This window comes from Hylobates moloch, unplaced genomic scaffold (genome assembly GCF_009828535.3).
Source record: "Hylobates moloch isolate HMO894 unplaced genomic scaffold, HMol_V3 SCAFFOLD_23, whole genome shotgun sequence".
NCBI classification, from domain to species: Eukaryota; Metazoa; Chordata; class Mammalia; order Primates; family Hylobatidae; genus Hylobates; species Hylobates moloch.
This window is the reverse complement of record NW_026652298.1, coordinates 10,107,140-10,241,156: the sequence shown is the minus strand read 5'-3', so window position 1 is coordinate 10,241,156 and position 134,017 is coordinate 10,107,140. Positions and strand designations below refer to the sequence as shown.

The 134,017-nt window shown below is 39.7% G+C and overlaps 1 protein-coding gene across 1 annotated transcript; it reads left to right on the top strand.

Annotated features, from left to right (window-relative positions):
* The first annotated feature begins 31,556 nt into the window (after positions 1–31,556).
* Positions 31,557–133,528, top strand: DEPDC1B (DEP domain containing 1B). The gene is made up of 9 exons (XM_058434241.1): positions 31,557–31,631; positions 44,451–44,716; positions 71,745–71,863; positions 87,529–87,576; positions 91,457–91,597; positions 124,618–124,784; positions 126,938–127,114; positions 131,177–131,362; positions 132,527–133,528. Exons 1-9 carry the CDS (start codon positions 31,584–31,586, stop codon positions 132,686–132,688), a joined length of 1,314 nt encoding a protein of 437 aa, XP_058290224.1. The 5' UTR covers positions 31,557–31,583; the 3' UTR covers positions 132,689–133,528.
* Positions 133,529–134,017: the final 489 nt, after the last annotated feature.

The following is a 134,017-nucleotide window of genomic DNA, read 5'->3' as shown; positions in this document are numbered from 1 at the left end:
TATCAGAGACCAGGATTGCAACCCCTTTTGTTGTTGTTGTTGTTTTGTTTGTTTTTTTTTTTGTTTTCCATTTGCTTAGTAGATCTTCCTCCATCCCTTTATTTTGAGCCTGTGTGCATCTTTGCATGTGAGATGGGTCTCCTGAATACAGCACACCAATGGGTCTTTGTTCTATCCAATTTGCCAGTCTGTGTCTTTTAGTTGGGGCATTTAGCCCATTTACATTTAAGGTTAATATTGTTATATGTGAATTTGATCCTGTCATTATGATGCTAGCTTGTTATTTTGCCTGTTAATTGATGCAGTTTTTTCATAGTGTTGATGGTCTTCACGATTTGGCATGTTATTGCAGTGGCTGGTACCAGTTGTTTCTTTCCATGTTTAGTGTTTCCTTCAGAAGCTCTTGTAAGGTAGGCCTGGTGGTGACAAAATCTCTCAGCATTTGCTTGTCTGTAAAGGATTTTATTTCTCCTTCACTTATGAAGCTTAATTTGGCTGGATATGAAATTCTTAGTTCTTTAAGAATGTTGAATATTGACCCCCACTCTCTTCTGGCTTGTAGGGTTTCTGCCAAGACATCTGCTGTTAGTTTGATGGGTTTTCCTTTGTGGGTAACCTGACCTTTCTTTCTGGCTGCCCTTAACATTTTTTCCTTCATTTCAACCTTGGTGAATCTGATAATTATGTGTCTTGGGGTTGCTCTTCTTGAGGAATGTCTTTGTGGTGTTCTCTGTATTTCCTGAATTTGAATGTTGGTCTGCCTTGCTAGATTGGGGAAGTTCTGGATAATATCCTGAAGAGTGTTTTCTAACTTGGTTTCATTCTCCCCGTCACTTTTAGTACACCAATCAAACGTAGATTTGGTCTTTTCACATAGTCCCGTATTTCTTGGAGGCTTTGTTCGCTTCTTTTCACTCTTTTTTCTCTAATCTTGTTTTCTCACTTTATTTCATTAATTTGATCTTCAGTCACTGATATCTTTTTTTCCGCTTGTTTGAATCAGCTATTGAAGCTTGTGTATGCTTCATGAAGTTCTCGTACTGTGGTTTTCAGCTCCATCAGCTCATTTAAGCTGTTCTCTACACTGGTTATTCTAGCTAGCAATTCATCTAACCTTTTTTCAAGGTTTTTAGCTTCCTTGCAATGGATTAGAACATGCTCCTTTAGCTTGGAGAAGTTTGTTATTACTGACCTTCTGAAGCCTACTTCTGTCAACTCATCAAACTCATTCTCCATCCAGTTTTGTTCCTTTGCTGGCAAGGAGTTGTGCTCCTTGGAGGAGAAGAGGCATTCTGGTTTTTGGAATTTTCAGCCTTTCTGCCCTGTTTTCTCCCCATCTTTGTGGTTTTATCTACCTTTGGTCTTTGATGTTGGTGATCTGTGGATGGGGTTTTGGTGTGGATGCCCTTTTTGTTGCTGTTGATGCTATTGCTTTCTGTTTGTTAGTTTTCCTTCTAACCGTCCGGCCCCTCAGCTGCAGATCTGTTGGAGTTTGCTGGAGGTCCACTCCAGACCCTGTTTGCCTGGGTATCACCAACAGAGACTGCAGAACAGCAAATATTGCTGCCTGATCCTTTGTCCCAGAGGGGCACCCACCTTTATGAGGTGTCTGTCGGCCCCTACTGGGAGATGTCTCCCAGTCAGGCTACACGGGGGTCAGGGACCCCTACTTGAGGAGGCAGTCTGTCCATTATTGGAGCTCAAACGCCATGCTGGGAGAACCACTGCTCTCTTCAGAGCTATCAGGCAGGGACGTTTAAGTCTGGAGAAGCTGTCTGCTGCCTTTTGTTCAGATATGCCCTGCCCGCAGAGGTGGAAACTAGAGAGGCAGTAGGCCTTGCTGAGCTGTGGTAGGCTCTGCCCAGTTCAAGCTTCCCTGCCACTTTGTTTAGACTTTGAGCATAGAACTGCCTACTGAAGCCTCAGTAATGGCGGATGCCTCGCCTCCTGCCAAACTTCAGCATCCCAGGTCAATCTCAGACTGCTGCGCTAGCAGCAAGCAAGGCTCCATGGGCGTGGGACCTGCTGAGCCAGGCATGGGAGGGAATCTCCTGGTCTGCCAGTTGTGAAGACCATGGGAAAAGCACAGTATTTGGACAGGAGTGTACCGCTCCTTCAGATACAGTCACTCACAGCTTCCCTTGGCTAGGAAAGGGAAATCTCCTGACCCCTTGTGCTTCCCGGTGAGGCGACCCTCCACGCTGTTTTAGCTCGCCCTCCGTGGGCTGCACCCACTGTCCAACCAGTCCCAATGAGATAAACCAGGTCCCTCAGTTGGAAATGTAGAAATCACCCATCTTCTGTGTCAATCTCGCTGGGAGCTGTAGACTAGAGAGGTTCCTATTTGGCCATCTTGGAAGCGACCTTTTTTTATATATATTTTATTTTTATTTTTATTTTTTTTGAGACAGAGTCTCACTCTGTCACCCAGGCTGGAGTGCAGTGGTGCGATCTCAGCTCACTGCAACCTCTGCCTCACAGGTTCAAGTGATTCTCTACCTCAGCCTCCCAAGTAGCTGGGATTACAGGTGCCTGCCACCACACCTGGCTAATTAATTTTTTTGTATTTTTAGTAGAGACGGGGTTTCACCATCTTGGTCAGGCTGGTCTTGAACTCTTGACCTCATGATCCACCCACCTCGGCCTCCCACAGTGCTGGAATTACAGGCATGAGCCACCATGCCCGGCCGGAACTGTCTTTAAGATAGACCATGTGATAGCCCACCAAATGAGCCTCAATAAATTTAAGAAAATTGAAATTATATCAAGCACTCTCTCAGACCACAGTGGAATGAAACTGGAAATCAACTCCAAAAGGAACCTTCAAAACCATGAAAATACAAGGAAATGAAATAACCTGCTCCTGAATGATCATTGAGTAAAAAAATGAATTCAAGGTGGAAATTAAAAAATTCTTTGGCTGGGCGGGGTGGCTCACGCCTGTAATCTCAGCACTTTGGGAGGCCGAGGCGAGTGGATCACTGAGACGGTGAAACCCTGTCTCTACTAAAAATACAAAAAATTAGATGGGCGTGGTGGCAGGCGCCTCTAGTCCCAGCTACCTAAGAGGCTGAGGCAGGAGAATGGTGTGAACCCAGGAGGCGGAGCTTGTAGTGAGCGGAGATCACGCCACTGCATTCCAGCCTGGGTGACAGAGCGAGACTCTGTCTCAGAAAAAAAAAAAAAAATTCTTCAAACTGAATGACAATAGCGACACCACCTATCAAAACCACTGGGATACAACAAAGGCAGTGCCAAGAGGAGTTCATAGCCCTAAATGCCTATATCAAAAAGTCTGAAAGAGCACAAACAGACAATCTAAGGTCACACCTCAAGGTACTAGAGAAACAAAAAACCCAAACCCAGCAGAGGAAACGAAATAACCAAGATTAGACCAGAACTAATGAAATTGAAACAAAAACAATACAAAAGATAAATAAAACAAAAAGCTGGTTCTTTGAAAAGATAAATAACATTGATAGACCATTAGCAAGATTAATCAATAAAAGAAGAGAGAAAATCCAAATAAGCTTGATAAGAAACAAAATGGGAGATACCATTTGTTATGCTCTCAGATTCCATAGATCAGAAATGCAGACAGGACATAGCATATGTGGCTCATCTCTATTTTATGCTATGATATGTTTGGTCTCAACTGGGAAGACTCAAAAGGCTGGGAGTGTCTTAAAAGACTGAGGCCTGGAATCTTCTGATGGCTGTTTGATTTACATCTGGTACTTGGGCTGAGATGACTTGAAGGCTGGGCTCTGCTATGGCAGTCAGTGGGGTACCAGTAGTTGGCCTTTCCACAACTTGGCTCCTCACAGCACAGGGGCTGGGTTCCAAGGGTGTGTATCCAGTGAAGGAACATCTGAACAGAGAGTGGTCCAAGAAAATTAGGGGAAGCTGTAGGGCTTTGTGGGACCTAACTGGAAATCACATGGCATCACTTCTGTCATACATTTTTGGCTGAGTCTCAGGCTCATCCAGATTCACAGGAGGAAACATAGAGCCCACCTCTTAATGGGAGGTATTTCAAAGTGTTCTGAGACCATGTTTTCAAACCACTGCAGTTTTAGATTTCATGCAGCACTTCTGCAACTTCAGAACGCTCCAGGTGATGTGCTGCATTATCAGCTTGATAAATGATATGTGTGCAGGTAACTTCAGTCTAGCATTGCAGTCTAAACAGAGTCCTTTAATATCCTTTTTTTTAACCCCCAAATAGCCCAAGTATTCATTCTCTGAAACAAAATGTGTAGTTCAGCCATCTCAGACGTGTTGGTAGAGCTTTTTAAGGACTCGATTCTTTTCCTTGACTTCCCTGGAGCATTCCCAATATATCGCTTTTGGCATTAGAAGAGGAAATATTTCCTCTGGCTGTCTGGCCTCTATTTTATTGTATTAAACAGATCAACCAATTGGAGTTATACTCCCTGCAGAGCAGAACAAAAGTGCCCTTGACACCTCCCTGCTGCAATAGGGGCATGAGACTGCTTCACCCTCATGACTACCTTAGAAGCAATCAGAGAGCTAGAGAGGCCTCCAGCCCTGGCTTCCTATCACCCCAAACCAGCTCTTTCATATAGTTCTTAGCTACTTCTATTTCATCCCTGGCATTCTTCCTTTGCTTGTTGTTTGCTCAATTTTCTGTTAAAGTTTTTATATTTTTAAAAACAATGGCTCTTTTTATATTTACATAGCAAACTTTTGCTTTTTTAATTTTAAAATGTAACATTTAAAAACGTTTAAAAACACTTGATTTTACTTTATTTTTTATTTTATTTATTTATTTTTTGAGACAGGGTCTTACTCTGTTGCCCATACTGGAGTGCAGTGTCACAATCTTGGCTCATCGCAATCTCCACCTCCAGGGTTCAAGCGATTCTCCTGCCTCAGCCTCCCGAGTAGCTGGGATTATAGGCTCGTGCCACTACCGCTGAGCTAATTTTTGTATTTTTGGTAGAGATGGGGTTTCACCATGTTGGTCAGGCTGGTCTTGAACTCCTGACCTCAGGCGATCCGCCTGCCTCAGCCTCCCAAAGTGCTGAGATTACAGGCATGAGCCACCACTCCCAGCCTATTTTTTCTACATCTCTAATTTCTACATAAACAAAATGAACATCGTTTCATAGTTAAAATTTATAGACACACATCCATTAGGATGGCTACTATATATATATATATGTTTTTTGAGATGGAGTCTCACTCTGTTGCCTAGGCTGGAGTGCAGTGGTACCATCTCAGCTCACTACAACCTCTGCCTCCTGGGTTCAAGTGATTCTCCTGCCTCAGCCTCCTGGGTAACTGGTCTTGATCTCTTGACCTCGTGATCTGCCCGCCTTGGCCTTCCAAAGTGCTGGGATTACAGGCGTGAACCACCACACCTGACCAGGATGGCTATTATTTAAAAAAACAAACAAACAGAAAATAGCAAATATTGGAGTGGATGCAGAGAAACTGAAACCATTGTGCACTGTTGGTTGGATTATAAAATGGTTCAGCTGCTACGAAAAACATACTGTGTTCCCTCAAAAAATTAAAAATAGAATTACCATTTGATCTGACAGTTCCACTTTGGGTATATATCCAAAAGAACTGAGCAGGGTCTTGAAGAGATATTTGTACACCCATGTTCATAGCATCATTATTCACAATATCCAAAAGGTGGAAGCAATAAATTGAAAGATAAATGGATAAACAAAATATGGTATAGACATACAGCATCATACTATTCAGCCTTAAAAAGGAACACAATTCTGACACATGCTACAATATGGATGAACCTTGAGAACATTATGCTAAATGAAATAAGCCAGTTATAAAAAGACAAATGCTATGTGATTCTACTTAAATGAGTTACCTAGTATATTCAAATTCATAGAGACGGGAAGTAGAATGGTGGTTGTCAGGGGCTGGGGGGAAGGCAGAGTGGGGAGTTGTTCCATGGGTATAGAGTTTCAACTTTGCAAATCGAAAAGAGTTCTGGAAATTGGTTGCACAACAATGTGAATGCACTTCACGCTACTGAACTGTTCACTTCAAAGTAGTTAAGCTCATAACTTTTGTGTGTTATCCCTTCCCCTTTGCATTTACTATGACCATCGGATTTGATGTCAGAGTTATGCTAGCATTGTAAAAGGAGTTGGGAAACATTTGAGTTTTTAAAAATCTTTTAGAATATTTTCACATAGCATAATAATTTTATATAATTTTGAAGAATCATTCCATTTAGTCTCTGGCTCTCCTCCCAGCTATCACTCCTAAAATTCAGACCTTCCTCAACATCCTTTTGGTGGTAACCCTTAACCATTACCGCTGCTCTCTGTTTCAAACCATTTCCAGTGCTGGGATGAGCAGATTTTTAGTGGTGCCACATCTTATGGTGGCAAAGGAGCAGATCCTTTGGAGTAAGGGGGGAATGAAAGTAAGTCCTCTGTTTGGCACTTCCTTTCTTTACCCTCTCACCTACCCTCTCCTTCTCCCTTCCAAAGATCCAAATAAATTGCCAGCTCCTGCTCCATTTCTGTTCCTTCCGTCAGAGACCCCCACCCTACTTTTGAAGACTTTTGGAGTCTATTTGTTTTCTGACTTTGTGTTCCTAAAGTCTCATCATCAATTCATCAATTTCAGTCTCGCTTTTGTATTTCTCTACTAGGCATAAAAGAAAAATGGGGAACAGAGAGAGTAGTGGAGGGACAGAGAGCTTAGCAAGAAGCCCATTAACTAGATTTCCCATTGTCTGTAGAAATCCTTAGAGGGCCAAAAAAAAAAAAAAAAGGGGTGTGTGCTTGTTCAGTGGTGGGAAGTGACAGTGACATTTCATGGACACCACCCTAGAACACAGTACTTGTCAGCTCTCTCTACACTATTGCAAAGAGACTTCCAGCTGGAATGCTAACATCCTGCCTTGCTCCAACTAATCTTTTTTGTATTAGACAATATTCCTTTTAAAATATAGATCTGGTTATGCCTCTATCCTGCTTAAGTCCTTTCATAGCTTTCTATTACACTGAGAATACACTGAGAATAAAGACTAAAACCCTCGGCCAGGTGCAGTGGTGCACCCTGTAATCTCAGCACTTTGGGAGGCTGAGGTGGGTGGATCACCTGAGGTCAGGAGTTCAAGATCAGCCTAACATGGTGGAACCTCGTCTCTACTAAAAAAACAAAAACAAAAAAAAAAAAGAAGAAGAAGAAAACCCTCAAGGCTCTATGGAGTCAGCATCTGCCCAGACTTTTAGCTATAGCTGCTGTATAAAAACCTAAATATTCTTTTGGTTTCTCAAATGTTCAAGTTTTAGGGGTTGGGTGCAGTGGCTGACACCTGTAATCTTAGCACCCAGGCTGTCTCTAAAAAACAAAAACAAAAACAAAAGTCCACGTTTATCTGCCTGTGTCTGGAACCTTCTCGCTTGACTACCTTCCTCCAGGCTCTATCTCCCCACTAACAAGCACATAAACCCCTCACCCTTGGCCTCAGTAACTTCTACCCACTTTTCAGACATTAGTCTCAGTTTGTATTTTTAGGGTAGCCTTTTCCTAACTACCCAGGATGTATCAGATTCCTTGTTACATGCCTAGAACTCAGTCTATTTTTGGAGCACTTACCCTATTTTTAGTTAAATCAAAAATTTGATCAAAATTTGATTAAAAATCAAATGTATGATCACCTGATTCACATTTGTCCTCCCCACTAAGACTGTAAGTTCCATGAAGACCAGGACTGTCTGTGTCTTGCTTAAAATTCTATCTCCTGTGCTTAGCATAACCCTGCACAATGTAATAATTCAAAAAATATTTGTTGGATCAATACAGAAATATAAGAGAAAAGGTGTCAATCAATTCATGCCTTATTTTAAAAGGTGTGAATCAATAACACCTTATTTTTCCTCTGCCTGAGTTTGTAATGAACTTAGAGATAGATGCAGGAGCCAGGCAGATACCGAGAAGAACTTCATTGTCACTACTGAAAAGAAAGAAACACCATTTCCTATTAAAAAGAATGAGGGACTTCTTAGAGAAATGTTTAATTCCAGGTCTGGAGCAGGCAATATACAAGATGAGTTTGAAACACCTTGTTGTAGCGAAAATAAAGACACTAGTCAAAGATGAATGGGGATGTATCAAAATTACACAAGATCTGGCTTAAAAAAGAAAAATGACAATAATGGATTACAATTCATTAAGTAAACAGAATTCCTGAGTCTGTAATTATACTCAAAATAGGCAGTGGGGGAGAAAAACTATTTTTTTTAACTTTTATTTTAGGTTCAGGGGCACATGCGCAGGTTTGTTATATAGGTAGGTGCCTCAGGGTTTGATGTATAGATTATTTCATCACCCAGGTAATAAGCCTAGTACCTGAGAGTTTTTCAATCCCCACCCTACCCCAACCTTCCACCCTCAAGTAGGCCCCGGTGGTGTCTGTTGTTCCCTTCATTGTGTCCATGTGTACTCAACGTTTAGCTCCCACTTGTAAATGCGAACACGTGGTATTTGGTTTTCTGTTTCTGTGTTAGTTCATTTAAGATAATGGCCTGGAGCTCCATCTACGTTGCTGCAAAGTATATGATCTCATTCTATTTTATGGCTGCATAGTATTCCATGGTGTATATGTATCACATTTTCTTTATCCAGTCTACCATTGATAGGCATTTAGGTTCCATGTCTTTGCTATCGTGAATAGTGCTGTGATGAACATATGCATGCTTGTATGTGTCTTTATGGTAGAGTGATTTATATTCCTTTGAGTATATACCATATATATATATACCCAATATAAAGGGATTGCTGGGTTGAATTGTAGTTCTGTTTTAAGTTCTTTGAGAAATTGCCAAACTGCTTTCCACAGTGGCTGCACTAACTTACACTCCCACCAGCTGTATTGTGTGTAAGCATTCCCTTTACTCTGCAACCTCTCCACCATCTGTTACTTTTTTAACTTTTTAATAATAGCCATTCTGACTGGTTAGACGGTGTCTCCTTTTGGTTTTGATTTGCATTTCATTAATGAATAGTAATGTGGAGCATTTTTTCATATGCTTGTTAGTTATGCATCCATCTTCTTTGGAAAAGTATCTGTTCATGTCCTTTGTCCACATTTTAATGGGTTGTTTTTTGCTTGTTGATTTTTTTGTTATTTATGGAATTCTGGATATTTGACCTTTGTTGGATGCATAGTTTGCAAATATTTTCTCCCATTCTGTAGGTTGTCTGTTTACTCTGTGGATAGTTTTTCTTTTTTTTTCTTTTTCTTTCTTTCTTTCTCTCTTTTTTCTTTTTTTGCTGTGCAGAGCTCTTTAGTTTACTTATTTTAATTAAATCTCACTTGTCAATTTTTGTTTTTGTTGCAATTGCTTTTGGCATCTTTGTCATGAAATCTTTGCCAGGGCCTATGTCCAGAATGGTACTTCCTAGGTTTTCTTCTAGGGCTTTTATAGTTTTAGGTTTTACATTTAAGTTTTTATCCATCTTGAGTTGATTTTTGTATATGATGAAAGAAGGGGTCCAGTTTCAGTCTTCTGCATGTAGCTGGCCAATTATCCCAGCACCATTTATTGAGGAATTACTTTCCTCATTGCTTGTTTTTGTCAACTTTGTGGAAGATCAGATGGTTATAGGTGTGTGGCTTTGTTTCTGGGCTCTATATTCTGTTCCGTTGGTCTATGTGTCTGTTTTTGTATCAGTACCATGCTGTTTTGGTTACTGAAGCCTGGTAGTAAAGTTTGAGGTTGGGAAATGTGATGTCTCCAGGTTTGTTCTGTTTGCTTGGGATTGCATTGATGATTCAAGCTCTTTTTTTAGTTTCATGTGAATTTTAAAATAGTTTTTTCTAATTTTATGAAAAATGTCATTGGTAGTTTGATAGGAATAGCATTGAATCTATAAATTGCTTTGGGCAGTATGATCATTTTAACAATATTGATTCTTCCTATCCATGTGCATGGAATGTTTTTCCATTTGTGTGGTCTCTGATTTCTTGCGATGATGTTTCATAATTCTTGTTGTAGAGATCATTCACCTCCCTGGTGAGCTGTATTCTTAGGTATTTTATTTTTTTGTGGCTATTTTGAAATAAATTGTGTTCTTAATGTGCCTGTTGGCTTAGAAGTTGTTGGTGTATAGAAATGCTACTCATTTTTGTACACTGATATTTTGTCCTGAAACTTTGCTGAAGTTTATCAGATCTAGGAATTTTTGGGCAAAGACTATGGGGTTTCTTTTTCTATTCTAGGACTATGGGGTATGCTATTGTCTGCAAACAGAGATAGTTTAACATTCTATCTTCCTATTTGGATCCCTTTTGTATCTTTCTCTTGCCTGATTGCTCTGGCTAGGAGTTCCAGTGCTATGTTGAATAGGAGCGGTGAGAGTGGGCATCCTCATCTTGTTCTGCTTCTCAAGAGGAATGCTTCCAGCTTGTGCCCATTCAGTATAATACTGGCTGTGGGTTTGTCATAGATGGCTTTTATTATTTTGAAGTATGTTCCTTCAATGCCTAGTTTGTTCATGTTTTTAACATGAAAGGGTATTGAATTTTATTGAAAGCCTTTTCTACATCTATTGAGATGATCATGTGGTTGTGTTTTCAGTTCTGTTTATGTGATTCACATTTATTGATTTGCATATGTTAAATCAACCTTGCATCCCAGGGATAAAGCCTACTTGATCATAGTAGATTAGCTTTTTGATGTGCTGCTGGATTCAGTTTGCTAGTATTTTGTTGAAGATTTTTGTATCTATGTTTATCAAGGATATTGGCCTGAAGTTTCTTTATCTTTTTCTTTTTCTTTTTTTCTGTGTCTCTGCCAGTTTTTGGTATCAGAATGATGCTGGCCTCATTATGAGTTAGGGAGGAGTCCTTCCTCCTCAATTTTTTTGAATAGTTTCAGTAGCAATGGTACTAGCTCTTCTTCATATGTCTGGTAGAATTTGGCTATGAGTCTGTATGGTCCAGGGCTTTTTCCGATTGTAGGCTTTTTATTTCTGATTCAATTTCAGAACTCATTATTGGTTTGTTCAGTGTTTCAATTTCTTCCTGATTCAATCTGGGGAGGTTGTATGTTTTCAGCAATTTATCCATTTCTTATAGGTTTTCTAGTTTATGTGCATAATTTCTAATGGTCTCTGGAGGTTTTTTGTATTTCTGTGAGGTCAGTGGTAATGTCCCCTGTGTCATTTCTAATCGTGAGAAAAGCTCTTCTTAACAGAATACCTGTTAAAAATGTAGAAGGAATGGTAGAATTAGAAAATCACTATTTGAAACCACCAATATACTAACTCATACATGTGAGGATTGTCAAAAAACATTGAATGAAAGTTTGTTGCAGAACAGGATATTTGTATGTTCTCATAATATCACCCCACATATTACTTATTAAGTATAAAGGAAAAAGCTATCTTTATAATGGGGACATCTGGTGGGCACTACCCTATCTAAATGATTAAATTTAGCATGAGATAATGGGACAAACTGACACCACATTCTTCCTGATGTGATGCAATTGGAAGTGCATAAAATCATCAACATACTATTCTTGTTCAATGTTCAACATGAATTAAATCATAAGGAACAATCATTATAGGGCATTCTATGACACAAGTGTTCTGGACTTTCCAAAAGTGTCAATGTCTAGTAAAAAGGAGAGCGATTATTCTACATTATGGAGAGTAAAGAAACAAACCAAATGCAGTATGTGGTCTTTAAAATAGCTATAAAGAAATTTTTGAGGTAAATTGAAGAAATTTATATATGAACCATATATTAGATAATATTATGTTATCAATGCTAAACTGTAAGTGTACAAGTGGTATTGTGGTTGAGTAGAAGATTCCCTCATTCTTAGCAGATACCTGTGGAGATATACAGTTCACCCTTGAACAACATGGGGGTTAGGAGTGCCAATCCCCTGTGCAGTCAAAAATCCACATATAACTTTTGGCTCTCCAAAAAACTCAACTACGAATAGCTTTCATATTTTGTATGTTATATGTATTATTTATTGTGTTCTTATAATAAATTAAGCTAGAGAAATGCTATCAACTAAATCATAAGGAAGAGGAAATATATTTACTATTTATTAAGTAGAAATGGATCATCATAAAGGTCTTCATCCTCATTGTTTTCACACTGAATAGGCTGAAGAGGAGGAGGAAGAGGAGAGGTTGGTTTTGCTGTCTCTGGTGGCAGAGGTGAAAGAGTTGGAGAAGGTGGAAGGGGAGGCAGGAAAGGCAGGCACAATTGAAAAATTTCACCAAAATGGACCTGCATAGTTCAAACCCATGTCGTTCAAGTGTCAGCTGTATATGTTCAGCAAAAAAAAAAAAAAAAGTGCATGCACGTGCATGCAGAGGGAGTGTGAGTGAGATAGAGAGAGAGATGGCAACTGGAACAAAATGTTAACAATTTATGTATGTAGGTGGAGAGTACATAGGTGTCATTGGATTATTTTAGCTTTTCTGTGCCTTTGAAATTTTTTCAAATAAAAAGTTGGGCAGGTAAGTGGTTAGATGACTTTAGGTCTATGACTAAACAAGCTTGCTGATACTTCCTCATGCCTAAGTTAGACATAATTATCTTGTCATAGTCACTCCTGGGCAAGAATAGACTTCTCCCACTTGCTGCTTCCTCTGCCCCTTGTGTAAGGCCTGTTCTTATAAAATTGATGGCTCAGAACAGCAGTACAGAATTGGTAGAATTTGCAGGCAGTCAGATCCCGCAGATAACCCAGAAGTGTCTGAAACGTGCTTTCCAGTTTTACCTCCTAAACCCCCTGTTCAGGCAAGTTACAAGGCCAGAAATACTCCTCAAGGGCAATGGTTCTTAAGCTGGATTGCACATTTGAATCACTTGGGAATCTTATGCTCCCCGATCCCAGAACCATTAAATTACAATCCGTGGAGGTGGAACACAGGCATCAGTAGTTTTGAAACTCCCCAGGTGATTGTAATGTGCAGACAAGCTTGAGAACCACTGCTTTAAGGAAGTCTCTCCATGTGGTAATATGACTAAGAGCAGAATAGGTATTCATTCTCAATATTAGTTAAGGAAGAAAAGAAACCCACCTGGGGCTCCCAAGTTGGGATAGAATGCAGATTTAGAAAGAAATATGCTCCTAGGAACTCTCATAATAGAGAGCCTGTATTAGTCCTTTATCACACTGCTATAAAGATCTACCTGAAACTGAAACTGAAACTGGGTAATTTATAAAGAAAAGAGGTTTAATTGGCTCATGGTTCTGTGGGCTATCCAGGTTTCTGTTTCTGGGGAGGCCTCAGGAAACTTACAATCATGGCAGAAGGCAAAGGAAAGCAATCACATTGTCACATGGCCAGCATGAGAGAGAGAGAGAACAAAGGGGGATGTGCTACACACTTTCAAACAATCAGATCTTGTGCAAACTCACTCACTATGACAAGAACAGCAAAGGGAAAATCCACCCCCATGATCCAGTCACCTCCCACCAGGTGCCTCCCCCAACATTAAGGATTACAATTCCACATGAGATTTTGGTGGGGACACAGAGCCAAACCATATCAGAGCCCTACAATTATTTAGCCCTTACCCTGCTAGAGTTCCTATCCTTGGCTACAGGGATGGTCCCCAGTGGTACAGTGGAGAGAATTCTTCCTCCAATTTCCTAGCAGGTGGGCTTGCCAGTTAGACCCAAGAATGGGAGAATTTGTTAACATATTTAAGTGTGGTGGTGACATTCAATGGTAATACTAACAGAACAGTAAATTTGGGGTATCGAGTGCTCAACAGGCTTTTGTTGGGAGTGTTGGCAATCTTTCTATAATGTATAATATTTCTAGCTTATATAGAATATTTGTGTTTTGAGTTCAAATAATTTATTTACAAATAAATGTTGAGAGTATAATACATTAATATCTGGACTCTTTTCCATTTGTCTATTTGTCTATCTTTATACCAATGCCACACATTCTTGTGATTACTGTAGTTTGAAATCAGAGAGTGTTAGTCTTCCAAATTTGTTCTTCATTTTCAAGTGGCTATTCTAGGTCCTTTGCATTTCCTTATAAATTTTGATATTACCTTTCTGTTTTCTATGGCAAATCTCATCTCTGATGAGATTTTGACTGAGATTGCATGAAATCTTTAAGTCAATTTTTGGAGACAAGACATCTTTATTATATGAGTCTTATGATCCATGGACGTTATATATCTCCCTATTAATTTATGTCTTTAATTTTTTAAGTGTTTTATAGTTTCAGTGTGTAGTCTTATGCATCTTTCATAAGATTTATCCCTAGATATTTAACCCTATGGGGTTTTGATGCTATTACAAATGACATTTTTAAAAATTCAAATTTTTGATTGTTCATTGATAGCATATAGAAGTGCAACTGATTTTTGTTTATTGATTTTATATCCTGAAAATGACAAAGCTTTCTTATTAATTCTAGTAGCTATTTTCTAGACTTCATAAGATTTTCTACATAGATTATAATGTTTTCTGCAAAGAAAGACAATTTTCTTATTCTTCCCAACCTGGAGAATTTTTCTTTCTTTTTTTGCCTCACTGCACTAGCTAGAACCACCAATACAATGTTGAATAAAAATAATGAAGGCAGATGGTTGGGGCAAGATGGCTGAATAGGAACAGCTCTGGTCTGCAGCTCCCAGGAAAACCAGTGGAGAAGGCAGGTGATTTCTGCATTTCCAACTGAGGTACCCAGTTCATCTCATTGGGACTGGTTAGACAGTGGGTGCAACCCATGAAGGGCGAGCAGAAGCAGGGGGAGTGTCACCTCACACAGGAAGCACAAGGGGTTAGGGAACTCCCTCCCCTGGCCAAGGGAAGCCAGGAGGGACCATGCCATGACAGTTGGAGCTATTCGGCCCAAATACTATGCTTTTCCCATGGCCTTTGCAACCCACAGACCAGGAGATTCCCTCAGGTGCCTACAACACCAGGGCCCTGAGTTTCAAGCACAAAACTGGGCAGCTGTTTGGGCAGACACCGAGCTAGCTACAGGAGTTTTTTTTTTTTTTTTTTTTTTTTTTTTCTTTTTCATACTCCAGTGGCCCCTGGAAAGCTGGTGAGACAGAAGTCTTCACTCCCCTGGAAAAGGGGGCTGAAGCCAGGGAGCCAAGTGGTCTTGCTCAGTGGATCCCACCCCCACTGAGTCTAACAAGCTAAGATCCACTGGCTTGAAATTCTCATTGCCAGCATAACAGTCTGAAGGTAACCTGGGATGCTTAAGCTTGGTGGGAGGAGGGGTGTCCACCATTACTAAGGCTTGAGTAAGTGGTTTTCCCTCACAGTGTAAACAAAGCCACCGGGAAGTTCGGACTGGGCAGAGCCCACCGCAGCATGGCAAAGCTGCTGCAGCCAGACTGCCTCTCTAGATTCCCCCTCTCTGGGCAGGCCATCTCTGAAAGAAAGGCAGCAGCCCCAGTCAGGAACTGATAAAACTCCCATCTCCCTGGGACAGAGCACCTGGGGGAAGAGGTGGCTATTGGGGCAGCTACAGCAGACTTAAACTTCCTGCCTGCCAGCTCTGAAGAGAACAGTGGATCTCCCAGCACAGCACTTGAGCTCTGCTTAGGGACAGATGCCTCCTCAAGTGGGTCCCTGACTCCCGTGCCTCCTGACTTGAGACACCTCCCAGCAGGGGTTGACAGACACCTCATAGAGGAGAGCTCCAGCTGGCAGCTGGTGGATGCCTCTCTGGGACAAAGCTTCCAGAGGAAGGAGCAGGCAGCAATCTTTGCTGTTCTGCAGCATCTGCTGGTGATACCCAGGCAAACAGGGTCTGGAGTGGACCCCCAGCAAACTCCAGCAGACCTGCAGAAAAGGGGCCTGACTGTTAGAGGGAAACATAACAAACAGAAAGCAATAGCATCAACATCAACAAAAAGGACCACCACACAGAAACTCCATCCGAAGGTCACCAACACCAAAGACCAAAGGTAGATAAAACCATGAAGATGAGGAAACACCAATGCAAAAAGGAAGAAAATTCCAAAAACCAGAATGTCTCTTCTCCTCCAAAGGATCACAACTCCTCACCAGCAAGGGAACAAAACTGGATGGAGAATGAGTGTGACATTTGAAAGAAGTGGGCTTCAGAAGGTGGGTAATAACAACTCCTTCGAGCTAAAGGAGCATGTTCTAAGCCAGTGCAAGGGAGCTAAGAACCTTGATAAAAGGTTAGAGGAATTGCTAACTAGAATAACCCATTTAGGGAAGAAGATAAATTACCTGATGGAGCTGAAAAACACAGCACAAGAACTTCGTGAAACTTACACATGTATCAATAGCTGAATCAATCAAGTGGAAGAAAGGATATCAGAGATTGAAGATCAACTTAATGAAATAAAGTGAGAAGACAAGATTAGAGAAAAAGAATGAAAGGAATGAATAAAGCCTCCAAGAAATATGGGACTATGTGAAAAGACCAAACCTACATTTGATTGGTGTATGTGAAAGTGACAGGGAGAATGGAACCAAGTTGGAAAACACATTTCAGGATATTATCCAGGAGAACTTCCCCAACCTAGCAAGGCAGACCAACATTCAAATTCAGGAAATAGAGAGAACACCACAAAGACACTCCTCGACAAGAGCAACCCCAAGACACACAATTGTCAGATTCATCAAGGTTGAAATGAAGGGAAAAATGTTAAGGGCAGCCAGAGAAAAAGGATGGGTTGCCCACAAAGGGAAGCCCATCTGATTAACAGCAGATCTCTCTGCAGAAACTCTACAAGCCAGAAGGGAGTGGGGGCCAATATTTGACATTCTTAAAAAAAGGAATTTTCAACTCAGAATTTCCTTTTTAAAAATTTTTTATTATACTTTAAGTTCTAGGGTACACGTGCACAACATGCAGGTTTGTTACATATGTATACATGCACCATGTTGGTGTGCTGCACCTGTTAACTCATCATTTACATTAGGTATATGCTATCCATCCTCCCTCCCCCAATCCCATGACAGGCCCCAGTGTGTGATGTTCCCCACCCTGTGTCTGGGTGTTCTCATTGTTCAATTCCCACCTACGAGTGAGAACATGCGGTGTTTGGTTTTCTGTTCTTGCGATAGTTTGCTGAGAATGATGGTTTCCAGCTTCATCCATGTCCCTACAAAGGACATGAATGCGTACTTTTTAATGGCTGTATAGTATTCCATGGTGTATATGTGCCACATTTTCTTAATCCAATCTATCATTGATGGACATTTGGGTTGGTTCCAAGTCTTTGCTATTGTGAATAGTGCCACAATAAACATATGTGTGCATGTGTCTTTATAGCAGCATGATTTATAATCCTATGGGTATATACCCAGTAATGGGATGGCTGGGTCAAATGGTATTTCTAGTTCTAGATCCTTGAGGAACCACCACACTGTCTTCCACAATGGTTGAACTAGTTTACAGTCCCACCAACAGTGTAAAAGTATTCCTATTTCTCCACATCCTCTCCAGCACCTAGTGTTTCCTGACTTTTTAATGATCATCATTCTAACTGGAGTGAGATGGTATCTCATTGTGGTTTTGATGTGCATTTCTCTGATTCAATCCAGAATTTCATATCCAGCCAAACTAAGCTTCATAAGTGAAGGAGAAATAAAATCCTTTACATACAAGCAAATGCTGAGGGATTTTTTCACCACCAGGCCTGCCTTACAAGAGGTCCTGAAGGAAGCATTAAAAATGGAAAGGAAAAACCGGTACCAGCTACTGCAAAAAGAAACCAAAATGTAAAGACCATCGACACTATAAACTGCATCAACTAATGGGCAAAATAACCAGCTGGCATCATGACAGGATCAATTTCACACATAACAATATTAACGTTAAATGTAAACAGGTAACTGCCCCAATTAAAAGGCACAGACTGGCAAATCAGATAAAGAATGAAGACCAATTGGTGTGCTGTATTCAAGAGACCCATCTCACATGCAAAGACACACATAGGCTCAAAATAAAGGGAGGGAAGAAGATTTACCAGGCAAATGGAAAGCAAAAAAAATTTTTTTGCAATCTATCCATCTGACAAAGGGCTAATATCCAGAATCTACAAAGAACTTAAACAAATTTATAAGAAAAAAGCAACCCCATCAAAAAGTGGGCAAAGGATATGAACAGACACTTTTTAAAAGAAGACATTTATGCAGCCAACAAACATATGAAAAAAAGCTTATCATCACTGATCATTAGAGAAAAGCAAATCAAAACGACAATGAGATACCATCTCATGCCAGTTAGAATGGCAATCATTAAAAAGGAAACAACAGATGCTGGAGAGGATGTGGAGAAATAGGAATGCTTTTACACTGTTGGTGGAAGTGCAAATTAGTTCAATTGGCTGACTGCAGTGGCTCATGTTTCTAATCCCAGCACTTTGGGAGGCCAAGGTGGGTGGATCACGAGGTCAGGAGTTTGAGACCAGCCTGGCCAACATAGTGAAACCCCATCTTTACTAAAAATATAAAAATTTAGCTGGGCGTGGTGGCAGGAGCCTGTAATCCCAGCTACTTGGGAGGCTGAGGCAGGAGAATTGCTTGAAGCTGGGAGGCAGAGGTTGCAGTGAGCCGCGATCGCGCCACTGCACTCCAGCCTGGGAAGACTCTGTCTCAAAACAAACAAACAAACAAACAAAAACTAGTTAAACTATTGTGGAAGACAGTGTGGCAATTCCTCAAGGATCTAGAACCAGAAATACCATTTGACCCAGCAATCTCATTACAGTGTATATACCCGAAGGATTATAAATCATTGTACTATAAAGACCCATGCACACATATGTTTATCGCAGCACTATTTACAATAGCAAAGACTTGGAACCAACCCAAATGCCCATCAATGATAGACTGGATAAATAAAATGTGGCATATATACACCACGGAATACTATGCAGCCATAAAAAAGAATAAGTCCATGTCCTTTGCAGGGACATGGATGAAGCTGGAAGCCATCATTCTCAGCAAACTAACACAGGAACAGAAAACGAAACACTGCATGTTCTCACTCATAAGCTGGAGTTGAACAATGAAAACATATGGGCACAGGGAGTGGAATGTCACACACCAGGGCCCGTTGCGGGGTTGGGGGCAAGAGGAATGATAGAATTAGGAGGAATACCTAATGTAGATGATGGGTTGAGGGGTGCAGCAAACCACCGTGGCACACGTATAGCTATGTAACAAACCTGCACGTTCTCCATATGTATCCCAGAACTTAAAGTATAATAAAAAATAAAATTAAATTTAAAAAGACAATACAGAAAGTTACGTGGATATAATAAAAAATAATAATAATAATGAAGGCAGACAACCTTGCCTTGTTGCTGATGTTAGGGAGAAAGCATTCAGTCTTTCATCATTAATTGTAATGTTACCTGTAAGATTTTCATAGATTCTTTTTATCGGGTTGAGGAGTTCCTGTCCATTCCTTGGTTTGTTGAGAGGTTTTTTTTGGTACCAAGCATCCATGGTTGATTTTTAAAATCAGGAATGGATGTTGAACTTTGTCAAATGCTTTATTGGTTTTTGTGTTCCTTTATCTTAAAAAATCTTTTCAAAACAGAAATTTCAAACATAATAAAAATAGACAGAAAAGTAACAATAGTCCCTCATATACCCATCATCTTCCAGCTCCAGCAGTTATCAATTACAGGCAATCTTGTCTGTCTCCACCCATGCCCATTCCTCCATATGATTTTTAAGCACATCTTAGAAATTGTATCCTTTAATCATGCATATCTCAAAATATGTATCTAAAACAATTGTTTTTAGCGTGTGGTCTCCAGACTTGCACATCACAATCTCCTGGAAAGTTGTTTGAAAATGGAAATTCTCAGGTGCCAACAATGTCCTACTGAATCAGAATCTCTTAGGGGATATGGACCAATCATCTGTGTTTTAATCAGTCCTCCTGGTGATTCTGATGCCTGCTCCAGATCTAGAATCACTACCCTAAAAGATTTAGGAGGTTTTTATTTTCTTTTAGTTTTTAAATAACCACAATACAACAATCGTGTAAAAATTTAAACTGTAATTTCTGATTATCCTCAAATAGCGATTCAGTATTCCAACTTCCAATTATCTCATAATTGCTTTTAAAATGTTTTGTTTTCATTATTTTTACAGTATATTGAGTAATGATCTAAATAATGTCCACATACTGTGATTAGTTAATTTGTCTTAAATATCTTATGGGTTCACCCTCCATCAGTCACATTCCCTCTTCCTGCAATTGCAAACACCTGATCATGTATGGAATTTCCCACATGTATAAAATTTTGCTCTTTGTACCCCACCCCTCTTTTCTTCTATCCTCTGCATTCTTGTAAATTGGTAATTGGATCATAATGATGAGGTATGGTCAACTTTAGCTCCAATTTTTTGGCAAGAACTCTCAGTAGATGGAGCTGTGGTCCTTGTCGCTTTAAAGATTCATGGTCGGCCGGGCGCGGTGGCTCACGCTTGTAATCCCAGCACTCTGGGAGGCCGAGGCGGGCGGATCACGAGGTCAGGAAATCGAGACCACGGTGAAACCCCGTCTCTACTAAAAATACAAAAAAAAAAAATTAGCCAGGCGCGGTGGCGGGCGCCTGTAGTCCCAGCTACTCGGAGAGGCTGAGGCAGGAGAATGGCGTGAACCCGGGAAGCGGAGCTTGCAGTGAGCCGAGATCGCGCCACTGCACTCCAGCTGGGCCACAGAGCGAGACTCCGTCTCAAGAAAAAAAAAAAAAAAAAAAAAAGGTTCATGGTCAAAACTTGGCTCTGGCTATTTGCACTGCAGCTTATAGTTGCTCCAGGCTCTGCCTCAACATCCTCTCTGATTGTACCTCCTCTGTTTCCATCTCCTTCAGCTCTGTACTTTTCCTGGCTCAGTCTGAAGACTGGACTTGAATCTCTTTATGACTTTTATCTAATATTCCTTTAAGATGCTACTTCTGATAGCTTGAGCTTCAAGCACAGAAGAACAGCAAGAGCTATTCTCTCCTAGGATTCTGCCCAGTTCCTCATGACACTTACTAGCAAGGCCTGCAGAACCCTACTTTTAGCTCTCAGCTAGCTTGCAGGAGGAGATCAGATAATAATGGCATTTCTGGCTGGACAGCGTGGCTCATACTGTAATCCAAACACTGAGTTGAGAGGATTGCCTGAGGCCAGGAGTTAAAGACTAGCCTGGACAACATAGCAAAACCCCTTCCCTACAAAAATTAAGAAAACAAATTAGCCAGATGTGATAGTCCTAGCTACTCAGGAGGCTGGGGCAGGAGGATCATTGAGCTCAGGAGTTTGAGGTTACAGTGAGCTATGATTGTACCACTGAATTTCAGTGATGTCACTGGGTGACAGTGAGACTCTGTCTTAAAAAAAAAAAAAAAAGCCTGGGCATGGTGGCTCATGTCTGTAATCCCAGCACTTTGAGAGGCCAAGGCGGGCAGATCTCTTGAGCCCAGGAGTCGAAGACCAGCCTGGGCAACATGGCAAAACCACATCTCTACAAAAAATACAAAAATTAGCTGGGCATGGTGGCGTGCACCTGTGGTTCCAGCTACTTGGGAGGCTCAGATGGGAGGATTGCTTGAGCCCGGGAAGCAGAGGTTGCAGTGAGACAAGAGATAACACCACTGCACTCCAGTTTGGGCAACAGAGTGAGGCCCTATCTTAAAAAAAGGAAAAAAAAAAGACATTTCTGTGGTAACTCTTCTGGTCCCTCTCTCCTAAAAGCAGCTACTTTCAAGGGCTCTGAAGTCAGGCCTTGGCAACTCTTTTTAAAATACTCCAGGGTTCTGGTTTGTTGACAGATTTGGAGGCAACTTCATAGTGAATTCTGCAGAGCCACTCTCTACTAATCCCTCATTGGAACTGGAATAACACCACTGCCCTGTGAATTAATTCCAGGAGCAAGCCAGAGGCTTTTCAGACAAAGTTAGACAAGAAAATGCAGTCAAACAGGTTTCAATGTCTAGAAAGTCACTCTTTAGTTTTAATTGAAACAGGGAAATTCACAAATGGTAGATCCAGTCTGAAACTGGATACTATAAGAGTTTTGTCTATTAAATAAAATCCTTTTATCTTTTTCTCCTTAAGTTTCCAACATTGGTTTTTGGGTTATAATGTAGAGGGACTAAATTCCTAGTAACTTGTGTCTCAGCGTCTGTTCCCTTTTTGGTCTGCTGTATAGTCTTTTTTGCTTCTCTTTTTTCTTACACAGTAAAATATCTGTGTCAGTTGCGCTTAGCAAGTAGAGACTGGCAGTGCCATGAGAGGGTCTTCTCAGGTGCTGGTCATGCTTTGTTTCTTGAACTTGAACAGCTGGATTCAGAATCCAGAGTGTTAACCATTACACTGTGGAACTGCTGGAGAGGGATACTCCTCATATATTGTTTCTTGATCTGGGTGCTGGTTACAGGATGTGTTTAGGTTGTGAAATTCACCAAGAAATATAAAGAAGATTTGTGTACTTTTCTCCATATGTGTGTATTAGTCCATTCTTGCATTGCTATAAAGAAAAACCTGCGATGATAAGTCATAAAGAAGAGGTTTAATTGGCTCACAGTTCCACAAGCTGTACAGGAAGCATGATGCTGGCCATCTCTCAGCTTCTAGGGAGGCCTCAGGAAACGTACAATCATGGCAGAAGGCGAAGGGGAAGCAGGCTCATCTTACACGGTGGGAGCAGGAAGAAGAGAGAAAGGGGAGAGGTGCTATACACTTTCACCAGATCTCATGAGAACTCCCTCAAGAGAATAGCACTAGGAGGATGATGCTAAACCATTAAAAACCACCCCCATGATCCAGTCACCTCCCACCAGGCCCCACCTCCAACACTGGGGATCACAATTTCACATAAGATTTGGGAAGGGACTTAGATTCCTACTAAAAAACAAATATATATCGATGTATTATAACCCAGTGAAAAGTTAAAACCTCAGTTGTAACAAATGCACCACTGTGGTGGAGGATGTTGATAATGAGAGAAGCTGTGCACATGTGGGTAAAAGGGTATATGAGAAATCTCTGAACCTTCCTCTCAATTTTGCTGTGAGCCTAAAACTACTCTAAAAAGTCTTTTAATAAAATGTGTATTTTTATACCACAGAGGATTTATCAGATTCAAAACATTTAATATGATTAAATGATAAGCCTATATTTGAATTCTCATTAAAACCTTTAAGAATAAACAAAAGAAAAATATAAAATCTAATCATCATCAGTAAGGACAAAAGCTTAAAATGATTTTGTTTTTTATATTTTTATATCCTTGAAAGTTTCAGTTGCTTGGCTCTGCAAGAAAATAAGAGCAGCAGTGTTGGGGACGAACACAATCACCATTGTTGCCTTTGTTAGCCCTTCAAGGTAGCCCAACACATACAGACACCCTGCCCCAACCCCAGCTCACAGACTTTCCTTGTTCCCCAACTGCTTTTGCTCACAATCTCAATTTCATCCTGTTTCTAGCTTAGTGACGCCGACCACTATCCATTTTTTAAAATTTATTTTTTATGTTTTAGAGACAGAATCTCACTCTACTGCCCAGGCTGGAGTGCAGTGGCATGATCATAGCTTACTTCAGCCTCAAACTCCTGGACTTAAACAGTCTTCCCACCTCAGCCTCCTCAGTAACCGGGACCACAGGTGTGTGCCCCCAAGTCTGGCTAATTTAAAAAAAAATTTTTTTTTGTAGTGACAAGTGTCTCACTATTTTGCCGAGGCTGGTCTCAAACTCTTGGCTTCAAGCAGTCCTCCAGAGTCACTGAGATTGCGCACCTGGCTACTCTCCACTTCTGATTCTGGGTTCTTGCATATGCGTGTGGTCCATGGGCCTAGGCACCCAGGATGCTCTACTGTTGATTCCAGGTGTAGGAAATTTCCTGTTAAATATCTTGCCCTGACGGAAGCACCCTCTGCCTTGAGCACCTTACTTGTTGTAAGTGTCTGTAGGATCTGGCAGTAGTGTTTCCCAAAAGTTCTCTATATTCCCCACCCTTCTACCCTGACTTCCTTTTTAAGTTTTTAATTGAGTTTTTTTTTCCCCCAGCTAAATTAAGTACACTTGCTATTTCAGGGCCCATTTGGGATGAATCTTTAAAAAATGCCAATAATTTTATCTTACTTTTTTCATTTCTTTTAAAACTGAGCTTAGGTGCCATGGGCCAGACAGCTGATCTACTAATACTGGATATCAAACAATATATTGTTTGACTATTTGTCAGCTGCCCCAAAGTTCAGTAATATGTAATGATTTGTAATTCTGCTGAGGCAGAAACTTGAATCTTGTGCCTTTAAAAGTAAAATAGAGGAGAAGGTCTTTGATGAATGTCCAGAGCTTTAGCCTCCAGGGTTGGAGCCAAGAGTGGGACAAGCCCCTGTCATAAGATTTATCACGGGCCCAGGGAAGGCTGAGAGATGGTGGTACATGAAGAGCCAGGTGTAGGTAGATAAGTCTAGACAGAGGGGTAAGGCAGTAGTATGAGGGCCAGAGAAGCAGGTCAGTCAAGGCCGTAAACCAAAAGCCTTGAAATGGGACATTGGAAAGGTCCTCTGTTCCTCTCTCTATTCTTCCCCCCTCTAACTTCCCCAACTGTACCCAACCTCTTCATCTAGTATTTTCAAATATGGGTTATTTCTCTTTGGATATTTCATTCTCATTTGAATGCTGCATGTCCAAGTATCAACTTCTTTTGGCCTTTGGCATGTATAAGGAATAAGTCCAACGCCTTGTGTGAATTCTCCAATACCAGTATAACAAAATATTTTTCTAGTAACATGCATTGGCATGAAAAGTAGAGATTAACTCTACTTTTCTCTATTAGAAAAGTAGAAAGCCGTATTGAGCTGAGGATCCCAGGTGGCTGGATGGGCTTAATTACAAGCTGGATGATGTTCTCTTAGACTCCATCCCCCAAGGTGGGGATTTCAAGTTTTTGATTCATCAAAATTAGAAATCTGTACATGTCATGGCTCTTTGGAGCTACTAGCAAATAGTCAAATAGCAAATTAGCTATGGAATCTAGGTACTTCTAGCTACCTCTGTGGGTGGAATCCATAAAATTGAGTTTTATGCACTTTACTATGCATAAGAACCTTGACAATTCTTATGCACAGGAAAGCCTGAGACCCCTTCTCCATGTTCCTTCTTGCTTACCCAGACAACTCTTCTTTCCTTATGGTTAATGGCACAATTTTTTTTTTTTTTGCCAGCTTTCCAGAATATATTTAGAGCCACCTTTGACGTTTTCTTTTCCCTCATCCCTTGTAAATAATTACTCATTGAATATTGACTTTTTTTCTCCCATTCCTACTCCAGCCACAGAGTAACTAGGAGAAGCATTTGAGTTTTGTATGTAAAATGTGTATCAGTTTTCTGTTGGTACATAAGAAATTACTACAGATTTACCGGATTTTAAGCAACACCTATTTATTAGTTCACAGTTAGGTAGGTGATGAATCTGGCACAGTGTGGCTGCTCTCTGTTCAATGTATCAGGTATTGGGAGGCTGAAATCAAGGCATCAGCCAGCTGAGTTCTCCTGTAGTGGCTCTAGGGGAAAATTTGCTTCCAAGCTCATTCAGGTTGGTGGAATTTAGTTTTGGCTTCCCTTATACAACTAGTTGGAGAAAATTCTCTCCTTTTAAGGAGCTCATATGATTAAGTAGGCCTATCTAGATATTTGTCCTACCTCAAGATCAACAACCTTAATTACATGTGCAAAATCCCATTACAGCAGTGTCTAGATGAGTGTTTGGTTGAATAATGGGAAGAAGGTTTATGTATATCAGGGGCTGGGGATCTCAGGGGCTGTAATGGTTAATTTTATGTGCAACTTTACTGGGCCACAGGGTGCCCAGATAATGTGGTCAAACATTATTACGAGTATTTCTTGAGGGTATTTTTGATAGTTTAACATGTAAGTCAATAGACTAAAGTAGATTGCCCTCTCTAATATAGGTGGGCCTCATCCAATCAGTGGAAGGCTTGAATAAAACAAAAGACTGTTTCTCTCTTGAATAAGAGGGAATTTCTTCTGCCTGAATGCCTTCAGGCTGGAACATTTTTTTTCCTGACTTTAAACTCAAACTGAAACAAACATCAGCTCTCCCTGGTCTCAAGCCTACCAGACTTCAAACTGGAGCTATACCGTTGGCCCTGGTTCTCAGATCTTTGAACTTGGACTGCAAATACACCATCATGTCTCCTGGGTTTTCAGTTTCCCAACTACAGATCTTGGGACTCATCAGGCTCCATAGTCATGTGAGCCAGTTGCTTTTAATAAATCTCTGTCTGGCCGGGCGTGGTGGCTCATGCCTGTAATCCCAGCACTTTGGGAGGCCGAGGTGGGCGGATCACGAGGTCAGGAGATCGAGACCATCCTGCTAACACAGTGAAACCCTGTCTCTACTAAAAACACAAAAAAATTAGCCGGGCGAGGTGGCGGGCGCCTGTAGTCCCAGCTACTCGGGAGGCTGAGGCAGGAGAATGGCATGAACCCCGGGGGTCGGAGCCTGCAGTGAGCCGAGACCGCGCCACTGCACTCCAGCCTGGGTGACAGCGAGACTCTGTCTCAAAAAAATAAATAAATAAAAATCAATCAATCAATCAATCAATCAATCAATCTCTGTTTTTGTCTCTTTCTCTCTGTACATATATATATGTCTTCTATTAGTTCTCTTTTTCTGAAATAGGGGCCTTCTTAGAATTCTGCCTACCATATAAGGGAAACAAAATTCTAAGAGCTTTGTATATATTTCCTCAGTTAAGTCTTTCGACAACCCTATGAAGCAAGTACCATTATTATTTCTATTTTACTGATGAGGAAACTGATAATCAGAGAAGTTGAGTCTTGCTCAAGATTACAGGGGTGGTTTCTCATAACACTCTATTACTCATGGAATTCCACGCCTATATTCCTTCAGCTGTCTTCCAAATGGCTTTCCTATCTTCAGAATCTTCCTCCTTTAATTCATCCTATATTTCTTGGCCAGATCAATGTTAGTTAAAAATTTTTTTCATTATGTCTCTTTCCAAGGTGTAGAGAATTATACTTCACCATATGTGCTACATGGCATAGCTGTGATGTGTCAGAAATTGCGCTTATTCTCAAATGTGAAAATCCATTTAGCTATATTCCTTGGCACAGGTTTTATTATGCTAACTTTGTACTGTAATGGTGTAAGTGTGAGGCGGCAGGAGGTGGAGGGGCAATTATAACACGAGTCATGGAGTATGTGCAGATTGTATTTTCCCAAACTCAAAATCTCAGAGGACTTTAATGATAAAAAGTAAGAGTTTTAAAAACAAATCTGATACAGTAAAATAAAAATATAAAAGCTAGCCATTATTTTGTTGCCCATATTCATATGAGAAATGGCGAACAGAATGAATGAATCAAATTGATCTTTAAGGAATGAATAACTTCTAAAGCTTATGTAAGAATACACTACATGAGCAATACATTTGCTCACTCATTTACTCACTCAGTAAATAGTTGTTGAATGCCACTATGTGCCAAGCACCATACCAAGCAAATATGTTTACTTTCTCCAGTGAGGTATTGTAGCAGCTTCCTCAACTGGTTTTCCTGCCTCCTCTCTCACCCTCAATGCCTACCCGAGTCCAGTATCCACGCAATGGCCAGAGTGATTTGGCCAAAATGATTGGCCAAAGATCAGCAGAGTGATTGTGATCTGTTTTGATCACTCTGCTGATCAAAACTTTCTAATATATTTTCACTAATTCAGAAGAGGATCAGAATCCCATGGCCCATAATGTGGTCTGAAAGCCCCACTCCATTCTGTATTCAACTCCATCTCCTCCACTTCCCCTTTTATTCCCTCACTTTAGTCAGCACCAACCTCCTTCCCATGTCTCCTGGAAGTTTCTCATGGGCTGCTCATTCTTTCGGCTTAGAAGCTCTTCCCCAGACAACTACCCCTTACTTTACTCAGATCATCTACTCAGATGTCATTTCATCAAAGATGCCTTCCCTGACCACCTGAACCAAAACGGCAACTTCCCCCACCACCCTCTCCACTTTAGTCTTCTACTTTTCTTCCCAGTACTCAATCACCATCTGATATATAATACATATTTGAATGTATTATAGCTGGCTTGTCATCCCTTCCTCTACTTAGGAGTCAGCTCCTAGAAGCTGCATTTTATCTATTGCATGATTTCAGTGACTGGAATTATACCTGGCACACAGTAGTGTATTCTTACATACTTGCTGAATAAGTGAATGAACAAATGTAAAACCTCTATTTCTTTGAGGCATTTATTTATTTATTTAGAGACAAGATCTCACTCTGTCACCCAGGCTGGAGTGTAGTGGGGCGATCTTGGCTCGCTGCAACTTCCACCTCCCAGGTTCAAGCGATTCTCCCACCTCAGCCTCCTGAGTAGCTGGGACTACAGGAGCGTGCCACCACAGCCAGCTAATTTTTGTATTTTTAGTAGAGATAGCATCTTGCCATGTTGCCCAGGCTGGTCTTGAACTCCTGGGCTCAAGTGATCCACCTGCCTTGGTCTCCCAAAGTACTGGGATTATAGGCATGAGACATCGCTGGATGACACCATTTTACTGACCCTTTTGTAGAGAAATAGTGTGTGTGTGTTGCGTGGGCGCAGAAGTCTGGGAAGGGTGCTGCACAGCATTGTCCAGCGTCGGGGAGATGCCCCCGGCCCGTGCAATGACTCTCTGTGGCTTCTGATATGTAGATCCTTTGCAAGTATGCCTTTCTAGTAACAGCCATCTTGTCTGTGGCTAATAACAGGCTCTTGGGAAATGCTCAAGAAGCTGGCGTGATTAAAAAAATATATATATATAGTTCTTTTTATTACTGCTATATGCTGGGCACCATAAATATATGCTGGGCACTATATTTAGCACTTTACATACATCCTTACAACTCTGCAAGATAATCATTAATATTCCCAGTTTACCAGTGAGTAGATGGAAATTAAATAATTAGCCTGAAGTCACTCCACTGGTAAGTAGTACCAGTCATTATTGAAATCCAGATCTATGGAATTTCACAGTCTGTGGTACTTACAGAACTAGAAAGCTGCATAATGCTGGACATAATGTTTTGTATCAGATTCCAGTTTCACCACCATGATAGGTGGTGGCAGTTCTCAGACAAGGCTCTAAAATTCCCTTTCTCCTGTTTCTTGTGTCAAGGACACAAGTATCCCTTTGTATTCCTTGCCAAGGACAAGAAGATCTCTTCCATGGAGCTTAGAGGTTAAAAGAAAAAAAGCTCTGATAAGGATTCACTTACTGGAAGTAAGAAAAAAAATTTTTAATTGCTTTTTCTAATTACAAAAACAATATATATGTATCATCTCAGGACATTTCTTGGGCTTTCTAAATAAAAACCTAAAGCAGCAAATGGGTGGTGGTAATGGTGTGGTTTTGAGGATGAGAAGAGGTGGTCCAATCCCTTACTTAGCTCTTTCTTATGATGTTATAGGGGAGCCAGAGATCACCAAGCTCCCTTTTACCTCTTAATGAGCTCTCCAGCTGTATCTAGAAGCCACATTGACACCAGGAAGATTACCAGGAGAAAAGTATACACATTCTATTAGTTTTACATGCACATGGGGATCTTCACAAGAGAGTGAAGTCTGAAGAAGTGGCCAAAGTAAGATGCTTTTATTCATTTTTTTAGACAAAGAGAGAGAAATTTGAGAAGAAAAGCCATGACAAAGAAAATCTGGTTAAGGTGTTACAGTAGATAGCTAGTCAGGCATGGGCAGGGCAGGAGAGGGCTTCTCCTCATACACACACACATGAGGAATGTCAGGCAGCCATCAGGTGATGGTCAGCTGGTTGTTAATTGTCTCCGTAAAATGATAGTTGGTAACAGCCGGCACCAGGGAAAGGCAGTCTCCTGACAGAAAACACTTGAACACTGTTGATCCGCGGCTTCCCGATAAGATCTTAGGAGTTGGGCAAGTGGGCTCAAGTATGCGCCTGTGGAGAGCCCACTCTAAGGGAAGAATCAGGAGAGAAGTAATGCAAAGCCCCAAAAGCAAGACCCCGGAAGTATGCCAACGTATAAAACCCAGGTCAAAAGGTCAAACTACGCACTAGATCTCTCAAGTCACCAGCTTGGCCCTCTTCCAAGTGTACTTCTTTTCATTCAAAGCTTTTTAATAAACTTTCACTTCTGGTCTAATACTTGCCTTGGTCTCTCCTTCTGCCTTATGCCCCTCAGTCGAACTCTTTCTTCTGAGGAGGCAAGAATTGAGGTTGCTGCAGATCTGTAGGGATTCGCTGCCTGTAACATACTTTGGAGCCGTGTCTCGGATATGGGCAGCTGCTAACATATTTTGGTGCCGTGTCTCGGATATGGGCAGCTGCTAACATATTTTGGTGCCCTGTGACTCAAGTTAACTTCCACAGCTCACAAAGGCAGTAACATTTTCTAGGGAGTCACTAGAAGATATATGTAAAAAATCTCTATCTCCTAGTGGAAGATAGGGTTACTTCGTTAAGAATGTTTATTCAGGTCCACTGCAGCCTTCAATTCCAAGCCTTTGGTGATAAGGGCTATTTTCTCACCGTGGTAGGGAAAGGATGCCCATCCCAGAGAAATCTTTGTGGCCTGCTGCATCGGAAGAGGCAGGTCAGCTTGCCCTTTCTGAAACTACCATTTCTCCAATGTTTTCCGCTCGAAATAATCAATATACCAATTAGGCATATTTTGGAATGGCACACCTTCAGTCCTTCAACGTCTTGTCCTGGGTACTTACCGAGATGACCAAATTTGAGCAGGTACAGAGTCCTAAGCATATGGAGTTACTTCATTTGTCCCTCTGAAAGATTGCAAATCGAACTAGCAATTCCCAGGGGGAAAATTCTCAGCAGTCAAAAAAGGACTCACAACCCTGTTGCCGAGGACTAAAAGTAGCAGTCCAATACAAAACATAGAACTCAAATTAAAGGAGAAAAGACTATCATGAGAACAAACAGAAGAGGAATCGGGGCTCCCTTCCCGCTCTTTATTGCCCTTAACACACTGTCTACGCTCCTTGCGCTCTCTATCCCGTTTTTAAATGTCCCTACACTGGTAAAAGCTGTCGCCTCGCTTCATTTCACTACCCGCTTCTCTCAGCGTTAGCAGCACCTCCAGGCTCACAGTGCACTTGGTAGGGAGGACAGGGATTTATCCACGCGGCTCAAAGCTGGGTTTCAGTCGCTGGATAACACCTATTATTGACCCTTTTGTAGAGAAAGCGTGCGTGTTTGTGTTGCGCGGACGCAGAAATCTGGGAAGGGCGCTGCACAGCGTTGTCCAGCGCTGGGGAGACGCCCCCGGCCCCTTAGTCGCACCTGCCCAGGTGTGCTCGCACGGTGGGACCAGGGTGGGCAACAGATTCCGCCCCGGGCAAGTTGGCACCCGGAGCTCCCTGCGCCGCGGGTTTCAGAGGAGACGCCTGCCTCCCCGCCCACCCCGCGCAGTTCCGGTGACGTGCTGCCGCGCCGCCCAATCAGCACCCGGAGGCCGCGGGCTTGGGATTCAAACTGCTGCTCCTCCGGCTGGCTGGGATCGGCGCTGGCGCGGCTGCGGCCGCTGCTGCCTACGCGCCATGGAGCATCGCATCGTGGGGCCCGGGCCGTACCGAGCTACCAGGCTGGTGAGTGAGTGTGCGGGGGCCTGGGCGGAGCCGCCGGTGCCGCGAGCCCCCAGTCAGCGCACGGACAGAGTGCTTGTCAGTCTTCGCTTCTGCAGGCCAGCGGGGCTCGGGTGTGGAGCATTTCAGCTGGGACTACTGGGGCTGCCTTTTAGTGGACGAGCCTCAAAGAAAGGCTAACGAGGCCCAGAGCTCAGCCGGCCGGGGGTGAGTGCAGCTTAGTCCATGAGATGTTGACTGGGTTCTCGGCAGTAGATGGCGCCTCTCTATTTAAAGACCCCAAGACCAGGCTGTTGCCTGCCTTTTGTCCTCTGGAATCTAACTGACCCGGTCGGTAACCTGAGGGGCCACCACGTACCCCGTAACGCTCAGCGTTCGCGGCAGTCCAGGCAGGGCGTGTCTCCTTCCCGGGTGACACCTGATAATACCTGACGAGGTATTCGAACAAACGGTGCCCAGAACAGAGGGGCATCACGCTGGCCACATTTCCGGCCCCTGGCGTTTGTGTTTCTGTCAGCACCGATCCAAATGAGGAGCTGGCCGGAACAGATGTTTTAGGAGAGTCTTTGCCGAACCTGGGGGTCCTGGGTCCTGTTTTTTTTTTTTTTTTTTCTGGGAGAAAAGCTTTGGTAATGAGGTGTACTTGGTCTGCTTTGACTTGGAGCAAGTAATTTTAGTGATTTCTACCTCAAAGGCTTACTATAATGCAATAAAGGGTGACAATTTGGTAATGTCCTTGGCAAGTTTTTAGAGGACTTTCTGTGGACGTGTAATGGTAATTTGGGAGGACGGTAACTTGCTCCTTGGTCTGCCAGCCTCTGGCTACATTTAATATGGGAATTACTCTCATCGTTCCATGCATCATAATGAATACACAGGAAAAGATGGGAACTAAGATCCAAACTCTTACTCAGCTAGACTCATGGAAGAGGTGAGGATGCTGGGATATGGATAATGTAAATAGGGTTTCCTTTTCTTTCCAAAGCCAGCCACACACTATACCAGTAGGTCAAGTCAGAGCTGAGGCGGCCAGCTTCTGGAAGAGAAATCATAGTTGGGGCTGACCGTCTTTACTTTTTAAGTTTGGCTCATAGATCACTTTGAGAATCTGATGAAGATTAAGGATCCTCTTCACAGAAAACTGCACACGCCACATACTCATGAAATTTTACGTGATTTAAGGGGACGGATCACTTGAGGTCAGGAGTTCGAGACCAGCCTGGCCAACACAGCAAAACCCCGTCTCTACTAAAAATACAAAAATTAGCTGGGCATGGTGGCATGCGCCTATAATCTCAGCTACTCGGGAGGCTGAGGCAGGAGAATCGCTTGAACCTGGGAGGCGGAGGTTGCAGTGAGCTGAGATTGCGCCATTGCACTCCAGCCTGGGCAACAAGAGTGAAACTCTATCTCAAAAAAATATATATATATTAATAATAATAAGGGGATTGGGAGAGTCTGTGACATTGTTTTATTTGGCATAAAGACAAGCATTTTATTTGCTCATCCTTTGGATCAGTAATGTGGGCTAGACTCATGTCAGTGGCTCTTTTGTGGAGGTCACTTATGTGCCACAAGTAATGTGACTTGGCTAGTACTGGATGATGGAAGATGGCTGCTTGACTTGGTCCTGGCTGTTACCTGGGCCAGATATTTCTAACAGGTTATCGGAGGCATCTTCACGTAGTGGTCTCATGGTTCCAACGTAGCTAAAAGGAAGTTTCAGCTTGTGACTTTTTGTTCAAATCTCATTGGTCAAAGCAAGTTAAACAGCTAAATCCAGATTCTAGAAAGTCAACTCCACTTCTTGATGGGCAGAGTGGCAAAGCCACAGAGGTGCATGTGGAGAGGATGGGAAGAATTATTGCACTCATCTTTGCAAACACTATACAGACACCAGAATGATCTGGGGTCAAGACTATTGATGGGTCTAACTTTAGGGAGGAAAATAAGGCATTTGATCTTTCCCTTCACCAATCTATTTACAGCACTTACATAAGGAAAACATAGCGAGGCTGTGGTTCTTGACGTGACTAGTCTTCATTCTTCCTGCATTAGACTAAAAAAAAAAAAAATTACCTCATAATTGAAATTGTATTTTAGTCTCATATTCACAGAATTGTATGAGGTACTTTTCATGGATGCAGAGGGCTCATATATAGATACTGCTGGATTCTTGAGTCACATTAAACTATTATCAAAGGAATTTGTTTAATTAAAAAAAGGTGCTCTCTGCTCTCTAGAAGTCTTCAGTCCGTAACAAATAATATTCAGGCTAAATTTAGGTTAAGTTAAGAAGATACATGACATGGATAATTAATGAAACAAACACCTCAGTTTCACCAGAATTTCCCAGGTAATCAATTCAGTTCTCAACTTCATAGTGTTTGAAGAACATCATATTAAACTAAGAATTGGAAAACAGAAAACAATAGCCAATTTTTTTTTTCAAAAGTGAGTATTCCTGCTGTCAGTGATTGCAGCCAACATTGAAGATGCTTCTTTCCGTTGTAAAATCTCTAATTGTTTCCCCAGCTGTGACTTAAAGCTTTTGCTAGGTAAATCAAATATTTAATAGTTTGAGACTAGTCCTCTTTTTACTTGTTGGACCTAGCTGGCCTTTCCTCCCTCCATCCGCAGTATATTTCTCTCTTTTCCCATCATGCTCATTCTAAACTTTCTTCAGGGGAAGCTTGGTAAAAATCTATTGGGATACAAAAACTAGGCCTCTATTTTCTCCTTTCATGGCTCACTTTACTTTCTCAAAGCATGTACAGCTTTAGAAAAAGCTCTTTGGTGCTTTTTCTAAAGCACCAAAGTCTTATTTGAAAATAACATTTTGTGGATTAGGTAAAATGTTATGACAAAAGTCAAATGACAGCCCTAACTCATGATAAGTGTGATTCTAATTAGCCATTTATACATTTTCATTGAAATAACTTTCATTTTTGTAAACTTAGTATAAATAGTTCATTCAAGTAGAGAGAAAGACATTTTTTTTCTAGAAACTGCTTAAATCTTCTTTGAACTTATTCTGAGTTATATATATGGTCTGATGCAACTGATAAATTTTAAAAGATACAGCTTTCATTGAATCTGAGAGTTAGAATGGCAAGATCACACAATGAGGTTGTGGCAAGTACAAGTAGATCTAGGATTGGTTGTCACTGAACTCCCAGACCAGTCAGTTTTCTTTATAGCACCGCTATCATAATATTTTTGGTACTAAGAAGAAAGGAAATGGAATATCCTGAAGAAAAGAACAGGATGCACAGCAGTAGGTGTAGTTTGCCTCATCATGTTAAGCAAAAACAATTGTGTGATTTTATTTTTTCCTGAGAAACTAGGGGACTGAAATTAATAAGTAGAGCAAAACAAAAAGTGTTTTACAGTCATAAAACAGATCTGTTTTGTTCTATTTGCTGTAAAGATTCTCTTCAAATATAATGTCATGAAAAAAAATTCAAGCTCTTTCTTGTTCTTTGTTGACATAGGATATTTTGTTTCCAAAAGTGACTGAGAATGGTATATTGTTAGATTATTTAAAGACAATTATTTTTCTTTCTGAGCAAAGTAGCCAAATAACCCCTTAGTTATATTTGGGAATAAGTGGGAACAGAGACCAAGGTGACCTCAGTAGGCCTTGAAAAACCTAAAGTATCTCATATATTAAGGAAATATAACCCATAATGATAAATGCCATTCAAAATCAAAATGAGTAAATTCAAAAGTCTATTTATAAATGCTCTTTTTAAAAGGGGCAGTGGGACTTGGATAAAGATGTTTTATTAGACATTTTCTAGTATGAAATAAAAGTCAGTAGCAATAGAGCAGTTAATCCATTCTGAATCCTAATGGATTTTTTTTTCCAGTGTGGGAGAATGCAATGAATCGAAAGCTCATGCTGAAGAGTAAAATTCTGAGAATTGAAAAAAGTTTTCCCTCACAAAAAGAAATGAACTTCACAAAAGGAAATTTTCACGCCAGATGCTGTGGCTCATGCCTGTGATCTCAGCACTTTGGGAGGCCGAGGCAGGTGGATCACGAGGTCAGGAGATCAAAACCATCCTGGCCAACATGGTGAAACCCAGTCTCTACTAAAAATACAAAAATTAGCTGGGTGTGGTGGCACATGCCTGTAATCCCAGCTACTTGGGAGGCTGAGGCAGGAGAATCACTTGAACCAGGGAGTCAGAGGTTGCAGTGAGCCGAGATCATGCCACTGCACTCCAGCCTGGGCACCAGAGCGAGACTCTATCTCAAAAAAAAAAAAAAGAAAGAAGTTTTCACATTCCCTTCCAAAGAAGACAGGGGCCTTGTCCTACCAGAGATTTATACTTGGTATTAATTGACTGTAATGACAACTGTATGGTATTACACAGGAACAGATAGTCGCTCAATGGGATAGAAACAACCAAGAAGTATGATATGTAAGGTTACTTAATAGTATTTCTGTTCAATTTAGAAAAGCATGGCATAATTGACTCTTGATATGGTTTGGACATTTGTCCCCTCCAAATCTCATGTGTTGGAGGTGGGGCCTAGTGGAGGTGTTTGGGTCATTGGGACAGATCACTCATGAATGGCCTGTTGCTGTCCTCATGATAATGAGTGAGTATTCACTCTGAGTTCATGTGCGATCTGATTGTTTAAAAGTGTGGCACCTTGTCCCACACTCTGTCTTGCTCGCCCCTTCCTGTGTTACGTGCCTCCTTCTGCCTGCTTCTGCTTCACCTTCTGCCTTGAATAAAAGCTTCCTGAGGCCTCACCAGAAACTGAGCAGATGCTGGCACCATGTTTCTTGGACACTCTGCAGAACCGCAAGCTGATTAAACCTCTTACCTTTATAAATTACCCAGTGTCAGGTATTTTTTTACAGCAACGCAAGAATGGACTAACACAACTCTCCATCCACAAACAAATAGAGATCCCCTGCCTCCCACCATATAAAATTCAGTTAAAGGTTTACATATTAAAAAACATACCCTCTAAAATATTAAAAGAAAATTTTGATAAATGTTTTAATACCTCAGGATAGGGAAGCTTTCTTAAGAGAATAAACTCTGAACTGATAAAGAAAATAGATATTTATTTCCTTATAAAAACATCAACACCTACAACAAAATCATTGTATAGCTTGAGACTATGTAAAGAAATTGATAGGCTAAGATAAAACATTCGTAACATATAACAAAAAGGTTTAATATTCTATATTCATCAGTACATATTAAATGGGTATACTATATGTCAGTCACTGGTCTTTGTTGTGAGGATATTGAACTGAACAAAATCGATTAACTTTCCTGACTTCTATGCCCTTAAACATTAACGGATTAAACAGTTCTTAAAATTGATTTTAAAAAAGAGATAACCCAATAGAAAAATGGCAAATCTCAGAAGAAGAAATGAATATGACTAAAGGTAAAGATATGAAAATGCAAACAAAATATGGCTCTATCATTTCTTTTACATAGATTGGCAGAAATGAAAGGAATGATAACATCTAGTGTAGGCCAAAGTGTAAGGCTTTAGTCTCCCACATTGTTGGTGGAAGTGTGAATTGCTACAACTGATTTAAATATGCTGATACTTTTTAGTAATCTATCAAAAGTAAACAAAAGCCTTGGTACTTTAGGTTATATAAACAAGTATATACCTGTAACATATTTGTAAAAATTGAACTGGGCAGAACTTGGATGACCATTTGTTAGAAAATAGCAGAAGAAATTATGGCACATTCTTAAGAATGGGCTAGATCTGCAAGTATGACGCAGGGAGATATCTGTTAGGTGCAAAAGCATGTTTTAGGATAACATATACAACATGATTGATCTCATTTTTTAAAATGGCAAACAACAATAAACAACACACCTACAAAGGAAAAATTCTGTCTATGTGTCTGTATGTGATAGGTATGGGGTAAGACATGCAAACTCTTTTGTGTATACTTCTATATTTAATTTGTTTGTTTCAATGAGTGTTATTACTTCTGTAATTAAAAGAACAACAGAACTGCTAACCAGACTGGGTCAATTAGTGGACATACCTAGTGATATTTGGAAATATTGGGTCCCAGAGAGCCATGTCTTCATTATGTTTATGTAACGCATGAGGTATTATGCATTAGGTAATTTTAGTTCATGATTATGATTGTTCAACCAACATAAAATAAACAAAAATCTTTTTTATTACCCCTTCCCCCGGCCCTACATACTTGATTATGCCTTTTAGGTGCAAAAATCTAATGATAAATGAAAGCTAGGTATCAGAGCATGTATTAAAAAAATCAATAATCAATGATTAAAAATATGTGAAAATTGTTTAAAGGTATGGTAATATCCATAGGTATTTGGCATAGTGAAATGACTACTTGAAGAAAAGTCTGTAGCACAGGATTCCAGATCTTATTCACAGACTAAGTACCTGAATGACATTTGCTAAGCTGTGTATCCTGCTAAGGTCTTGATTTTGTCCCAAAGATTTTTTCCAGCTCTAGAATAGATTGAACCTCATAATTTAAGAGCTATCCTGGACATTTTATATATTATCCTTAAATTTGAGGAACACATTTTTAACAAAGGACTTTTATAGTCATGATCTCATTTGATCTTACAATAACCTTGTAAAGTGGGTAGATAGGTAGAGAAGTTAAATCAGCATTCTTGGACTCTTTATGGACTTCCTGTCTACTATTCATTATTTAGCCTTTGCTCTGCTTTTCCTGTTTACATACTTTCCCTCCTTCATCCACTCACTTGGTTTCTTCTCCAACCTCCCTACTGTCTTCCACATGCAGTTTACCACCCCAGCCAACCAGTTCATATTTGCCAATTTTCATGTGGGTAATAATTTTAGTATGTGAGCATTTGCATATGTGTATGTATGTGTTTTTGTTTTTAGGTGTTAATTAGGCATAATGTACAGAAAAATGCTCAAAAAAATTTGTTGAGTTGTACAAAAAGTGTACAACTCAACAAATTTTCATAAAGTGAGCATCCCATGTAACCAACATTCAGATCAAGGAATATCATATTACTAGCACCGCAGAAGTCTCCTTTCCCCCGCTCGGTCCCTACCTCCTTATAAAGGTAACTACTATCATTATTTCAAATATCATGGATCATTTGGCCTGCTTTTGAGCTTCAAGTAAATGGAATCATAGTATTTACTTTTCATATCTGGCCTCTTCATCTCAATATTATTTTCTGAGATTCATTTATGTTATGGCATGTAGCAATAGTTCATTCATTTTCACTGCATTCTATTGGTGAATATATTATAACTTATTCTTATGTTGATGGACATTTGGGTTGTTTCTGCCTATTATGGATAGTGCCATTATGAATAATGTGTCTTTTGGGGAACATATATATGGATTTCTGTTGGGTATATGCTTAGGAGTAGAATTGCTGAGTTATAAGGTGTTCAGATATTTAGCTTTTGTAGATATTGCCAATCTGTTTTCCAAACTGGTCGCTCCAATTTACATTCCTTACAGCAGTGTATGAGATTTCTAGTTCTTTCACAGTCTTACCAGCACTTAGTAGTGCCTACCTTTTTTCTTATTTTTTAGGTCTCTAAAAAAAATTTTAGTTTTGTAAATTGTAAACTGACAAATTATAGTTGTATATATTCGTAGAGTACAAAATGATGTTATGATTTACGAATTCAGTGGAATAATTAAATCAAGCTAATTACCATATCCATCACCTCAAATACTTAACATTTTTTTGTTGTACACTTGCAATTTACTCTCAGATTTTGAAAGTACATTATTATTAATATCTTCACCATGGTGCCAAGATATCTCAAATAAAAAAGATAATTTCCTCTCTAGTTGAGGCTTTGTACCTTTTGACCATTATCTCCCCGTTCCCCACTCCCCTCAGCCTCTGGTTACCACCATTCTGCTCTTTACCTCTTTGAACTCAATTGTTTTAGATTCCACATATAAATGAGAATAGGCATTATTTGTCTTTCTGTTCCTGGCTTATTTCACTTGGTATAATGTTCTCCACTTCCATCCATGTCGTTGCAAATGACAACATTTCTTTCTTTTTTTAAAGGCTGAATAGTATTATATTGTATATGTATACCACATTTTCTTTATTCATTTATCTGTTGATGGACTTTTAGGTTGATTCCATAACTTAGCTCTTGTAAATAGTAAATTAACATGGGAGCGCAGACAGCTCTTTGACATCTTGACTTCAAGTGTTTTGGGCAAATACCCAAAAGTGGGATCATTAGATCCTCCTGTCTTTCATTTTAGTTATTCTGATAGCCATGTCGTGATATTGACTTGTCGAGTTCTTTTACATTGCACTGATAATTAATGAGGTTTAACATCTTTGTATATGTTAAAGGACATTTGAAGATCTTTTTTTATGATATACCTGTTTAAATTTTTTTTTCATTTTTTAATTGGAATATCTTTTTCTTATTCATTTTTTTTGTTTTGTTTGGAAATGATAGATATATCTTATCCTACTCAGTGGCTTGCCTTGTTTCTGTGTGTTTTTAAGTTAAAAAAGATTTTAAATTTGGACTAACTTAATTTGGAGCATGACTCATAACAGTGTCAAAAGAAGTAGAAAGATTAATGTAAGAATAAAAAGCTATTTCAATTTGGCCAGGAGGAAGACATGATTAGGAATTAGTGGGATTAAATTTCGTGAGGTTGAGAAGTTGGTTAAAAAAAGTAGAAAAAGTGCTGGGTGTGGTGGCTCACGCCTGTAATCCCAGCACTTTGGGAGGCTGAGGTGGGTGGATTACCTGAGGTCAGGAGTTCAAGACTAGCCTGATCAACATGGTGAAACCTCATGTCTACTAAAAATATAAAAATCAGCTGGGTGTGGTAGCGCATGCCTGTAATCCCAGCTGCTTGGGAGGCTGAGGCAGGAGAATCGCTTGAACCCGGGAGGCGGAGGTTGCATTAAGCCAAGATCATGCCATTGCACTCCAGCCTGGACTATACAATGAGACTCCGTCTCAAAAAAAAAAAAAGTAGAAAAAGTGAAAGATCGATTAAGCACTTGCTTATTGACTACCTAGTGTGGGTCACACACTGTGCTACACATCCGGGGTACATGCATACACAAACCCCACTTCTGTCCCTCAAGCTTCTGTTGTTGTATGCCCAGGAATTATGAGTGTGGCTGAGAAGGTTAGCCATCAAAAATAAAAGAGAAATAGGATAATAGTTTCTCAGGTGGTTGGGCAGCAGAGAGTATGAAGAGAAATCCGGAAGAAAAGGCATGATTAGAAGGGAAAACATGACCCAAGGTTGGGCAAAAACAAACAAACGAACAAAAAAACAAAAAACAACTCTGAGATCAGAAATACAGTTTAAAGAAAAAGGTGATGTCAGAAAAATCTGATTTAAATAGGAAGAGAGGTGAGAAATAAAAGATTCAGAGTTTGTAAAGTGACAGACTTGAAAGAGAAGAGTAAGAGAAAATGAGAATATGACTATGAATTTTAAGGACTTTAGGAGACTGGCAGGGAGCCTACGTTCCTAAAAAGATGTTGAAATAATTATGTAGGAAGAAATTAGAAATATGTTACACAATAAAAGTTGCCTTATATTCCTTCTTCAAAAGAGATGACTTTCCTTTTTTTTTTTAAGTTTGTTGTATATTCATTTAGCTTTTCATATGCATATACCAAAGCAGATAGGATCAGATTATATATAGTTTTGTACGTTTTTCTTCCACTTTGTTATATTTATGATATCTATTTCTGTCTGGAACTATTGATAGTATTTTGTTTTGTGGCTATTCCACACTTCAGTCAATTTTACTCAAATTAGTTCTAGTTTTTCTCTGATTATAAAATGACAAATTAGTTCTAATTTTTCTCTGATTATAAAACATAAATATGTTTATAAGTATATAAAATACTTATAAATGCTTTCTCTGAAAAAAACACTCAGGTTTATTAAATATAATTCAACATGTTTAAATAAAATTTAACTTGTAAATACTTTTATTTTATCTTTCTTTGAGACAGGGTCTTACTCTGTCGCCCAGGCTGGAAGGCAGTGGTGCAATCATGGCTGACTGCAGCCTTGACCTCCCAGGCTCAAGTGATCCTCCCACTTCAGCCTCCCCACTCAGTCTCCCGAGTAGCTGCGGCTACAGGCACACACTACTACACCTGGCTAATTTTTAAATTTTTTGTAGAAATGGGGTTTCACCATGATGCCCAGGTTGGTCTCGAACTCCTTGGTTCAAGTGACCTGCCCACCTCATCCTCTCAAAGTGCTGGGATTAGAGGTGTAAGCCACTGCACCTGGCCTGTAAATGCTTTTTAGTCCCTTATATTTCTGCTTCTACATGGTGAATCTCTAAAAGTAAAGTGGCTGAGAAAAAAAAAGAGATCATACCTTATATAAGCATTTATTAAACAAGTACTTATGAGATTCTTTTCTAGAGCTAGCTTTAAAACAATATGGAGATGAGACTGTTATTTCCCTTTAACATTTTTGTATTTTCAGCAGACTGTAGGTAGAACATAGATTTTTTAAAATTCAAGATATAGATTTGAATATACAGATTGGTTCTACCACTTATTAGCTGGGTAGATTTGAGTAAATTTCTTAATTCCTTCTGAAAGATGGTTATTATGAGGATTACATATATACAAAGACACAATGGGGAGACAAGTTTGGGACATATTATAGTCTAATGAGAACAAAAAAGTCATTTATTTGCTCCGTGATTTTCTGCTCACTGATATAACGTCACAGATATAAGGAGAAAGAAGCTGAGTTGTCATGAAGTTATTTGAAAGTAACATTTAAGAGAGACACCTGGTTTTTGTCTTCAAGGATGCTATGAAACATGGCAGTTCACCTGCCCCCTAGTGGCATCTTGTAGTGGAAGGAAACTGGATTTTTTTCAGTTCTTAACCGTGTGCCAGGCCCTGTGCAACCAGTATATGGCAGAACTGGGATTTGAACTCAGGTCTGACTCCATACCTCATGTTTTCCCCATTCCTCAGGGATTGATTCTGTTATTCTGAAGTGGTCAAGTGTTTCTTAACTTGAAAATTAGGATCATTGTGTGGTGAGCATGGCCAGCAGTGTATTACAGTGAGTTAGTATGTACTTGATTTGACAAAGCAAGTTTCCTGAATAAAGTAGAAGCAATGGGATATATATTCCCTAGACTTAACTGAAGTGGATCCAATCAGTGTGTGGTGTGCTGTTTCTTAGCAGACCTCTCATTTTAATTTCCATGATTTTTGACTCCCCATATCAGATTTTTTGAGCTTCTAGGGCCATGTTTTTATTTAGGACAAATTCCTAGAGAAAGGTGTTAACTGCACCAAAGCCACATAGTTATTGGCAGAGGCTGGACGAATGGCCAATGGAGACTCCATTCTGGGGTCTTTCCAACGTACTCAGCTCTGACAGCCACACTGACCCTGATAATATTAATAAATACAGCAGCAATGATGCTATAATGGCTAACGTTTATTAAGCACTTCTTTCATGACAGACACTGTGATAGGCTGCATCAGCATCATCTCATCTGGTCTTTGTAACAACCCTGTCATGTGGGTACTGCATTACACCTGGAGTAATGGAGGCTTGTCTAGCAATGAGTCAAAGGTTGCCCTGCTGGTCAGTTGTAGAACAGGCCTCTCAACCCAGCAGTGTTTGACTTCAGAGCCTGAGCTCTCTCTACCCAGTCTACTTTTCAATGTGGTATCTGAAGATGTCATGCACACTTAAACTTCTAGGTCCTTTCAAAGGAACCATGAGGTAGTTTTAAACTAATATATATTATTTGAGGTATCTAGTATCTATTCTTTCAAAAAGCTTTGTTTTGCATGTAAGCAAACACTGGCTCATCACTTTTCAAAGGTTTATCTTTGTGGCCTTGAGCTGTTTGACATCAGGCACTGTATTATCTTTTTCATCTCTTTTCCCCCTCCTCCTACAATGCCTTTCACATAATAAGCAACCTAGAAATATTTGCTGAATGAAGGTAAAGTCATATTAAACAGGGGACTCCAAAAAGCAAAGCTGCGTAGTGGGCTTAGTTTTAATCATTATTTACTGTATGTTCTTCATTTATGTAAAAATCCATTAATAGGACAACTTGATGGCAACCTCCTCAATAAATAATACTTCTTGAATGAATAAATGATGAACTACCCTTGAAAAGCTGCATTTTCTTTAGAGTTTTTTTTCTATCAATAGTTTCTATTTTTGAGGCGGGGTGCAGTGGCTTACTCCTGTAATTCCAGCACTTTGGGAGGCCGAGGTGGCTGGATCACTTGAGATCAAGGGTTCGAGACCACCCTGACCAACATGGTGAAACTCCATCTCTACTAAAAATACAAAAATTAGCTGGGCATGGTGGTGGGCGCCTGTAATCTCAGCTACTCGGGAGGCTGAGGCAGGAGAATCGCTTGAACCTGGGAGGTGGAGGTTGCAGTGAGCAGAGACACACCACTGCACTCCAGCCTGGGCGAGAAAGCTAGACTCTATCTCAAAAAAAAAAAAAGTTTTTATTTTTGTTTTAATTGTGGTAAAATATACATAATATAAAACTATTTTAACTGTTTTTTATGTGTATACTTCTATGGCACTAAGTACATTCAAAGTGTTGTATAGCCATTACCACTATCCATTCTCCAAAACTTTTCTTTATTAGAGTTTGAAGCCTGTAAATAAACATTTTCAAGGCTCTACCTGTTATTAAAGCAGTTTAAGTGGAAAAATTGCATACTTTGCTTTAATTATTTGAGATGTAGCAATCTTTAAAAAATCAGTTGATTACTAGATGCCATTCTCTTTCTTTCCCCTAGTGGAATGAGACTGTGGAGCTTTTTCGTGCTAAGATGCCATTACGGAAACATCGCTGTCGTTTCAAGAGCTATGAGCATTGTTTCACAGCGGCCGAAGCTGTGGATTGGCTGCATGAGCTGCTGAGGTGCAGTCAAAACTTCGGCCCTGAAGTGACCCGCAAACAAACGGTCCAGCTGCTAAAAAAATTCCTGAAGAATCACGTTATTGAAGACATCAAGGGAAAATGGGGTCAGGAAGATTTTGAAGACAATCGTCACTTATACAGGTAATGGCACCATGTAAACCTGGAAGGTGAGGAATTGGGGAGATGAGTGAATCTGGTCCAAGTCTGTTGAGCTTCCTGATGTGTAAGAATTTACCTTGTTCACTGAACAGTGGGTCTAGTTGTGATTTGTTGAGTAGAGAACTGAATGTGTTGCTACAATAAAACCAGTTGGGATTTTTCTTGGCTTCTTAGAGCATACCAGAGCTGTGTTTTGTTGCAGTGATGTTTCAGTAAGGTAATCTTTTCATGCCTTTTGCTCACCTGGGAAGATGGTGGCCATAACTTAGTACTTCTCCTGGAGAATCTGAAATGGTGAAACAGTAGCTCTGGGTTCAGCTTTTCGGAGCAATGGGGATTGGTATATTCAGGAGGTTAGTAGCAGAGTGCGTGCGATCTTTAAACAGCTCAGGGCCCGTGTGAAGAATTATGCTAGAATTCCCTGATGTCTCAGATTAAGCCTGACAATGTGAGTCTGCTTTTCTGCAAACATTTTTGCTCATGTTTCAGTGCTATTTTATCATGTGGACACTTACCACCAGATAATCCAAGGGAAAATGAAGATTGCTCGTCTTGCACTTCACTTCTCACTGCATACTTGGCAGTTTTATTCCTGGAGGTGGAGGGAACCAACCTCAGATTCAGGCGTGGGAGAAGACTAAAGAGGAATGAAGTCACACAGGTCCATAAAGGAATTGTTGAGTTATCTACACAGATTAAAAGAAGGAATGGAGAATATGGACCCTTATTATGTGCTTTCTTTTACTCCAGCTGAAAAATAAGGAGTGTGATTGCAACATATTCAGTGAGGGCATTCCACTGGGACACATGGCTTTGCACAGAGAAAATCCGGCTCTTTCATACCTGAACCATTTCTTTGTCTCCCTCTTGGACTAGCTGCTGAGAAAGGCAGAGCAGGATGAGCGTCTGTCATGAGTGCATAGGGTGAAGAACAGACATTGCTGTGCATTAGGATCTGACTTCCTCAGGGAGTTTCATCAGCAGTCTCTTGCGTCCAGATATCAGTATTGTCATCTGGGCAATTAGTCATCTCTCCACTTGGTGGTTAGTTTTGGTGTTGCTGATCCCACTTTTAATTAGGATGTTGGGTAATCTTGGTCTATTCTGAGACCTTAGTACTTAATAGCATCAGGCAGTGGAAATTTTAGCCCTGATTCTACATGCCACACTTTATTGGGAATTCTTAAATGATTATTTCTCTTGGGAAACTTTAATTGCTTGTAGCCCATCAAGATTTAGCTAGAACACTTCTGAAAGATTCTCTGGATGAGTAACTTCCATTCTATTCTATTGTGACCTTAAATTGGGTACCTCCCATCGAGTCCCAGGAGGCTTTCTGAGTCCCAGCAGAGTAAAATAGGAGCCGACTACCCAGCACTAACTGCCAGAACATGTTTCACTTCAATATTAAGACTTAACCCTGTATCCCCCTTTAAAAAATAGAGTACACAAGACAGATTAAATTCATCCATTAAATAATTATTTTTTCCTCCAGTTTCTCTAATAGAATACTTGTGAGTCATAAATGGAACAGTATTTTTTTTTTTCACCATTTACTACCTGAAAGTTCATTATGGCTTTCCATTTTCCTGAGTGGAAGTTGTGTAAGTTAACCACCGACTTTTGCCAATTACCTAGATTAATCTGGGATGAAATCCGCTTAGACATGCAAATCATTTGTTAAGGTGCCCGTGCCTTGAATTGAGAGTGAGCTAATGAGTGTACAGCCAGCCGTTGCATACATGCAGGCCTCTATTACAGTGCTCCACGAAAGAGCATTTGCTGTCCTACCTGCCATGTCTTAACTGCTTTCCTTGGGCAGAGAGTACTACTGCCAAGTTATGAAAACAGAGGAGGAGAGTATGTATGAGCGAGAGGCAGGTTAGATTTGAAAACAGATGGAGAGTCAATGAAATGTCAAAATCCGGGAACATCCTTCTAAATATCAAGCTGTGTGGAAAGGAGCCTTTAAAAATTTATTTCTTTAATTTATTTAAATTAAATTTTATTAATTTTCAATTTATTTAAATTTTAGTTTATTTAAATTTTATTACCATATTATAATGGTACATATTTATGGAGTACTGAGTGATATATTGATCTAAGTATGCAATGTGTAGTGATCAAATCTGGGTAGTTAGGATATTTATCACCTCAAACATTTATCATTTTTTTGTGTTGGGAATATTAAAAAAGCCTCTTTTCTAGCTTTTTGAACATATGCAATAAATTATTGTTATTCACCTTATAGCGCTACTGAACATTAGTATTTATTCCTCTTATATAACTGTAATTTTGCATCCATTAACCAACTTCTTGCTGTCCTCCTCTCCCCTTACCCCTCCTGGATCTAATAACCATAATTTTATCCTCTGCTTCTATAAGCTCCTTCTTTTAGCTCCCACATGTGAGTGAGATCGTGAATTATTTATCTTTTGGTGCCTGACTTATTTCACTTAACATGCCATCCAGGTTCATCCATGTTGCCATGAATGATAGGATTTCATTCTTTTTTTTTTTTTAATGGCTGAGTAGTATCCCATTGTGTACATGTACCACATTTTCCTTCTCCATTCATCCATCATTGAACACTTAGGTTGATTCTATATCTTGGCTATTATGAATAGTGCTACAATAAACGTAGGGGTACCAATATCTCTTTGATATACTGATTTCCTTTCTTTTGGATAAATACCCAGTAGTGGGATTACTGGATAATATGGTAGTTTTATTTTTAGTTTTTTTGAGAAAAATCCATATTGGTTTTTTTTTTTTTAATACTTTTAAGTTCTAGGGTACATGTGCACAAAGTACAGTTTTGATTATACATGTGCCATGTTGGTTTGCTGCACCCATCAACTCATCATTTACATTAGTTATTTCTCCTAATGCTATCCCTCCCCCAGCTCCCACCCCCCAACAGGCCCTGGTGTGTGATGTTCTCTGCCCTATATCCAAGTGATGTCATTGTTTACTTCCCACCTATGAGTGATAACATGCGGTGTTTGGTTTTCTGTCCTTGTGATAGTTTGCTGAGAATGATGGTTTCCAGCTTCATCCATGTCCCTGCAAAGGACATGAACTCATCCTTTTTTATGACTGCATAGTATTCCATGGTGTATATGTGCCACATTTTTTTTTTTTTTTAATTATACTTTAAGGTCTAGGGTACATGTGCACAACATGCAGGTTTGTTACATATGTATACATGTGCCATGCTGGTGTGCTGCACCCATTAACTCATCATTTACATTAGGTATTTCTCCTAATGCTATCCCTCCCCACTCCCCCTGCCCCACGACAGGCCCTGGTGTGTGATGTTCCCCACCCTGTGTTCAAGTGTTCTCGTTGTTCATTTCCCACCTATGAGTGAGAACATACGGTGTTTCGTTTTCTATCCTTGTGATAGTTTGCTGAGAATGATGGTTTCTAGCTTCATCCTTGTCCCTACAAAGGACATGAACTCATCCTTTTTAATGGCTGCATAATATTCCATGGTGTATATGTGCCACATTTTCTTTTTCTTTTTTTTTTAATTATACTTTAAGTTCTAGGGTACATGTGCACAACATGCAGGTTTGTTACATATGTATACATGTGCCATGTTGATGTGCTGCACCCATTAACTCATCATTTACATTAGGTGTATCTCCTAATGCTATCGCTCCCCCCTCCCCCTGCCCCACGACAGGCACCAGTGTGTGATGTTCCTCACCCTGTGTTCAAGTGTTCTCATTGTTCATTTCCCATCTATAAGTGAAAACATGCAGTGTTTGGTTTTCTGTCCTTGGGATAGTTTGCTGAGAATGATGGTTTCCAGCTTCATCCATGTCCCTACAAAGGATATGAACTCATCCTTTTTTATGGCTGCATAGTATTCCATGGTGTATATGTGCCACATTTTCTTAATCCAGTCTATCATTGGTGGACATTTGCGTTGGTTCCAACTCTTTGCTGTTGTGAGTAGTGCCGCAATAAACATACGTGTACATGTGTCTTTATAGCAGCATGATTTATAATCCTTTGGGTATATACCCAGTAATGGGATGGCTGGGTCAAATGGTATTTCTAGTTCTAGATCCTTGAGGAATTGCCACACTGTCTTCCACAATGGTTGAACTAGTTTACAGTCCCACCAACAGAGTAAAAGCATTCCTGTTTCTCCACATCCTCTCCAGCACCTAGTGTTTCCTGACTTTTTAATGATCGTCATTCTAACTGATGTGAGATGGTATCTCATTGTGGTTTTGATTTGCATTTCTCTGATGGCCAGTGATGATGAGCATTTTTTCATGTGTCTGTTGGCAGTATAAATGTCTTCTTTTGAGAAGTGTCTGTTCATATCCTTTGCCCACTTTTTGATGAGGTTTTTTTAATTTTTTTCTTGTAAATTTGTTTAAGTTCTTTGTAGATTCTGGCTATTAGCCCTTTGTGAGATGGGTAGATTGCAAAATTTTTCTCCCATTCTGTAGGTTGCCTATTCACTCTGATGGTAGTTTCTTTTGCTGTGCAGAAGCTCTTTAGTTTAATTAGATCCCATTTCTCAATTTTGGCTTTTGTTGCCATTGCTTTTGGTGTTCTAGACATGAAGTCTTTGCCCATGTGTATGTCCTGAATGGTATTGCCTAGGTTTTCTTCTAGGGTTTTTATGGTTTTAGGTCTGACATTTAAGTCTTTAATCCATCTTGAATTAATTTTTGTATAAGGTATAAGGAAGGGATCCAGTTTCAGCTTTCTACGTATGGCTAGCCAGTTTTCCCAGCACCATTTATTCAATGGGAATCCTTTCCCCATTTCTTGTTTTTGTCAGGTTTGTCAAAGATCGGATGGTTGTAGATGTGTGGTATTATTTCTGAGGCCTCTGTTCTGTTCCATTGGTCTATATCTCTGTTTTGGTACCAGTACCATGCTGTTTTGATTACTGTAGCCTTGTAGTACAGTTTGAAGTCAGGTAGTGTGATATCTCCAGCTTTGTTCTTTTGGCTTAGGATTGTCTTGGCAATGTGGGCTCTTTTTTGGTTCCATATGAACTTTAAAATAGTTTTTTCCAATTCTGTGAAGAAAATCATTGGTAGCTTGATGGGGATGGCATTGAATCTATAAATTACCTTGGGCAGGCAGTATGGCCATTTTCACGATATTGATTCTTCCTATCCATGAGCATGGAATGTTCTTCCATTTGTTTGTGTCCTCTTTTATTTCGTTGAGCAGTGGTTTGTAATTCTCCTTGAAGAGGTCCTTCACATCCCTGTAAGTTGGATTCCTAGGTATTTTATTCTCTTTGAAGCAATTGTGAGTAGGAGTTCACTCATGATTTAGCTCTCTGTTTGTTATTGGTGTATAGGAATGCTTGTGATTTTTGCACATTGATTTTGTATCCTGAGACTTTGCTGAAGTTGCTTATCAGCTTAAGGAGATTTTGGGCTGAGACAGTGGGGTTTTCTAAATATACAATCATGTCATCTGTAAACAGGGACAATTTAACTTCCTCTTTTCCTAATTGAATACCTTTTATTTCTTTCTCCTGCCTGATTGCCCTGGCCAGAACTTCCAACACTATGTTGAATAGGAGTGATGAGAGAGGGCATCCTTGTCTTGTGCCAGTTTTCAAAGGGAATGCTTCCAGCTTTTGCCCATTCAGTATGATATTGGCTGTGGGTTTGTCATAGATAGCTCATATTATTTTGAGATACATCCCATCAATACCAAATTTATTGAGAGTTTTTAGCATGAAGGGCTGTTGAATTTTGTCAAGGCCTTTTCTGCATCTATTGAGATAATCATGTGGTTTTTGTTTTTGGTTCTGTTTATATGCTGGATTACGTTCATTGATTTGTGTATGTTGAACCAGCCTTGCATCCCAGGGATGAAGCCCACTTGATAATGGTGGATAAGGTTTTTGATGTGCTGTTGGATTTGGTTTGCCAGTATTTTATTGAGGATTTTTTCATCGATGTTCATCAGAGATATCGGTGTAAAATTCTTTATTTTTGTTGTGTCTCTGCCAGGCTTTGGTATCAGGATGATGCTGGCCTCATCAAATGAGTTAGGGAGGATTCCCTCTTTTTCTGTTGATCGGAATAGTTTCAGAAGGAATGGTACCAGCTCCTCTTTGTACCTCTGGTAGAATTCGGCTGTGAATCTGTCTGGTCCTGGACTTTTATTGCCTTAATTTCAGAGCCTGTTATTGGTCTATTCAGGGATTCAACTTCTTCCTGGTTTAGTCTTGGGACGGTGTATATGTCCAGGAATTTATCCATTTCTTCTAGGTTTTCTAGTTTATTTGCGTAGAGGTGTTTATAGTATTCTCTGATGGTAGTTTGTATTTCTGTAGGATTGGTGGTGATATCCCCCTTATCATTTTTTATTGTGTCTATTTGATTCTTCTCTCTTCTTTATTAGTCTTGCTAGCGGTCTATCAATTTTGTTGATCGTTTCAAAAAGCCAGCTCCTGGATTCATTGATTTTTTTGAAGGGTTTTTTGTGTCTCTATTTCCTTCAGTTCTGCTCTGATCTTAGTTATTTCTTGCCTTCTGCTAGCTTTTGAATGTGTTTGCTCTTGCTTCTCTAGTTCTTCTAATTGTGATGTTATGGTGTCCATTTTAGATCTTTCCTGCTTTCTCTTGTGGGCATTTAGTGCTATAAATTTCCCTCTACACACTGCTTTAAATGTGTCCCAGAGATTCTGGTATGTTGTGTCTTTGTTCTCATTGGTTTCAAAGAACATCTTTATTTCTGCCTTCATTTCATTATGTACCCAGTAGTCATTCAGGAGCAGGTTGTTCAGTTTCCATGTAGTTGAGCAGTTTTGAGTGAGTTTCTTAATCCTGAGCTCTAGTTTGATTGCACTGTGGTCTGAGAGACAGTTTGTTATAATTTCTGTTCTTTTACATTTGCTGAGGTGTGGTTTACTTCGAACTATGTGGTTAATTTTGGAATAAGTGCCATGTGGTGCTGAGAAGAATGTATATTCTGTTGATTTTGACTGGAGAGTTCTGTAGATGTCTATTAGGTCCACTTGGTGCAGAGCTGAGTTCACTTCCTGGGTATCCTTGTTAACTTTCTGTCTTGTGGATCTGTCTAATGTTGACAGTGGCGTGTTCAAGTCTCCCATTATTATTGTGTGGGAGTCTAAGTCTCTTAGTAGGTCTCTAAGGACTTGCTTTATGAATCTGGGTGCTCCTGTATTGGGTGCATATATATTTAGGATAGTTAGGTCTTCTTGTTGTATTGATCCCTTTACCATTATGTAATGGCCTTCTTTGTCTCTTCTGATCTTTGTTGGTTTAAAGTCTGTCTTATCAGAGACTAGGATTGCAACCTCTGCCTTTTTTTGTTTTCCATTTGCTTGGTAGATCTTCCTCCATCCCTTTATTTTGAGCCTATGTGTGTCTCTGCATGTGAGATGGGTTTCCTGAATACAGCACACTAATGGGTCTTGACTCTTTATCCAATTTGCCAGTCTGTGTCTTTTAATTGGAGCATTTAGCCCATTTACATTTAAGGTTAATATTGTTATGTGTGAATTTGATCCTGTCAATATGATGTTAGCTGGTTATTTTGCTCATTAGTTGATGCAGTTTCTTCGTAGCTTTGATGGTCTTTACAATTTGGCATGTTTTTGCAGTGGCTGGTACTGGTTGTTCCTTTCCATGTTTAGTGCTTCCTTCAGGAGCTCTTGTAAGGCAGGTCTGGTGGTGACAAAATCTCTCAGCATTTGCTTGTCTGTAAAGGATTTTATTTCTCCTTCACTGATGAAGCTTAGTTTGGCTGGATATGAAATTCTGAGTTGAAAATTCTTTTCTTTAAGAATTTAGAATATTGGCCCCCACTGTCTTCTGGCTTGTAGAGTTTCTGCCAAGAGATCTGCTGTTAGTCTGATGGGCTTCCCGTTGTGGGTAACCCGACCTTTCTCTCTGGCTGCCCTTAACAGTTTTTCCTTCATTTCAACTTTGGTGAATCTGACAGTTACGTGTCTTGGAGTTGCTCTTCTCAAGCAGTATCTTTGTGGCGTTCTCTGTATTTCCTGAATTGAATGTTGGCCTGCCTTACTAGGTTGGGGAAATTCTCCTGGAATATATCCTGCAGAGTGTTTTCCAACTTGGTTCCATTCTCCCCGTCACTTTCAGGTACACCAGTCAGACGTAGATTTGGTCTTTTCACATAGTCCCATATTTCTTGGAGGCTTTGTTCATTTCTTTTTACTCTTTTTTCTCCAAACTTCTCTTCTTGCTTCATTTCATTCATTTGATCTTCCATCACTGATACCTTTCTTCCAGTTGATTGAATCGGCTACTTAAACTTGTTCATGAGTCACGTAGTTCTCGTGCCATAGTTTTCAGCTCCATCAGGTCATTTAAGGTCTTCTCTACACTGTTTATTCTAGTTAGCCATTTGTCTAATCTTTTTTCAAGGTTTTTAGCTTCTTTGTGATGGGTTCAAACTTCCTCCTTTAGCTCTCAGAAGTTTGTTATTACCGATCTTCTGAAGCCTTCTCTCCACTTGTCAAAGTCATTCTCCATCCAGCTTTGTTCCATTGCTGGCGAGGAGCTGCGTTCCTTTGGAGGAGAAGAGGCGCTCTGATTTTTAGAATTTTCAGCTTTTCTGTTCTGGTTTCTCCCCATCTTTGTGGTTTTTGTCTATCTTTGGTCTTTGATGATGGTGACGTACAGATGGGGTTTTGGTGTGGATGTCCTTTCTGTTGGTTAGTTTTCCTTCTAACAGTCGGGACCCTCAGCTGTAGGTCTGTTGGAGTTTGCTGGAGGTCCATTTCAGACTGTGTTTGGCTGCGTGTCACCAGCAGAGGCTGCAGAACCGCAAATATTGCAGAATGGCAAATGTTGCTGCCTGATCGTTCCTCTGGAAGCTCTGTCTCAGAGGAGCACCTGGCTGTATGAGGTGTCATTTGGCCCCTACTGGGAGGTACCTCCCAGTTAGGCGACTCAGGGGTCAGGGACCCACTTGAGGAGGCAGTCTGTCCATCCTCAGATCTCAAACTCCATGCTGGGAGAACCACTACTCTCTTCAAAGCTGTCAGACAGGGACGTTTAAATCTGCAGAAGTTTTTGCTGCCTTTTGTTTGGCTATGCCTTGCCTCCAGAAGTGGAGTCTACAGAAGCCGGCAGGCGTCATTGAGCTGCGGTGGGCTCCACCCAGTTCGAGCTTCCCAGCTGCTTTGTTTACTTACTCAAACCTTGGCATTGGCAGGCGCCCCTCCCTCAGCCTTGATAACTCAACAGCTGTAGGTGGAAATGGTAGTATCCTAGTTGTAAAGATTAGGATATTAATAAAGCCAGAATAACTAACTTGTCCAAAGTAATCCAGGTAGTGGTAGAGGAGTCGGGATTTGAAATGAGGTCTTCATCTCTGAAACCTATGCTCTAGTGGTATGCCAGGCTGCCTCTATTTTCACAACATGAGGTTGACTTAGTTTATCAAATATATTAGTAAATGAAAGAGTAAACACACAGAATAAGCAAGAAACATTTGGTGTAATCAACACGTTTATATTCACAAAGTTCTTGCAATGCATTAAGTACTATGTAATACATATTAAATGATGAACTGTCTTCTTCAAGAAGTTCTTCTCAAATAAAGGAGGCAAGGGAAACATAACCTAAATACTTATATAAATATAGCAAAAGAAAGGTGGTTTCCTTTATCTATGAGTTAGAGAAAGCCACCTGAAATATAAGGGTTCTTTTTGTATATTTTGAAGAGAGAGAATTTGCATATATATGTTAGAGAATTTTATAACAAAGATGATGAGTAAAGCCCTTATTTTGGAATGTGTCAAAATGATTTCTAGATTTAAAAAATGCATGTCATATTTGTTTTGTGAATGCATTTAAATTTGTAAGTTTTTTTTTTAAAAGACTCAAGATGTTCAGTATAGAAAAATTGAAGGGAGGAGTGAATTTTAGTGTATAAGAAAGGAAAGCAAGTTCGTAATATCTGAATGCCTATAATAATAATAATGAGATGTTGAAGAGATGTACTCAGCACTATACTTCTTTCCTGTTAACCAATAGCAATTACTAGAAAGAGTTCTGGGTTTGCTGCTGGTGAAAACAATTTTAGATTTCACTAAATGGTGCTCATGGTTGAACCAGATGCTGTTGTCTGTGTCTTAAAGCTTCATGACCCTAAACTTCTAATGGATAAGGAGATTGAATTATACTACTTTATATGTTTATAAGAAATTTTGGTTTATGAAACATTTCTACTTCTGTCATGTCATTTAATCTTTATCATCTCCTCTGATCTTAACAACAATTCTATGAGGTAGACAGGGTACATATTTAATCCTCAACACTTTCCCCTTTAAAATGTCTAAACAAAACACCAAGAATGTTCTAGTTAAAGAAATTCCGTACTTACCGCTTCTGCCCATCTCTGTATGTGAACAATTATGTAATATTATTTAAACCTAACTTAGTGGGTTCTATACAAATAAAAATGTATGTTATGATAATTGTTTTGGATTGTTTAATGAGAAAAGTGTTTGTCCTGTTGTAGCCCTTTAGCAGGAAAGGTTTCTCTGGCATGGAGCCTCTACATGGCTCCTGGCTTGCTCTCATCACTGGTGCTAGCTCTGGTGGGTGGTTGAACTGGGAAGGTTTTCATGGCTTACAGGTAGAAATTCGCTGTCTCAGATGGTGGGGATTGAGATCTAACATGTAGGGACCATTTTCTTTTTATTCTCCTGCCTGTCTCATTCCTTTTTTTCTTTCCTTCTCTTTTTTCTTTTTTGTTTCTACCTCTATGTGTGTCATTCTCATGTTTCAACTTCTCTTTTTCTTCCTCTTTCTCTCTTTCTACTCCTTTTCTCTCATACTTTCTTGTTTTTCTGGCCTATTTCCAAAATACTGATTTTAATTTGAAACTGAAGTTTGTTATGTAGCTATTGCCAGATTTATTGAATAATGTTACTTTCACAGTTCTTAATGTAGAAAGCAGAGGAATCATACTACCCAGTTTTATGGCTTAGTATATAAAGCCACAGAAGTTAACACCATGGTGTTGGTGAAGTGATAGACATATAGATCAGTGGTACAGAATAGAGAGTCCAGAAACAGATACATATAAATATGCCAATAGATTTTTTACAAAGATGTAAATTCTATTTAATGGGAAAAGATGAGTATTTTCAGCAGATTGTGTTGGAATAATTGGGCATCCATCCACGCATATGCCAAAATAAAAAAAGAACCTCAACATAAACTTATACTTCGTACAAAAATTAGTTCAAAGTGGATCATAGATTTAAATATAAAACTATAGAACTTTTAGAAAAACAGGAGAAAAATCTTTGTTTTGGTATTAGGCAAAGAGTTTTTAGACATTACACTAAAAGCACCAAACATAAAGGAAAAATATGATAAATTGGATTTCATCAAAATGAACAATTTTTGCTCTGTGAAAGACATTGGATGAGAGGATGAGAGGACAAGCTACAGATGGGGAAAATATTTGCAAACCACATATGTGACAGTGGAGTGGTATCAAGAATATGTAAAGAACTCATCAACTCAACAGTAAGTAAACAAGCAATCCAATTAAAAAATGAGCAAAAGACTTGAAAAGACATATCACCAAAAGTATGCAGTTAGCAGATGGGCATTTGAAAAGATGTTTAATGTAGTATACATTAGGGTGATGCAAATTAAAGCCCTAGGGAGATACAACTATGTATCTATTAGTATGTTTAAAATAAAAATACTAATGATATCTAGTGCTAGTGACGATGCAGTCACTGGAAATCTTATACATTGCTGTTGGACACCTAGATTGTTAGTCACTTTAGAATAGTTTCTTTTAAAGTTAATAAGTACATTGACTATATGATTCAGCATTCCTACTCCTGGGTATTTATCCTAGAGAGACAAAAACAATGTTTACACAAAAACTTGTAAGTGAATATTTATAGATTGCCAGTAACTGGAAATAACCTAAACATTCTTCCATGGGTGAATGGATAACTATTGTACATCCATACAATGTAGCACTGTTGGGTGGGAGAAGGGTGGGACTGTAAAGGGAGAGCAGGAAGGAGCGTTTTTGGCAGTAATGGAATAGTTCTGTTTCTTGATTTTGGTGGTAGATACACAAATGTATACGTGTGTTAAACTTGATAGGGCTATACACCAAAAAAAAATTTTTTTTTTACCATATGCTAGTAACTTTCTTAAGCTAGAGATTTGCAAAACCTGTATTTGCACCTCCAGTGAAAGAAACTCAAATTTAAGTTGTTTGAGGGAGGTGGCCCTTAAGTCATTTTCTGTGGCCCTGGGAAAAATTCTTTCATCACTACACAATAGGTCTTTTGGACCCATTTTAGATACCTCACCTTTAAATTAATGGACTACTTCCTCCCTCTAGTGGACATCTTTTGTTTTTCTAGGAAAGCACAAAACTTGTTAGTGTGATTTTATTTTTCTTTTGTTTTTACTCATTTCATCGTCGTGGGTTGTTGTCCTGTGATTAGTTGGATAAGTTCTTAGCCTTACTGGGCATTGGTTTTCTCAAATATAAACTGACAGGGCAACAAAATGATACCCTGTCTTTACAAAAAGTTAAAAATTTAGTTAGGTGAAGTGGTGGCATGTACCATAGACCAAGCTACTCCAGAGGCTGAGTGGGGCAGATTGCTTGAGCCCCAGAGTTCAAGGGTGCAGTAAACCATGATCATGCCACTGTACTTCAGCCTGGGTGACAGAGAGAGACCTTGTCTCATAAAAAAAAAAGAAAAAATAAAAAAGAAAAAAAATGACAGGACTAGATCTTTAAGATCCTTTTTAGTTCTAAACTTTTACGTTTCCAGATATGGAGTACCTATCACATGTTTTCCAATCTGTGGCAGTGAAGGATCTAAAAAGGAAATATAACATGATTCTTTATCTGCCTGACTTTATAATCTCTTTTGAGTGTGTGTGTGTGTGTGTGTGTGTGTGTGTGTGTGTGTGAAAAAGATTCTGCTACTTAGCAGATTCAAGACAGTATTTAATTAATTACCTAAAATAACCCATAACAAACAAACATTGGGTTGACATATCTATTTTGTTTGACCAGCATTGTGGTTTAGTCATTAAGTTTTTTCTATCTCCTTTTTATTTTTAAATTTTGTATATTTTGTGAAGATAATACATTTATGTGGTTCAAAATTTACAAAGTGCGAAAGGGCATATGCAATGAAAAGCCTTCCTCACATATCCCTCCCCCAGCCACTCAGTTCTCTTTCTCATAGACACTTAACATCATTAACTTCTAACACAGTGTCTTAATATATTATGAACCGGAAAGTCTTTAGATGGGGCAAACTCACTCCAGTGGCCACATTCCCCACCATTTCCCTATCATATTATACCAGACTGTATCATGATTATGTTATCTGCCTGGCCATTGTAGGAATTGTGTCTGTGATCCAGTTGGTGTGGACTGGAGTGTTTGGAACCTCATGGAACAGGAGGGGGATGGGGAGGAGAAGGAGAAGGGGAAGGAGACGGAGGAAGAGCAGGACTTCAGCCTGGGTCTGCTCAACAGGGCAGGATCTGGATAAAAAGAAGGGATGGGAAGGAAAAGGAAAGATGGCAAGATCAAGGCTGTCAGTCAAAAACACACAAATAAGCTTCCTGGGAGAAAAGGGAGGAGGATGACCCGGCTGGAACAGAAATCTTAGGTCAGGAAATCATGAGGGATATATTTGATGGAATTTCTTAACATTTCTGACTATGGAGTAGGGTTTTATTTCAAAAGGAGAAGTTATTAAAGTGAGGCGTAGTGCCATGCGCCTGTAGTCTTAGCTACTTAGGAGGCTGAAGCCGGAGGATTCCTTAAGCTCGGGATTTTTTTTTTCATTATTATACTTTAAGTTCTAGGGTACACGTGCACAGTGTGCAGGTTTGTTACATATGTATACATGTGCCGTATTGGTGTGCTACAGGATTTTTAAGGCCAGCCTGGGCAACATAGTGAGACCCTGTCTCTTAAAGAAAAAAAAAAAAGGCCAGGCGCGGTGGCTGATGCCTGTAATCCCAGCACTTTGGGTGGCTGAGGCAGGCAGATCACGAGGTCAGGAGATCGAGACCATCCTGGCTAACACAGTGAAATCCCGTCTTTACTAAAAATACAAAAAAATTGTAGCTGGGCATGGTGGCAGGCGCCTGTCGTCCCAGCTACTCGGGAGGCTGAGGCGGGAGAATGGCGTGAACCCAGGAAGCAGAGCTTGCAGTGAGCCGAGATCGCTCCAGTGCATTCCAGCCTGGGCAACAGAGCAAGACTCTGTCTCAAAACAAAAAAACAAAAAAAGAAAAAAGAAAAAGAAAAAAGCAGAGAAGGCAGCTGCTGTTAGTGTTTTGAGCGGTGATGGAGTCTTTGTTCTAGAACAGAGTTAATTAAATAATAGGGACAGAATAGATTGTAAGGCAGAGAAGCTGGTGAGGCGTTTAAGGTAACTGGTGAAAGCGATATTGCCTAGTGAGAATGCTAGCTGTGGGGCTGAAAAGGAAGGAAGGGCCTGTGTTTTACAGGCAAATTTCAGGCTAGACCCTGTAACTGCTCTGTATGTAGTCTATAAGCTTTGTTTGAAGTCTGATTTTTGTTTTTAAACAAAGTTTTAAACATATTGTTCATTAATCTGAAATTGCTATTTACATTTAGAATCTTTGTTAATGTTTAGCATCTGCTTATGGAGGCTTGGAATGTAACTGTAACTATTTTCAAGCCAATGAACAGTTCTTCAAACACACCTGCAGTGTTTAGTGGGTGTCTAAGTCTTTGTGATGGCTTTGTTCCTAGATAATCGCTCAAGGATTTTGGAGTCCCTGGAGCTGGGTGACTGTCTCAGAGTCTGTACCCACATCTCCCACAAAGGTCAAGAATGAATGCCCAGGTTGTTGTGGGATAATGATGAAAAAAATATATAGGGACAACTTTGTTGCTGCCAGGCATTTCTTTTCTATTTCTGTTTCTTGCCAAACTCCTTTTCTATTTTGTGGGAATCCCCATTTGTGTGGGTGTTGGTGGGAGGCAGGGCCCTGTGCCCTACAGTGGAAGCCCTCAGGGGTGAGACACTCCTGCTTCCTACCCCTGGCAGTGAGGGCTTAGGCATGTCTTCTCCTTGGCCATTTGTATGTTCCTCCTTAGGACTTTGAATCTTGAATGAGGCACGCAAAGGGGAAGGGATAGCTTAGAATCCTCCTGTGACAGAAGTGGTGGACTGCAGGAGCAAGGACAGAAGTACACAGAGGCACCCAGAGCTACTGGCAGTGGCTTTAGGACCAGATTGTTCCTGGAGCATGAACTCACTTGTGCTTCCTTGTGTGTGTGCTGGGTGGCCTCCTTTTCCCCCTTTGTCTTATCCCCCACCCCCATCCTGTTTCTCCAGCTCTCCAATTGATTTTGTGTTCTATTTGATATCTCCAAATTCCTTTATGGTTAAGTCAGCCAGAATGTGTTTCTGTTCCTTACAGTTGCAACTAAGAACCCAGATGGATATAACAAGCAATGGCTGTAGAGTGAGCAAGACTGGGGCAGCTTTTTGGGCCTAGGAAATAGCACAGTGACTATTATGTGTATGTGACTGCAACCGATTATTAGGTGTACGCGAAAGCAAAGCAACAGATCAGATTGATCTGTAGCAATCAGAGATATGGGGGATGGATTTGAGTTCAGGATCCTTTGTAGGCACCGTGGCACAGGAGCAGAGTCTACCAAGTATAAGCAGTAGGCCAATTATATGTGGACCCAAGGTTCAAAGTTATGTATTAAGCTGTTAAGTCAAACTGATTCTGGGGTTATGTTATCACTGCCATCTTTGCAAAAGAACTGGTACATGTAGGTGTGTTAAATAGAATGTTGAAATATACTGCCCTGAGTCATAAAAGGTAATTCCTGGTTATTGATAGACTTTTGTTTTATAATGTCCTTTTTTAGGCTTTTTGGTGATTAACTCATGATAATTTCAAATCCTTGGCTTATTCTTCTATCCTGATCTTTCATTTGGGGTCATAGTTCCTGCTGATTTCTTTATCCTTTCCCTTTATATTTATTTGTTTTAAACACTTGGTCTTACCAACTGGCCTTGAAATTATTATTATTTTTTTAATATCCTTACTCAGGTTTCTTTGCTGAGAATTCATGATGCCTAGTTATTATCCACTAGTGTTCTTAACCTGTTTATTCCTGAGGTTGCAATTTTTTTGAATTTTTGCAATCAAACCTTGGCGGTGACCTTGAGCAGTAGGATAGAGGTGACTCCCACATGCTTAGCGTTCCAATAATGGAACACTAGGCATAAATGAGTTTAAATAGGAAATGGAATAAAGGACTCCAGAAATATGAAAGGAGCACAGCTGACTGAAAGCTCCCAATTTACACAGAAGAGAACACTCTTTTGGAGAGAACAGGGATTGAACAAGAGTAGTTCTCAGATATTATTGACCTAGAAACAAAATAATATCATATAGGCATTAATCAGTTCTAAACTATAACTTGCTGAGAAGAGTGGTAACTTGCCTTGAGATGTTGGTTGTTAAGACTAGATTTATAAAAGTTGTTGAAAGCTGGGGTATACTATTCCCTGAATTTGTGGAGTTGACAAGCTCTCAAACTAGGAATGGGAGAGGCCCATCAAATGTTTCCTGTGAACATGAGGAAGCACAGTCGGCTGAAGCATTTTATGCAGCTAGTGCCCAGTCAGCATTTCCCCCAGTCACTTGATTAACACTTCTTTTCCAGCTTCTTAGCTCAGTTTTGTGTTTTTGGGTCTCTGTTAATTAGATCCTCACATATGCTGCTTCTTCCAGTGCCCCCCGCTCCTCCTCCTTTCCTTTCTCAGGCATCATGGAGTTCCTGTTGTATGCCAGGCATGGTGCTAAACACTTTTGATGCATTTTTCTATCTATAGCTTAGTTAGAAAGACAAACAGATAAATTTGAATTTATTGCTTCAAATGCTGTAATGGATGTGAATTCATTGTTATAGGAGGGCTGAGGAATTAACTCTGCTTGAATCAGTCAGAGAATAGTTTGCTGTAGAGGTGACACTTGCGTCTTGATGCATCAACAGGTGTGTGTCAGGAAGGAAGGGAGAGAGGTTGGTCAGGGTGATCAAGGGGGCGGGAACCCAGTAAACAAGTTAGGTATTGTTACACAGGCAGCTGTGGGAGATAAGGCTGTGAAAGAATTTGCCTTTTATCTCTGTGTCCTCAACACCCAGCATAATGCCCAGTATTTATTGACAAAGAAGTTCAAAGGTTAGTCAGTGAGTTCCCTTTCTTACTGTGAAGGAGTTAAACAATAATCACCCCACCTCTGTTCCCCAGGTAAGGTCGCCCAGTCCTCCCCATATCAGGTGAACTGCAGTTAAGTATAATGTGAGCTCAGTATGGAAGGACTATAACAAACACAGGTTTAGAATGAGGCAGGCCTGGGGTCTAATCTCAGCTTTCAGTTACTACCATTCATATGATCTTAAGCTAAATGCTGACACTCTCTGAATCTCTGTGACCTCATCTACAAAGTAAGACTGCTAACATTACTGTTTTTAGGATATACTGGTCACCAAGAATAGATGTAGGTATGACATGATTTGCCTCTGTGTCCCCACCCAAATCTCATGTTGAATTGTAATCCCCACATGTCGGGGAAGGGATCTGGTGGGAGGTGACTGGATCATGGGGGAGGATTTCCCCCTTTCTGTTCTTGTGATAGTGAGTTATCACGAGATCTGATGGTTTAAAAGTGTGGCACTTTCCCCTTTGCGCTCTTTCTTTCTCTCCTGCCACCTTGTGAAGAAGGTGCTTGCTTCTCCTTTGCCTTCTGCCATGATTGTAAGTTTCCCGAGGCCTCCTCAGCCATGTGGAACTGTGAGTAAATTAAATCTCTTTTCTTTATAAGTTACCCAGTCTCAGGTAGTTCTTTATACCAGTGTGAAAACGGACTAATACAAGGTATTTACCAAGTCTACTGTAACTCGTGCTCAAATTGAATGAGCCAGTTGTTGGGGATACAGTGGGAACATGACAGACAGACTTTTTACCCTGGTGAAGCCTATACAACAAGCAAGTAAGTATTCCTTTATCTCTGTATCCACCAGACCCATGTCAGCAAACTTGTTCTGAAAAGGGCCAGATAGTGAATATTTGCAGGTCATATAACCTCTGTCAGAATTGCTTAACTGCAGTTGTAGGGAGAAAGCAGCCATACACAGTGTGTCAATGAATGGGCATGGCTGTGTTCCACCAGTAAGACTTTACATCTAATAAAGCAAATGGTGGGATTTGGCTCACAGGGCATAGTTGCTAGACTCTAAGTTTCTTGAGGGCAAAGACTGTTGTTTATTCTTGTATCTTTGTTACCTATTGGTGTCTGATATGTGGCAGGTACTTACATTGTTTGCACTGATCTGAATTCATTACACATAGATAAGTACAAACTCATAGGAGACTCCATTAATTCAGGTCCTCTGAGAAGAGAAGCAGATGCCAAGAGGGAACTAGATGTGCAAGAGATTTAATGCCAGGGGTTGGGGTGGGGCACCAGGAAAGGATAAATGGGGAAGGGAACAGGAGGCGATGGAGTGAGCCTATAGGCTGTGATGAAGGCCTGACCTCAGGGAAAGCAGAGGGGAAAGAATTGGGTAGGAAGAGCCTAAGACCACATGCCCCAGTTCTGAAAAAGTTCCCCAGGCTGATGGGGAGTTCCCAAGCAAAGGATGCTGTTAGAGGAGTCTTAGGTCTTCTGGAAGGATTTGTCTTGGCTCATTACCTTGCTGTGCTCCTTGGGCTGGAAGCAGCCTGGGGAAGTGTGAAAGGTAGAGCAGCTGGGAGCTGTTGGCTTCTTGGAGGGAGATGTGAGCTGTGCACCCCTATGGCCAGCACAGTCCATTTCTTGTGCTTCACAGATCCGCTTGCCCACACATGTTGGTGCTTTCTTCCTGAGTGGAAACCTAGAAGATGGAAATTACTAGGAAGACTATAGCCCCTATTGTTGCAGTTGGTCTCATGGCTGCAACTGAGACTCATTCTCTCCCTCCTTAACTCTTCATCCTCAATCCCCTTACTGTCAGCCATCACCTTGGCAGGCCTTGGGTGCCTTACCTGGTAGTGTGACCCAAAACTTCATTCCTAAAGATCTGGACCCATGGTAATCATGCACTTTTTGAGCTAATGTTTCTGTACAAACCCATTCACAGTTACAATGGGACAAGGAAGTACCAGGAAGTGCCATGTAGGTCTCCAGGAAGTGCCACAGGTATTTCTTCCTGCCCCTATTGTGTAAATACAACTCTCCTGCCTGCTGATCAGGATCCATGACCTCTGCCAAGATAGTGATTCCTTTTCTCACCTGCTGCTCCCTGGCCACAGGGAGTCCAAAGTACCCTTACTATGTCCCCTGTCAAGAATATGTCCCTTTGAGGGACAAGACTGCTAATTGCAGAGCCCAGGGTTATGGAGATGAGAGGCATGGGGAGGGATGGTAAGTAGGGCCACTCCTGCTTCCACCCTCTGGTTCCCAGTACATGTATTCTTCCTAGGGGGATACAATGCCACATAGAGTCCTCTGACTTAATTCATATACCATTCCATTCTACATGTGTAGCTTGTCTCCAGTGAAATCGGGTAATGTGAGTCCTCCAACTTTGTTCTTTTTCAAAATTGTTTGGGTTATTCCAGTTGTTTTTCTTTTTCATATACATTTTAGAATCAACTTGTTTATTCCTATAAAAATTATTGCTGGGATTTTGAGTGAAATCATATATTTAGGTGCTTAATCTCTCGGCAGTTTTTTTGTAGCTTTGAGTATATAGATCCTGAACATATTTTGTTATTTTTTATTTTTTTGAGACGGAGTCTCGCCCTGTCGCCCAGGCTGGAGTGCAGTGGCGCGATCTCAGCTCACTGCAAGCTCCGCCTCCCTGGTTCACACCATTCTCCTGCCTTAGCCTCCTGAGTAGCTGGGACTACAGGTGCCTGCCACCACACCCGGCTAATTTTTTGTATTTTTAGTAGAGACGGGGTTTTACTGAGTTAGCCAGGGTGGTCTTGATCTCCTGACCTCACGATCTGCCCGCCTCGGCTTCCCAAAGTGCTGGGATTACAGGCGTGAGCCACTGCGTCCTGTTATATTTATATCTAACTAGTTCATGTTTTTTGGTGCAATAATCACCCCCACGTATTTCTGGGGTGATTATTTTGGTGCAGTTTTCACCCCACCTATTGTGGGGTTTGGTGCAATAATCACCCCACTTATTGTGGGGTTGTGCTATTTTAAGTGGTTTTAGTTTTTCTTGTAAATCTTGTATATATATATATTTTTAAGTCATAGATATTTTATAGATTTTTTTCTGTTGCAAATGGAATTTATTTTCTAAATAACTATTGTTAATTTAAGGTAGGAGTGTCTTTCAGATAAGTTCACCTCTCTCCTTAAAAATGTTCACTTGATCCTTTACTTACAATGGAATCTTTATTCATGTGGAATAAGGAAAGATTTCTAAGTTTGGATTTTAAAGTCTTCCTTAGTTTGGTTTCGAGCTTCATCTCCCATTCTCCTTTCCTCAAACACTTTATGTTCCTGACACACTTTCAGAAAGTATTGTGAAATGTAGTCATTAGCAGTTTTTCAGCATTTAGGTGATATATACCACTAATGGGCTCAATAAATATGTTGAATGGGTTTACAGAGCACAGCAAAACCCTACAAATTGCTATGGTTTTGCATAACTCATGGATTTCTGGGAAATAGTCTCAGAAAGACCAGCCCATATAATAAACAATATCTGGCTGTGTTTTTTTGTATTGTTGTTTGCTTTTTGTTTTTGGGTACAAAGTCTGTAAGTTAGTAAGGCAAGGAGGCAGCTTGATGTTGCAAATTTCTACTGATGCTTCCACAGTATATAGTTAAACTCTTAAAAGGGCTTTAAATCATTGAGAGAGCTGTCATTTATCAAGTTTATTAAGATTTATAACTATGTTTCTTTGTGGTTTAGATGACTTAGAATAATTTTATTGATTTATTAGGTAATAAATCCTAATTTTTTAAAAAGTAAATTCACCAAAGGATAGTTCTGGTATGGATTATTTTTCAATTGCTTTTCTCCAGCCAGTATTTGGCAGTGGTGGTGGCACTAGGAGACCTGCTTGTTTGGTTGGACAATTAGCTGTGGCCAGTAACTTTTCTGGCCTTAATTTCTTCAGTGTACAAATGTGTAGTTTGTTCTAGATGTTTTCTAAGGGAGTTTATAACTTTGGAATCCATGATCATGTTAGGATTAAATTTACAGTTTTTAAAGCAAAATGAAATGTAGCCCACTAGAGGGAGCTCTGCTCTTTTTAAATGTTTTCAGTTTTATCGAGAAAGACATCCTTCATAAAAGAACATATGCTAATTTTTATTTCAGTAGCAGAAAATATTTGATATTGACTAAACTTTTGCCAATTTGATGTGTGTGAAATTCTGTTTCATGATGTTATTTTGAATTTCCTTGATTACTGATGAGGTTGAGTATATTTTTATGCTTATTCACCATTCCTGATTCCACATCTGGAAATGCTTGGTTCATGTGTTTTGCCTTTCTCCACACAAGTTTTTTCTTATAGATTCATTGTCTTTAAAAAAATATATTCTGGGCCGGGCATGGTGGCTCACACCTGTAATCCCAGCACTTTGGGAGGCCGAGGCAGACGGATCACCTGAGGGCCAGGAGTTCGAGACCAGCCTTGCCAACATCATGAAACCCCGACTCTACTAAAAATACAAAAATTAGCCAGGCCTGGTGGCACACACCTGTAGTCCGAGCTACTTGGGAGGCTGAGGCAGGACAATTGCTTGAACCTGGGAGGCGGAGGTTGCAGTGAGATGAGATTGCACCACTGCACTCCAGCCTGGGTGACAGAGCGAGACTCCATCTCAAAAAAAAAAAAAAAATATATATATATATATTATATATATATATATCCATTTTATATAGATATATATGTATTCTGGATATTAACACTTTATCAGTTATATGGATTGCAAAGATCTTTCTTTTTTTCACTTTATGGTGTCTTGATGAACAGAAAAGTTCTTAATTTTAATGTAGTTGAATCTGTCAGTCTTTTTCTTTATGTTGTATGGTTTTAATAACTTTCTTAAAACGAGTCCCTTCATTACTCAAAGTCAGAGAGATGTATTTTCTTTTATCTTAGAATAAGAGATATTTTTGTGCCTTATGTTTAATGGTTTTGCCCATGATTTTTTATTCATGCTGTGAGTTAGGAATTGTTTTGATTTTGTATTGCTGAGAAACAATCTACCCCAAACTTTAGTGACTTAAAGTAACCATTTTATTTTACTCATGGGTTTTGTGGCAAGCATTTAGAAAGAGCTCAACTAGTAGTTTTTCTCTTCCAATAAAGGTGGCGTCAGTTGGGCTAGAAGATTTACTTCTAAGATGGCTTCTTTCTCTGCTCACAAATGTGTCTTTGTGCTTCTTGGCCTCTCTTTCTACATGAGGTTTCATCCTCTAGGTTATCTCCATGTGGGTTGTGCTTCTTGTAGCATGATGGTCTTAGGGTAGTCGGTGCCACCTCTGGGCTGGAGGCCAACCAACACAAAACCAGTCACTAAACAAAACTACAACCAAGGACCCTCACAGAGTCCACTTCACTCCCCTGCTACCCTCACCTGAGCAGATGCTGGTATCCATGGCTGATGGACCTTAAGACAGATCACATCACAGGAATCTTGGCAGACACTCCCCAGTACCAGTCCAGAGCCCAGTATGCACTGGGTGGCTAGACCCAGAAGAGAAATAACATAATCACTGCAATTTGGGTCTAGAAAGCCCATCCTTGGGGAAAAGGGGAGAGTACCACATCAAGGTGTTATGTGGCGGGGGGGGAGTCTTTGTTCTTAGAGCTCCCAAGATGTGGTGGGCTGCTCCCAAGATGGCAGCAAGCCTTTGTTCTCTGACCTGGGGTTCTTGGCCTCACGGATTCCAAGGAATGGAACCTTGGGCCATGCGGTGAGTGTTATAGCTCTATTAGAAGCAGTGGATCACGTAAGAGAACTGTGGAACCCAGCAACTAGTGTTCAGCTCGATTAGGACGAACCCTGGGCCCTTAGCCATGTAGGAACAATGGCAAGCCTCTAGCCCTATCAGGACGGCAGTGGGCGCCTCACTGGATTAGAAGCACGGCCGACACCCTGCCGGATCCAGAGGGGTGGAAGTCAGTGGCGAGTCTGCGATGGTAGCAAACAACAGTGGTGGACGGCGAGCGAAAGCTCAGCTCGAGCTGTAACAAATGCAGACCAGAAGAGTGTGCAGTTGCAAGATTTAATAGAGTGAAAACAGAGCTCCCATACAATGGGAGGGACCCAAAGGGGGTTGCTGCTCCCTGCTGGAATGCCTGGGTTTATATCCTGATCATTGTCCCTCCCCCTGTGCTCTCAGGCGATATATGATTTGACTATTTCTTTACCTCCTGCTTTAGCCTAATTTGTATTTTAGTGAGCCCTCTCTACTACCTGATTAGTTGGGTGTGAGCTGAGTTACAAGCCCCATGTTTAAAGGTAGGCGCGGTCACCTTTCCCAGCTAGGCTTAGGAATTCTTAGTCGGCCTAGGAAATCCAACTAGTCCTGTCTCTCGGTCCCCCCTTTCCACAGGAAAATCCAAGTGCTGTTGGGGAGATTGGCCGACGACCACTCTTAACTGCTTCCTGCTGAATTGGGGTGTAAGAGGGGTCGTGCAGTTGAGATTTCCTTGGGAGGGGTGTCTTCAATGTCATTAACATCGGAGCATGGGCTAGCAGGCCGGTCCAGGGGTCCGCTGTAGATCTTCATCATGGACTGCATCTGGGGCTCCATTTGAAGAACGATTTGTAGTTTTACAGCTTTGATTTTGGAAGAGACAAACTTAACAAGGAGGTTAAAGATACAGAGATTGAAATGCATAGCCTGAAGTGCAGGGGATTATTTCTTTGGCACCCTTTACAGGCCCTGACTATCTGCTTCATAGTTTTGAAAAGGCCTGGTCCAGTAAATAATGATTTGGCCATATGATGGGTGCTATTAATGCCTAAGTGAAAGGTCTGGTGAAGGGTTTTAAGTAATTTTCATTGGTTAGCTGCAAGCAAAAGTATTTTTTCTTCTTCAGTGGCTAGCCATCCTGAGGGGAGGAAACTATGTCCTCATGATCTTCCCTTTTCTATTTCTTCTGCTGAGTACTGGGGTTTGGTTTCCCAGAGGGGATTACCCCATACTAGGGGTCCTTCTATAGGCATTTCTAATGGAGGGTCCAACCTTGTGGCTCTTTTGGTTTTAATATCCACTTGGTAGTTCCCGTCTATTTCCCTTTCCTTTCCTTTCTGATGACCCTGGCAGTGTAAGACTGCCACCTCTTGAGGTTTCTGTACAGCCAATAATAATTTCTTAATGGCTTCCTGATGTTTGATAGGTGTTCCCTCGGAAGTTAGGAATTTCCTTTCTCTCCATATTGTTGCATGGGCATGGAAGACTAGGTAAGCATACTTGGATTCTGTATATATATTTACCCTTTTTCCTTCTCTTAACTCTAGTGCCTGAATGAGGGCTATTTGTTCTGCCACCTGAGCGCTAGTTCCTGGAGTGAGGGGATTACTTTCAAGTATTCCATTATCACCGACCACTGCATACCCCACCTTTTGAAGTCCTTTTTCTACAAAGGAACTTCCATCAGTATACAAGTTGAGGTTGGGATCAGTCAAGGGAACCTCTAGAAGGTCTCCTCAACCGGCGTAGGTTTGAGCAATTACTTGTTGACAGTTATGTTCTATCTTCATTGTCTGTAAGAAATGTGGCTGGGTTAAGAGTTGCACAAGTGCGCAGTCGCAGCACTGGCCCTTCAAGTAATAGAACCTGATATTTAAGCAAATGGTTGTCTGACAACCACAAGTCTCCTTTAGCAGTGAGTATGCTGTTCACATTATGAGATGGCCACACAGTAAGATCTCTTCCCTGTATCATTTTAACTGCTTTAGATACTAAGACTGCTACTGCTGCCACTACCTGTAAACAATGAGGCCAACACTTTGTCACTACATCAATTTCCTTACTCAGGTATGCCATGGGTTGCAAGCAGGTCTCTCGGACATGTGTAAGGACTCCTAGAGCTATTTCTGTATTTTCTGTGACATATAAAGAAAAGTCTTGCCCCGTTGGCAAGCTTAACACTGGGGCTTGGGTTAGGGCCTTCTTTAGGGCTGGAAAAGCCACTTCTGCTTCAGGTGCCCATTCTACTAAATGGGTATTGGCTTTCTGAGTTTCCTTAATTAGTGTGTATAATGGCCTGACTATTTCACTGTACCTGGGAATCCATATTCGGCAGAAGCCTGTTATGCCAAGGAACCTCTTAATTGCTTCAGGGTTTTGGGATGAGGTTAAGCCAGTATAGGCTGGATACGTTCCTTTCTGAGGGCCCTGGTACCTTTGAATAATTTTAGCCCTAAGTATTTAACCTGCTGTAAGCAGAGCTGAGCCTTTGGTTTGGAAACCTTGTAGCCACAAGTGGTGAGGAAGTTTAAAAGCGCTTGAGTGGCTTGATGGCACAAGATTTCTGAATGGGTGGCTAGAAGTAAATCATCCACATACCAAAGGACAAGAGTGTCCAAGTATGAGAACTGGCTCAAGTCTTGGGCTAATGCCTGGCCAAGTAGATGGGGGCTATCCCTGAACCCTGTGGGGTAAAACAGTCCAGGTGAGTTGAGATGTTGGGTTTGAAGGATCTTTAAAGGCAAACAAGAATTGAGAGTCAGGATGTACGGGGATGCAGAAAAAGTTATCCTTAAGGTCCAGGACTGTAAACCATTCTACTTTCTCTGGTATTTGGGAAAGCATAGTATAAGGGTTAGGTACAGCTGGGTGTAGAGGGACAACGGCCTCATTGATAATCCTGAGATCTTGCACTAACCTCCACTGTCCGTTGGGTTTCTGTACTCCTAAAATTGGAGTATTGCAGGGGCTACTGCATGGTTTTACTAGGCCTTGGGCTTTTAGGTCCTTAACAATCTTTTGGAGTCCTTATTGGTCCTCGGGTCTAAGGGGGTAATGCCTTTGGTAGGGAAAGGAGGCGGAACCCTTTAGTTTAACTTGAACGGGATGGGCATTCTTTGCTCATCCATATTGTCATTTTGTTGCCCAGACTTCAGGATTAATTCCTCCTTTAAGTAGGGGACAAAAAAAGTGTGTTTCTTTTTTTTTTTTTTTTTGAGACGGAGTCTCGCTCTGTTGCCCAGGGTGGAGTGCAATGGCGCGATCTCGGCTCACTGCAAGCTCCGCCTCCCGGGTTCACGCCATTCTCCTGCCTCAGCCTCTCCAAGTAGCTGGGACTACAGGCGCCCGCCACCACGCCCGGCTAATTTTTTGTATTTTTAGTAGAGACAGGGTTTCACCGTGGTCTCGATCTCCTGACCTCGTGATCCGCCCACCTCGGCCTCCCAAAGTGCTGGGATTACAAGCGTGAGCCACCGCGCCCGGCCAAAAGTGTGTTTCTTTTCCTATGTTTAGGTGTATAATGGCCCCTGCTTTTGCTAGAATGTCTTTCCCTAACAAAGGAGTGGGCTTTCAGGCATAATTAGAAAGGCATGTGAAAAGAGTGAAGTTCCCCAATCATAACTTAGTGGCTGGGAGAAGTATTTAGTGACTGCCTGTTCTAGGACTCCTCGGATAGTGACAGATCTGGAGGACAGTTGGCTGGGACAGGAGAGTAAGACTGAGAAGGCCACGTCAGTGTCCAGGAGACAGTTAACCTCCTATCCCTCAATGGTCAAGCATACCTGGGGCTCTGTGAGGGTGATGGCATGGGCTGGCACTTGTCCTGGGCACCCTCAGTCCTGCTCCTGGATCATCTGGTTAGTGGCTTCTCTGACTCACAGGACCTTTGTCCCCTGGGGTAGTGGGCCTTCCAGTGATTCCCTTGACATCAGGGGCATGGACGAGGGGGCAGCTTATTTTTATTCAGACAGTGTTTTTTAAGGTGTCCTTGTAGGTGGCACTGGAAGAAAGCCCTATTAGACATTCGATTTGCTCAGGCTTTCACTGTTTTAGAGCCTCCAAAGTCCGCTTGCCTGAGGGCCATGACTAAAGCAGTGGCCTTCTTTTTATCCCGTTTGTCCCATTCCACCTGCTCCTCCTGATCTCTATTATAAAAAACCGAGGTTGCCAAGTTCAATAGGGTTCCTAAGTTTTGCTCTGGGCCTAAGGTAGACTTTTGAAGTTTTTTTTTGTTTTTTTTTTTTTGAGACGGAGTCTCGCTCTGTCGCCCAGGCTGGAGTGCAGTGGCGTGATCTCGGCTCACTGCAAGCTCTGCCTCCCGGGTTCATGCCATTCTCCCGCCTCAGCCTCCAGAGTAGCTGGGACTACAGGCGCCCGCCACCACGCCCGGCTAATTTTTTGTATTTTTAGTAGAGATGGGGTTTCACCGTGTTAGCCAGGATGGTCTCAATCTCCTGACCTTGTGATCCACCTGCCTCAGCCTCCCAAAGTGCTGGGATTACAGGCGTGAGCCACCGTGCCTGGCCTGAAGTTCTTTTTTAATGTCTGCAGCTGACTGAGTGATAAACTTATCCTTTAAGATTAGTTGGCCTTTAATAGAGTTAGGTGACAAAGAGGTATGCTTTCTCAATACCTCCCTTAGTCTCTCCAGAAAGGCCATAGGATTTTCTTTCTTTCCCTGTGTTATGGTGGACATCATTGAATAATTTATAGGCTTTCTCCTAGTTTTTTTTAGTCCTTCTAGCATGCAAGTTAGTAAATGTCTGCGGCACCAATCTCCATGTTCTGATTCTGTGTCCCAATGAGAGTCTACACTGGGAACTGCCTGCTGTCTGGTGGGGAATTATTCTTTTTTCTCTGTTGTCATCCTATCATTGATCTGACTGAGATCCCAGAGATCGCCAAACTCTTGGGCTGCAGTTATGGCAGCACTTTTCTTATTTAGGGTTAGTGTCTGATCTAGCAGTAACATTATATCTCTCCACGTCAGATCAAAGGATGGTCCTAGCCCTTGTAAAACATCAATATAGCCATCAGGGTTATCTGATAATTTACCTAGGTCTGTTTTAATTTGCTTCAAGTCTGAGAGGGAAAAAGGTAATGCACCCTGACTGGGCTGAATTCTCCAGAATACATCTTAGGGGCATTTTTGCCTTGGGGGAAACGTTTCCTAACTGAAAAAAGTACATAGGGATGCCAGCACCCCTAGTCATTTTCTGATGAGCGTTAGTCCTAGAGCGTTCTCTATGGTCCTAATGCTTATTCCTTTCCAGGGTGTGTAACCACCCATGGACCTCTGCTTATGGGATTAGTTACATTTACTGATGTAGCAGTCCTGCACCCCTTTTTCTGCTTTTCTTGACCACAAAGAAAGGGTTCCAGGCTGCTGGATTCTAGTGGTCCTTTACCAGCGTGCCCAACATTGCCTTTGTGCTCTGGGGTGAGTCCTAGAGCTGGGCTGGGTTCCTGAGTATTTCATAACCCAGCTGCCCCATTAAGATGTATTCCCATAAACAACAGTTCTTATGCAAATTTGTTTCAGAGAGGGTGTAGGTAACCTTTTGAGTCAGGATTGAGATAGAGTTGTTTTTGTTTTTATTCTGTAAGTGCTTTAAGGCTTGGCTGAGTGCAAACAGCTTGCAGGTTTCAGCAGATCAATTATTAGGCAATTTTCCTAACTCTGCTTTTACAAGAGTTTCCCTATTAATTACTGAATACCTATTGTGTTTTTTTCCTTAATCACCTGGGAGGAACCATCTATCCTCCTTTTCTGAAGGGAGTTCCTCCCAGGTCTGGTCGGACCTTTGTATGGTAATTAAGATTTAAATCCTCTGTTAGGAAGTCTGCTCGGTTAAGGGAATTTTCAGTGGTCAGTGTTAAATCACCTTTTTTCTAACAGAATAGCCCCATAATTTAAGGTTTTTGAGTTAGTAAGCTACCTTTTTGCTTTTTTTGACTTAGGATAGTTCTGAACTGGTGAGGTGTGCTCACAATGAGGTTTCCCCTAAAAGTTATTTTTTTACTTTCTTCTACTAGCAAAGCAGTTGCCGCTACAGATTAAATGCATTTGGGCCATCCACGGGTTACTGGGTTAAGGATTTTTGATAGGAAGGCTATGGGTTGTCAGTGGCCTCAGTCCTTTTGGGCTATGCCCTTGTTTATACTGACAACAAAGTGGTATTGGAGTGTTATAGGATCCCAGAGAAGACCTCCAATGATCAGTTATAGGTTTTAAATTTACCCTGGCTATTAAAGGAATAGGGTACACTGTTTTTTCTTTACTACTTCTTTTCTTTCTCTCTCTCTCTCCCCACTCTTTGTCTCTCTCTCCTCTCTGTCTCTCTCTCTCCTCTTTCTGTCTCCTGTTTTTTTCTCTCTCTCCTCTCTGTCTCTCTCTCTTTCTCTCTCTCTCTCTTCTCTATCTCCTTGTAGATGGATTTTGGAAACACAGTGGAAGGACGTTCGCTTGTTGCCCCCATTTGCCACTATAGGAATACGCGCCTCCCTTTAATTTACTCAATTCATTTTCATCCTGATCTATTATGTTGTGGTAGATCCAGTTCCAGTTGTTAAAATACTGGGTTATCAGTTCTAAGGCCCTGGAAGGGTGGTGGGGAACAGGTCTCACATAACTGCCCATGTCGAGAGCTGTATACCTAAATTGGAGGGACATCAGGGACAAGACTCCCTGGGTTCATAGCTTAGATGCCTAAGGATGCAGCATAGAGCTTCTTTAGATCCCTTTGGAGATACAACTTGCTAGAGGGAATGAAAGTCTGAACCATTAGTACCTAGAAGGCAGGGGTTGAAGGAAGTAGATTCAGAGGTAAGGATAATTTGGGGGCTACACTTTCAAGAAAGTCGTGGTCGGGACCCAGGAGGTATGGGTCAGAAGGAAAGGTGGGACGCACACATGGGCAACTGGTTGAATAGAGACTTCTGGCTGTGCCATGATCTCAACTGGCTAATGCCAGGAGTTCGGGATGACAGCTTTCTGCCACTAGTCAGCCCTTGGCTTCCCCAGGAAAACTGTGAAAGTAGAAGCTGGTTCCAGGCAGACCAACGCTCCCAACCCAGAAGGTTGGGGGTTGTTAGAAAGCCCTTCCCTAGACAGCCTCACACCTGAGTCTTAAGTCCGGCAGCCACGCTACTGTTTTTAACTGGCCGACAAGTGCCCAGTATTTTCCTCCAATTCTAAGGAAGGATAGGACAGAATAGCAAGTGAAAGTGGTCTGATATCACTCACTGCTTTGGAGAATCCCCATATGGGCCACCAAACATTACGGGGGGTGGTAGGGGTCTTTGTTCTTAGAGCTCCCAAGATGTGACGAGCCTCTCTCAAGATGGGGGCGGGCTGTTTCCAAGATGGCAGCAAGCCTTTTGTTCTCTGACCAGGGGTTTTTGGCCTCATGGATTCCAAGGAATGGAACCTTGGGCAATGCGGTGAGTGGTATAGCTCTATTAGAAGCTGTGGGTCACGTAAGAGAACTGTGGAACCCAGCAACTAGTGTTCAGCTCGATTAGGACGAACCCTGGGCCCTTAGCCATGCAGGAACAATGGTGAGCCTCTAGCCCAATTGGGAGCAGCAATGGGTGTCTCGCTGGATCAGAAGCACAGCAGACACCCTGCTGGATCTGGAGGGGTGGAAGTCAGTGGCGGGTCTGTGACGGTGGCAAACAGCAGTGCTAGATGGCGAGCAAAAGCTCAGCTCGAGCCGTAACAAACATGGACCAAAAGAGTGTGCAGTTGCAAGATTTAATAGAGTGAAAACAGAGCTCCCATACAATGGGAGGGGACCCAAAGGGGGTTGCTGCTCCCTGCTGGAATGCCTGGGTTTATATCCTGATCATTGTCCCTCCTCCTGTGCTCTCAGGCGATATATGATTTGACTATTTCTTTACCTCCTGCTTTAGCCTAATTTGTATTTTAGTGAGCCCTCTTTACTACCTGATTAGTTGGGTGTGAGCTGAGTTACAAGCCCCATGTTTAAACGTAGATGTAGTCACCTTTCCCAGCTAGGCTTAGGAATTCTTAGTCGGCCTACGAAACCCAGCTAGTCTTGTCTCTCAAAGGGATCGCCCCGTGGGACAAAATAATCTGAACAATAGCCCTTGATCCCCAAATCTTCCCTTTGACATAATCTACCCAAATGAAAAGGAAACAGAAAAACAATTCTGGTAATATAACAAAACAAGGTTCTTTAACACTCCCCAAAAGATTACACTAGTTCACCCGCAATGGATCCAAACCAAGAAGAAATCCTTGAATTGCCAGAAAAAGAATTGTGAAGTTCGATTATTAAGCTTCTCAAGGAGTCACCAGAGAAAGGGGAAGTTCAACTTAAAGAAATTTAAAAAATGATACAGGATATGGATGGAAATATCTTCAGAGAAACAGATAGCATAAATAAAAAACAATCACAACTTCTGGAAATAAAGGACAAACTTAGAGAAATGCAAAATACACTAGAAAGTCTCAGTGATAGAATTAAACGAATAGAAGAAAGAACTTCAGAGTTTGAAGACAAGGCTTTTGAATTAACTCAATCCAATAAAGACAAAGAAAAAAAGAATTAAAAAAGTGAGCAAAGCCTCAAAGAAGTTTGGGATTATGCTAAATGACCAAACCTAAGAATATTTGGTATACCTGAGGAAGAAGAGAAATCTAAAAGTTTGGAAAACGTATTTGAGGGAATAATCAAGGAAAACTTCCCTGGCCTTGCCAGAGATCTAGACATCCAAATACAAGAAACTCAAAGAACACCTGGGAAATTTATCGCAAAAAGATATTCACCTAGGCACATAGTCATCAGATTATCTAAAGTCAAGATGAAGGAAAGAATCTTAAGAGTTGTGAGGCAAAAGCACCAGGTAACCTATAAAGGAAAACCTATCAGATTAACAGGAGATTTTTAGCAGAAACCCTGCAAGCTTGAAGGGATTGGAGTCCTATCTTTAGCCTCCTTAAACAATTATCAGCCAAGAATTTTGTATCCAGTCAAACTAAGCTTCATAAACAAAGCAAAGATACAGTCTTTTAAAGACAAATGCTGAATTTGCTGCTACCAAGCTACTATAAGAACTGCTAAAAGGAGCTCTAAATCCTGAAACAAATGCATGAAATACACCAAAATAGAACCTCTTTAAAGCATAAATCTCACAGGACCTATAAAACAATAAAACAATGAAAAAAAACAACAAGCTATTCAGGCAACAAGTAGCACAATGAATAGAATAGTACCTCACTTCTCAGTACTAACATTGAATGTAAATGGCCTACATGCTCCAGTTAAAAGATACAGAATGTGGCAAAATGGATAAGAATTCACCAATTAAGTGTCTGCTATTTTCAAGAGACTCACCTAACACATAAGCACTCATATAAACTAAAGGTAAAGGGGTAGAAAAAGATATTCCATGCAAATGGATGCCAAAAGCGAGCAGGAATAGCTGTTCTCATTTCAGACAAAACAGACTTTAAAGCAACAATAGTTAAAAAAGACAAAGAGGGATATTACATAATGATAAAAAGGACTGGTCCAACAGAAAAATATCACAATCCTAAATATATATGTACCTAACACTGGAGCTTTCAAATTTATAAAGCTATTACTATTAGACCTAACAAATGAGATAGACAGCAACACAGTAATTGTGGGTGACATGGTTTGGCCCTGTGTTCTCACCCAAATCTCATCTAGAATTGAAATCCCTACAATCCCCATGTGTTGAGGGAGGAACCAGGTGGGAGGTGATTGGATCCTGGGGACAGTTTTCCTCATGCTGTTCTCCTGATAGTGAGTGAATTCTCATGAGATCTGATGATTTTATAAGGCAGTTTTCTCTGCTCTTGTTTGCTCTTTCTCTCCTGCTGCCTTGTGAAGAAGGACACGTTTGCTTCCCCTTCTGCCATGATTGTAAGTTTCCTAAGGCCTCCCCAGCAATGCATAACTATGCTTTAATTAAACTTCTTTTCTTTATAAATTACCTGGTCTCTGGCAGTTTTTATAGCAGTATGAAAACAGACTAATATAGTGGGGGACTTCAGTACTCCACTGGCAGCACTAAACAAATCATCAAGACAAAATCTACAAAGAAACAATGGACTGGGGCTGGGCGCGGTGGCTCATGCCTGTAATCCCAGCACTTTGGGAGGCCGAGGCGGGCAGATCACGAGGTCAGGAGATCGAGACCATGGTCAAACCCCATCTCTACTAGAAATACAAAAAGTTAACTGGGTGCAATGGTGGGCGCCTGTAGTCCCAGCTACTCAGGAGGCTGAGGCAGGAGAATGTCGTGAACCCAGGAGGCAGAGCTTGTAGTGAGCCAAAATCATGCCACTGCACTCCAGCCTGGGCGGCAGAGTGAGACTCCGTCTCAATAAAAAAAAAAAAAAAAAAAAAAAAAAAAAGAATGGACTTAAACTATACCTTAGGACAAATGGACTTAAGAGATATTTACAGAACATTCTATCCAATGAGTGCAGAATATACATTCTATTCATCAGCACATGGAACATTCTCCAAGATAGACCATATGATAGGCCACAAAACAAGTCTCAATAAATATAAGAAAATTGAAATTATATCAAGTACTCTTTTATACCACAGGGGAATAAAATTGGAAATCAAAAGGAACCCTCAAAGCCATGCAAAGACATGGAAATTAAATAACCTGCCCCTGGATGATTGTTGGGTCAATAACAAAATCAAGATGGAAATTAAATTCTTTGAACTGAACTATGGTAGTGACCCAACCTATGAAAATCTCTGGGATACAGCAAAAGCAGTACTAAGAGGAAAATTCATTGTATTGAATGGCTACATATAAAAATCTGAGAGAGCACAAATAGACAATCTAAGGTCACACCTCAAGGAACTAGAGAAGGAAGAACAAACCAAAACCCAGCAGAAGAAAAGAAATAACAAAGATCAGAGCAGAACTAAATGAAATTGAAACACAAAAATATACAAATGATAAACAAAACAAAAAGCTGGTTCTTTGGAAAGATAAACAAAATCAATAGACCATTAGTAAGATTAACCAAGAAAAGAGAGACGATCCAAATAAGCTCAGTTAGAAACAAAATGGGAAATATTACAACTGATACCACGTAAATACAAAAGATCATTCAAGGCTACTAGGAACACCTTAATGTGCACAAACTAGAAAACCTAGAGGAGATGTATAAATTTCTGAAAATATATAACCCTCCTAGATAAAACCAGGAAGAAATAGAAACTCTGAACAGACCAGTAGCAAGCAGCGAGATTCAAATGGTCAGAAAAAAATAGCCAGCAACAACAAAAAGTCTAGGACCAGAAGGATTCACAGCTGAATTCTATCAGATATTCAAGGAAGAATTGGTACCAATCCTATTGACGTATTTCAAAATATAGAGAAAGAGCGAATCCTCCCTAAATCATTCTATGAAGCCATTATCACCCTGATATCAAACCAGGAAAGGATATAACAAAAAAAGAAAACTATAGACCAATATCCCTGATGAACATAGATACAAAAATCCTCAACAAAATACTACCTAACCGAATCCAACAGCATATCAAAAAGATAATCCACCATGGTCAATTGGGTTTCATACCAGGGATGCAGGGATGGTTTAACATCTGCAAGTCAATAAATGTGATATACCACATAAACAGAATTAAAAACAAAAATCATGATCATCCCAATAGACACAGAAAAAGCATTTGACAAAATCCAGCATCACTTTGTGATTGAAATCTTCATCAAAATCAGCCTAGAGGGGATGTACCTTAAGGTAATAAAAGCCATCTATGACATACCCACAGCCAACACTATACTGAACAGGGAAAAGTTGAAAGCATCCCCCCTGAGAACCAGAAAAAGACAAGGATGCTGACTTTCACCACTTCTGTTCAACATAGTACTGGAAGTCCTAGTTGGAGCAATCAGACAAGAGAAAGAAATAAAGGCCTCCAAATTGTTAAAGCGGAAGTCAAACAGTCACTGTTTCTTGATGATATGATCGTATACATAGAAAACCTTAAAGACTCATCCAAAAAGCTCCTGGAACTGATCAATGAATTCAGTAAAGTTTCAGGATACAAAATTAATGTACACAAATCAGTAGCACTGCTATACCCCAACAGTGACCAAGCTGAGAATCAAATCAATAACTCAATTCCTTTTACGATAGTACCCCCCGCCAAAAAAAAAAGAAAAAAAAACACCAAAAAACTTAGGGAATATACCTAATTGAGAAGGGGAAAGACCTCTACAAAGAAAACTACAAAACACTGCTGAAAGAAATCACAGATGACACAAACAAATGGAAACACATTCCATGCTCACGGATGGGTAGAATTAACATTGGAAAAATGACTGTACTACCAAAAGCAATCTACAAATTCAATGCAATTCCCATTAATACACCACCATCATTCTTCACAGAACTAGTAAAAACAATCCTAAAATTTATGTGGAACCAAAAAAGAGTCCACATAGCCAAAGCAAGGCTAAGCAAAAGGAACAAATCTGGAAGTATTACATTGCCTGACTTCAAGCTATGCTATAAACCTATAGTCACCAAAACAGCATGGTATTGGTATGAAAATAGGTGCATAGAGCAATGGAACAGAATAGAGAACCCAGAAATAAAGTGAAATACTTACAGCCAACTGATCTTCAACAAAGCAAAGAAAAACATAAAGTGGGGAAAGGACACCCTATTCAACAAATGGTGCTGGGATAATTGGCAAGCCACATGTAGGAGAATGAATCTGAATCCTCATCTCTCACCTTATGCAAAAATCAACTCAAGATGTATTAAAGACTTAAATATAAGACCTGATATCATAAAAATCGCAGAACATCGAAAAAACCCTTCTAGATATTGGCTTAGACAAAGACTTCATGACCAAGAATCCAAAAGCAAATGCAACAAAAACAAAGACAAATAAATAAATAGATGGGACTTAATTAAACTAAAAAGCTTCTGCATAGCAAAAGAAATAATCAGCAGAGTAAACAAACAACCCACAGAGTAGGAAAAAAATGTTCACAAAGTATGCACCCGACAAAGGACTAATATCCACAATCTACAAGGAACTCAATCAAACCAGCAAGAAAAAAACAAACAATCCTATCAAAAAGTGGGCTAAGGACATGAGTAGACAATTCTCAAAAAAAGATATGCGAATGGCCCACAAACACATGAAAAAATGGTCAACATTACTAATGATCAGGGAAATGCAAATCAAAACCACAATGTGATACCACCGTACTCCTGCAAGACTGACCATTAAAAAAAAAAAAGATGTTGGTATGGATGTGGCAAAAAAGGAACACCTTTAGACTGCTGGTGGGAATGTAAACTAGTACAACTATGGAAAACAGTGTGGAGATTCCTTAAAGAACTTAAAGTAAATCTGCCATTTGATCCAGCAATCCCACAACTGGGTATCGACCCAGAGGAAAGGAAGTCATTATACGAAAAAGACACTTGCACACACATGTTTACAGCAGCACAATTTGCAGTTGCAAAAATATGGAACCAGCCCAAATGCCCATTAATCAATGAGTGGATAAAGAAAATGTGGTATGTATGTGTGTGTATATATATATATATATATATACCATAGAATACTACTCCACCATAAAAAGGAACAAAATAATGACATTTGCAGCAATCTGGATGAAATTGGAGACCATTATTCTAAGTGAAGTAACTCAGGAATGAAAAACGAAACATTGTGTGTCCTCACTTATAAGTGGGAGCTAAGCTATGAGGATGCAAAGGCATAAGAATGATATGATAGATTTTGGGGACTTGGGGAATGGGTGGGGAGGTGATGAGGGATAAAAGATTACACATTGGTTACAGTGTACGCTGCTCAGGTGATGGGTGCACCAAAATCTCAGAAATCATCACTAAAGAACTTATTCATGTAACCAAACACCACCTGTCCCTCAAAACTTATTGAAATAATAAATAAATAAATAAAAAGCATTCTACAAAAAAGAAACCTTAAAAACTGAGTTCTTAGCCATGATGGGATAAGGGGTTGGACAAGTCTCAATATGTCCCTTCCTTAGTAACCTTTAACCAGATTTCTTTCCTAAGGAATAAGCAGAAACCAGCTCTGGAAGACAAGAAACAGATGACTCAATGCTTTATCATCTTAAGCCAGTCATCTGAGGCTGTGACTGGACGCTTCCTACTTTTTTTTGCAATTTCACAATACATCCCTTGCTAAAAACTGACACCATCTCCAGACCGGTTTTGGCTGACTGGTGGAGGATACATGGTGATGGTTTTGTGTCCTTTGTTTCATTTTTTGACATCAATGGGCTGAAAACTCCATCTTCAGATCATGCTAATGCCACCATTTTTTGAACATGCAGCCCATGAAAGGTGCATGAAGCTCAATTGCACATGTGCATATTTCTCCTTTCATAAATATTCATGACTTTTCCTTTAGCTTATGAAATATGCATATTTGGCTACCTCGCTCAGCATAAATTCCTGTTCCCTTTACCCCTCCCTCAAAGTGCTTGCTCTCAGCTGCTGCTGGAGGCTTTGCTTCCCAACCTGTGGGATGGCTAGCCTACAGGCTGAAACCCTTTATGAGAAATAAAGCTCTTGTTTTCTTTTTCCTTTTTTTTTTTTTGAAACGGAGTTTTGCTCTTATTGCCCAGGCTGGAGTGCAATGGCACGATCTCAGCATACCACAACCTCCACCTCCCGGATTCAAGCAATGCTCCCGCCTCAGCCTCCCAAGTAGCTGAGATTACAAGCACATGCCACCATGCCTGGCTAATTTTTGTATTTTTAGTAGAGACAGGGTTTCACCATGTTAGTCAGGCTGGTCTCGAACTCCTGACTTTGTGATCTGCCCGCCTCGGCCTCCCAAAGTGCTAGGATTACAGGCATGAGCCACCATGCCCGGCTGAAGCTCTTCTTTTCAAATTTATCCACCTCATCGTTTTTAAGTTGGCACAATCCACACCTGGTTATTGCAGCTGTTATAAAAGAAACCAGTTGTCATTTTCATCATTCATCCTGGGAAATTTGTTTGCCAGATCCACCTTTTTTAGTTTCCCTATTACCACAGGTGACAGTTTTACTGAAATTTATGCCACTGTGCAACACAGATTTTTTTCTCCACCTTCCATACTGTTCCACAACAATTTCCTTACTGTTCTTTCAACCTCTATTAAGAAGTCCTTCTGAGGCCCTTCATGCATCCATTTCACTGCCCGATCCTGTTGGAGATGCCACAAATTTCTTTTCTAGTTATGTGTTGTGTAATAAAACTATGTCAAACTTAGTGGATTAAAATAACCATTGTAGTTTTTTTTTTTTTTTTAGATGGAGTCTCGCTCTGTTGCCCAGGTGGAAGTGGTGCAGTGGTGCAATCTCAGCTCACTGCAACCTCCGCCTCCCGGGTTCAGGAAATTCTTCTGTCATTGCCTCCCGAGTAGCTGGAATTACAGGCACACGCCACCATGTGCGGCTAATTTTTGTATTTTTAGTAGAGACGGGATTTCACGATGTTGGCCAGGCTGGTCTCGAATTCCTGACCTCAGGCAATCCACCCACCTTGGTCTCCCAAAGTGCTGGGATTACAGGTGTGAGCCACTGTGCCAGCCCATTGTAGTTTTTACATAATTGTATGGATCAGGAATTTTGGAAGGTTGCTTAGGTGGGCATCAGCTGCGGCTGCTGAGGCTGCAGAATCCACCTCTAGGAATATTTGTTTATTTGCAGATCTGGAATTTTTTTTTTTTTTCCATAATTTTTTTTTTATTATACTTTAGGGTTTTAGGGTACATGTGCACAATGTGCAGGTTTGTTACATATGTATCCATGTGCCATGTTGATTTCCTGCACCCATTAACTCATCATTTAGCATTAGGTGTATCTCCTAATGCTGTCCCCGCCCCCCCCCCCCCCCACCCCACAACAGTACCCGGAATGTGATGTTCCCCTTCCTGTGTCCATGAGTTCTCATTGTTCAATTCCCACCTATGAGTGAGAACATGCGGTGTTTGGTTTTTTGTCCTTGCGATAGTTTACTGAGAATGATGTTTTCCAGTTTCATCCATGTCCCTACAAAGGACACGAACTCATCATTTTTTATGGCTGCATAGTATTCCATGGTGTATATGTGCCACATTTTCTTAATCCAGTCTATCGTTGTTGGACATTTGCGTTGATTCCAACTCTTTGCTATTGTGAATAGTGCTGTGATAAACATACGTGTGCATGTGTCTTTATAGCAGCATGATTTATAGTCCTTTGGGTATATACCCAGTAATGGGATGGCTGGGTCAAATGGTATTTCTAGTTCGAGATCCCTGAGGAACCGCCACACTGACTTCCACAATGGTTGAACTAGTTTACAGTCCCACCAACAGTGTAAAAGTGTTCCTATTTCTCCACATCCTCTCCAGCACCTGTTGTTTCCTGATTTTTTAATGATGGCCATTCTAACTGGTGTGAGATGGTATCTCACTGTGGTTTTGATTTGCATTTCTCTGATGGCCAGTGATGATGAGCATTTCTTCATGTGTTTTTTGGCTGCATAAATGTCTTCTTTTGAGAAGTGTCTGTTCATGTCCTTTGCCCACTTTTTGATGGGGTTGTTTGTTTTTTCCTTGTAAATTTGTTTGAGTTCATTGTAGATTCTGGATATTAGCCCTTTGTCAGATGAGTAGGTTGCAAAAATTTTCTCCCATTTTGTAGGTTGCCTGTTCACTCTGATGGTAGTTTCTTTTGCTGTGCAGAAGCTTTTTAGTTTAATGAGATCCCATTTGTCAATTTTGGCTTTTGTTGCCATTGCTTTTGGTGTTTTAGACATGAAGTCCTTGCCCACGCCTATGTCCTGAATGGTATTGCCTAGGTTTTCTTGTAGGATTTTAATGGTTTTAGGTCTAACATTTAAGTCTTTAATCCATCTTGAATTAATTTTTGTATAAGGTGTAAGGAAGGGATCCAGTTTCAGCTTTCTACATATGGCTAGCCAGTTTTCCCAGCACCATTTATTAAATAGGGAATCCTTTCCCCATTTCTTGTTTTTGTCAGGTTTGTCAAAGATCAGATAGTTGTAGATATGCGGCATCATTTCTGAGGGCTCTGTTCTGTTCCATTGATCTATATCTCTGTTGTGGTACCAGTACCATGCTGTTTTGGTTACTGTAGCCTTGTAATATAGTTTGAAGTCAGGTAGCGTGATGCCTCCAGCCTTGTTCTTTTGGCTTAGGATTGACTTGGCAATGCGGGCTCTTTTTTGGTTCCATATGAACTGTAAAGTAGTTTTTTCCAATTCTGTGAAGAAAGTCATTGGTAGCTTGATGGGGATGGCATTGAATCTATAAATTACTTTGGGCAGTATGGCCATTTTCACGATATTGATTCTTCCAACCCATGAGCATGGAATGTTCTTCCATTTGTTTGTATCCTCTTTTATTTCATTGAGCAGTGGTTTGTAGTTCTCCTTGAAGAGGTCCTTCACATCCCTTGTAAGTTGGATTCCTAGGTATTTTATTCTCTTTGAAGCAATTGTGAATGGGGGTTCACTCGTGATTTGGCTCTCTGTTTGTCTGTGATTGGTGTACAAGAATGCTTGTGATTTTTGTACATTGATTTTGTATCCTGAGACTTTGCTGAAGTTGCTAATCAGCTTAAGGAGATTTTGGGCTGAGACCATGGGATTTTCTAGATATACAATCATGTCATCTGCAAACAGGGACAGTTTGACTTCCTCTTTTCCTAATTGAATACCCTTTATTTCCTTCTCCTGCCTGATTGCTCTGGCCAGAACTTCCAGCACTATGTTGAATAGGAGCGGTGAGAGAGGGCATCCCTGTCTTGTGCCAGTTTTCAGAGGGAATGCTTCCAGTTTTTGCCCATTCAGTATGATATTGGCTGTGGGTTTGTCGTAGATAGCTCTTATTATTTTGAGATATGTCCCATCAATACCTAATTTATTGAGAGTTTTTAGCATGAAGGGTTGTTGAATTTTGTCAAAAGCCTTTTCTGCATCTATTGAAATAATCATGTGGTTTTTGTCTTTGGTTCTGTTTATATGCTGGATTACATTTATTGATTTGCGTATGTTGAACCAGCCTTGCATCCCAGGTATGAAGCCCACTTGATCATGGTGTATAAGCTTTTTGATGTGCTGCTGGATTCGGTTTGCCAGTATTTTATTGAGGATTTTTGCATCAATGTTCATCAAGGATATTGGTCTAAAATTCTCTTTTTTGGTTGTGTCTCTGCCTGGCTTTGGTATCAGGACGATGCTGGCTTCATAAAATGTGTTAGGGAGGATTCCCTCTTTTTCTATCGATTGGAATAGTTTCAGAAGGAATGGTACCAGTTCCTCCTTGTACCTCTGGTAGAATTCAGCTGTGAATCCATCAGGTCCTGGACTCTTTTTGGTTGGTAAGCTATTGATTATTGCCACAATTTCAGAACCTGTTATTGGTCTATTCAGAGATTCGACTTCTTCCTGATTTAGTCTTGGGAGGGTGTATTTGTCGAGGAATTTATCCATTTCTTCTAGATTTTCTAGTTTATTTGCATAGAGGTGTTTGTAGTATTCTCTGATGGTAGATTGTATTTCTGTGGGATCGGTGGTGATATCCCCTTTTTCATTTTTTATTGCATCTATTTGATTCTTCTCTCTTTTCTTCTTTATTAGTCTTGCTAGCGGTCTATCAATTTTGTTGATCTTCTCAAAAAAACCAGCTCCTGGATTCTATGCCATGTTTCCTGACAGGAGCAGAACCTATCTTCAGACCTGAAACACTTCTCCTTTTATAGTCCCTATACGAGGAATGGAGGACAATGAAAGACAAATAAGTTTGTGGTGACTTTATGAGTTTTGAGGTTAATATCAACATATAAAATTAAGTTCCATAGAATGAGGGGGAGAGTGCAGCCTTTGAAATACATCTAAAATTCTTCCACGTTCTCTGAGTGTAGCAAATTAATATTTTTAGTTATCAGTTAGATGATCAATCATCTTTCATTTTATTAAGTAAGATCTTAAAAAAGAAGAGAGCATTTTACAAGACTCCGGTTCATTAGATCTAACACAATTCAACAAGTGTCTTCACAGTTTTACAGAAATAGAGAAGATGAAGTGGCAGCCTGAGTGCTAGCCCATCTCATCAGATGTCTGTGGCAGGGCGTGGAGGGAAGAGATTCTGTACCAAATGGTTCAGCTGGGATTTTTTTGTAGCAATGTTCAGTTACTATTATTTAAAAGTTGTCCTAATACTAATAGCCTAACATTAATATGTCAGTGGAACTTTCTTGGCCTAAAGCATTTTGAAAATGGAAACATGTAAAATGATACTTATATTGGACCTACAGAATTACCCTTTTTGAGGGGCTGGTGGTGTTTGATGAACTTGTTTCACAAATGTGTTTGATGACTAATAATTTTTCTTTTCTTTTTCTTTTTGTAATTCTTAAAATAATTGGTTTGTCTTTTGGTTTGTTTGGAGCAAACTATACATTTTTTCTTTTTACTATAGCTTTAAAAAGGTGCATTGTATCCTTAGAGAAATCTGTAGGCATGATTTATGTAAGTGCATGTTATAACACTGCTGACAAGGAAAGGTTTCCATCTTTTAAATGTTCTAATAACATAAATCGGTGATTTGTGATTAGCAGATATGGTTCATATTACTTGGTCGAGTAATACATTCTTATGATACCAAGTATGTATATGATTCCTTGAGTTATATGGAATTGAATAAAAATTTTCTTTTTCCTTCAGAAGAACTTCCTCATTGGGTGCTGTCAGCTATGAAGTGTTTGGCAAATTGTAAGTACTAATTATCTGCCAGTTTTGTGAAATTAACAGAAATTAGTGCCCTAAGTTAGAAAAAATTTCTGCTCAATGGCCTGAACATTGATTTGACACCTGTGAGACTGGCTGTTAATTATTTTGGGACTACTGTGCTTTTAATGATAAATTTTTGACTTAGTGAAAGGACTGCATTCTAGAACAGTTTTAAAGGGATTTAGTACTTCTACTTTCTAGTAGATCCATCCACACTAGTTCTAATTGCTTCATCACAGGATGAAGGATGGTTTGGAAGGAGAAGAACCTGCATGTAGAGAAATGAGAAAGACTGTTTCAGTAATTTGGATGTTAGATGAGAGGGCCTGGACCAGGGTGGTCCCTGTGAGGATTTTTATAGGTATATGAAATCCATTTCATAGGCATGTGATTTCCATATCATTGAATATCATAGGCACTGTTAAGGCATTAGTTGTTATATTATCTCAGAAACACTACCATTCTTCTGGGAATTTTCAGAAGGGTTAACCCAAAGAAGGGATTCTAATGCCTTAACCCAAACAAATAATTTTGATGGAAAGAGTTCTAGTTATTTTGGCTGACTGATAATAGTGATATTTGGTCTGGGGTGCCTTTTGAGTCTCACAGATACCACAAGGTAGTAGTTTTTTTTCATTTCTTTTGTACGGGACTAGCATTACAGATATAGGTGTAAATTCCCTTTAAATTCATGAATTAGTAGACCCTAAAATATGGGTTTAACTGGAATTAGTTTTGTTTGAGTATAGAATGAAACTAAAATAACTCTTAAGCTTAATGTGGGGAATCTTAGTGGTAGTATATGGAACATGATCCTATGATTTTGAATAGCCTTTTGAAGATGAATGCTATTCATTCATTCTATACTATCCTTCTGTATATGAATAGTAACCATTAGTTTGTGTGAAGCCCAAGGTTCTCTGAGTTTAACTGTTAACATTTTCATTGGTTTTTGGTTAAAATTTGGAGCCTCTGAGATGCAGAGTACTATGGTCTTTGCTTGGGGAAGTGCTTTTTATTCTTCCTGCTCAGGCATTTGAAGTCAATGAAATTTAAATTACATCTTTGTCTAGGGTTGACAATGATGAGATAGAGAGTATAAATGAGAAGTTAAACTTCCCATTTCCGAACTGGCAAATCAAGGTTTTAGAAGTTCATCAGGCTGGGCGTGGTGGCTCACGCCTGTAATCCCGGCACTTTGGGAGGCCGAGGCAGGTGGATCACGAGGTCAGGAGATGGAGACCATCCTGGCTAACATGGTGAAACCCTGTCTCTACTAAAAATACCAAAAAACATTAGCTGGGCTTGGTGGCGGGCGCCTGTAGTCCCAGCTACTTGAGAGGCTGAGGCAGAAGAATGGCGTGGACCCAAGATCGTGCCACTACACTCCAGCCTGGGTGACAGAGCAAGACTCCGTCTCAAAAAAAAAAAAAGAAGTTGATCAGCTAGGAATGAACATGGGAAGCTAGTATAACCCATCTAGCCTGTAATATATATAGTAAGATGATTATGATGTTGAATTTTCAATGATTACTGAAATGTAGTAAAGAACATAATTTTCCCTCAAGCAGCATGTGCACCTAAAGCCAAAAAACTTCTGCAGAAAGCTTAGAATAACTGGAATTTCTTATCAATGGAGAGCAAAGATGTGAGGGGTGAATTACTAATCATCTTCATGCGTGTGAGGTGACGTGATACTAGGTGGCAAGTGCTGGGAAAAGGGAACTTGTCTCATATGTATCAAGTACTATGCTTTATGAGTGGCTGGCATATCTGTAAAGATGTTTGTTTATGTGTCAAACAAATAAAGGTGGCCAAAGGGCAAGGTTAACCTTTTGAGTAACTTTATAAAATCACTATGTTTTCTGAAATTCCTGTTGACCCTCAGAATTTACTTTGAGTCCACCAAAGTCACGACCTGTTTCTTGTCCGTCCTATTCTTAGTAAGTCCCAATTTGTGTTTCAGTCATCTAAAAGGGAACAGAAAGGATAGGCTGATTGTATGGTATTTTGAAGGCCTATTGCCTCCTTTTCTGAAGGAGGTGCTGCTCACCTCTTTCTCTTCAGGCCCATCTGTGTTTATTGTCACACCCGTGTGCACATGGGCCTGTATACATTCATTGTTGGCCAGCCTCAATGCTGGCTACATAAATGCAAAACCAAGTTAACTGTATTTTTCTTCTTTGCGCATGTCCAGGATTCAATAAAAAATAGACACAAAAAAGTCAAAGCATTTCTTTTCCAGAATCAGTCAGGAATAACATTTATAAAAAAAAAAATTTAAATATTATTAAAGTTCAAGATGACTGCAAAAGAAAAGGTCATAAAATATGGCTTCCTCTCATAGGGCTCACCATGCACTGTTTTTTGTTTTTAGGGAAACCTTTAAAAGTTTTTTGCATATTTTTAACAAGGATGCAACTGCTTAGAATGAACCACATACTTATCCTGACAGGGAGTAATTCTAGGCAATGTGTATTGCTTGCTGAGACATATCAACCTAATTATTTTAATTGATTAAGCTTGGGATATGTCAGAGCAGGAGGCAAGCAAAATGGCAGCTACCTTTGCTGCTGGATTCATGCTGTGCCACACGCATAGATATTTCACAATTTTCATTATTTTAGCCAATCAAATTATTTTATAAGAAGATAACAGAATATTGAAAGGTAAGAGAGTCTTTAAGGAGGCCGAAGAGGCCATTTGACCATGTCACAGTGACCTTGAAATGTAAAGACCCAGAATGCTTTACTGTCCTTTTTAGCTTGATCCCCTTTCTTTAGTTATAGAGATTCTGTAGGAAGAATTTCCTTTCAATTTATCTTGGCTGCTGCTTTTGTTCCTCTGGCGGTAGAGGTCTATTTGGGTACAGTTGTTTAGTCTTCTGCTGAGCCAGAACTAGGCAATGAGGATGTGGTCCTTTCTTCCATGCTGTAATGGAAATAGAGAAGGCTGGCTACACTGTTCCTCATGGGACGACTTGCTATTTTCCTCAAGGTACAGGCAGCTCCAGTTCATCTCTCAATTTGGCAGTGTAAATGTGTGGTCTGTGGATGGATTGGTGGAGCAGTTGTTGCCAACTCTGTAGAGAACATTTCTCGTTCCTCTTTGGGCCAGACGCAAGCGGATGTTTTCGTTGCTTGTTGCTGGAGTAGGATATGGTTGGGAGCAGGCTGTTTCAGGGTTTCAATGGTTGCTTCAACTTTGCAGTATGACTTTGCTTGATAAACTGTCTTTTGATGGTTGGTCAGTGATCAAATAAAGAGTTTATAATCAGAGTGAATTAAGACAAAATATAAAATTCCCCTTTAAGGATTTTTTTAAGTTTAAATATGTATTAGTCTGAAATAGAGGCAGAAATTGATTATTTTGCTCAACTCTATGACTGTAGGATTTTATAATAAAACAAGGATGAAATAATGAAAATCTTTAAAAATTGCTTTATACCTTGTCTGTTACATATGTGAGCTATTGTTATCTTGATCAACTTTATTAAGACTAGGATAATGTTGAGTATTTCAAAGAAAATTATTGTTTACATTTAATAAAAATGCCTTTCAGAAGAATGTTTTTTTCTTGAAGGTTTCTTTTAAAATGGAAGTAAGCCAGTGATTGTCTTCATTGTTTTATAATAGATTTCAATTCAGACATAAAGCATATTTGTGTAGGCAAAATGTAAAATGTCTATTTAATTAATATCAATGTAGAATGCCTATTTAATTAATATCAATTTTCCCATAAAAACTTTTCTGTATATGTCAAATATCTGAATATCTGTACATGCCACACATATTCACAGAGAATAATATTTAGAGGTAATTACTCCATTAATATTTCTCTTTCACTCTCTTTTTGAAAATAGGGCCCAACTGTTCTGATTTGAAGCAGCCTACGTACTTGGGATTTGAAAAAGATGTCTTTAAGACCATAGCGGATTACTATGGTCACTTGAAAGAACCTCTGCTTACGTTTCATCTTTTTGATGCTTTTGTCAGTGTACTGGGTAAGTTGGAATATAATGAACATATATCTACATCACTGATATTGAATCATTTCATTTTTCACCATTTTGAAACTTCCATTAGCCAAAGCTCATGCCATTTTAAAAATAAAAACTGATAGAGTATTTGGCATAGCTAGAGTCTTGCTCTGTTGCTCTGCGAAGAAGTAAAAGAAAGTGGTTAAGCTCTATTAAGAAGCACAAAGCAAGGACCAGTAATTTTTGTTTCTTAAGAAAGAATATAATATGTTGTATGTTATTTTTATTCAAAAGACTGTAACTTTATTGGCAGAGGAGAATGTAAGTTTGACATTTACTATTCCTGGCTAAATCTATTATTCTGGCTATGACTTCATGAATAGTCAAGTGTGGGAGGTGTATTTTCATTTAGAAATCTAATTTCTTTTTATAGAAGAAACAGGTTTTTTGTAGGACTTTGTAATTTGAGACATATGAAATAAATATAGTGACTTTATCATTAATTAAAACTTGTAGCTATTCCTCATATAAATTTATACTTCAGAATTTACACTGAAAGGAACATGGTAGAAAGGAAAAAAATCAACATTATTGTTATAGTTCATTCTTATATTCCTTTATTCTTGGAAATCAGATTTTCTTGTTCTTGTAATTGTTCATTAAGTATTATTGTTTTCTTGTCAAAAGAGCTTTAAGGACGAAATTATTGTGTGGGTATCATATTCTATTAGGTAAAGTTGTAGGAATTAGCATACTTTTGTTTTTGAATGTTGTTGGGTTTAACCGCCTTTCCCTTTCCCTTCTTTTCCCTTGCTTACTCTTCCTCCTCCTCCTTCCCTATGTCATTCTTTCATTTTGGAAACTATGGATGCTGCCATTGTATTGTAACAAAGTATCAGCAATATGTGAATAAGTTACCTGATCTCATGAGAAATACTTTGGATTTTATGCTTTTATAGATTTCCTGATAATAACAAAATACAACAATTATCAATCATGTAAATAAGAGTCAGTGTTTTCCCACAGAACAACATTGGAACAAATTAAAAGATTAGGCCTAGTACTGGGTTTTGAGACTACTGGATCTTCTTTGTATTTTGGCTGCAACTAAGGAGAATTGGGGGCCCATGGACTTGTGAGCATCATGGCTAATGATGAATATTTGCTGTTGCTTAGTATGCTTACGGACTAATTGGGTAGATTCCTATTACAGCAACTGTATTAGGAATTGCATTGCTATGGAGAAATACCTGAGACTTGGTAATGTATAAAGAAAAGAGGTTTAATTGGCTCATGGTTCTACAGACTGTTCAAGAAGCATGGCAGTGTCTGCCTCTGGGGAGTCCTAAGGGAGCTTTTACTCATGGCAGGAGGCAAAACGGGAGCAGCCATCTTACATGGCAGGAGCAGGACCAAAAGGATTAGGGGAGGTGCTACACACTTTAAAATAACTAGATCTTGGAAGAACTCACAGTTGCAACAGTGTCACCAAGGGGGATGGTGCTAAGCCATCAGAAACTGCCCCCACGATCCAATCACCTCCCAACATGCCCCACCTCGAACACTGGAGATTACCTTTCAACATGAGATTTGGGCAGGGATGCAGATCCAAACCATACCAGCCACTTACTGCCTTTATGCCACTGGTAAAATAAGAGTCCTAAAGATTGTATTAAAAATAACTTCTTGGATTTCATTCTCATTTTCTATTTTTATAATGTTCTATATTAAAAGTATCTGTTTTGGAAACTTTTTCAAAAACAAATTCCAATTTGTATCAGTTATATTTACGATGTCACTGCTCTGTTTTATCACAATTATTCATTTTGATCTCAGCTAGAAATGAAAGCTGACTGTTTCTAAATTAGTATCAGAGTCATCTGCCCTCTAATATATCATCTTTAGAGGCTTCAGGGTGGTAAAGGATGGGCAGATTGGGGGAATTTATTGCCTTTAGGTATCAGCAGGAATGCACTAATGCATATGGATGATAATACATTAACCTTGCCTCATCCAGTCCTTGCCTCAAGTGAATATATTTGAGATATCTTACATCGAAAACTATTTTCTTAGATCCTTACATAGTGGAAGAAGAAAGAAGAAGGCCTTCTAGATACGGAAGACCACAGTTTGTTTATATGTTTAACAAAGATTATCTAACATAGCAATCCTGTTAGAGTCTGTGGAAAAAGGTAAATATCTAGATATGTACGTTGGATCCCAGTGGGGTTGATCCATCCTTTAAACCTTTTACTTTGATTGGAATAGGATATCATTAAAGTATTTTAAAGCAAATAATAAGTCTACTTTGTGTAGAAGCTAAAAATTCTACAATGTTTTCAATGGAAGTGATGTTCAGCTTAGTTAATGAACTTCTTTTGAGGTTTCTTCCTTTGCTTGTGGCATGGTTGGGCTTGGTGGCAAATCTGTATGAAAGCAGTTAGTCATCACTGATACATGAGATACGACATCTAAAGATTCTTTAAAAAAGACTTGGCAGTTTTGGAGATGAAAGACTTATTTGTCACTTATATTAAAAAAATTATTTAATTTGGCCCAGCTGTCTGACCTGCCAGTCAGTATGACTCCATTTTAATTGATCTTCATTTCCAAATAGCAATTCCTTGTAGTGAGATCAGAGCTCATCTGACTCTTGAATGGGGTGATTGAGATAGAGTAGCATTCTTTACTCACACTCCATACCCAACCTAGAATCCGTTGAGATGTGTAGCATGCAATAATTTGGCATATTGAGGAAAAGAGAGAGGCAGATAGGAAGCAGAAAGGGCTACAGGAGCAGGGTAGACTGTTTTGGAAAATTGAGTGACTTGTAGGCCGTATAATCTGAGAACCCACACTGTTCATCTGTAGGCCAAATATGGCCCACATAAATTCACCATGAAAACGTCTGATTTGACCTGTGTTTTTAAAAAGAGAATTCGATTAAATCACCAATCCTTAAGAAATAGGAGATTCACATCAGAATTCATATTTCTGTTTTTTTTTTTTTTTTTAAATTTAGAAGATCTGGCAGCCCTGGGCTTGAATTTTTGGTGATACAAACTGCTGGAGCTGCATCGTTAGTGCTTCCACTAGAAGCAGCAAGTGTTTAAGGAGTGTGAACTCCAATTTGCCAAATCTCTAATACTCCTCATTGCTTCTCAGACTCTGAAGCCAAGTTCACTTGACTCTCTTCAGTTATTTATTTCATTTGTCTGCTCCCATAGGCAGTTGAGCTTGCAACTCCTGGTTTATTTGTTAGGATGCTGGAATACTGAGATAATAGCTCTTTGCTGTTCCCTTTCTCCTAAATGTTAAATATAGAAAATGCCATAGACATTCACTAGATTGATTATGCACTGGTTCATTTAACTCAATAGGTTGAGATCTTCTCCTGTGATTTTTAACCTAGAAACATCCTTAAGGTTAGGGTTTCCATTCATTAGTTCTTTTGTCTAGTGACTTTAAGGAGACCCTCTGGAGCAGTGAAATCTTTGCCTTATTACCTCTCTGCCCTTATGTTCTTCAAGTTATGTCAGGGTCCCTATCCCATGGTAATTCTTAAGGGAAAACAATTTTTTTTTTTTTTTTTTGCAGAGAGTGCCAAGTTTGTGTGCTTGACCAGACAGAGGGCTCTTGCCCATGTTAGTCCAAAGTTCTTGCCAATGGTGCTATCTGCTCTCAGAGCCCAGGGCTTATGGCCGGAGTTTTTTTTTTTTTTTCTCTTGAGATGGAGTTTCGCTCTTGTTGCCCAGGCTGGAAGGCAATGGCACGATCTCGGCTCACCGCAACCTCCATCTTCTGGATTCAAGTGATTCTTTTGCCTCAGCCTCCTGAGTAGCTGGGATTACAGGCATGCACCACCATGCCCGGCTAATTTTGTATTGGCTGGAGCTTTTAAAGATGCAGATGGGCCAAGGTAAGGATGTTGAATTACCTCAAAACATAATGATTGCTGCCTACCATGATTGTCAGAATAAAGTGGAGTTAGGTACTCATTAAAGGTGGAAATTTAGGGAAATGCTTAGGTATTACCTGGCTGTAACTAAATACACAAGCTATTTATTTATTTGTTTGTTTGTTTATTTATTTATTTATTTTGAGACAGAGTCTTGCTCTGTTGCCCAGGCTGGAGTGCAGTGGCACAATCTCGGCTCACTGCAAGCTCCCCCTCCTGGGTTCATGCCATTCTCCTGCCTCAGCCTCTCGAGTAGCTGGGACTACAGGTGCCCACCACCACGCCCAGCTAATTTTTTGTATTTTTAGTAGAGACGGGGTTTCACCGTGTTAGCCAGGATAGTCTCAATCTCCTGACCTCGTGATCCGCCCGCCTCGGCCTCCCAGAATGCTGGGATTACAGGCGTGAGCCACTGTGCCCGGCCTATTTATTTTTATTTTTAAAGAGCGTTTGGCATGATTTATTTCCAAGATTCATGATTGCAGATAATGTGTGGTCAGCAAGTGGTCACAAAGGAAGTCCGCTGTATGTGTCTGACTTGGAAGGAAAAAACACTGATAGGGCAGTGGGTTCTTTGGCTTCCTCATTCAGACCGTGCATGCCAGTGCTTCTCTTTCCTCCTTCTTGGCCCTTGCTTGGTGTCTAGGCAGATTAAATTCTTAGAAGGGTACTGGTCACCCAGAGATTGCAGATGTGCAAAAGTTGGCTTTTAAAGTTTAGTGTCCCATAATTGGATTTTCCACTGCTGCAGACTCTACTGCATGCCACTCTCTGCCATTTGCCTATGCCTGTCCAAAGTTGCCTCTTCTGCATTTTCCTTGGTAGTAGCTTTAAGTCTCTGTCTCACACACCCAACATTGTGCTTCCTGGATTTGTGGGTATAATTTGCGAGTGTAAAGGGGTGCCCTGTACTATCTATTTCTGAGGCATAGTTTCAAATAAAATGGTATTTTATAGCCTGCATTAATGGGAAATTATTTTCAATTAGGATTCTGAGTAATTTACACATAACGTTTATAAAGTGAAGGAAAAATGTCAAGCATTTCACTAACAAATGAAAGCAAAGCTCACAAGACTCTGCCAGAAATGAATTCCAAGAACACTTTCTTTATCATTTCTCCTTTCAGCTCACAAATCTATAGGCTGGTGATTTAGCCTGGGCAGCTCTTCAGGTCTCAGCTGGGCTCACTCCCAGGACTGCAGGCTGTTGGTAGGGGCCTCCCAGGTCTGGAGGTTGGCTGGGGTGACTCAGTTCTGCTCCACATGTCTGCCTCCAGCAGGCCAACCCTGGCATGTTCTCACGGTGAAGGCCGAGCTTCTATTGGAGTACTTGCCTACAGCTGCTCTTTTTTCCCAAGCCTCCAGCATAGCTTTCTTGTGTGCTTCCCAAGTCCACTTCACAGTTTCTCCACAAGAATCCAGTTATTTTACATGGAGTAGAGAGACAGTCTTGTAGATCCTCTCCTTGGCCAGAGGAAGTCACCAGAGTAAGGAAGGAGAGAAGAGGCAAGGAAGGCAGCAGGGCCAGCTCCTCTTGTTAAAGTGTGAACACTAACTGAACAGTACCTACCATAGAGAAGGCAGGAGAGTAACTTCCGGGGTAAGGAGTCCAGGCTCTAGAGAGAAGCAGACATGGATTCCAGTCCTGGCTTCTGCACTGACTGTGGGCAAGTTATTTATCCCCTAGCCTCAGATTCCTCAGAAGTGAAATGGGATAATGCTATTAACTGTTGCCTTAAGGCCTTTGTGAAGTTCAGATACACACAAAGAGCTTGGCACAGCAGCTGGCACACAGCAGGCACTCAAGGAAATGATTGTGGTAGTACTTAGGTGAGGGCATAATGCAGGTTTTAAAATGAATCCCCCAGCCTGTGGCTTATTCTGCTGGACAGGGACAGACATTTCCCCTGACTTCTCTTCACTTCCAGAAGTCCGCCGGCCACTTGCCTCAGTCTCCTGTCCCCAACACCACCACAGCCACCTAAAATTCCAGACCTGGATGCTGCATTATCCCCACAGCTGTGGAGGTCTCCATTTCCCAGGCTGGCTTATATAAAGTGGCGCCAGGGACCCAGCCTAGAGGCACCCCTGCTAGTTTGCCAGTGGTCCCTGGTGGTCAAATGTCCAAGGCCCTGGGTGCTGAGCACTTTGGAGGCCATGGGCCCTTGAAGCAAGGCCTGTGCTGGGCACTGCAGAAGGCAGAGTCCAGGTTGGGAGTAGCCACTGCTGTCCAGCTTTGGTCTTGTGGGGCCAGATGCACCCATGGCTCTTAGGCAGGAGCTGGATATTCTGGGCAAAGTTCCGTGTGGCCGCTGGGCCTGACTTCGCAGAGGGGGCGCTCTGGCCAGATGGGTGGAGGCTGCAGGATTTGGGGCTGGGTGGGACCAGGCTCCAATCAAGGCAGGTGGCCTGGCTGGCTGCTCAGTTCGCAGCAGCCGCCTTTCCCCAGCGTGCCTGTGGTGGTGGCATCAATGATCCTGGCACCTGGGATGATGCCTGGCAGCCGATTTGGGGTGAAGAGTGGCTTCTAGGACACGGGCGTGGAGCGCTCCAGCCAAGCGTTACCATCACCGTGGCCTGTGTGCTCTGAGTGGCCTGGGCTGCCCCGACAGATGGCCTCTTAGTGCCCCTGGTGCCCCAGGTTCAGGCAGAGGGCACAGTGCCCAGGCATGCAGTCTCATAGTGAATTAATGAAACAGCAACAAAATAGACAAATTGTTCCACTGGTCCTTTATATAGGTTTTTTCCAACAGATTTGGAGAGTGAGGGTGTCTCTTCACCCTCATCAGCACAGGACATCATTCATGTTGAACAGTGTTGACATTATGTACACCAGGAATGGGTTTAGTGAATGGGGAGATTCCCAGGATAGCCAGAATGGTTACAAAAATGGCAAAGTTCAGATAATGTGCCCCACTTATTAACTTAGGACAGCCACCAGCCACCAACCAGTTTTCTGTTCTGTGGGTGAACTCTGTGATCCTATGAATAAGGCTGACCACAATTTCAGTGAGACCTTAGAGCCCCATGTTGATTGACTCTTTTGTAGTAGATGGCAAGGAGGAAAATAGCTATAATCGGAGGCCCTGTAATGAGCAATTTATTCCATGTAATAGAAGAGTGGCCCATTTGGAGATAGCTGTGCTAATAGGACCCATACGATGCAAATGAGACTTACCAGGATGAGAAATAACCTGGAGAGTCCTCCTCATCACTTATCCTTTCCAGAATCCACTTGCTTCCCCTGGCAGTTGATGATATATTGCCAGTGCCTTCTTCCTTTTCAGATCTGGTTTCCACATGGTCCTTGCAGGGAGCTGGAGAGTCCTCCCCATCACTTATACTCTCCAGAATCCACTCTGGGTTACATGAAGTTGATGACGTTTGGGAACATGTCATTTCCCTGAGAAGAAATCTTCCTCATTTCTGCTGAGAAGATCCTCAGGAGCAGCTGACAAGTCTTTGTCGTTACAGCTGCCCTCGTAGATGATGTCCAGGGGCTAATCATATTAGTTGATTCTTGAGGCTGCCATTGTCTCTCATGGGACCTTTTCCAATGCCCAGTAATGAGGAAGCTGTTTCAATATTTCCTCAACGGGAAGGTTTTCACTCACTTTTGAGTCTACCTTGACCTCAGATAAGGTCTCCTCCTCTGACCTGTCACCTGGAGGCTCCTCCACCAGGTCTTCAGCCTGAGCTTCAATGAATTGTTCCCCAGGGTGCATTCTGTTATGTGACCAGATGTGGATTTTTTTCACCCACTGCTTGGGGTGGGCAGCGGATTTCTGGACCACTGAAGACACGTTCTCATATTCTCAAGGCAAAATTCTGAAGAAATCATAAAACTGTTCCCACCACAAAATGTTCTTTGTAGGTGGTTCATGTCTGATGCAGTCTTCTAACATTATCCACAATGTAGGGATATTTCTGGCGGTTCACACCCTTTCAATAATAGGAGCACAATACTCTGCTGGGTACAGATGTCTTCAGCAGTAGGAGTTCTTGCACTCATTTGTCTTCTGAGAATATTGTCGAAAATGTGAACACGTCTTTTTGGTTCTCAAAGTCAGCGAGCTGTGGATCAGCTCCCAAGTGCTAAAGAGCCCACAGTTGCAGAGTTCCCGAGTGGGTTGAGTGCACTTTCAGTCTGTGGCTGGTTTTTATTTGTGCCTGCAGAATTTCTTTCATGGCAACCAGAGTTTTGGAAACCTCTATAGCCTTTTCTGCTTCTTTGTTTTGGTTTGTTTTGGTTTTTGGTTAGAAATGCCTTTCTTTTCCAGAACAGTCATGCTTTTCAGGGCCTGCACAGTGCCTGCTGCAGATGTGCAAGGCATCCCAAGAGGAAGCAAAGCCCCCACTGCTTGGTGGGGCCAGGTTGCCTGCTCTTGGTCTCCATGTCCTCCCCTTCCCCGTCCAAGGCCGTCACTGGCTTGGGTTGCTCCCTTGGTCCTTGCAGCCATGCCGAGTGCACATCTCCCAATAGCTCCTACTCTGGGCAAGGAGCTGACTCGGCAGTGGACAAATTGAGGCAACCAAATAATAAACACAAATGGATAGTCAACACATTTTTTAAAGAACATCTGAAAGACAAAGTGGGGAATGGCAAGTCTGTCTCATAAATGATTTTGAGAAAACTGGATAGTCATATAAAGAAGTATAAAGAGGACTGTTATGTTGCACAATACACAAAAATCAACTCAAATTAATGACCTAAACTGAATATCAGAAACGATGAAACTTTTAAAAGAAAACATAGAGTGAATGTATGTTTAGGGAAACTCAAATTTATGCTCATAGGTTGCAAAAAGAAAAATATGAGAAAAACATAGAGGAAAATGATTCTGCCAATAAGTGGGTTGGAAATCATTTTTTCTGTTGTCACAAAAATCATTGCTAACAAAAGCAAAAGTAAGTGTGGGACTATAGAAAACTGACGAGCTTCTGCATAGGAAAGAAAAGAATGAACCAATACAGAAGGCATCCAGTAGATTGGGACAAAATTATGGGGGATTATATATCTGAAAGGGTTGTTATCTAACACGTACAAGAAATTACCACTACTAAGTAGGAAAAAAAACACCACCACAAAACAACAAATAACCAGATGGAAATTGGGCAAAGAACCTGAATAGATGTTTCTGAATAGAAGACATGAATTTAACTACCAGGTAAAAGAAAAGGTTCTCAACATACCTAATCATCAAGAAAATGTATATTAAAGCTCACTGAGATATCTTCTCCACCCTAATTGGAATTAATGTTACAAAAAAGAAACAAATTTTTTTCAATGCAATGATCAGTGTGGAGTTGGACAAAGGGGTACTATTACACTACTACACAATGTAGAGTGGAATTTAAGTCAGTATACACACTATGAAAAACAGTTGGAGGTTGCTCAAAAAATAAAATACAAGTATCATTTGCTGTAGTAATCCTACCACTGAATATACATTTTAAGCAAATGAAATCAGTATATTGAAGAGATAGGTGAAATCCTACATTTCTTGACACATTATTCACAATACTCAAGATGTGGAATCAACCTACCTGTCCATGAACAGTTGAAGAGATAAAGAAAATGCAGTGTATATACACAATGGAATGCTCTTCACCATAAAAAATTCACGGAATCATGTTATTGCAGCAACATGGTGGACAATGTAAGAAAAACTCCCCGGAGAAGCTGTACAGAAGAAGCTGCCTCCTCAGCAGTTAGGGCCAGGGACGGGAGCTGTTTTTTCCCCAGGACAGGGCCGGCCCCAAGTCATCCCAGAGCTGCCATGGCACCCCCTCAGTCGGGTCCTGAGGAATCCTACTTATATCAGTGATCACTAGGATAATCCATAGAACTTTTGGGAAAGAAGTTTAAGACCTTGCTGCCACCATTTCAGCAGGATAAATTCCAACTGGATTAGAAAATGAAATGTTAATAATGCAAATAAATACATATTTATATCTGTATATAAAATACAGTTGATATTTGCCTGGTGTTTAGGTGTCTAAAGGACTTTCTAAGCATAAAAGCAAAAAAGGTCATAGAAATGCTATAGCAGTTTGAGACTCTTTATGCAGGAAAGGGCATCATCATGTGCATGGATGAATCTGTATCTAATTTTAAACAATTTTCAATGGTGCCTGTTTCCTTTTCTTTGAAAATCTCTGGAGAAATAGTTCCTCTTGCTGTGTCTTTCTTTAGGCAAGAATTTTTACTAATTGATGTGTAGTCTGAATCCTGGCTAAGTATAAACCTTTTATTTTTTATACCTGTTCTTAGTGAAAATGAAACTGTGACTTTTTTTTTTTATTCCTTTGGTTGGTCAAAAACTACAATTAACTCTTCTGAGTTTCTTCTCTGGCTGAACAAACAATGGTCCCATTGGCCTTTCAGGGAACTCCAAGCTGTCTCAAAAACCTTCGTGTTTCATTTCTTTTCGGAGCTCCCAAAAGGAATAGCTTGCTCTTGACGTTGTACATGTTAGTGGAATGATCAGGTCTACTTTGCAAAGACGAAAAATTTGTGTTTCTAGTGATTTGAAAATAGAAATCCGATGTAACTATTAGATATTGGGAAAGAGGGTGACGAAGGTAGGTATCACCAAAAGCACTTAACAATTCTGAATAATTCTGTACTTGGTTGCATTTATGTGTATCATAGGAACAGTTGGGTTTCCTTGAGTGTTAAATTATTTATTCACTTTTCCTACTTCAAGCCAGCTAAATGATTGTTTCCCTGATTGCAAAAGTCTCATAGATTGATTGCACAGTTTATTTGGTTGGATTGTTTATGCTCTTTTTATTATTTATTCTTATTTCACCAATGAAAATATCACTAAGTTCTTTGGTTTGTTGACCTGATTGTACCTACTTTGACAAATCACTGCCTTTCTGGACCCAGTTTTCTCATTAAGTGGCAGTGATAACCTGTCATACTTAACAGATATAAAAACATGAAAGTTAATGTATTGGGTAATACTTTCCTCCTATCTTTTTTTTATTTTGAAAAAGATAAAAAATTGGCATAATATATTAATTAAGATGGAATAATCATATATTGATATCCAGCCATTTCTTCTCTCAAATGATAGGAAGATTTTTATGTGAAACTACTTGTGAGAGATCTTAACAATCTGTAGTTAGAGAAAGCACTATTATATCATTTGGAAATGCAAGAAACAAGTTACCTTTGGGGCAACAGAGGCCCTTGTCATTTTCTCAAAAGAAGGAAGAATCAGCATTTCGATGATGATGTTGAGATTGTAGAAATGATGAAGGTGAAAAAGTTATTCTAGCTTATGTTTAGCAAAATGAAATGAACCCAAATAATAAAACAGTTACAACATTGAATCTCTTTGGGAAAATAAAAAAAGATAGAATGCTAATGTCCTTCAGAACTTCTTAAACCAGAACCTTAAAAAAAAGAGAAGCTTTTAAAAAATCAGTAATAGTTTATGATCTAGAAGGGTTTCAAAGTATTTGATGAAGATGTCTTTTGAATTTATTTGTAGGTCTTCTTGTGTATTTAAAAGCTAAGTTATCTTGAAATCATTTTTTTCAATACCTTTGTCTGTAACCTCTTAGTGATGAAATAAAAAAGATTAGGTAATCATTCAGCAATGGGGAAGAAGTTAAGGAACAAAGAGCTCAGATTAAACTGGTTTTTAGAATCTAAGCATTCCTGCATGAATTTGGATCATGGAAAACAAAATGTAGCACTCCAAGATTCGATGCAAAACTAAAAGTGGAATACTGCTTTGACATTTGAATTAACTGAAAAATAATTAACATCCTTGGAACTGTATGTAAAGAAGGACTTCACAAGTATTATAGATACCCCCAATCTCAGCCCTTTTGCCGTGTATCTCTTTGATCACATACCTACCTCATAGATCACCCATGTGCTGAGGACTTTCAGTTCCGTATTTTCATTCTAGATCTCCTGAACTCAAGACCAGAATATCTTTCTGACTTCTGACTGTGTATTTCTGGATGTTATACAAGAACCTCAGCTCAAACTCAATATTCCCTAAACCATTGTTTTTGAAACTTTATGTTGGATGTGAAATCTGTATTGTAGAATAACATTAAAAAAATAAAAATAGAATAGTATGCAAAATATCAGAGTGCATTGTATGTAGCAAGAGTAGGTATTTTCATAAACTTTTTTGTTTAATTAAACACATATATTTATTATTGCAGTGTAAAATGTATTTCTTAATTTGGATAAGTGTTAGTGAGGATGTGGATAAATTGGAACTCTTGTACATTACTGGTGGGACTATAAAATGGCACAGCCGTTTGGTAAAACAGTTTGGCAGTTCCTCAAAAAGTTAAACATACAGTTAACATGTGATATAGAAATTTCACTTTTAGATGTACACCCAAAAGAATTGAGAACATGTGTTCACACAGCAACTTGTACACAAGTGTTCATAGCAGCATTACTCAGAAGAGCCAAAAAGTGGAAACAACTGAAATGTCCATCAAGTGATGAAGGAGTAAAATGTAGTATATCCGTACAATGAAATATTATTCAGCCATAAAAAGGAATGCAATGTTGTTGCATGCTACAACAACTTGGATGAATCTTGGAAACATTATTCTAAGTAAAAGATTCCATTTTTATGAAATGTCCAGAATAGGCAAATCTATAGAGACAAAGATAAGTGGTTTCCAGGGGTTGTGGGGAGGAGAGAATGGGAAGGTGACAAAATGTTCTGGAATTAGATAATAGGGATGGGTATAACTTAGTGACTATACAAAAAAAATCACTAGAATCATATACTTTAAAAAAGATAATCCCATAAAAAAAGAACCAGCAAATAAAAAATAACTAAATTTGACTTTAGGAGTTAAAAAGAATATAGTATCTCAAATGAAAATTTTGCTGGATAGGATTAGGGGTAGATTAGACACTCTAGAAGTTAAAGATCAGTGAGCTTGAATACACACAATAGAAGCTAGTCTAAACAAAGCACAGAGAGAAAAAAGAACAAAACAAACCTCCCACAGCAAAACAAAACAAAAGCCAACAAAAAATACAGCCTCGACCTATGGGAAATATTTAGCAGTCTAATATACATGTAATTGGAATCCCTGCAGGAGGAGGGGGGTAGGATGTATCTTTTTTTGTCCCCTATGACTGCTGTTAGGATTTTATTATTGATTTTTAGGAATTGTATTATATCTTGGTGTGGTTGTTTAAACAGAGGTATAGCTTATCAACCAATGGTGGAGATAAAATAGAATATTTGAAAGTACTTATGGATGCACAGAATCCAAGATGGCCCTCAATTTTCCTGCCACCTTGTACCCTTGAGTATATGTGGGACCTGTTACTTGCTTCTAACCAATAGAATCTCACACCAGTTAGAATGGTGATTATTAAAAAGTCAGGAAACAACAGATGCTGGAGAAGATGTGGAAAAATAGGAACGCTTTTACACTGTTGGTGGAAGTGTAAATTAGCTCAGCCATTGTGGAAGACGGTGGCGATTCCTCAAGGATCTAGAACTAGAAATACCATTTGACCCAGCCATCCCATTACTGGGTATATAACCAGAGGATTATAAATCATTCTACTATAAAGACACATGCACACATATGTTTATTGTGGCACTGTTCACAATAGCAAAGACTTGGAACCAACCCAAATGTCCATTAGTGATAGACTGAATGAAGACAATGTAGCACATATACACCAGGGAATACCATGAGGCTATAAAAAATGATGAGTTCATGTCCTTTGCAGGGACATGGATGAAGCTGGGAACCATCATTCTCAGCAAACTGTCACAAGAACAGAAAACCAAACACCACATGTTCTCACTCATAAGTGGCAGTTGAACAATGAGAACACATGGACACAAGGTGGGGAACGTCACACACCGGAGCCTGTGTGGGCAGTGGGGGCAAGGGGAGGGATAGCATTAGGAGAAATACCTAATGTAGTTGACGGGTTGATGGGTGCCACAAACCACCATGGCACATGTATACCTATGTTACAAACCTGCACATTCTGTACACGTACCCCAGAACTTAAAGTATAATAATAATAAACTAATATGTATGTCAAGGGTGACATGTAATTAAGCAAATCTCAATAAATTTAAAATGATTGAAATTGTACTAAGTTTTCTGACTACCCTAGAATTAAGCTAAAACTCCAGGTCCAGATGGCTTACTGATCAATTTTACCCAACACTTAGGAATGAATAATGACATTTGTACAAAAGTCCTTTCAGAAAATAGAAGATGAGGGAATATTTCCTGAACTATTTTATGAGGCCAGTATTGACATGGGTAATAAACCAACAAATACATTACACAAAAAAGTTGTAGCACATGATATCCCTGATAAAACCAAATGCAAAAATACGTTAAATTTGCAAATTGAATGCAGCAGTAGATAAAAAGGACAATAATACATCATGGCCAAGTAGGATTTATCCCAGCAAGGTAAGACTGGCTTAACATCTAAAATCAATCAGTGTAATTCATCATATCGATAGGATGAAGGAAAAAGACTCATGTGACCATCTCAACGATTTTAGAAAACGTATGTGACAATATTCAACACCCGTTAATGATAAAAATGTTAAATAAATTAGAATAGAAGAAAACTTCCTCAGCCTTATCAAGGGTACCTGTGAGAAAATTATTGATAACATTTTTCTTAATGGTAGTAGACTGAATGCTTTCCCCTATGGTCAGAAAAAGACAAAACTCATCACTTCTGTGCAACATTTCATGAGAGGTCAGCAGTGCTTTCACGCCTTAAAGGCATGAAAATGAAATAAGTGATTTAAGATTGGAAAGAAGAACTAAAACTACATTTGCTGATATCAAAAATCCCAAGAAATCTGCCCCCAAAAAGCACGTATGAATTAATAATTACACTTAACAAGGAAGCAGGATATAAGACCACTGTATAAAAATCAATTGGAAAACTAAAAACCCCAAAAAACCCAACCTAATAATCTATTTCCAATAACACCAAAAAACATGGAATACTCAGGGATGAATTATAAGTAGGGATAAACAAGGTGTGTGTAAGACCTGACAAAACTATTAAATGCTGTTGAGAGGAACTAAGGATGACTTAAATAACTGGAGAGACATACTATGTTCATGGACTGAAAGATATGCAATATTGATAAGATGTCAATTCTTCCAAAATTGATCCATGGATTATTTAGCTTGATAAAAATCCAAGGGCTTTTTTTTGTAGAGTTTTCAAGCATTTTGTAAAATTTGTTTGGAAATACAAATAATCTGAATAGCCAAAACAATGTGGAGAAAAGGAGAAAAAATTAGAGAACTTACATTACCTGTTTTTAAGACTTACTATAAAATCTTACTTTCAGGTGTGGTATTGGTATCTTACTGTAAAGTCTTCCTGTAAAGTATATTGATATTTAGTGTGGTGTTGGCATAAGGATAGATATTTAGGCCTATGAAATAGAATAGAGGGTCCAACAGTAGATTCATGTATCTGTAGTCAAGTGATTTTCAGCAAAGAAGCCAAGGGAAGGGATCATCTTTTCAGGGTAGTGTTGGAACAACTGGATATCTATTATGGAAAAAGTGAACCTTTATACTGTATACTGTATGTACTCAACTTTTACTTTGGACTAGATCACAGATTCAAATATAATAGATATATCTAAAAACTTCCCAAAAGAAAGTATAGGAGAAAAATTCTTGCAATTTTGCATAGACAAAGATATCTTAGTTCCTAGAAAACATAAGCCATAAAATAAAAATTATATCAAATAGACTTCATCAAAATTGGAAATTTCTGCTCTTTGAAATATACTGTTAAGAAAAGGAAAAGACAAGAAAATTCCCATTACATAGCTCACAAAATACTTATAACTAGGATATGTAGAGAACACTTCAATAATAAGACAATGCAATAAAAAAGACAAAAAAATTGGACACAACAAGAATATATATGAAATACTCATAAGCACATGAAAAGATTATTAACATCATTAATCATACAGGAAATGCAGATTAAAACCACAATGAGATACTACCATGTACACACTAAAATGGCTAAAGCCAAAGACACTGACATAAATTTTTGGTGAGATGTGGGGCTCCTGGAGCCCTCAGACATGGCTGATAGGACTGTGAAATGACACAGCCACTTTGGAAAATGAGTTCATCATTTCTAACTAAGTTAAACATACATATTTAACATATACCTTAATTTGATTCCTAGGTATTTATCTAAGAGATAAGAACACACGTGTTCACACAAATTGTGTGGTGCTCATAGCAGCTTTATTCATAATATCAAAACGTTGGAAACAATCTACATGTCTATCAGCAAGTGAATGGAAAAACATTTTCTAGTATATCCATGCAATGAAATATTACCCAGCAATAAAAATAAACTGTGGGTACATACAAAAATATAAATGAATCTTAAAAATATGCCGAGTGATAAAAGCCATTCTGGTTCCATTTACATGAAATTCTAGGAAAGGGGAATCTATGGAGGCAGAAAGCAGGTCAGAGGTTGCTTTGGTCTAGGGGATTGAGAGGCCTTACTGCCAAAGAGCACCAGTAGATTCTTTGGGGGGCGGAAGAGTTTTATATTTTCATTGTTGTGCTGTTTACATGGGGGTATGCATTTGTCAAAACTCACTGAGCTCTACATTTAAAATGGGTACATTTTTGTAGTATTTTAATTATAAATCAAAGTTGAACAAAAAAGTAACACATGTTATTTGAGGACTTTTTTTTAAAGCATCATGTTTTTTATTATTTTTTGCAGACAAGGGTTTTATTTAATACAACTCATAAATTTCATTGCCAATATCCTAAAGGTAATAAAGAAGTCAAAAGCAGTATTTGTGAAAATCAGTATATCATATGATGGTAAGCATAGTTGCTATTCACCAAAAGCATTCAGAAAACATTTGAATTCATTGTCTGAAAACGCTTAGGCTCAAGACTTGAATTACTAAGAAAAGAAAGTAGTATATAATTATACAAAGATGAGTAATAACCAAAAACTGTTCTTTAATGCATGTTTGTTTTTCCTGAAAGCCATTACTTTCTTTTTCTTTTTTTAATACTTTAAGTTCTAGGGTACATGTGCACAACATACAGATTTGTTACATATGTATACATGTGCCATGTTGGTGTGCTGCACCCATTAAGTCGTCATTTACATTAGGTATGTCTCCTAATGCTATCCCTCCCCACTCCCCCTACCCCAGGACAGGCCCCGGTGTGTTATGTTCCCCTTCCTGTGTTCAAGTGTTCTCATTGTTCAATGAGTGAGAACATGTGGTGTTTGGTTTTTTGTCCCTGCGATAGTTTGCTGAGAATGATGGTTTCCAGCTTCATCCATGTTCCTACAAAGGACATGAACTCATCCTTTTTTATGGCTGCATAGTATTCCATGGTGTATATGTGCCACATTTTCTTTTTCTTTTTCTTTTTTAAATTTTATTATTATTATACTTTAAGTTTTAGGGTAGATGTGCACAACGTGCAGGTTTGTTACATATGTATACACGTGCCATGTTGGTGTGCTGCACCCAATAACTTGTCATGTAGCATTAGGTATATCTCCTAATGCTATCCTTCCCCCTACCCCCACCCAACAACAGTCTCCAGTGTGTGAAGTTCCCCTTCCTCTGTCCATGTGTTCTCATTGTTCAATTCCCACTTGTGAGTGAGAACATGCGGTGTTTGGTTTTTTGTCCTTGAGATAGTTTGCTGAGAATGATGGTTTCCAGTTTCATCCATGTCCCTACAAAGGACATGAACTCATCTTTTTTATGGCTGCATAGTGTTCCATGGTGCATAGTGCCACATTTTCTTAATCCAGTCTATCGTTGTTGGACATTTGGGTTGGTTCCAAATCTTTGCTATTGTGAATAGTGCAATAAACATACGTGTGCATGTGCCTTTATAGCAGCATGATTTATAATCCTTTGGGTATATACCCAGTAATGGGATGGCTGGGTCAAATGGTATTTCTAGTTCTAGATCCTTGAGGAATTGCCACACTGTCTTCCACAATGGTGGAACCAGTTTACAGTCCCACCAACAGTGTAAAAGTGTTCCTATTTCTCCACATCCTCTCCAGCACCTGTTGTTTCCTGACTTTTTAATGATGGCCATTCTAACTGGTGTGAGATGGTATCTCATTGTGGTTTTGATTTGCATTTCTCTGATGGCCAGTGACGATGAGCATTTTTTCACGTCTTTTGGCTGCATAAATGTCTTCTTTTGAGAAGTGGCTGTTCATATCCTTCGCCCACTTTTTGATGGGGTTGTTTGTTTTTTTCTTGTAAATTTGTTTGAGTTCATTGTAGATTCTGGATATTAGCCCTTTGTCAGATGAGTAGACTGCAAAAATTTTCTCCCATTCTGTAGGTTGCCTGTTCACTCTGATGGTAGTTTCTTTTGCTGTGCAGAAGGTCTTTAGTTTAATTAGATCCCACTTGCCAATTTTGGCTTTTGTTGCCATTGCTTTTGGTGTTTTAGACATGAAGTCCTTGCCCATGCCTATGTCCTGAATGGTATTGCCTAGGTTTTCTTCTAGAGTTTTTATGGTTTTAGGTCTAACATGTAAGTCTTTAATCCATCTTGAATTAATTTTTGTATAAGATATAAGGAAGGGATCCAGTTTCAGCTTTCTACATATGGCTAGCTAGGTTTCCCAGCACCATTTATTAAATAGGGAATAATTTCCCCATTTCTTGGTTTTGTCAGGTTTGTCAAAGATCAGGTAGTTGTAGATATGTGGCATTATTTCTGAGGGCTCTGTTCTGTTCCATTGGTCTATATCTCTGTTTTGGTACCAGTACCATGCTATTTGGGTTACTGTAGCCTTGTAGTATAGTTTGAAGTCAAGTAGCGTGATGCCTCCAGCTTTCTTCTTTTGGCTTTTTCTTTTGACTTGGCAATGTGGGCTGTTTTTTGGTTCCATATGAAGTTTAAAGTAGTTTTTCCCAATTCTGTGAAGAAAGTCATTGGTAGCTTGATGGGGATGGCATTGAATCTATAAATTACCTTGGGCAGTATGGCCATTTTCACGATATTGATTCTTCCTACCCACAAGCATGGAATGTTCTTCCATTTGTTTGTATCCTCTTTTATTTCACTAAGCAGTGGTTTTTGGTTCTCCTTGAAGAGGTCCTTCACATCCCTTGTAAGTTGGATTCCTAGGTATTTTATTCTCTTTGAAGCAATTGTGAATGGGAGTTCACTCATGATTTGGCTCTATGTCTGTTATTGGTGTATGAGAATGCTTGTGATTTTTGCACATTGATTTTGTATCCTGAGACTTTGCTGAAGTTGCTTATGAGCTTAAGGAGATTTTGGGCTGAGACGATGAGGTTTTCTAGATATACAATCATGTCATCTGCAAACAGGGACAATTTGGCTTCCTCTTTTCCTAATTGAATACCCTTTATTTCCTTCTCCTTCCTGATTGCCCTGGCCAGAACTTCCAACACTATGTTGAATAGGAGTGGTGGGAGAGGGCATCCCTGTCTTCTGCCAGTTTTCAAAGAGAATGCTTCCAGTTTTTGCCCATTCAGTATCACATTGGCTATGGGTTTGTCATAAATAGCTCTTATTATTTTGAGATACGTCCCATCAATACCTAATTTATTGAGAGTTTTTAGCATGAAGGGCTGTTGAATTTTGTCAAAGGCCTTTTCTGCATCTGTTGAGATAATCATGTGGTTTTTGTCTTTGGTTCTGTTTATATGCTGGATTACTTTTATTTATTTGCATATGTTGAACCAGCCTTGCATCCCAGGGATGAAGCCCACTTGATCATGGTGGATAAGCTTTTTGATGTGCTCCTGGATTCAGTTTGCCAGTACTTTATTGAGGATTTGTGCATCGATGTTCATCAGGGTTATTGGTGTAAAATTCTCTTTTTTGGTTGTGTCTCTGCCAGGCTTTGGTATCAGGATGATGCTGGCCTCATCAATGAGTTAGGGAGGATTCCCTCTTTTTCTATTGATTGGAATAGTTTCAGAAGGAATGGTACCAGCTTCTCCTTGTACCTCTGATAGAATTTGGCTGTGAATCCATCTGGTGCTGGACTTTTTTTGGTTCGTAAGCTATTAATTATTGCCTCAATTTCAGAGCTTGTTATTGATCTCTTCAGAGATTCAACTTCTTCCTAGTTTAGTCTTGGGAGAATGTATGTATCGAGGAATTTATCGATTTCTTCCAGATTTTCTAGTTTATTTTCGTAGAGGTGTTTATAGTATTCTCTGATTGTAGTTTGTATTTCTGTGGGATCGGTGGTGATATCCCCTTTATCATTTTTTATTGCATCTATTTGATTCTTCTCTCTTTTCTTCTCTATTAGTCTTGCTAGCGGTCTATCAATTTTGTTGATCTTTTCAAGAAACCAGCTCCTGGATTCATTGATTTTTTGAAGGGTTTTGTGAGTCTGTATTTCCTTCAGTTCTGCTCTGATTTTAGTTATTTCTTGCCTTCTGCTAGCTTTTGAATGTGTTTGCTCTTACTTCTCTGGTTCTTTTAATTGTGATGTTAGGGTGTCCATTTTAGATCTTTCCTGCTTTCTCTTGTGGGCATTTAGTGCTATAAATTTCCCTCTACGCACTGCTTTGAATGTGTCCCAGAGATTCTGGTATGTTGTGTCTTTGTTCTCGTTGGTTTCAAAGAACATCTTTATTTCTGCCTTCATTTCGTTATGTACCCAGTAGTCATTCAGGAGCAGGTTGTTCAGTTTCCATGTAGTTGAGCGGTTTTGAGTGAGTTTCTTAATCCTGAGTTCTAGTTTGATGCACTGTGATCTGAGAGACAGTTTGTTATAATTTCTGTTCTTTTACATTTGCAGAGGAGTGGTTTACTTCCAACTATGTGGTCCATTTTGGAATAGGTGAGGTGTGGTGCTGAAAAGAATGTATATTCTGTTGATTTTGGGTGGAAAGTTCTGTAGATGTCTATTAGGTCTGCTTGGTGCAGAGCTGAGTTCAATTCCTGTATATCCTTGTTAACTTCCTGTCTCATTGATCTGTCTAATGTTGACAGTGGGGTGTTAAAGTCTCCCATTATTATTGTGTGGGAGTCTAAGTCTCTTTGTAGGTCTCTAAGGACTTGCTTTATGAATCTGGCTGCTCTTGTATTGGGTGCATATATATTTAGGATAGTTAGGTCTTCTTGTTGAATTGATCCCTTTATCATTATGTAATGGTCTTCTTTGTCTCTTTTGATCTTTGTTGGTTTAAAGTCTGTTTCATCAGAGATTAGGATTGCAATCCCTGCCTTATTTTGTTTTCCATTTGCTTGATAGATCTTCCTCCATCCCTTTATTTTGAGCCTATGTTTGTCTCTGCATGTGAGATGGGTTTCCTGAATACAGCACACTGATGCGTCCTGACTCTTTATCCAGTTTGCCAGTTTGTGTCTTTTAATTGGAGCATTTAGCCCATTTACATTTAAGGTTAATATTTTTATGTGTGAATTTGGTCCTGTCATTATGATGTTAGCTGGTTATTTTGCTCTTTAGTTGATGCATTTTCTTCCTAGCCTTGATGGTCTTTACAATTTGGCATGTTTTTGCAGTGGCTGGTACTGGTTGTTCCTTTCCATGTTTAGTGCTTCCTTCAGGAGCTCTTTTAGGGCAGGCCTGGTGGTGACAAAATCTCTCAGCATTTGCTTGTCTGTAAAGGATTTTATTTCTCTTTCACTTGTGAAGCTTAGTTTGGCTGGATATGAAATTCTGGGTTGAAAATTCTTTTCTTCAAGAATGTTCTATATTGGTCCCCACTGTCTTCTGACTTGTAGGGTTTCTGCTGAGAGATCAGCTGTTATTCTGATGGGCTTCCCTTTGTGGGTAACCTGACATTTCTCTCTGGCTGCCCTTAACATTTTTTCCTTCATTTCGACTTTGGCGAATCTGACAATTATACGTCTTGGAGTTGCTCTTCTCGAGGAGTATCTTTGTGGCGTTCTCTGTATTTCCTGAATTTGTATGTTTGCTTGCCTTGCTAGATTGGGGAAATTCTCCTGGATAATATCCTGCAGAGTGTTTTCCAACTTGGTTCCATTCTGCCCATCACTTTCAGGTACACCAATCAGACATGGATTTGGTCTTTTCACATAGTCCCATATTTCTTGGAGACTTTGTTCATTTCTTTTTATTCTTTTTTCTCTAAACTTCTCGCTTCATTTCATTCATTTGATCTGCCATCACTGATACCCTTTCTTCCAGTTGATCGAATTGGCTAGTGCATTCGTCACGTAGTTCTCGTGCCATGGTTTTCAGCTCCATCAGTTCCTTTAAGGACTTCTCTGCACTGGTTATTCTAGTTAGCCATTCGTCTAATTTTTTTTCAAGGTTTTTACATCTTTGCCATGGGTTTGAACTTCCTCCTTTACCTCGGAGTAGTTTGATCATCTGAAGCCTTCTTCTCTCAACTTGTCAAAGTCATTCTCTGTCCAGCTTTGTGCTGTTGCTGGTGAGGACCTGTGTTCCTTTGGAGGAGGAGAGGTGCTCTGATTTTTAGAGTTTCCAGTTTTTCTGCTGTTTTTTCCCCATCTTTGTGGTTTTATCTATCTTTGGTCTTTGATGATGGTGACGTACAGATAGGGTTTTGGTGTGGATGTCCTTTCTGCTTGTTAGTTTTCCTTCCAACAGTCAGGACCCTCAGCTGCAGGTCTGTTGGAGTTTGCTGGAGATCCACTCCAGACCCTGGTTGGCTGGGTATCAGCAGCAGAGGCTGCAGAATAGCAGATATTGGTGAACAGCAAATGTTGCTGCCTGATCGTTCCTTTGGAAGTTTTCTCTCAGAGGAGTACCTGGCTGTGTGAGGTGTCAGTCAGCCCCTACTAGGGGGTGCATCCCAGTTAGGGTACTTGGGGTCAGGGACCCACTTGAGGAGGCAGTCTGTCCATTCTCAGATCTCCGGCTGCATGCTGGGAGAACCACTACTCTCTTCAAAGCTGTCAGACAGGGACATTTAAGTCTGGAGAGGTTTCTGCTGCCTTTTGTTTGGCTATGCCCTGCGCCCAGCGGTGGAGTCTACTGAGGCAAGCAGGCCTCCGTGAGCTGCAGTGGGCTCCACCCAGTTCAAGCTTCTCAGCTGCTTTGTTTACCTACTGAAGCCTCGGCAGTGCCGGGCACCCCTCCCCCAGCCTTGCTGCCGCCTTGCAGTTTGATCTCAGACTGGTGTGCTAGCAATGAGCGAGGCTCTGTGGGCGTAGGACTCTGCAAGCCATGTGCGGGATATAATCTCCTAGTGTGCCGTTTGCTGAGACTGTTGGAAAAGCGCAGTGTTAGGGTGGGAGTCACCCGATTTTCCAGGTGCCGTCTGTCACCCCTTTCTTTGACTAGGAAAGGGAATTCCCTGACCCCTTGCGCTTCCTGGGTGAGGCGATGCCTCGTCCTTCTTTGGCTCATGCTTGGTGCGCTGCATCCACTATCCTGCAGCCACTGTCCGACACTCCCCAGTGAGATGAACCTGTTACCTCAGTTGTAAATGCAGAAATCACCGGTCTTCTGTGTCGCTCATGCTGGGAGCTGTAGACTGGAGCTGTTCCTATTTGGCCATCTTGGCTCCACCCCCCCTACTTTTGAGATTTTAAATTTGGGATGCCTTTCATTCATTTTACTCAAGTATTAATTTGAGTAAAAAGTCATGTATGTGCATGAAGTATTAGCTGCAGGGGTGGCTTTCTTCTTCATAACTTTGCTCATAATGGCTTTGTTTGTTTGTTTGTTTGTTTATTTATTTTTGAGACAGGGTCTCGCTCTGTCACCCAGGCTGGAGTGCAGTGACATGATCTTGGCTCACTGCAACCTCTGCTTCCCAGGTTCAAGTGATTCTCCTGCCTCTGCCTCTTGAGTAGCTGGAATTACAGGCATGTGCCACCATGCCTGGCTAAGTTTTGTATTTTTAGTAGAGACAGTGTTTCGCCATGTTGGCCAGGCTGATCTCGAACTCCTGACCTCAGGTGATCCGCCCGCCTTGGCTTCCCAAAGTGTTGGGATTACAGGTGTCAGCCACCATGCCCGGCCTGCTAATAATAACTTTAAAAAACCTAACATTTCATATTTGGATAGATAAATGCAGTACTCATATCCAATTGAAAGGGAAATACAACATTATTTAATAAACATATTACATCTAAATATTAATAAATTCCTATCATATATGGTAAGTTAAAAAAAAAGAGAAGAGATTAAGCAGGGGCTTAGAATCATAAACAAATATAAACAAACTTTACAAAACTGAATGGATTAGCAGGGTGTTGGGGCACATGCTTGTAGTTCCAGCTCCTTGGAAGGCTGAAGCAGGAGGATCCCTTGAGCCTAGCCCAGGCAATAAAGCAAGACCCTATCTCTTAAAACAAAACAAAACAAAACAGAGACGATTGGAGGAAGACATAGAAACTAGAAAAGAAAGTGTAAAAAAACACAAAAACACCCCAAAACTCACAGAAATTAAAGTGACTTTTTGAAAGTTGGGTTGTTTATTTATTGACTATGAGCATGACCGCTCTACAGTCAGAAAAGATAAAACCAAGGTTCAGATGGGGAAACGCATGGTGCTCCTTTTAGAACCATGCTCAGAAAGATTTGGTGGAGTTTAAACAAACAAGTTCAGACTTCTGTTGCCCTCTTTTATAGGAGTGAAAGAGAAAGGAAGGAAAGATTTACAAAGGTGTAAATCCCCTTCATCCCCTGGACCACAGAGGTATAGCAGAGAATGGTTCCTTTAAGACTTGAAAACTGAAAGTACAACATAGGTGCAATTTGTGACTAAGTATCACTGGTACAAAGAACTTAACTGATTAAAATATATCAATAAGTAATCTCTTGGGTGGTCATACAGGAATGCTTAAAACCTTAGACCCAGTTAATGGCAAAACAATGACCCTACGTCTGTTTTATACACACACACACACACACACACACACACACACACACACACACACACACGTAACAGCCTTTCTTCATGGACTGTCTTAGTTCATCTCATTTTGAGGAAATAGTTGTTGAATGACTTCTGTGTGTTTCTGTGACATTGTATTAAGTATTCAAATACAGACTTAAAAAAGTAACTTCCTCTTATGGCTGTTATATTTTAATCTTCCTGGGACAGATCATTATCGATTACCTGTCAGTCTCCTTGGTGCTGCCATGATATCCCCTTGACACATCTCTATTGTTGTCTTCCACATTGCTTTGTGATGGCTTATGTTCGTTCATCTTCTTCTCCAGACTGTGAGCTTCTTGATAACAAGATCTTTGTCTCACTGTTTTGGGATTCTCAGATCTTAGCACAGTCCTAGAACATTTTATGCTCTTTTCAAACCTTCATTGAATGAATACATTAATGATTCTCAAGTATATATTTCAAGTGTTGACGTGTCCCCTAAATTCCAGCGCTGCTATCGTCATCTGCCTGTTGAATATTTCCATGAGTCTACTATCTTTCATAAACCCAAACTGCTTCTCTTCCGTGACAAATCAGCAGCCCCTTCTGGCTCCACTGTTTTTGAAGCAGGCCCCCTTAAAGCTGAAGATTCACAGTTTATTTGTCCATAGTTGCCCTATCTTAGCACCCTATTTTAAAATGTGTTTTTGTTATGCAGATTTTATAAGGGTCAAATCATGGCCTTCAAATCGATTTAGAGAAATTGAAATCTCACAATGAATATCTCATGAGAAGAGAAGCATAATGAAGACTACAAAAAAGCAATGCATTTAAAAAGTAGCATGTAGCTCTTGTGTGTGTATGGCACAACCGAAGCTTAGAAGAGTGACGATATCTCCCAGGTGTCACACTTTTATTTTATATCCTTCAGTTATTTGTGGCAATGATGGAAACCATAACGATATCATTGACATCCTTAGAATATTCATAACACTATTCTTAGCCCACATGTGACCTTGCATTCCCTCAGACCTTTCACCATTTCTCTTTTAAACAAATTTTTAAATTTTCTAACAATCTCCAGTTTACAAGAACGGCTATAGTACAGTTCAAAGAACTTTTTTTTTTTTCCTGAACCATTTGAAAGTTAATTGCTAATCAAATGTTCTATCACCTATAAATACTTCTGTGTGTTTTTCCTACAAACGGTCACTTCCCTACAGGACCCTCATACAAGCATAAAAATCAGGAAAGTAACACTGATTACTTACTGATTACTTACTATTACTTACTATTCTTTTTTTTTTTTTTAATCGGATCTCAACAGTGGGCTTAAAATCTTCACTAAACGATGTGTTGTCATTTCTAGAACACAGGTAGAATAGATGTAGCATAATTCTGGTTTTTTTTTTTTTTTTTTTTTTAGGTGGAGTCTTGCGCTGTTGACCAGGCTGGAGTGCAGTGGCGCAATCTTGGCTCATTGCAACCTCCACTTCCTGGGTTCAAGCAATTCTCCTGCCTCAGCCTCCCAAATAGCTGGGACGACAGGCACATGCCACCACTTCCGGCTAATTTTTGTATTTTTAGTAGAGACAAGGTTTCACCATGTTGGCCAGGCTGGACATGAGCTCCTGACCTCAGGTGATCTGCTCACCTCAGCCTCCCAAAGTGCTAGGATTACAGGCATAAGCCACCGCACCCAGCCAGATGTAGCATAATTCTTAAGGGCCCTAGGATTTTTGGAATGGTAAATAAGCACTGGCTTCAACTTCAAGTCACCAGCTGTATTAGCCCCTAACAAGAGAGCCAGCCTGTCCTTTTAAGCTTTGAAGCCAAATATTGACTTCTTCCTTCTAGTTACAAATGTCCTAAATGGCATCTTTTCCCATTGAAGGCTGTTTTGTCTACATTGGAAATCTGTTGTTTAATGTAGCCACTTTCATCATGATCTTAACTAGATTTTCTAGATAACTTGCTGCAGCTTCTGCATTAACCCTTGCTGCTTCACCTTGCACTTTTATGTTATGAAGACAGCCTCTTTCCTCAAACCTCATAAACCAGCCTCTGCTAGATTCCAACTTTTCTTCTGTAGTTTTCCCACCTCTCTCAGCCTTTATAGAATTGAAGAGTTAGGACTTTGCTCTAGATTAGGGTGGGGCTTAAAGAAATGTTGTGATTGGTTGGATCTTCTATCTAGATCACTCAAACTTTCTCCCTATCAGCAACACAGCTGTTTCACTGCTTTATCATTTGTGTGCTCACTGGAGTGGCGCTTTAGTCTCTTTCAAGAACTTTTCATTGCATTCATAACTTGGCTAACTGTTTGGCACCAGAGGCCTAGCTTGTAACTTCTCTCAGCTTTTAACCTGCCACCTTTACTAAGATCAATCGTTTCTTTTAATTTAAAGTGACAGATGTGCGACTCTTCTTTCACTTAAACACTTAGAGGCCATTGTAGGGTTATTAATTGGCCTAATTTCAATATTGTGTCTGAGGGAATAGAGAGGCCCAAAGAGAGGGAGAGAGACAGGGGAACCACCTGTTGCTGAGGCAGTCAGAACACACACATAGGTTGATTAAGTTCACAGTCTTATGGGCATATTGTGTGGTTCCCCCAAACACTTATAGTAGTAACAGCAAAGATTACTTATTGATCATAGGTCATAATAATAGATAAAATACTAATTAAAAAATTGAAATATTCTGAATTACCAAACTGTGATACAGAGATATGGTGCGAGCATATGTTGTTGGAAAAATGGTGGTGATAGCCTTGCTTAACACAGGGTTGCCACAAAACTTCAATTTGTAAAAAACATAATACCTGCAAAGCAAATAAAGGGAAGTGCAGTAAAACGAGGTTATACCTGTATATTAATAGGTGACTCCAATAAAGACTTCGGTAATCTATAACAAGGAGCCAACTAACAAATGGCAACTACAAAGATAGTTCTCGCACTGAAGCTAACAAAAACATCTACAAACTTTCAGCTGAAAAATCAAAAAAGTTTGAGTTGTTTAGGACCTTCTAACACCAGGGAATGAGACATATCTTTTTGTATGTAATAATAATGCAAGCCTGAAAATCTTCCAGTGACTCACAGAGTAATAAATGTGACAGAGGCTTTCTGAATTACACATGGTGAATTTTACAAAAACATAATATGTGGATGATGTTTACATAAGTTTATATCTTCTTCCATACTGTGTAATGTGGTTCTACAAATGTTTAGGCAATTAGGGTTTAGGAGGGTATAATTAAATGATTTATTATTCAATAATATGCTTGCGTTAGGACATTGTGGAATTTTACCTGCTACTGTTGTGAGGCCCAGAGCCAAATTTAATCTTATCTATTAGTGTACAATACATTTCTTAACCAGATTTTAAAGAAAATCTAGCCATAGTTATATGTGATTCATGTTGTATCTTCCTCCTGATGTTAGTTTTAATGCTTTAAGTTAGTAGTAGCTATGACTGATGCCACTGAAACTTTTAGTTCACTTGACTCCTCTATATAGCCCATGGATACCCAGTGTAGTACATTGGAGGTTGACATGGAGAGCTGGGATTTAATCCAGATATTCTGGCTACAATCCCAATAAGAAATGGGTCATTCTTATCCTTCATTCATGTATTCATTCATTCATATCATTCATTCATTCATTGTTTACACAGAAATGTGTTGGTACCTATGATGTACCAGGTATTTTTCTAGCCACGGGAGGCATATCAACAAACGAAAGTGATAAGAACCCCTACCCTGTGGAGCTTACATTCCAGTGGGGCAGAGGGGAAACAATGGCAGATAACATAATAAGTAAATTCTGTAGTATATTAGGTGATATATAAGTAAATTCTGTAGTATATTCTGTAGTATATTAGGTGGTAGTAATGTATACTTGGAAAAAAGTAAGCAGGTAAATGGAATTGGGCATACCAATTTTATACCTCTTTGGAGGGAGAAATGAATTAATTTTTCAATTTTATCTCATAAATTATGTCAAAATAATAGGTTTTGTCCCAAGCCTTTCCAAGCAGGTAGCTTGGAACAAGTGTTCTGCTCTTCTCCTCTCTCCCCACTCCTCAGAACATTGCTATAAAAGATAGCTAAATTACAAGATCAACTTACAGAGTCCTACTTAGTTCATTATGTAGCTCAACTGTGGTTCAAATCTAGTAGTGTTATAGATCTAACCAGTCCTTACAGTGGGTTTTCTCCCCAGTCTGGTAAACTGTATTCCATGCTCCAGCTGCAGGTGACAGGAACCTCATCCTTTCATGCTGCCCTTTTAGCTTTGGGAGTAAGCAACTCCCTCTCCCTCCACATTATCCAATATTGTGCAGCAGAGACTTCCTTCCGTTAAAGATACTGATAGTGGCTCCACCACTGCTAGAAGCAGGAGGATGATCTTGGGGAATGATTATGGATTTAAAGGAGGAAGAGATAGTAGCTTCTGTTTTCACAGGAAATAGGAAGGTTGACAGTTGGAAGAAATTGTAGAGGAGTCCCAGCTGGGATCAGTGACAGGAGGGAGGAAAAGGGAGGCCCTGGTCTCACAGGAAGGTTGAGTTATTGGGATGTTTATGAGTCAAGGATGGTCACTTATCACCCAGTAAGTAGGTTTCTGTAGATAAATTCCTGAGATGGATTTACCTATGTCTTCTTGCTTGATTTCTTTTTTGCTTTTTCTTTCTTTCTCTCTTTCCCTTTCCTTTTCCTTTCCCAGGTTATTGCTCTTTTGCCCAGGCTGGAGTGAAGTGTGCAATCATAGCTCACTGCAGGCTCAAACTCATAGGCTCAAGTGATCCTCTTGCCTCAGTCTTCTGGGTAGCTAAGACCACAAGTATGCACCACTATGCCTGTCTAATTTTTTAATGTTTTTGTAGGGATGGGATTTTGCTATGTTGTCCAGGCTGGTCTTAAGCTCCTGGCCTCAGGTGATCCTTCCATCTTGGCCTCCCAAAATGCTGAGATTATAGGTGTAAGCCACTGTGCCTGGCCTCACTTAATTTTCATAAAGTCTGAAATTATTATCTACTCTAAGTTTGGCAAGCAACTGGTTGTTTAGAATTTAGTAATAATTTTTTGAAAAGATATAATGGATATAATTTTACATATTTGTTTAATAGCATTCTCACAAAGAAATTTTTAAATTTCTTTTATAAAATTCTGATTATTTTACAGCCCTGGTGTACTCTTAATTTAAAAATATATTTCTTTTTTAATACATTATTTTTCATAAAGGCTTTATAATCAGCATGTTTTTATTAGTTTTTAAAAATATTATACTACTAATATTGTTGCATAACTTCAAAAATTATCATTTAGTAGCCATATAATACTGGCTAATAATTAACATAATACAATATAATATGTAGTCTATTGATAAATAGGTATTTGAGTGTTTGTCTGTTTGCCTTGTATTATACTAGGAAATGTGGCTTGCCAAAATAAATGCATTATGCTTTCAGTTAGCTTGTAGTCTCATTCATAAAGCAGTGTAGATACAATGCAGGAAGGATAAGGTGAAATCTGCCTTTGTGAAGGGATTTTTAATTTGGAAAAAGGGATTTGTGGGACAATGAGATAGAAGCCTTTACAGAAAAACTAGATGGCTTTGTGGAGAAAGAGAATTTAACTAGTTATTACCAGTTCAACCGCTACATCCCCATTCAGACCATCAGCATGCTGTGTGTCTTCCTTTTTCCCTGCTTTCCCCTTGCAATCTATTTGCTATACAAGTGCCACACTAAAAAGCAATTCAGATCAAGTGACTCCTCTGTTCAGAACCCACCAGTGGTTTTCTCAGGTCATTTATAATGAACCCCTCAGTCTTTAATGATATAGCCTACAAAGTTCTGCATGATCCGCCCCTTGGCTGCCTCTCTAACCCGATTTCTGACTTTTGTTTTCCTTACACACACTGTCTCTTGACGCTGGCCGCATTCCTGTACCTCACACACTCCCAGCATGCTCTCACATTACAATCTTTGTAATTGCCATTCCCTCTACCTTGAAAGTTTGTCTCTGCAGTATTTCCCTGGCTTGCTGTCATTTCCTTTGGATCTCTGCTCACATGTTGCCTCCTTAGAGAGGGCCTTCCTGAAAATGATAGAAGTGTTTTTATTATTATTATTATTATTATTATTATACTTTAGGGTTTAGGGTACATGTGCACACTGTGCAGGTTTGTTACATATGTATCCATGTGCCATGTTGTTTTGCTGCACCCATTAACTCGTCATTTAGCATTAGGTATATCTCCTAATGCTGTCCCTCCCCCCTCCCCCCACCCCACAACAGTCCCTGGAGTGTGATGTTCCCCTTCCTGTGTCCATGAGTTCTCATTGTTAGAAGTGTTTTTTTTGGAGCACATCCCCCCACTCCCCAGCTCCTCTCCAGTGTATTTTTCTCCATAGCATCTTTCCGCCTGACCTTGTATTTCTATATCTTTTTGTTTTTTATCTTCTGGAAAACAAACTCCATGAGATCACACAGGGATTTTGCTTTATTTCTCACTGCATGTCCCCTCCTAATACAGTTCCTGGAATACGGGTGGGGCTTCATAAATATTTGTTGGGTAAATGAAAGAATATATTAAAATATTATTGTAAACCTTTTTTCTTTCCATGATTTGATGATGTGGAATTGAAAACAGGTCTACATAGATGATAATGATATAATCAACAGCACTCCTGAGTACGTCTAGGATCAGCACATAGTCTAGAAAAGATCTGTCTTCTGCCCTCCTTTCCCATCCATGCACATCCACTGCCTTTGGGATCAAACCCAATCTCCTCCATCTGGCAGTCAGGGCCTTCTGAGACCTCATCTCTGTTGATCTTTCTAGCTTTACTTCTACCAAGTCATTCCCCTCATAACTGCATGTCATACTGAGTGGCTTATAGTTCCCCTCCTGTGGCCCTTGCAGATATTTCTTGCATTGCTTTTCATTTGTCACTTATTTGTTTATGGGTTTCTCCTCACAGTGCATAAGCTCTTCAAAGGAAGAGGCCTGATATATCTTTGCATTTCTGGGATCTAGCATAGTTCTTGTATATTGTAGATGGTCAATAAATACTTATTCAATATAAAAGATGTTTTTTGCCTCCCAAAGACTAGTGGTAACTTGAAATGGTTGGATATAGAACAGATAAACTGATAGAAGCAGTTTTACCTCATTAGAGGGCTTGGATATAAGTATGTCCAGGGACAAATATAGTAAAAAAGAGAGCAATATTATAATATCCTTTAAAAAAAAAAAAAAAGAGACAGGGTCTTGCTGTGTTGCCGAGGCTGGTGCCATTATGGCTCATTGTAACCTCAAACTCCTGGGCTCAAACAGTTCTCCTCCTTCAGCCTCCTGAATAGCTAGGACTACTGGCATGTGCCACCATGGCAGCTAATTAAAAATTTTTTTTTTTTTTTTGGTAGAAATGGGTTCTCACTATGTTGCCCAGGCTGGTCTCAAATTCCTGGCCTCAAGTGATCCTCCCATCTCAGCATCTCAAAGTGCTGAGATGACAGGTGTGAGCCACTGTGCCTGGCTAGAATATCCTAACTTTTAGCAAAATCATACCTGAGATGAGGAAGGATGGCATATAACATAATTGAATCAGCACACTTAACTAAGAAAGATAGCCTGAGTGGAAGGAAGGGTTATTTGAAAGGCATTATTTAGAAAGAAGGGGAGCCATTTGGCAGTGGACTGACTATGTGGGCATCAGTCCTTTATTTAGTCCATGAGAGTCATGCAAGGTGGTGAGCCTGCTGATAATGAGGAAATAATACAGAGGGGAGAATTCACGGGAGTGATGACACATTCATGTTCTTGCTATTTTGGACTTACTAACAACGTGAGTGTTGAGGGCTAGGGTAGTGTTAGCCTGGCTGCTCCTGGTTCGGGAAAGAGTGCTATGAAAATTGAGATACATCTGTCTAGTGTATGGGAGAAGAAAATGGCTGTATTTGGTTCTATATATTTGTCATGCCTGGTTGATGGTTTGTATTTTCTATAGTGATTTGTGAGTGACAATGGATCTATATTCAATTGACCCAGTATAGTTGAACATGTGAAAATATTTTATGTAATTTTACTAATATATATTTTGTTAAAATATGACCATATAGAATCTACTAGGCTATAGGTGTTGAAAGATAACATTTTTTTTTTTTCCTAAATCAGGTTTGTTACAGAAGGAGAAAGTGGCAGTTGAAGCATTTCAGATTTGCTGCCTTCTCCTGCCTCCTGAAAATAGGAGAAAGTTACAGCTATTGATGAGGATGATGGCAAGGATTTGCTTAAACAAAGAGATGCCACCCCTGTGTGATGGCTTTGGTACCCGAACACTGGTAGGTTGATTTTTAACATCAGATATGACTTTTTGGAATGAAAGTCGACTGAGTAAGGTGTATTAGTTTGGGTGATCAGAGGGAAGTACAAAGCAGGCTTGCTTAAAAGAGCCACAGTCAGTGTCCACCCAGACTTGTGTCGTGCTTTTGGTCTACGTGTCTTAAAGAACATAATGAGAAATGAAGACTTGAGTAGGGGCAGACTCTGTAGAGAGATCTGCTACATCCTGTTCTCCCACTTAAAATTATTTTAAATTTATTCTTAATTGACAAATAATAATTGCATATATTTATGGGGTACAATGTGATGTTTTAATTTATGTATACATTATAGAAAGAATCAGTCAAGCTAATTAACAGATTCATTACCATACCAACTTATCTTTTTTTGTAATGAGATTGTTAAAAATCTATTCTTTTCGCAATTTTGAAATATACAATATGTTATTATAATTGTCGTCACCATGCCGTGCACTAGAGCACTAAGACTTGCTCCTTCTGTCTCACTGGATCTTTGTACTCTTTGACCAACATCTTCTATTTCCATGCCCCTGTATCCCCCAGCCTGTGGTAACTACCATCTAATCTCTGCTTCTACTGGCATATGTTTTTAAAGAGAGTTTATTTTAGAATTTACTTACTAGTAAAATCTCTTAATTTTCCTCAAAAAATGTCTTGGAGAAAAACTGGTGCTTCAGTGGAATGTATGTGCTTTCCATATCCTGCTAAACCACTGTGTACTCCCTGGGGATTCACTGGCCCAGTTTTACAAGTAATAGAGTAAGATCAGAGGAGCACTTAGTGCCCAGTAGGATTCTTGATCTCTATATTTTTTTGGAGTGAGTGGATGGTTAGAGAGGCTAATAGACCTTTTTGAAAAGCTGAAGAAAACTTTATTCTGCATATAAAATACATGTGCAAAACTTTGCATGCAGTTTCAAGGCGATCACAGAGTCCCTGGGGTCCATGGTCTCCAGGCAAAAAATTCTCTGCCTGTGTGTCTCTCTGTACATGTAAATGTAAGTGAAGATCATTTGCAGTGTGTCAATGAAATGAAGTCTTACTAAGCAGAATTACATGATTTTTTGCTTAAAGATTTTGAAGGAAGATTGTCAGCAATAAAAGTAGTAGGAAAAAACAAAACAAAACAAAAAAAGCCAGTCCAAAGAACAGTATTAAGAATGGAGTAGTTAGGCTGGGCGTGGTGGCTCACTCCTGTAATCCCAGCACTTTGGGAGGCCGAGGCAGGTGGATCACCTGAGGTCAGGAGTTCTAGACCAGCCTGACCAACATGGTGAAACCCCGTCTCTATTAAAATTACAAAAATTAGCTGGGCATGGTGGCAGGCGCCTGTAATCCCAGCTACTCGGGAGGCTGGGGCAGGAGAATTGCTTGAACATGGGAGGTGGAGGTTAACAGTGAGCCGAGATCACACCATTGCACTCCAACCTAGGTTACAGAGCGAGACTCCTTCAAAAAAAAAAAAAAGGAATAGTTAATATAAATTCCATGGAAATTATTACATTATATTGATTCTATAATGTATTTTGCATTTCTGCTTGCTTCAAAGAGAGTCTAATCACTTAATGTACTTCTTGAAAAGTCCCATGGCTTTGTTCAAAGATGATTGTCAAATATACATAGAAAATCCTAGAGAAAATAAGTTAACTAGGAAAAGATGTAATGGTTAAGGCATGTGGACTGTGTTAGCGGTTTAAAGCAAATCAATAATGAAATTAGGATAAATAATAATTGACTAAATGGCTATAAAGTGCTTTGAACTTAATAGTGCTACATGATTCAAGTCATGGTGATAATGATTTTCAAAATTTGTTTTCATATATTTATATGTGTGTACGTATATATATATATATATATATATATCTATGTATATTTAAAATCATGTGTAAAAGGAGGTGCCTTTAAAAATTGCTCAGATAAGCATCTCTCTGCAGTCTCTTAACAGGAAGATGCACATTTTGTTTGTTCTGGTTGTTGAGACCATCAACCCATCTGAGATGGCTGGGTACTCTTGGTAGAATATGCACCCTGTGCCTTAGACCATTTCTCATATTTGCCTTTTGCAAATTAGATTGCACTCAGTTCAGAAAAATACTCATCTGCGTTTACCCCCCACCCCGCTCTTTTTTTAGATGGTTCAGACATTTTCCCATTGCATCTTGTGTTCCAAGGATGAAGTGGACTTGGATGAGTTATTAGCTGCTAGATTGGTAACGTTTCTGATGGACAATTACCAGGAAATTCTGAAAGTCCCTTTGGCCTTGCAGACCTCTATAGAGGAGCGTGTGGCTCATCTACGAAGAGTCCAGGTAAAGGAGAGGATATTATCAGTCCTATAAAATTGGCAATATAAAGTCACGTAAGCTTGCTAGGCTTCTTGGGGCATTTTATTATGAGGATTAAGTGAATTAATGTTTATAAAGTACTTACAACAGGTCTTGGCACATAGTAATCCCCTGCATGTGTTTGTATTATCATTGAAAAGTTTACAGAATGCACATTTGGTTTTGTTTCATCAATCCATGTGGCATATTTTTTATTGCTAATTCCTTGAATGAGTTTGTTCAGAATCTACATATACGTACTGATGGAAATGATTTTATGTGCAGTAAGTGTCTTGATTCATAATTGCCCTGTGATCTAGTTTAATATTCCCACTTTTTGCATGAAAAAGCTAAGGCACAAAGAACTTAAATAACTTTGTTTAAGGCCACAGAGCCAGAATTCTGACTGATGCAGTCAGCCTCTGTAATCAGTGCTCTAAACTATCATTCCATATTGCCTGTCTAAAAATCATAGTACAGTAGAAGAACACTGGCATGAGAGCCATGAAACCCTGGCCAAATTCCTAGCTGTATCCTTTCTGTCGTGTGACTCTGGGCAAATCCCTTAACCTCTTTGGATTTTACTTTTTCCTCTGGCGTTAAAATGGGCTATTCTTTCTTTATAAAGTTGTGAAGATTAGAACACTGTACTTTACAATTCCTAGGATGAATTTCTGACAAATGTCAGGTATTCTTTGAAAGGTAGCTGCTGCTGTTGTCATGGTGGTTATATAAAAACAATGCAAAAGAAGTGTAATGTATTATTATCGTGTGGACCCCAAAGTAGGGTTTGTATGTCAGCCTGTGGGGGCAGAAACCTGGTAAAGGCAGGCAGAAGGTCCACTTGCCTCCTTCTGACTGATTGGACCTCTTCCCATTTGAGATCTTTTCCAGGCACCACAATTAAGGACCAGTGAACTGCCTCCTTCTGAGGTATTACAAAAATAATTAACTGTCCAGCTGTTTCTAGAAGGCAATTTTAAAATTAAAATTTTTTTCTATTTTTTTACAATTATCAACCTAACACATTGAAGAAACTTGGGAAATATAGAAAAAACACACCAAAAAGTATCAGAGTTACACTAAAGTGTTCATAGTCAGTATTATAGTCTTTCAGATTTTTTTTTCTGTGTCTGCTGTCTATGTCCATGCCTACCTTACTTTCTTCCCTCTCTCCTCCCTCCCTGCCCTCCCTTCCTTCCTTCCCTCCTTCCCTCCTTCCTTCTTGCCTGCCTCCCTTCCTGCCCCTTATGTTCTCTTAACAATGAGAAAAAAATTCCCCCATCATTAAATATTGTTGATTGGCATGAGAATGGCCAAGAGCACAGACTCAGGAGCCTTTGAATTCATGACATGCCTTTTGTTAGCTCTGTGACCTTAGGCAAGTTAGACAACATGTCTCTGCTTCAACATCTTTCCCAACATTTCTTTTTCTCATCTGTAAAATGGGAATAATAGTAGTTAATATTTACCTCATAGAGTTTTTCTGGGGAATTAAAACATGTGATTAAAATACATGTGGGCTTAATACATGTGAAATGCTCACAATAATGGTTATCACATTGTAAACCTACAATTAGTAGCTGCCTTTGTTGTTGGTGTCATCATTATTGTTATATTATTCCATAATAATATTATTGGCAACATAGTGTTCCATAATACGGATATACCATCATTTATTTAAATGATACTTTTTGGTTGGTATTTAGATTGTTTCCATGCTTTCCCCCATTTTGGAAGCAGTATAGCCGTAAATATTTTTAAAGGTAGTTTTTTTTTGGCTAATCTATGATTATTTTCTAAGAATAAACTCCTAGGGGCAGCATTGCTTGGCCAAAGGCCATGAACATATTTTAAGTATCGATAGCATATTGCCAAATTTAGAGTGATCATTTCAATTTACATTTCTGTCAGTGGTATAAGAAAGTGAGTGTTCATTTCTTTGCCCCTTTGCCTACTTTGGATATTATCATTAACACTTGTATATACCTTTGCCACTTGCATGGGTGAAAAGTGTAATCTTAACTGCTGTTTTAGTTTAATTTTTTTTCCTCTGATATTTTCATGAGCCAAACCTAAAGAAAATAAAAATGAACAGAAATACTTCACCAAGTTTCTGCAAGGAAATGTTATAGCAGTGTATTAGTCTGTTCTCATGCTGCTAATAAAGACATACCCAAGACTGGGTAATTTGTAAAGGAGAGAGGTTTAATTGACTCAGAGTTCAGCATGGCTGGGGGGGCCCCAGGAAACTTACAATCATGGCAGAAGGGAAGCAAACACATCCTTCTTCATGAGGCAGCAGGAGAGAGAAGCACCAAGCAAAAGGGAGAAAAGTCCCTCATAAAACCATCAGATCTCATGAGAACTCACTCACTATCATAAGAACAGCATGGGGGGAACCACCCTGTGATTCGGTTACCTCCCATCTCCCACAACAAGGGGATTATGGGAACTACATTTCAAGATGAGATTTGGGTGAGGACACAGCCAAACCATATCAAGCAATAACTGTGTTGCCCTGTATACTTGCTTGGTTTTTGTATTCACATGCATAGCACAGGCATATATTGTAGTAACTTAGCCTTGTGAGCCCTTTGCTATTACTTGAAGTTCAGAAGGCTGAGCTATGGTGATTAATTTAACTGCAGGTAAACATGATCTTGTGAAGAGACACTGCAGTGTGCTCTGAATAAAATCAATAGTGATTCATTTGTCCAGTTACCTTTTCTCTCTTGCAAGTACATATTAGAATTGCCAAGCACTGTTCCATTCAGCACTCAGAACCTATAGATCTTTGTTCTCTTGATTAGACTCCTAAGCCTCTACATTGTATCACATTTAGGGGAGTGCTTCTCTGAAAATTCAGTGTTGCTTGGATTATTCCAGTGATTGTTTTAGGACAGTTTCAGTGCTGACCCTGGGATACATTATTAGGCAGGCAATGTTTTTGACACAAGCCTTCTATGATCCTCATCTGCAACCTTCTATTTCCAAGGACTCCAGGCTCTGAAATTAAATATTTTTAATGTATGTTCATTTATTCACAGGTCTTGGTTTCCTTTTTCCTCTTATTTCTCTCTTCTCCCTTATCCCTTCTGCAATGTCTGCACATTTGTTGTTTTACTTGATTCTCATGGGTAAGATGTTAGGAAGTGATTGTAATACCCCTCTCTTCCTAAAAGCTTAGCTAAATGCGTGCCACTACCATCCCCAAGGCATTGAGAATCACACTCTTCAGATGTGGGAAGGCTCCCGGATAGTTCCAGTGGATATCCAACATTATCAATGTTTTGAATCATTTTAGTCAATGTGTTTAATTTATGCTTGAATTTCAGATCTTGTTAAAAGAGGGAATGCCGAGACCAACTCGGCCCTAGAGGAATTAAAGACACACACACAGAAATATAGAATGTGGAGTGGGAAATCAGGGGTCTCACGCCTTCAGAGCTGAGAGCTTTGAACAGAGATTTACCCACATATTTATTGACAGCAAGCCAGTCATAAGATTTACTAAAAGTATTCCTTATGGGAAATAAAGGGATGAGCTCTGGCTAGTTATCTGCAGCATGAACATGTCTTTAAGGCACACAGATCGCTCATGCTATTGTTTGTGATTTAAGAATGCCTTAAGCAGTTTTCTGCCCTGGGTGGGCCAGGTGTTCCTTGCCCTCATTCCTGTAAACCGACAACCTTCCAGCATGGGCATCAAGGCCATCACGAGCATGTCACAGTTCTGCAGAGATTTTGTTTATGGCCAGTTTTGGGGCCTGTTCCCAACAAGGGCACAAGCTTTTTTTGTTATTGAAATGGCTCTTGGGTTTACAAAGGTAAAATTCCAATTTAAAACCGTGGCTTTAAATAATAATATTTTGAAGTTATGGAAATACTTTTACTTTTCAATATAGAGTTTCCCCCAATCAAATTTTGAGGACTAACATGGCATTGCTACAGTACAAGGAGATATCCTGTATTTGATCTAAACTAATTCTTATAATTTATTTGAAAATATGCTATATTCTTTCACTACTAATCCTTTTGCCTCAGATAAAATACCCAGGAGCTGATATGGATATCACTTTATCTGCTCCATCATTTTGCCGTCAAATTAGTCCAGAGGAATTTGAATATCAAAGATCATATGGCTCTCAGGAACCTCTGGCAGCCTTGTTGGAGGAAGTCATAACAGATGCCAAACTCTCCAACAAAGAGAAGAAGAAGAAACTGAAGCAGGTAAAAGGATATTCTTTATAAGCCATTTTTTCTCCTCCCTATTGTTTTTATGTTTTGTTTTTTTTAATTTTAATAGGCTTCATGTAAATCTCATCTTCTGAGCCATAGCAGTTTTCTAAGTATATTAGTCAGTTCATACATTCCAGAAGTCTCACTGATTTACACACTTGTGGTCAGTTTCCTAGATCTTTATTCTTCAGTGTAAATCTGTTACCATTGCCAAACTCTTCATTTATGGAGCTATTCTCTAATATTTGTCCTTTGTTTTGGTATATGGCATGATGTGAATTAGCAGAGCATCTGCTTTAATCTCAGAGAAGCTATCAGTCAGGGTAGATTTCTTCTCATGTTTTCGAAAGGCAAATCAGATGGAATTCACAGGTGTAAAATGTTTAGAGTTTAAAAGCCGTTGGTTTTAGATAGCCACTATCAAATTAGTTTCTTGCCTCAGGTATCAGTACAAGTTTTTAGTTCCTCTTATGTTAGGGAACACAGCTTAGGGTTCCAGGGAATCATTTTTAACTCACAATATGTTAATTTTGACCATTCATAGAGGTTGATCCATGATCAGGTGAGTGGTTTTTGTTTTTAAAGACTGAACTCTACATAGTTGGATTCAGGAAACACCGTACGTGTAGGATTACACACAGAGCACAAGAGTTCTGGGCTTCTGATCATATTATTCTCAGAGTAATTTTGGAGGAGAGTTTAGTGGTAAAGATCAACAGAAAGTATACTGCCTCTCTTTTAAGCTTTTCACAAAGTAATATACACCAGAATATTCCCTCTTCCATTTGAGCAGAAGCTGATGGGGCTGAGTTGGAGAAACAGAGAAATGGTGAAATGGAATTGGGCCAAAATTTTATTTAACTGTGTAGAACAGAAGTTATTTTGAAGTCAGAGTTACTTGTGAATATTTAAAAAATGAGGTCTATTTATAGTTGGCAGTGGGGGGAATTTTAAGAAACATGATTAAAAGGGGAACTTATTTGAAACTTAGATCAAAGGAAAGATGGATTAGCTCTATAGAAATTGGAATGAAATGTTTTAACAAAAATAAAAACAGGAAAATACAGGCTCAGAAACTCTTAAAATTTGGCTGCCTAATTTTATTGGCTTTTATGTGTCTTTGTTTACTCTTCTTGGACCATTCATTTTTTTTAGTTTCAGAAATCCTATCCTGAAGTCTATCAAGAACGATTTCCTACACCAGAAAGTGAAGCACTTCTGTTTCCTGAAAAACGCAAACCGAAACCACAGCTGCTAATGTGGGCACTAAAGAAGCCTTTCCAACCATTTCAAAGAACTGGAAGTTTTCGAATGTAATAATACTTCCACAGCAACAGGCTCTAGAGACCACTGTTGTTGTTTTGAGTGAATGGTGGTTTGGAGAAAGACTTTGGTGGTAGAAGAAAGAAAAGCATAAAACAAAGACTACTGAAATATAGATAAAGATTGCCTTCGTTTTTAAAAATGTTTAGCCATTAGTATTTTTATAAAACTCAATGCAATTTTTAAAGTGTATAAATTGGTTAAAATTTATGAGTCAAATATATAGTGGTAATGTTAACATGTTTGTAATTGTTACAGAATTTAAGGGTATTTTTATCTCTTTGCTTTCATTTTCATGGTGTTTATTAAATAATTGTGTATATACATCCTAGCTACTGATATCTTTATTATAGCCTTAAGACTTAATTTTAAGTCTTAAAAATAGTGTGTATACTTGAATAAGAAAGACACTGGGTACTGTTACTGTGATGCTATTGACTTAGTAGCCAATTATGATTTCTCCTGTATAAATTCCAGTTTTTATTGCTGCACATAAATTTTTTAATGCCTTATATTGTGATAGCTATGTCTTTTATTGCAGATTAATTGGATGTTATGACACATTTTACTAAAGCTCGTGTTTTTATAACATACATATTAGTTGATGTTTACCTATAAGTGGAGTAGATTTTCATCTGCCTGCAATGGTATAATTTCAGTCTTAGCTAAAAATGGAAAGTTGAACTGGATAAATTCTTTGGGTACCCTTAGACCTGTGATTCTAAGTCAAACGCAAATGGGTTAAATAAAATGAAACTACTTCCTTTATAAATATATTTTCATCCTTTTGAAAGTAAGTGAAATGTAAATAAACTTTTTTTTTTAAAAATGCCATACCTCGTGTCTCTTTTTTGGCATTTATTTAAATCAGTTAGAGAGCATCCTCAAATGCCTTTGCCAATGGTCTTCATCAGTCATTTATTTCTATGAGAAAATGATAAGTAAGATTTGGGCTTTTGTACTGACTGGCCTTTAGGTGAGCACTTTGCCAATTTTTTAGCATTGCTTTGTCCTTTTGTAGAATTGTGGTGCACTTAGATTATGAAGCATCTGAAAGTCTTCCTCTGAGCACAATTACCTAAAAAGCTGAGAGCAACACCCACTAATTGGCTTATAGTACTCCTTGGACTGATTTTTCCTTGCACTTAAGATTTGCTCCTGTTCTCTTGTAGCAAAATACCTCCTACATCTGATGTAGATTTTGCTTTTAAAAATGGACCAAAGTATTCCTTTTGGTTTGGGTACCACCTTACATTCCAAATACGTAATGTAATGGGAGATGTTTAGTGTTTCAGGATTCATTCTCAGACTTTGGCATTCTAT

Bases quoted from the DNA above. Each gene is read 5' to 3' on its own strand.
- DEPDC1B (XM_058434241.1), top strand. From the start codon at position 31,584: ATGGAGCATCGCATCGTGGGGCCCGGGCCGTACCGAGCTACCAGGCTG. The intron at 31,632-44,450 runs GTGAGTGAGTGT...TCTTTCCCCTAG, and splicing joins CGTACCGAGCTACCAGGCTG to TGGAATGAGACTGTGGAGCT. The intron at 44,717-71,744 runs GTAATGGCACCA...GTGTCCTTGTAG, and splicing joins GACAATCGTCACTTATACAG to GTGGCACTGGAAGAAAGCCC.